The sequence below is a fragment of the Eleutherodactylus coqui genome, chromosome 3 (assembly GCF_035609145.1).
Source record: "Eleutherodactylus coqui strain aEleCoq1 chromosome 3, aEleCoq1.hap1, whole genome shotgun sequence".
Classification (NCBI taxonomy): domain Eukaryota; kingdom Metazoa; phylum Chordata; class Amphibia; order Anura; family Eleutherodactylidae; genus Eleutherodactylus; species Eleutherodactylus coqui.
The window spans coordinates 155,125,930-155,270,108 of NC_089839.1; the positions used below are offsets into that span (position 1 = coordinate 155,125,930).

At 44.9% G+C, this 144,179-nt stretch overlaps 4 protein-coding genes across 5 annotated transcripts; 3 read left to right on the top strand and 1 right to left on the bottom strand.

Moving 5' to 3' along the window:
• Positions 1-26,836: 26,836 nt before the first annotated feature.
• Positions 26,837-62,634, top strand: TRIOBP (TRIO and F-actin binding protein). 2 transcript variants are annotated; one of them, XM_066596405.1, is made up of 14 exons: positions 26,837-26,976; positions 34,450-34,530; positions 36,099-36,167; positions 40,514-40,603; positions 41,295-41,404; positions 42,866-43,286; positions 45,851-45,949; positions 47,649-47,796; positions 49,249-49,363; positions 50,492-50,651; positions 54,301-54,414; positions 56,699-56,785; positions 59,828-59,991; positions 60,504-62,634. In XM_066596405.1, the coding sequence occupies exons 1-13, from the start codon at positions 26,971-26,973 to the stop codon at positions 59,987-59,989; spliced, it is 1,662 nt and encodes a 553-aa protein (XP_066452502.1). In that variant the 5' UTR covers positions 26,837-26,970; the 3' UTR covers positions 59,990-59,991; positions 60,504-62,634. The 2 variants fall into 2 exon arrangements, with proteins under 2 accessions (XP_066452502.1, XP_066452503.1); XM_066596406.1 differs by having other exon boundaries at positions 34,474-34,530.
• A 21,191-nt stretch (positions 62,635-83,825) lies between these two features.
• On the top strand, positions 83,826-85,637 carry H1-0 (H1.0 linker histone). The gene has a single exon (XM_066596407.1). The coding sequence runs from the start codon at positions 84,044-84,046 to the stop codon at positions 84,635-84,637; it is 594 nt and encodes a 197-aa protein (XP_066452504.1). The 5' UTR covers positions 83,826-84,043; the 3' UTR covers positions 84,638-85,637.
• A 21,657-nt stretch (positions 85,638-107,294) lies between these two features.
• GCAT (glycine C-acetyltransferase) lies at positions 107,295-131,531 on the top strand. The gene is made up of 9 exons (XM_066596408.1): positions 107,295-107,523; positions 110,822-110,952; positions 112,782-112,883; positions 113,742-113,888; positions 116,575-116,729; positions 126,856-126,938; positions 127,707-127,878; positions 129,227-129,348; positions 131,040-131,531. Exons 1-9 carry the CDS (start codon positions 107,340-107,342, stop codon positions 131,189-131,191), a joined length of 1,248 nt encoding a protein of 415 aa, XP_066452505.1. The 5' UTR covers positions 107,295-107,339; the 3' UTR covers positions 131,192-131,531.
• A 9,718-nt stretch (positions 131,532-141,249) lies between these two features.
• On the bottom strand, positions 141,250-141,999 carry LOC136620192 (noggin-like). The gene has a single exon (XM_066594898.1). It carries the CDS (start codon positions 141,997-141,999, stop codon positions 141,250-141,252), a length of 750 nt encoding a protein of 249 aa, XP_066450995.1.
• Positions 142,000-144,179: the final 2,180 nt, after the last annotated feature.

Consider the following 144,179-nt stretch of genomic DNA (forward strand, 5'->3'; position numbering starts at 1 on the left):
AACCTCCCTGCCAAATTCCTGTCATTTCTTGTCAAATTCTGTATTGCAGAAGTTTATCTTTCCCACATTGTCGCTAGGCGATGATGCGGGTCCCGCGACCTTTCCGCAATGTCAATTGCGGAAGGGTCTCTTGTCGGACGGCTTCCATTGACTTCAATGGAAGCCGTCCGTGCGGAGCCGCACAAAAATAGAGAATGCTGTGAATTTTCCTCCGAAAGCGGAAACTCGCAGTCGGTGTCAACTTGTGTGAGTGGACATGCGGATGCTCTATTGGTTTGAATTGGTGGAATGCTGCTGATCGTCTGTGTGAGAGACGATCACGGATTCCGCAATTCTAACCCGGTCGAGTGCAGGCGACCTAAGGTATATTACTAATACATATTTATTGCATATTGCTTTGCCATTCACTTTGGGCTTGTTCATAGCACTGAGGAAATGAGAATGTGTACGACATTACGTCTGTAGCACTTAACAAAGATGCCATGTAAACGTTTGACCAAGGGCGACAAAGTTGCCCGTACTCATTAGATTAATGTCAAAGGATCTCATCGATCTCAGTTGGACCTAGCAAAGTCTAATATGTATAATAGCATCCACAACAAAAGACTTAAGCTGCCTGTCCACGGGCGGGTTTGAATTTCATTCCCTGCGGCGCTAATCCGGCCACGGGGAACGCAGTAAACGCTCTCCATAGTGTTGCTATGGAGAGCGCAGGCCCCCTGTCCACAAGCGGAGAGTCATTGCAATTCCCCGCACACGGCCGTCAAATTGCAGCATGCTGCGATTTGCCGTTATTCTCCGCGGTCAGCCTATCTGTCAGATAGGCTGACAGCGGAGATCTGTCTGCCAGCTCCTGCTCCCCGGCGGTGGCTCCCGCGGCGGATACCACAACGCCAGTGGACAGGCAGCCTTAGGAGGGAAAGAGGATTGTGCCTGCTGGAATTCCTATATTTCCTCAGGAGATAAGTCATTGTCAGAAATGTCCTGCAGCAGCTCCATCCCCCTACTCAACAAACAGGCATGCTTATCTGACACCTGTTTTAAAGGCCGATTTAGACAGGACGAGTGTCGGGCAAACGATGCCCGAGACTCGTCCCCGCACATACCAGCTTCCATTCACCAGCCATAGATCTGTCAGTATGTGCGGAGACCTTTGGATCTTAAGGGCCATTTACACGTGAAGATTGCTGTGCAACATTTGTTCAAAGGCATTGCAAAGCCATCGTACACTATATGTTTACTTTTTGTTTGTCGCTCAGGTTGAACCCGTATGACATTCATTGCAGATTCGCTCACTTCTTGCTACTATGAGTGAGAAGTAAGCAAGAAGTGACAGACTCCCAAAGATGATCTGTCTGTCTAAACGTTCTGCATGAACGCGAACCACTAGCGGTGACGTCACCCACTCGTGCGCTGGTTTAGACGACAGTCGTCCCGTGTAATTGTAGCATTAGGGTCCATTTAGACTGGTTGTAAGCAGGGAGCTGAGAGAAGGAGGCTGTAAACTCTAATGGGGTCAGAAGGCCGAGCTGGGGGCTACAATGACTGATAAGAAGTGTAGTCTTATGTCCGAAACTGATTGCAGACAAGACAATAGTTGCAGACAGTTTCTACACAAAAGGATTTGATGGGATTCCTATTTGTTAAATGGGTCCATTGACAATTAGCGGATCACCAAATGTGTTCCTGCTTGAGTCCCCCCAGCAATCGGCTGTAATCTGTTGGGAAACAAGGTCACACGTGTTTAGTTTTTCTGTTGTGCCACCACAGGGGAAATCATTTATCATAGTGTCTATTCAGATGAATGATTTGTCTGTGCAATGTAGGGCACTCTTTGTAACTGCTCAGCACTCCTGAACGTGGAACCCTCTTTATTAACACAAGAACACCTAATACGGTATATAAACCAGAGAACCCCTTTAAGAGTAATGCATTTATATTTGTTGGAGTTAAGCTTCAAATGAACAAAACTAACACTATGTCTGGAGCAGTTGTTATGTACAAGGGCCACTATCTGTACTATCGGTCATGGCATGCCTACTATGCATTTTATTTTCATGCATCATTCATTCATTCATTCATTTATTTAAGCTGTTTATTGTCAATGCAGAATTCACTGATAAGAACTTTCCACGGAAAGAACACATGGATGTATCTCACTATGGGACTAATAAAGTTGCTCAGTCAACATTCTCTAGTCATGGATCTTCTCGTGCATGTCAAGATCCTCCAAACCTTGGGGTCAGCCGTAAGCTCACTTCTTCAACTAGCTCAATTGATTCAGAATGTAGTCAACGAGGATCTTCAAATCGAACCCATTATACCACACTTGCTGACATACCGAGAGCAAAGCGCCTGAGACCTGACATGGCAACTCTCAAAATGAAAGGACGAACACGTAGTCCTGGGAAAGCAGAAGTCGACAAGATGTTTGGTGAGGAACGAAGGTAAGAATTTGGCAGCTAAGTGCATCCCTTGTTTTATATTTGTAATCTAAACTTGGTCTTAGTTCTGTGCTCATCAACTGCATAATATATATTTATATTGGTGGGAACTCAGTTTTTCTGATACGGAGCTCCAAATTCCCTGATTTCCCTATATGCAGCCATGGAATAGAATGAAGCAGAAGCGTAGCTAAAGGTGGGACGCACTTGCAACCTGGCCCTCAACACATCATTGACAGGGCTAAAACCACATGCAGATCCATGGCAGAATAGCATAGATTTCTGCTGTGGTTTTACAGACAGAATCTGAGTAGAAAATTCCACAGCGGATTCCTCCAGGTGAACAAACCCTAAGAAGTCGGGAGTCAAGGTATGTGTGTGACCAACGAGTAGAGCAGGGGCCTGGAGTAGAACACTGGGCTCCTAGAGAGGGGAGCAGCCACATAACTTTTTTCATATTGGGAAAATTTCCAAAATGTATATTCTTCATTTTTGCTGTTTTCTCAAATATTCTGATTAGTTTCCTGTAAGTGTGTATTCACAAGTGCTGGTAATGTGCTCATGAGTGCAGATCTCTGAGGATTTTTGGTGCCATGATGTTAACAGGTAAAACATGTGAGTACACCTTAGATTGCATCTTATTCATGCCTTGACAAGCAATTAAAAGACCTAATGGTTATTGGGTTATCAGATACTCTAGATTACTGGATGGTCATTGTAAAGTATTTAAAATAAGATTCTAAAGTCCAGGAATTTTGTGGAAGACACTTCAAAATAAAATATAATTACAAAATATGCTTCTATCTGATATTTAAAGGAGATGTCTCGAGGAAGCAGTTAATTTTTTTTTTTGCCCAGTCCCCCCCATTAAACACACATTACTAAGCCCCCCTGTAAATGACATTTCTAGCTGGTTCGTACTTACCGTTCCAGCGTTTCAGCAAGTTATAAAAGTTTCCTCAAGATGGCCGCCGGCTCTTTCCCAGTCGCTCGCTGCAGCCCGACGTGCGCGCTCCCGAGACGCCGCCAGCTGTGTCTCCATGGCAACCGGACGCATCGCAGCCGCCGACCAGACGCCCCGCAGCCGCCGACCAGACAGCAGGTAACCGGCGCTAGCCCCCGGCTCCCCAGCGCTAGCTCCCCCGGCGCAGCGACAGCCCCCCCCATCGCAGCGACAGCCCCCCCGGCCTAGCGCTAGCTCCCCCGGCGCAGCGACAGCCCCCCCCATCGCAGCGACAGCCCCCCCGGCCTAGCGCTAGCTCCCCCGGCGCAGCGACAGCCCCCCCGGCCTAGCGCTAGCTCCCCCGGCCTAACGACAGCCCCCCCGGCCTAGCGACAGCCCCCCCGGCCTAGCGCTAGCTCCCCCGGCGCAGCGACAGCCCCCCCGGCCTAGCGCTAGCTCCCCCGGCGCAGCGACAGCCCCCCCGGCCTAGCGCTAGCTCCCCCGGCGCAGCGACAGCCCCCCCCGGCCTAGCGCTAGCTCCCCCGGCGCAGCGACAGCCCCCCCGGCCTAGCGCTAGCTCCCCCGGCGCAGCGACAGCCCCCCCGGCCTAGCGACAGCCCCCCCCATCGCAGCGACAGCCCCCCCGGCCTAGCGCTAGCTCCCCCGGCGCAGCGGCAGCCCCCCCCCCCCCCCGACCCATCACTTACCTGGGAGGCTTCTCGGGGCTGCTGGGCTGGGCTGGTCTTCTCCGCTGGGCAGCTCCAGTTTCTGCACCTTCCTCTAACAGAGGATGGTGCAGAATGGCCGCTTCAGCGCGCTCCCGAGCAGTGACAGCTCGTCTGCGCATGCGCAGAAGAGCTGTAGCGGGGAGCACACTGAAGCGGCTCGTGCTGAATGGAGAAGACCGGACTGCGCAAGCGCGTCTAAAAAAGCAAGCTGCCAGCGAATTTAGACGGAACCATGGAGACGAGGACGCTAGCAACGGAGCAGGTAAGTGGAATAACTTCTGTATGGCTCATATTTAATGCACAATGTACATTACAAAGTGCATTAATATGGCCATACGGAAGTGTATAACCCCACTTGGTTTCGCGAGACCACCCCTTTAATTAAGCAGAGACTCGGATTCTGACTCCTCTGCAATCTGGCTCTGATAGTCAAGATTCTCATCATGTTCTGTGATGGATTTTTAGAATTCCTTAATAAGAGGATGAAAGATTAAAGTAATTTCACTGTAAAAAAACAGCAAAAAGTTTCAGCATGTAAATGCACAAAAAAATTTGAATTTAATTCTATACGATTTATTCTAGATTTTGGTGCTCTGAAAATCCAACACGTTTACGTAATTGCTAGAGAGTGACATAGATTTGAAAATCTGTAGAATGACTAGACTCCGCTGCGGATTTCTTCCACTGTGAGTGAATAGTGTTTGTTAAAACCCCATTCACTTACCTTGTACTCTACTTTGTTGCAGGATTTTATTGTGCATTCTAAAGCCAAAATTCTGCAACAATTCTGCTATATCTGTCATATTTTGCAAGGTTTTGCTGTAATTTCCCATTATAACTGTTATACTTCTCAGAACAGCAGAAGCCCTGGAAGCTTTTCAGGCGTTGGAGGCTGGGCTTATAAAAAGTCTTTCTGGGAAATATTCATTGATGGAGCAGCGACGAACTCGGCGACAGTCAACCCCTTGCCTATATCCAGAGGTAGGAAATCACAGTTGCGCTCATTAAGAATGGACAGGAGGAAGTCCCCAAAACGTCTTGGAATACTTTCCTATTACCTTCAGCTGGGTTTAGATCCTATTTTTTCCATTTAAGAATGTATGGGAAGCTGAACCGCGGCCTTATATTAAATTTTCCTTGTCATTCTTCTACTTCCTATTTAGAAAATATGACTGATTCTAATTGGTTGTTTACAGGAATCAGTACGTATGCGACAGGAATTACGGATGAGAAGAGCCAGTCTTCATCCACCTCCAAGAACAGATATGGTAAGGAATAGCATGCTATCCAATCATTATTGTAAGGCCATTTTGTACAGAGCTCTGACAAGGCAGCCATGGAAGGCCATATGGCCTCTGCTTATAGAGTGATTCTCTTGCTAGGAAAGAAACATTCTCCAATAACTTTTTGTATGGTTCCCTATGAAAATTGGCATGGATGCAGATTATGGAGAAGATTTCTGAAAACTGTCTAAAAGAAAAGTTGTCTTTGTTGCCCAATCACAGAGCAGATTTCATTTTTTGAGAGCACTGTGTATCGGACAGCACAGAAATAGGTAGCCGATGCGAGTTGCGCCTAAGCCTCTCAGGCGCAACTTGGATACACTGCAAGTGCATTGCTAGTCTAAGGCTATGCTCACAGGATGGGAGCGCTGCAGAAACTTTCACACCGAATTCCGTCTCTAAGACCCAAGTCAAAAAACATGGCTTTCTACCGTGTCAATGGGCAAAGTCCACATGTGGAATTCCGAAATGGAAAATCGTATTTCTCTGAGTTTCTCTGTCAAAAAATAACAGGGCAAATTCTAAGTGCACATCCATGTTAAAACCACAGCAGAAAGCCAGCTTTAAAGGCGTAATTTACTGCAAAAGGTTCTGCTGCAATTTTGCTGTGTGAATTTTCCCTTATACTGACCTCCTGCTGCACGCTGCTGCCACTAAGGTCTCCTATCTACTTCAGTGGCAGCAGTCAAGTGGGTCAATTATCCTCTTAACAGCTGGAGGCAATAGGAGGCTGGACAGGGTCGTATCATCCTGTAAACTTGCCTAGGGGCTTCTACATTGGATGTCCATGTGACAGGTTTTCGGGACATCCCCAGGTTTTCCCATCTAGTGGCATGAGATGTCATGACACTGGAACACTTTGGTAGTCCGGCACTATAGTGAGTATATTGATTTTATATAGTTTTGGAAATGGAGGAGCCCAAAGCTACCATATATATATAAAAAAACTTGGAAAATCAATGAAAAAAAATATAATTTGCCAAAAATAGGTTAATAGCTGAGTTGCAAAAAAAATGAGCATGAAAAACTAGATTAGTCATGAAAAATGTTTTTAAAAACCCTTCATTTTCAAACCCTGAAATTATTTTTTTTTTAAATTTGGAGTCCCCCCACCAACTATAAAAATGGAGAGTTTCTTCTTTTGAAGTTTTTCCTTTATACAGCTGCATTTTTTCCTGTTTAAAGCAATGGAGAATAGCTGGGTAACAAAAGCATGCTTGTACATTAAATTCACCATTTTGAGAAGGTTATTTTGTAATACGATGTTACATTTGGGGTCTGTGCTAAATCACGAATAAGACACAGCAAAACTGGTGCATGTGAACATACCCTTAGGCCTCGATCACACAATGCACTAACCAACAGGTTACTAAAATGTGATAAACACCAATAGAAAATGATCCAATTCTCTGTTGGTTCACATGAGGTTGTCTGCGGGGGATCATACCATTGCCGGGTTCACCGTCATCCTCCTGTGGGCAAGTCCAACCTTCACAATCATTCTCCACGTCTAAGAATCTGTCTTCACATCTGTATCGGGTTGCTTTCACAATTTTAGAGTCTGATGACATTGAGCCGTGTGCATTGCAATAATCACATGGGCGCTGCATTCATCTTCCTGAGATACACTAGAAAATCATCATGCTGGTTTCCTGCTGCTGTGATCAGGCTAAAGGTTGATTCCCTTCCCACAACTTCAAAGACAGACAAATAGGAAATGATTGCTAATGATAAAGGTAATCAGATCCTAGTGCAACAAACTTTAGATTAGACATCAGAGAGGTTTGTGGCAGAGGAGCCACCTTTAGCAGGAGGTCATCCATGACTGTAGGTTCAACTTTCACACCATAGCAAGTAAAATAAGTAGAAGGGTGTCCCCTCATGGTTTAAGCAGGGGTGTAACTATAGGGGATGCAGAGGATGCAGTTGCAACCGGGCCCCTCAGCCTTAGGAAGCCCATAAGGCCTCTCTTCTCCATATAGGGAGCCCAGTACTATGAATAAAGCATTATAGTTGGGGGCGATGTTACAGATTTTCAATTGGGCCCCAGGAGCTTCAAGTTATACCTCTAGCTTGTAGGTTTAGTCACAAGCTACTGCATGTCAGTCATTTTTCCTCCATACAGAACCTACTGGAGAAGAAAAAGGAACAATATTACAATCAAGTACATGCAATTTTATTTATAGTACATTTTCTTAGTTAATTCCGTGTAAATGAATAGCAGTGACCTGTATCACAGGGAGAGACAGAGGCAGGATTGTCTTTGCCTAGATCATTTTTTAGAGAAACAAATTCACTGCTCCCTCTTGCAAGGTGACCACCACATAGATGCCACATGGCAGTTGCTGTGATATGACTTCCAGGCATTGTGCATAAAACACAAACAAATATTGATGCAAAGAAAGATACACTATTTCAATACAGATGCAGTAGGTGGATGAAGTTACAGAGAAATAAATATATATATATTTTTTGCAACATTGATACCAATTACTGTTCAAATAGGGAAGATGGAACAATACTTCTGCAGCGCCACCTATTGGAAGGCAGCATTCCTGCACGTCAATGTCAGACTCTTTAGACAAGCCTTATAACAATGACTGTCAATTCCCTAGAGTTTAACATGATTGAGTACCCCTAGGCCGCTTTCACATGAGCGACAAAATTGCACGATTTTCTTGTGATGTAACAGTGCCACAAATCGCATGTATGTGAAGCCCATGCTTTCCAATGGGTTCCTTCACATTAGTGATGCTTTGTAGCCTGTGACATTGCAAGAAAAAATTGTGGGTTGCTAAATATTACCGCAACTTGCACTGTTTTGTTTGCCCATGTTTCTCCATGGACCCTTCCTATGTGTGCATCGCATGAAAATGCGGTTTTCGTGTGATGCGATGCAACTTTACAGCAGGAAATACTACTGTAAAATCCCTAAAATAAGCCCTAGCTGCAGAAAACCCTCTAAAAAAAACGAATACAGGTTCCCGGCACTTGTCTTGAGGCAACTCTTCCTAGTCAGGGATTTGCGGCTCAGGCAATCAGAGCCAGCGCTAGATGAACCAATCACAGCCATTCAACTGATTGGCTGAGCCATGGCGCCCAAGAGCTAATCAGAGGCAGCGCTTCCTGGAGGCGGGGATTTTTAAATATCTGACCAGGAAGAGATGCCTGAAGACAAGTGTCGGGGACCTGAGAGAAGATGCAGCGGTGCTGACAGCGCTTCTTAGGTGATGGATTTGTTTTTTTTCTGCAGCTATGGCTTATTTTTGGGAGAGGGCTTATATTTCAAGCCCCCATGTACTCGCATGCGCCTGGCACACATTGTGCTGCTTTGCTAGCCCCACTGAAAACAATGGGCGGTGTGACCAATCAGTTATTTCTCACTCAGTACCCTGTCAAGTTCCGTTATTACACAAGATGATTGGTCAAAATTAGCATCCGTAAAAGCACCCTAAAACAACTTTCTGTGCAACAATTTGTGACCCTTTAAATTATTTTACAATGAGTTTTGTTGTGGTAACTTAATAGAGCAATAGTTTTTAATGGCCTAAGAAGTCACATACAGTATAAATTGTAAATGTAATCAGAATAAAACAGCGTTAAGCTACAAGTATCTTGCATTATTGAAATGACATCTACTAACAATTTCCTGTCTCTATTAGGGACGAGCAGCAATTGAGGAGCCTGAATGGATTGATAGGAATAAAATCCTGAGACCTGTGGGAGCACAAGATAAGGTTTGTGTGCGGTCCAAGAAAAGAGGGGTATGGCACTGATTAGCCATGGAAAGCATCCGGTCCTCCAACACCACAGGAAAATGCTGCATTACACAGTATCCATTAAAGTAGCCGTGCCTTGTAGAGATAAAAATGTGATTGTTCTCAGTAAGGTCTCATGTCCACGGGTGGTTTTGATTTGCAGAATCCGCATGGGTCACCTATGCGGAAGATCCGCAATTCAAAGTGCCGATAGGGAAGCATTGGCATCTGCAACTGAATTTAAGCATGCGGATTTGATTTGCAGACCATGTGGAAAACAAATCGCAGCATGCTCCATTTCAGTGCGGATGGGCTCAATAGAAGTCAATGGGTGCGGACGATCCGCAGTGCAGCCGGAAATACAATTGCGAATACACTGTGGATTTGAAGGTTAAAATCAATTAGGGACATGGGGAAAAGGCTGGGAGGTGGGGTTGCAGATTTTGTTCCGCAAGGATGATCCGCAGTGCATCCACGTGGAAAAACCATTACATCCGCGATCTCCAACAAATGGTTTCCGCAGATCTCCTACTGCGGAAATCCGCATGCGGAATCCGATCTGCCCGTGGACATGAGGCCGAAGAGAAACCAAGTAATCTTGTAGATATGATACCTTGGTTATTCAGAGGAAAAGCCACTTTGGCTTATAGAGTCCTGAGCAGATGACCCATTTTATGATGGCAATCTACCCAAATATGTCATATACTCAGGTGCTGTACAGACTGTACCTGCAAGCTGCCATATTAAGCCCCAAGACCTGTTTAAATGGTGAAAAATCTGAAAGGGATTTCTGTGAATATCTGCCTCAGAAATCTACGGATTCCTGGCAAGGTTTTTTTATTCGAAGATGCCACTTTCCATGGTGCAGATTTCAAGTCAGTGCATGCAAAAATCTGTGCCATATGTACTATGGCACAAATTCCCACCGAACTCAATGAAATTGTAGTACGACTGAACTAGTAAGGAAGGCTTTATAGAACTCAACATCTTGATAATTAATGTAGTGCATTTCCGAAGTTCTTCAATATTTTATAGAGATTACTTCTATATGTAAATTAAAAAATGGCATTCAAAGGTGTACTATGCCATAAGTGTGCCATTCAGTGTATCACTTAAAGCACAGGTCTACCGTTGTTTTTTGTAGAAACTATATACATGATAGCTACAGTTATGAACAGATTTATTGGCCTTCTTCAGTACATATATATATTTTTGGTGCAGAAAGAAGAAAAGTTGAACAAAAACACTGAACTAGCCTGGAAGAATCGTGAGAACTTTCTAAAATCGGTGAGCCAATATAGTAGTCTATATGTGTGGAAGGTTCTCAGGGAGAACACTGTAAGAATATGTTCACATGAAGTGTGCAGAAACTCCACAATGTGTTATGGTAGCCGCAAAGTGGATGAGGGTTTAGGAAAAATTCTCAACCACACGCTGTGAAATAAATTCAATTTTAAAGGGATGGTCTGAGTTTTTTTTTCCATAAAACCCAGCTCCCCTACCATAAAACAACAAAGTCATATACTTACCTCTCCCTGCTGTGTCCTGCGCTGCCGCTCGGTCCTCGCTCCCATTATTTGTTTACAGGCTGCAGTCCAACCTGTTTATGGGACATCACAGGCTGCTGCAGCCAATGGCAGAGCTCAGTGCTCGATCACTGAGCTCTGTCATTGGTTGTAGTAGCTTGTGATGTTCCATAAACAGGTTGGACTGCAGCCTGTAAATGTGACATCACAGGAGAGACCTAGAGCAGAGGTGCAGGACACAATCGGGGAGCAGGGAGAGGTGAGTATATGACTCTGTTGTTTTATGGCAAGGGGAGCTGGATTTTATAGAAAAAAAAATTATATATATCCTAGATAACCCCTTTAAAGGGGTTGTCCCGCGCCGAAACGGGTTTTTTTTTTTCACCCCCCCCCGTTCGGCGCGAGACAACCCCAATGCAGGGGTTAAAAAAGAACACCGCACAGCGCTTACCTGAATCCCCGCGCTCCGGTGACTTCTTACTTACCTGCTGAAGATGGCCGCCGGGATCTTCTACCTCGGTGGACCGCAGGGCTTCTGTGCGGTCCATTGCCGATTCCAGCCTCCTGATTGGCTGGAATCGGCACGTGACGGGGCGGAGCTACACGGACCCGGCATCCTGCACGAGCGGCCCCATTGAGAAAAGAAGAAGACCCGGACTGCGCAAGCGCGTCTAATTTGGCCATTAGACGCCGAAAATTAGACGGGCTCCATGGAAACGAGGACGCTAGCAACGGAGCAGGTAAGTGAAAAACTTCTTATAACTTCTGTATGGCTCATAATTAATGCACAATGTACATTACAAAGTGCATTAATATGGCCATACAGAAGTGTATAGACCCACTTGCTGCCGCGGGACAACCCCTTTAAATTTGCAGCATGTCAATGTATGTTGCTGACTTTTACTCCTTTCAATGGTTGGGGTGAAATCTGCAGCAGAATGTGGAGCACTATTTGGATTTTGCAGATTTGGTGCAAATTCCACAATGATTTTGCTGTGGATTTTTTTTCTGCTGCATATAAAGTCCCTTTTTTTTTATCAAAGATTATCTTTTAAAACATAATAAAGACAATTTAGAAAACACCACAAGACATGGAGATTATACGCCTTCATATAATGTAGCTTTTATCTGTACTTTGATAACTACACGGTTCTGAATAGATTTCTTGGCTTTCTCCATTGGATGCAGAGAGAAGACAAGTTGGACAAAAACACTGAATTAGCCTGGAAGAATCGTGAGAACTTTCTAAAATCGGTGAGCCAATGCAGGCGTGTATGTGTGTAGAAGGTTCTCCTGCTAACAATATGAGTTGACACCTGAGACATATTGCTACTAAAATCTACAAAACCCATGCAACAAAATGTGTTCTCAAGTCATTTATAACCATACTCCAACTAAACCATGCTGTGATAATTGCTTGGAGCGTGTGATAATGGACGTTGTCTGAGAAGAATAAGGCTGTGGTCGATGCAAAGTATCAGAGACCTAGAAATAATCATGCGGAATACATTTTTCTGCACATTGAAGGACATTAGTTTGTCTTCTTTCTCCCTGGAATGCCTGCCTGCAGGGAACAATCCATTGCATACAGTAGACTATTCACTTTGAATTTAAAGAGACCCTGTCACCTACTTCTAACCCTACAAACTACACTGAAAAGGAAGCCAGTAATGCAACACCTGATAGACTGCAGCCCAGGAACAATCGCCGTAGACCCTAGTAGAATGCAGTAGGCCATACGATAGTTTGGAGGAGCTACTTGTTCAATGCAGACTAATAATGCAAGACACTCACTCAACCCAGCCCAGATTGGGGAAGAGTGACTGCAAACAAATATAGTCTACACATGTGAATGATACCTAAGACACCAACCACAGATAGGTGCGCTACACTACACAGAAGTGCGACCCCTACTGGCAAAGCAGTGGATCGCCCTGTATCTCCACAGTGGGTCACACTGGCTAACTTCTCTCCTGCCATGCCTTATCGCTTATTGCAGCTATCTTAGGCAATGGCAATACAGGACGCTAGTATCTGGCGTCCTGTTGCCATAGCAACCAGCTAGGCTCTCTGCGATAACATTGTGAGAGCCGGATGAAGTCACAGCCTTTCCCTGCCGCGATCTATTAGATTGCGATGCACCCCCGCAATCTCCGATGCAGCCCCGCTGTCGCAGCGGGAGGCCGGCTACTAGTGACAGCCGGTTCCCGCTGTGGGATAGCGCGAGATCTGCTATGATCTCGTGCTATCCCTATGACATAAGGGTACGTCATTTTGCGAAAAGTACCCCGCTCCCATGACGTACCCTTACGTCATAGGGAGGGAAGGGGTCAAGCAATTAACAATTTCCTAACATAATATCATTTAATAATAATAATAATAATCTTTATGTGTATAGCGCCAACATATTCCGCAGCGCTTACATAGACAGGGGGAATACAGAAAGACAAAAGTACAAACATTACAGAACCACGGTTACATAGTAATCAGTTGATGGAAACAATAGGGGTGCGGGTCCTGCTCCAACGAGCTTACATACTACAAATAATGGGGTGATACAGAAGGTAAAATGGCTGGAGATATGCACAGTATGGTGAGGTGCAGAGTAAGGGATGCTATATACAGACAATGGTCAGACATTAAGCCGTGTGATGGCAGGATCAGTATGACTGCAGGGCTGGTTTATAATGGCTAGCAGGGATTGCAGTCAGTAGGTCAGGGAGCATGTTATCAGGCGGAGTACAGAGGAGTATGTTTAGGGAATGCGGTATGCCTCCCTGAAGAGGTGCGTTTTTAGAGCACGCCTGAAGTTTTTCGAGTCCTGGATTGCCCGGGTATCCTTTGGTAGTGCGTTCCAGAGGACCGGTGCTGCTCCGGAGAAGTCTTGGAGGCGGGAGTGAGCAGTTCGAATTACAGGGGTGTGCAGTCTAGTTTTGTTAGCGGAGCGGAGAGCCTGGGCTGGGTGATGGATTGAGATGAGGGAGGCAATATAGGGGGGCGCTGCGCTGTGGAGAGCTTTGTGGATGAAGGTAGTAAGTTTAAATTGAATTCTGTATTTAACGGGCAGCCAGTGCAGTGACCGTCACAGCACAGAGGCGTCTGATTTCAATATGCCTTTAATGTAAGTCTGCATGTGGGTAGCCCAGACTACAGCGAGTTAACAGACAGCCTGTGTCTGCCGCTGCATTTGCAAGACAACTTGGTGGAAATGTGTAATATTTTGCAAAATAGTCAAAAACTCCTTTTTGTTACACATTTTCCACCTTGGAATGTGTGAACAGAAACCTGTGAATTAAGAATATGTACAATTTACATTCCAGACACCACCGCCTAGAGAGGCTTCACATGAACATCAAGCTTCTACTTATTTTGAACGTCGGAGCAGAGAGGTAAAAAAGCTTTTACATTTCTGACGGGCTCTTAGCGACTGCACTAGAACGCATTTCCTGATCACGCTCAGGGAGTATGACGCCTCCTAAGTTTAGCACTTCCTCCACTGGGTAATGCAAGTTCCCCTTACAGCATAACAAATACTAGTAATGGTCTGCAACCTGTGGTTATCTAGCTGCCAAGAAACTACAAGTCCCAGCATACATGACAATCTGCAGTTCTAATTGCATTCTGGTATTTGTAGTCCCACAAGAGCTGGAGAGCGGCTGGTCGGAGGACACTGCTCAAGGGGATATGCAGTTTTTAGCCCAGTAACACCCATTACATGGCCGCTACAAGATGTATAGTGACAGCTATCCAGTAACAAAAAAAGCCATGAAAACTAAATTAATTTGTGGGTTTTTTTTGTTTCAAACTCCTCTTTATACTTTCTACATTGCCTTGATGGGAAATTTCGGTAACTGGTGTTTTTTGGAGTTTAACATTATCCTTAGGATAGGCCCTTGATGTGTGATCAGTGCAGGTCCTACCCCCAGGACCCAGCCTGATAAAGGGAATAAAGGAGCAGTGGTGCTATCTATCATCTTTGCTGAAGAGAACCCAATGACAGACCCCTCTTCTGCATAGTGTTAGAAACGTGTCGGACCTCATCCGACATGGGAGCTATGCAGGGAAATCTCAGTGTTGGACGAGGTCTGACACTGGACTGGAAAGGGTTAGCGTTTGTCATGCATATGGTCAAAGCAATACAGATATAAGAAAGGACAATTAAGTCATGCATATTAATGTGTACAACTCATTAAGGCACATCCATTACTGCCATATATACTAGATCATACCAATATTCACCCTCTATCTGTCAAACAATACTTACAAACAAAAGCAATGACTATGGCAGCATACAACAGGGACAAGCAAGAAGCTTCCGGAACAGGAAAGGAGGGTAGAAAACAAACTATAGGTGTATGAGAGGTCTAGTGGATGTTGTACTCAGCAATCCAGAAAGGCATAAAGCCCCCCCAGTTAAGTGGAAAGCTGCCTATGCAAAAAAATGCAGATTTGATGCAGAATTCCTGGCAGATTTAATGATGTTAGACATGCAGAATTTGGTGCAGATTTTCTGCACGGCGGAATATTCCGGTATTTGAAAGCACCCTAAAGATGGTTCCAAACACAGATTTTTGTGGCAGAGGTAGACTTAAAAGACATGGGAAATACAAATGAAGGACTTGTACTTGTTCTTCCTGCTACATCTGCTTCAGGCTTCGGCTTAAAAACGGCATCAAATGCTGCTGCAAGAACCTGTGTGCAAAGCCAATAAGGCTTCCCACACACGGCCGAGCGCGATATTGGGCCATAGAAACTCTAGCCGATATCACGTTTTTGAATGTGTGATATCCCAGTGGATGTGAGGTGTTTTTCTGTCAAAAACATCTCCCATAATTTTAATGAGGTTGCGAAAGCTGCGTCGGAGGAATGGCAAGTGTTTCCCATTGTTTCCAATGGGAAACCTCGCATTGCATGCCGTGCAATATGTTTTCCTGCCTCTTTGAAAACAATGGGCAAAGCGTTCCGAGGAATGCGAAAATATAGAACAAGCTGTGATTTTTTTTTTCCCGCACTGCAATGCGGGAAAAAGACGTCGCTCCTGTATATGACGCCATGCAAAAGAATCGGGTTCATATTCGTGTGAGATTTGTGCATCTTGCAACACACAAATCTTTTCCCGACCGTGTAAAAGTGGCCTAAAGGGAGCCAAATTGTGCCTGCAGAGGAAAATGTTCCCTTTAGGCTAGACACACTGCTATTTCTTAGCCTCTGTTTGTGTCCGTAATACAGAAGTGCATTCTGGCCTGATCGAGGGTCTCCTGACCTGAACTCAGACCAACATACATTCCTATGATTCTCGGGAGACCCTCCATCAGGCCAGGACAAACTTCAGGATTACGGATGCAAAACGAAGGCTAGAAAAGAAAAACAATGACAATAAGTACAGAGGCAAATGTAAATAAATTTCCTCCCAATAGCACAGAAAAAAAGCAAGCGGTTTCTGCTGGGATTTTCTTTTTTGTTAGAAGTTTGTTCTGAAATAAATCTCTCTAAAATGGTTTCTTCACAGAATCATCAAACAAGTATCTCAAGAACATCTTCAGAGCCGACAATTAGCTACTTGGCTAGCTCACAATATCAAAAACATGAGAGGTCACAAAAGATGGAGCAACAGCGTAAACCATCAGCTACTAATTATCCGGAGTCATATTCTACTAGATCTAACCACTTCCACCACATGCAGCATCGCCCATCCTATGGCTCCCTTTCGGAGCATGAGCAGCTGTATATTCAAGCCAACTCTATACAAGAGACAAAAAACATAGGGTGGTCCCAATACAAGCCTGCGGGCCCACTTTCTTGCCACACACCAGAACCACAAAAGCAACAGTTTTTGGGGTTTTCTGAAATAGAAAATGTACCCCTTAAAATTGAACTGAAAGCAGCTGGAACACAAACAGATCAGGAAACATCCAAAAATGGTGCTGCACCATGCATAGCTTCTCCCAAGGGAGCTAGTAATATAACATCACCAGGTCGGCCCTTATTATCAGACACTAAACTAAAAAGTGTTGAAGATCCATCATGTTTTCCACTAGAATCTGACATCAGATCTTACACGCCACCAGAATCTATGAAAAGGGAACTTCACAGGACACAAACCCCCTCGCCGGATTCCAGTATTTCCACAAAAGCAAATACACATTCAGTGGAAATGCATCATGGTAATCTGAAGGAGTTACAAAAATCTAGTGCACCTGAGATCATCCATAATGACTTTACAAGTTCATCTTTTAAGACCTCCCCTAGGACAGAAGCTTCAGTATCTGACAGGCCTGAATCTCAGCTTTCTAATACTGGCAAATCACTGTGTAAAGGAGCGACAGAATTAGACAACAGAGAATGTCCTTATGAAGACGGAACTCTACGACAATCGTACCCGCCACCATTAAGTTGTTCTCCAGAACCGGCCCACAGTGACCAAGAGCCAAAATACAATGCAGGAAGAACTATGTATAAGCCCGCAGGTCCTCTTTCTTGTTTCAGGACTGAGCCACAAAACCAAATACTTGTGGAATGGTATAGTGGCACTGAAAGCCCACTGTCCAAGGTTGTGTTGAGACCAACTAGAACTATCAGGGAGAATGTTACTTCAGAATCTGCACAAAAAAATGATAGGAACAACTCACAAGATGTGGATACAATAAAAGAATTCAGGTCTCCGAATATCTGGGATGAGAATGACCTTCCACGAGAAGCTAGAAACAGACCTTCTACCCCATCAGGACACCTGAAAATGGAACCTGAGGAGCTACAAAGAAATACCTTTCAAATAGGCTATGGGAACTCTCCTTCACCAGAACATATTTCATATGACCTAAAGGAATTATACTTATCAAGTGCTTCTGAGATGCTCCATAATGAAGAAATGGCTCCACGCTCTAAGCCATCTTATGTCAGTGATGATCCACTAGTTCCAGATGAAAAGTCACTGACCAAAGGCATCCCACATTTCCAGCGCTGTGAATACTCCCCTGCTGACACTGAGGAGTATGAAGAGGCCTGTGACACGGATATGTACCTGAACACCATGGCAAAGCACATAAAGGTATGTGGCATGATGAATCTTTGTGAAATGCATGTAAACATTTTATTAACACTTTGCTGACATCTGCCATATATTTGTCTGTGGCAGAGCTTACTAGAATGCCTGAAAATGTATGACATAGTGCAATACTTAAGTATTGTAGTGTATTGTACATAAACACAAACAAAGCGATAAGGACAGCGCCTCAGAGCTAAGATGTGTATATATGTATAAAAGAACAAGGAGGAAAAAGAACTCACCTGGTGTGGGTGACCTAACTGTAAAAGTGACTTACTTCAAGGAAGGCTCTGTGATGAATTTAGCCCCCATCCATGTAGATCCAAGGAGACATAGAAGAAAAAGCTTGATCAATGGGTCCACCTCAATGTTGGCAGTGTAGGCAAATATTTAATTGAAATATAATGACTGATAAAACAAAGGAAACTGAAACAAAATAAAAAAACAACTAATTTTATGTATATACATCTACATGTGTACTGAATTAGGCAGTAGGTGCACATGGTTTACAGCTCTAGGCTCTTTTTTCAAGTAAAGACATAGAGAAGTGAATGGAAAAGCCACAAATATAAACATAAAAATTTGTAATTAAAATGCCCGCTCAGGCACACATAAGAAGTGTACAAATGATTGCGACAAGGTGGGCACAACAAAGTGCGCCCAGTCCGGTGTGCGTTCCATGGAAAAGCACACTGAAACACATGTAAATACATGCGAGTGCTTGAGGGAAGGTGGGCACGACCAACTGAGCGTGCTGTCCACATATAGGTCATCTATACGGTAGTTGATTGACAGGGTCTGGCGCTTGAGATTCTCACTGATTAGCTGATTAAAGGTGTTACAGCGCTCTGGGGTGCTCTTCTCAGGCCAGTACGTCATGTGGCCTAAGAGTAGCTCAGTCCCATTGTGAATGGGACTAAGTTGCAATACGAGGCACAGCCACAATACAATGTACAGACAGGTGTGGAAAAAATGCTGCAAAGTAAGAATGCTGATAAAAAATAGAAATGTTAGCATTTTGTTAATTGACAAAAAATTATATCAAACTCGTAGGCTGTCAAAGTTGGCAGCCCATATGTGTTATATTGATGATAAATCTTGCAACCAGCAGTGGGGTCAGTGTGCCGCTACAGAATAGCAAAGGCAGAATTGAGGCCCTCCTCCATACGTCTCCAGACATGAACACACTTGTCAACAGTGCCCAAACTAAACCTCGATTTGTCGCTGAAGACAATCCGGTTCAACTTCATAGCAGTCCAGTTTCGTCATTCACATCACCACTGCAAATGGAGGCGACAGTGGGTGGGTTTCAAAGGCAGTACACAAACTGGGCGCCATGAGACCAAATGTCCCTCAGCCAAGTGCCTGGAAATGGTTCCTACAGACCTTCTTGCACTCTTCAGTAGTCTACTGGAGGTGCTACTTGGCTCTGGCAAATCTTTTTTTGTTTAACTTTGCAATCTTAGCGGTGGCTTTCCTACTGATACTCTACCTGTGAAACCTGCAGATAGAAGTCTTCTCCTCACAGTTGAAATGGACACTTGTTCATTTTTTGTTACAATAAGCTGTCCTTGAAGATTTTGTACTGTGAGGCAACGATCATGCAAACTGTTGACTTAAAAATCTATCATCTGTTTTTGTAGTGGCCTTTGGTCTGACAGACATCTTCCTGTCAGAGTTTCCTCCAGTTTCCAAGTGCCTTTTGATGGTATAGGAAACTCTACTGACTACCACCTTGGCTTTCCTGGTATTTTCTCTGTAGGACAGACCTACACTTCTAAGGGTCATAATTGTCTATTAGTCTTCTTTGGTTAATTACCTTTTTTTAATATAATAGTAATATAATCTGTCCTGAAGAGCAAAACTGTCCAAATCCTGCCCTAGAGGGTGTTGTAATGTAGTCTGTTCCAACACTGGTTATATAGAATCAGAGGGTTTGAAAGTAATCTACAAAAGTTGAGACACTTGTAGGAATTGTTACATTCGTGTGGGCAAGTGAGCACAGGGCCCACACGAACGTGACCCAGAGCGGTGGGGAACACCAGGTGAACTACCACAAACTAGCACCTCTCCCCATCTTCTACTAGGGTTAGTGACACAGACCTACCTGAGCTGGGACATTGCCCTAATAAAGGGCGGCCCAGCAGTCTTTGGATCTGGGCCCTTGCTGCTCCTAGGAACCCACGCACCCTAGATAGGACACAAACATGCCATCACCAACAGGGACAACTAGACAGGATAAGAAGAACACAGCCATAGTGACACCTTACAGCAGCCAAAATGGAGAGGGGGAGCCAGTTTATATGTGTATTGACCTGGAGCGATTGGCTGACTGGCTGACTGGCTGACACACACACGCCCAGTCAGCACAATCCCTCACACCTAAGCAGGAGAACTCCAGAACACCTGTAGAACCACAGGTCTTAGAAGAAAGATGTGACAGGAATAGTTTGCATCCAATTTCAAACCAAAATTTGCTTTCTGTGCTGCAGTGCAGCCGCTCTCGATATCTTCCCCGAAAAAAACCCTTTGGTTAAAATCATAAATTCAGACCATCATTGTGTTTCAGATTAAAATGTCATAATTACGTATTTTTATGTTTTTAAGTTACTTTTGAATTATTTCACGTAATTTGCTGGACTTGAACTGTGTTAATGTAAAAAATAACTGGAAAATTTCAGGTGTTCTAATACCTTTAAATGGTAGTGTGTGAACATATAAAGGATTTTGTGTACACGGTCATTCACACTCGAACTAGAGCTGCTCCAGCTCATATCAGTCTGGGTTAAGAATTACACCCTTGGGTTTACAGATGCTTATAATATCCATTCAGTGCAGATTGGATCGTCTATATATACATACTAGTAATTATTAGGACATTATAGTTCCAGTGTTTCTGGTGGCACATCACACACACAGCAGCTTGATTCCCACACATGACAAACACAGCTTGGCTCCTCCCACAGCAGTGACATCCAACAGGTTTTTTAGCCCACTGGATCTCTGTGGTGGAGGTAGGTCAGTGTGTTCTGTCAGGACTGCTGAGTTGTGTAGGAAATTATAGTACCAGTGTTTCTGGTGGCGCAATGCGCCACACAGCTCTGCTACATGTTACATGCAATATGATCCCCACACATCACACACAGCTTGGCTCCTCCCACAGCAGTGACATCACCACAGGTCCTTCAGTCCATTGGATTTCTGTGGTGGTGGTAGGTTAGTGTGTTCTGTCAGGACTGCTGAGTTGTGTCTTCTGAGATAATAACAGCTTAGTTGTTTTTTCATTTTGTTAGTTAGGGCTCCTGGAAGGGGAGGACAAAAATGTGTTGTTCTTCTGTCGGTCAGGCTCTATGTTTTATATATGTTGTAGGACCTTCGATGGCGCCACCAGGGGGCGGAGCAATGACATTTTCAGGGGTAGAGCATGAGAAGCACTCACACACATACATATAGACAAGTGATCGTTAGTAGTTTGACAGTGTGTTAGATCTGACCCTACACTCAGACATGTGTGCTAAGAGAAGTGTAAATCCTTGTTTGCAACTTTAACACCCCTCTTCCCAACCACTGTCAGCTGCAGCATGAGGTTTACCTTACCATGCAGCAGACTCCCCACCATCACAGGAATTTCCTTAGAAGTACTGCTGGCTCGTTCTCTGTATTTCCACCATCCTGCAACATTATTGAAGTACCTTCTCATGTAAAAGAAAACAAAGTCAATTTCAGCCAATGAGCAGACTGCTTGTCCACTTCATTATACACAAAATATTGTCTGACTGGCTGAATAATAACAGGGGAGAACAGATACAAAAAACAAAGATACAAAAACCACTGTTACATGTAGTAATTAGAGATGAGCGAGCACGCTCGGTTAAGGCAGATACTCGAATGAGATCTCTCTCACTCTGCCCCAGCCCCCCCCCCATTTTCTCGGACAAGTATGCAGTTACTCGAGAAGAGCGATGCTCGTTCGAGTATCCGCCTTAACCGAGCGTGCTCGCTCATCTCCAGTAGTAATCAATTGATGGAGACAGTAGGTGTGAGGGTCCTGCTCCAACGAGCTTACATACTACAAATAATGGGATGATACAGATGGTAAAGGGGCTAGAAATGTGCACGGTATGGTGAGGTGGAGAGTGTGGGATTGATATACTCATGGACAATGGTCAGCATTGGGATTGCAATGGTCAGCAATGGCTAGCAGGGATTGCAGTCAGTAGGACAGGGAGCGGCCACAGCTGCTCCCGTATGGTGTAGCGAGAAGCCCAGCTACAATTATGGCTGCTGCGTTAGTAACAAACTGTGCAGTCCGGCTGTTGTCCTCTCTTACTGCGTCTGGGGCACATCCCCGCTAGCCCACCCTAGCTACACCCCTAATGTACTGTATGACACTATTTATTTAGAGGACAGAGGTTTACCAGCTGTGCGGGAACTCTAATACCAAGTAGGGGTTGTAGTAATGCAGATGCTAGAATGTGCTCAAATTGTGGCCATTGGGACAATTTGAGCTTGGGCATACTGGGCATGAATATGACATTTGTACACTTAACAATCACTGCATTAGGAACACCTACTCAATAATGGGTTGGTCCACATTTTTGGACGATCATAGTTTTCAGATATTGGGGAACAGATTTCAGAAGGTGGCAAACACTCTCCATACTCAACTCGACAATGTTTTGCTGGTTCTGCTCATTTCTAATAAAAGTTATTGAACCATACTCCACTTGACCAGCTGCAGCAGCTCTATCAGTTGGTGTGCATTTTGTGGATAAATGGGAGCAGACCTCACGACCCTTCCCAGCATATCCAAAACATGTTCATTGGGGTTACAGTGAGTTTGGGCAGTGTGGAGAATTCATTGCCATGTTCCTCCAACCACGCCCTAGTGATCTGAGCTCGATGACACGGAGCATTGTCCTACTGAAAGATGGTACTGTGGTCGAGGAAGACTTCCAGAAGATATGGGTGCAGATGATCAGCTAACAGCTCCCTGTAGCATTCACTATACAAGGACTGTGGTATGATAAGCAATGGTCCTATGCCAGGAAAGCAGTCCCCAGACAATGACATCACCACCACTGGCCTGTTGAACACCAATGGTACACCCATGAGGAATTGCTTCATGCTGTTTATGCTAGATAATGACCGAGCCACCCATATGGTTCAGCAGGAAACAGGACTTGTCACTCCAGACGACCTTCTGCAATGTGTTCAAGGTCATTGATGTCTTTCATGGGCCTATGTGAGAGGATAATGTAGGGTCATCAGTCTTTGCCCGTTAAACCCCTGTTGATGCAAGGAATTTCGCATGGTCATTGTGGTTATTCATTTAAGCACTGTTGTATTGCTGTGTCAGTTGGTCCACTGTGGCACGTCATTGCTGAGATACCAGACATGTCACCCGACGCTCACCTCTAGGATCAACCACATATGGCCTGCCGTTGTGTGATCTTCTCTCGGATGTCTGTCCACGGTTCAACCAGTCAGGGTAAACTCTTTTACATACCGCAGTTCGAGAACAGCCAATAAGTGCGACAGTTTCAGAAATACTCGCACTAAAAATCTTTCCACAATCAAAAACACACAAGTTATCAAATTTACCCATGATTGGCAAATGTCACCTTCTGCTGTAAAGAGGAAGGGTCAGCACATTATCTAAGAGCAGATCATGAGGCACCCATCACGTGATACCGCGCTACCGCTCACAAGACGTCATGCGTCAGTTGTTCCTAAGGCAGTGATCGTTCAGTGTGTGTGTGTGTGTGTGTGTATATGTATATATATATATATATATATATATATATATATATATATATAAAAGAGAGAGTGGTTATCATGTTATAAGTGTTTTATAATTACACTTTTCAGTGTGCATACACATACTGTAATTTGCTGTATGCTGTAATCCCAGCCATTGGCCAGTGATGACTAATACTGTACCTACCGTATTCCGGCAATATTCCTGTCAGGGTGTGATATGGCAGGAAATACAACACTATGTGATTATTAGTGCAATAATGAGCCCCGTGTTCTGTGTTTCTCCTCCTCTCAGCTCTCCTGACCTCGTCCACCTGTCAGCACCAGATGGGTGCTGACCATATTTCACTGATGGGTTGCATTACGTCACTCCAGTAACGGACTCCTATTGGTCCAATCAGTTAGCAGAGACCAAAGGGTCATTCAAGTTTACAGGCACGAAATAATTAGAAAGTTCACGAAAATTAGAAATGCAAAGTGCGTAAAAACCCAACAATCACTAAACTGCTGCCTGAGCAAGGTGGTGGAATGTGCAATGACGGAAGAGTCATTAAACGACCAACTACCAGAATTGCACTAGTAGCTTCAAAGGAGACTAGTGGCGCAGCCCGCAGATTTGGATCTGGACAACGGATGTCAAATGGGGCCATAAAAAAACATAACTAGTCTTAGAAAAAACAAGCTCTCATATGGCTGTGTTGTTGAAGAGATCAGAAAGTTATGGATTTCAGAATGCAGAGATGAAAAATATAATTAAAATACAAATCACCTTGTCCTTGCAGGGGTGATCCCAAGATTGAAATTTATATTCTATCCACCAGATGGGGATAACGGTGAGATCAGTGGGGTCTGACCACTAGGTCCCCCATTGATAACGAGATTGAGGGTCCCGTGTTTGAGTGGCCGAGCACTGGGGTGACTGATTTTATAGGACGACAGAAGGTCATTGATGGCGCACAGCGTGCATGACGAAGGGGCGGAGATATGCCCGAAAGCTTGCAATAACATCATGTATTTTTGTTAGCCATTAAAAGGTATCACATCTACAAGATTACGTGGTTTCTCTCACTGAGAACAATCACACATAGGTCACGCTCACACACACTTTTTTTTCTCTTGCGTATTACATGTATTCAATGGGGCCTCTCACACTAGCGCTTTTGCGCCGCATCTTTATGTGCGAAAAATCACACGCAGCGTGACCTATTTTCTGTATTTTAGCGCATATTTCACACTTAATCACCAAGTGAAATGAATGGGGTGCGTAAAAAACCCCCACAGTAAATAAGCAATGACACACATAAGGCCTCATGTCTACACAACGTTTTACCAGCAGAGTGCGTATGGTACGAGTGTACTGCGCATGCCCGGTATCTCACGCACGCAGTGTGACTCTTTTTTTCTTGTTTTATAGCGGGGTTGCGTTTGAAATCGCTGCCCATAAGCAATGTATTGTGTATGGACAGCTTATCACACACTGCCTGTACAAGTGTACAGGGCTTACGCTGCGCGGTATGCAGAGTAATAAAGCATGCTGCGGTCTATTTCTCATACATATCTACACGCACATGTGCATGGATGAAAGAAACTCCATTGACTTTCATTGACTCCATTCACCACATATCACGTGGCCGCTAGTGATGAGCGAGCGTACTCGCTAAGGAAAACTACTCGAGCAAGTAGTGCCTTATGTGAGTACCTGCCCGCTCGTCTCTAAAGAGATGCCGGCGAGGGGCGGGGAGCGGCGGGGGAGAGCAGAGAGGAACGGTGGGGGAGGAAAAATCTCTCTCCCCCCCCCCCCCCCCCGCGCTCACTCACGCAACTCACCGCTCTTCCCTGCCGGCAGCCGAATCTTTAGAGACAAGCGGGCAGGTACTCGCATAAGTCACTACTCGCTCGAGTAGTTTGCCTTAGCGAGTACGCTCGCTCATCTCTAGTGGCCGCGCATCGCATGCGTAATGTGTGGTGAAAAAAAACCTGTGCACATGAGCCCTAATTGTGTTTTTTTACGCAGGTTGCTATGCTATCTGCAGGGGAAGAAATACGCTATGACATCATCAACTTACTTTTCTGTGTTTTTACTGCACAAAAATCTGTGCAAACGTGCCCCAACACACTTAAAACCACAGCTCTGCACGCAGTAAAATGCTGCGTAGGAGACGCTGTGTTTTTACATATTTAAGCCACTTTCACACTGCAGGATGGAACCTACAGAGAGAACGTAGAAGTCTGTATTTCCACAGATGAAAGCGACATCCGAGCGAGAACCTCAGAGCAATATCATCCATAAACCAGCAATTTTACGTGCGATTGTGATGCGTTTTAGAAAACCGTATTGCTCGCTGTACTGAAAACCGCATGTTCCTATGATAATAAATTGCATCGCAATCACATAAAAATCACATTTACACGCAAATGTGAGGCCATTTTTTCCCTCTTCTTTAGGAATTAATGTGTGCTTTGTGAACAGAATCACCCAACAATTGAAGAGTCGCTGCGCGTTCCATCGTGAATAAACAGATTGTAGTTAATGCGCTTTACACGTGCGATTTCACCCAATTTACAACTAAACGCTCGTGAAGACCACCGCACTGTCCACCAAACATCTGCGCTTGTACTTCTTTGAAGTCGCTCCTGATTTTAGCGTAGGCCTGGCTCACACGAGCGGTGATCCTGCGTAGACACGTAATTGTATTACATATGACCGCGCACTCATCCACAGTACAGTATCTTTTTGTTTGTATTTCCTGCGCCGTTGCTTATCGATGACGCAGGAACCCGCAGCCCATATGCAATATGATTACGTATGGGCTACGGTATATCTGCGACCATGGCGCACAATGGGCTCTATGGTTGCGGAATCCGCGGTAAAATAGAACATGCTGCGTTTTCTTTTCTCTGAACGCATTGCGCAATTCTGACCTGCTAATGTGAGCGGGATTGTGTAATGCAATGTATTTGATCGAACAGCGTATTACCGTGGATCATACGATCGCGTGAGACCGGCCTTAGAACGCCAATACAGTAAACATCCCAACGCATCCGTATATTAATCCCCATCCACAGATTGCGGGTGTCACCTACAGGGACAACGTGCCATCTACCAGCACTGCAGAACTAGCAGCAGAGATGGTGACTTCTACCAGTATGTTGCATGTCATTGCAGTGCATGCCCCTATGCTAGCACACTACAGCTCCCAGCAAGCCTCTGCTCGGTGACATTGGCTGTGCTAGAGCTGCCATGTGCTCTTCCGGTACAGTGTGCTGCTGGTTCCTGCACTGTCACGTAAACTTCCTCTGTGACTTTGTGTCGCCCATTGGCCGCCTCCCCTCCCCTCCCGCCGGGTTCCTCCTTCCTCTCGGGTAGTTTTCCTGTCCCTCCCAGGAAGTTTGTAAAAAAGTAAAAAAAATCCTAGGAAACTGAGAAGGAAGAAAAGTTGAGAAGTTGTGACTGTCGGAGGAGCTCCGGGGAGCGGTGGAGACATGACGGTGAGACGGGCAGCCGTCGCCTAGGTGACGGGCGGCAGTGGTGGGGCTGAGGGGGCGTACAGCTGTAGGCGGGGGTCCCTGGTGCCTTCCTAGTGTGCTGCCCTTATACCTGCGGCTGGAGGCTCACACCCTGGTGCCCCAGCCGCCATTACTGCCCCTCCAGGTGTAACTGATAACACCTGGCTAACCTGCAATGTTACCATTCAGCCTGCTAGTAATGGTGGCCCACCTGGGAGGCAGGGCAGAGTCCAGGTCTTGGGTCGTGTGCGCCAATTCTGCCTGGGCGAGTAGATGTAGCGTGGCGCTATATTTTACCTGATGGAACTGGCTGAGGCCTTCCCACATGAGCGTGCGGTAAAGTGTGACGCGTTATAATGCAGCGCTTTACCGCTGTGTGAGCCACGTATGTCAATGATATTGTACTGCGCATGACGGCGTATCTCACGCACGCCATCATGCGCAGTCTGACTTCGTGGTTTTAAAAATTTCCTGCTTAATGACGTTGCATATAAATGCTGCAGCGGTTTACCGGTCTATGTGAGCTGCAGAGACCGCATACGGCAGCGAGTTTACTGTGAGTGAACGCATATCTCACGGACATGCGCAGTGTGACTGTCTTGTTTTTTCATTTCCCACATAGCGAGTTGCATATAATTTGCCGCCCTAATGTATTGTGTACGGACAGCGCTGCATACGCTAAACATACAAGCGTACAGTGCTAATGCTGCGTGATACGCGGTGGGATAGAGCATGCTGCGATCTGTTTCTCGCTCATGTTTACACACTAATGTGGAGGGATGAATGAAAATCTATTTACTTCATTCATTCTGTTCACCACGTATCATGTAACCGTGCATATTATGTGCCAAAATCGCGGTCGTGTGAATGGGCCTTTAGGCTCTATAGTGCGTAATACACAATAACATAGAACGCGCTGCGCTCTTTTACACATTATACACAGTGAATATATAGTGTGAACTGATCAATATAAATCCGTGTACTTTTATTGCCTCCATTCGCCGCGTATATTGCGCATGTAATACACAATGAGGCTACGTTTCTGTGAGCCTGGCCTTTGGCTGCTTTCACAGTTGCGACGGGGGTTCCGGAGCAGGAAAGGGGAAACCCCATGGCCGAATAGGTCGTCTTATGACGGAACTGAATAGCGCCCAACGGACCCCGTTAACTATAGTGCATTCAATTTCCGCTCAACTGTCCGGCGTTTTACCGGGGGAAAAAAGTGCTCCTTGCTGCGCTATTTTTTTCCGGTATCTTGTGCCCGATCTGTGATGGAACTTCTGAGCGGAGGTCCCAGCGCAAATGTGAGTGCGGCCTTATAAGGGTCCGTCAGGCATCAGTGGTATCTGTCATATAACTGATCCCGCAGAAACCAGCGCTGCGATGTGAGTGTGAACACGGCGTTACGTTTACTCTTGTGTTGCTGCAGCATTCATGAGATTGGCGCTGGTTCGCGCTGACACCATTGGCGTCTATTAACGCCTTCATCCTTGGAGCCAAGCGGAAGAGCCTGAAGAGCTAGATCCGGTATGTGTTGGTCCCGGATGGCGCTGAACGGACCCCATCTACTATAATGGGGTCTGCTAGGCTTCCGGCACGCGGGGAGACCTTTTCATGGATGAAGTAGCACAGCATGCTGCACTTTTACATCAAGGAGTTCCTGTGTTGGAAGCTCCGACACTGATGTTGACCGAGCCGAAGGCGTCCCTCACACGACCGTATTGAAAAAAACGCTGCGTTTTTACTGCGTATTTCTGCGCAGACATGCAAGCTGATGACAACTTAACTTTTTTGGTCGATTTATATGTGAAATCCGCGCTAAAGCCAGAGAGCTGGCACATTAATGTGAACGGATCATGGAAGTCCATTTACTTTAATCGACTCTATTCACCGCGTGTCACGTGCGTAATACGTGATGAAAACACGCCTGCGGACATGAGCCCTACGCGGCAGCACTCTGTTAGAGGACGTGGACGTCTCTGACGGGGTCCTGAGCAGGTGATGGCTACGTCCTCGGTAAAATCAGCTTTGTATGTGGGGTCTCGGGAGCTGACACTGAAAGGATGGCCTGTGATGAGACCACCCCGTACACGGTTTGATCAAGGACTGCTCGGAAACGGTCTGCGGGTTAATAACGGACAGCGCTGGTATCTAGCGTTTTGTGAGCAGCTAAGGCATCTATGGTGGAGGCTCCATTCGCAGCCCCGCCACAGATTTGGCACTAAATCCTGAAGAAATAGCGCTATTTTGCTGGCAGAGACGCTGGGCAGCAATGCCAGAAGTCTGTTGGGTGCCGTTTGGTCTTGTCATAGGGCAGATCTGTTCCCAACTGGCACTCCGCTATCTTGTGCCCATGATGGAATGCAATGCCACAACCCGCTAACAAAGCACACAGTTCCTTCACTTCTCTGCCGGACAGCCAAGGAATCGAGTAACTCTCATGGGCGCACGCGTAAAAAGCTGCAGGGATCATGCAGTGTTTTACCGCCATGGGAGTCGGATATCGCCGTGTGTGGCAGCGACAGTGCAGTGTATCTCACGCATGCGGTCATGGGCCATCTGACTTGTCTTTTTTTTTTTAAATTCCCCCTTTTTTGTCTCGGCGACTTTGTGCATGCAATGTATTACATATGGGCAGCGGTGAATACACAACCCATAGAGAACAATAGGGCTGAACATGTGTAATACGCACGTATTTACACGCAATGTATACACGCTAATGTCAATGGATCAATGGAAATCAATGTACTTTCATTGACTCCTTTCACTGTGTAGTACGCGGGCGTGCATTGCATGTGTAAGCAAATAAGGAAGATAGACCAATACCTCTGCAGCGCCACCTATTGGATGTCAGCATATCTGCAAATCAATGACTGACCCTTTATACAGGTCTTTATAACAATGGTTGGGACATTGAATTGCAGGAATGCTGCCATCCAATAGGTGGCGCTGCAGAGGTATTCCATCCTCCTTAGGCCACTCACACATCCACTTTTTACTGCTGTTTTGAATGCTGTGCTAATGGCGGTACAACGCTCCCATTGATTTCAATGAGACCTCACAGACCTGCGCTCCAATGCGGAGTTTTCTAATGCTGCAGTTTTCGAGGGCTGCCCACTCTATTTTTCCGCTTTTTGGTGCTTTTTAACACTCCTCATCACCCATCATGGGCGCATTAAAAAGCGCTGTTGCACGCAGTAACCTGCGTTGAAAAACGCAGATAAAAATCGTGGTAAAAAGCTGCGATCAAAACCTTGGAGTTTTACCGACGCCGTGTGCGCGAGTAGCCTTATTTGCATATATTTCCCAGGGGAGTGTGCATGGCCTTATAAGTCTCTTCACTCACCTTCTAGGTGCTCTCTGCAAGATAGCTCTTTCGCATGTGTAATACGTGGGGATGAGCCTTCGGGTTACTTTGGCACTGCACTGAACACTGCATGACTTTTTATTGTGGTTTGTGATGCAGTTTGTATGAATCCACATCAAAAACAACAGCAAAACTGTACTCGGTTTTCCCAGTCGTTGATACCTCAGATGCCCCGTGTGAAATTCTTGGCTGAACTTTCAGTAAAGTAAGGGCCCTTTTACATGGAACGATAATGGTTCAGTGAAGGCACTGCCAGTTAGTGAGCGATGATTAATAATTTACTCGTTTATTGCTCGCTGTTTAGTGTCTGCAGGCATAATAATCAAGCAACGATTGACCATGTAAACAGGCTGGTGCTCATCCAGGAATGACTGCCTGTTGACTGAACGGATGCAGGCAGTGGTAAGCGATCTTCAGCTGCTCCGCCTCCATTCACTGAACATTTATTGCTCCGCGTGAAAGCACAGGACCGATAATCATTGGGAAGACCTTTAGGGCTCGTGCCCATGGCCGTGTTTTCACCGCGTTGCACGGACGTGAGCCCTAACTCGTATTGTAATTATGATGAACCTGTCATTCTTAGGAGCTGCTGGCATGTGTGGGTCCCGGTGCTGAGACCCCCACTCACTGCTAGAATGAGGGGACAGGCGCTTCTTAGCTGTTATGGCTCCAGTCACCATTTTGAGGAGAGATGGACCCTCTATATACTCTCTGTGATCTGACAGCACTTGGCATATGGCACTTTCCTCTAGCAATTGCTGGGGTGTCATCACCTCGACCCCCACTAATATGAACTTTTTTTGTTAACAAATCACTATGACAGTCATTAGGGAGACCTTCATCACGGCTGGATGCTTTGCCTGAAAATTTTTTTTTTTTTTTTTTGTATTCTCTTTTCAATTTTAACATTTTAGTCTCAACTTTCTTCTTTTCTGGTTGCTAAACGAGCTAAAAAGATTTTTTTTTAAATGCAGAAATCTCATACAGCAATTCCTTAACCTCCTAATGCCTCAGGACATAAGTTTACATCATGGGCACATGGTACTCATTGTAACAGGATGTAAACTGTCGCCACGGTGGCGATCACTACTTGCTCTTGGGGGGCCAATCACAAAGGTCCAGCCACAGCGACCTCTGTAATTGGTCAGTCAGTGCAGAGCAGTGGATGTTTGTGGGCTTTACAGTGCCATTTCTCTCTCCAGCCGTCGCTGTGGGTTATTGGCGGTTGGAGAGAGTGGGCTGGTGGTATAGGTTGTGTTGGCATCACGTTATTGTATGTCGTGTAGTACAGTCAGCATATATCAGCTGTGATCAGTCGGTGTGGTTAGTCAGAGTATTGTCATATAGAATATGGAGCACTAGTATAATAAGAGCTGCAGTGGCCTAGATGAGGCTGGTTCCATCACAAATACTGGAAGAAAAACTGCTGCATGAAGCGCTTTTTCTTCTGCCCAAAGGGTGGGCGGAAAGTGGATGGACCCCATTATAGTTAATAGGGTCCATCCGGCGCTGTTTGGTTCCATCCGGAGACGGAGCAGTTTGGCCGTGGGGATTTCCCCTTTTCTGACCTCAGGACTAAGCAGGAAAGCGAAATCCCCAACACAGGTGTGAGACCACCCAAAGGCTTCATTCAGATAAGTGCGAATCTTGTGACAATTTTGTGTGTTGCGAGACGCCCAAATCTCGCGCAAATATCACCTCCTCTCTTGAATGGATGTTAAGAGGTACAAAATCACTGTACGCCCTAACCTTATTGTGTTCTCTCAGAACGTATCGCCTATTGTTTTCAGTGGGATAGCAAACATATTGCATGGAGTGCGGTGTGATGTCTCTTATTGAAATCAATGGGAAACATTTGCCAATCCTCCGACGCGCAGGATACAAGCACTGGAGGATTGCCATTTCTCCAAAGTGATGCTGGTTGTTTTTACATGAAAAACGTCTTGCACGCGCAGATAAAACTCGTATTGGCAAGTGTGATATTTAGTCCGTTTTCACCGGCTGATATCGCGCTTGCCTGTGTGAATGTAGCCTTAAGGCTAGTTTCACAGGGCGAGGGCTGTATCGGACGATGGATCATGGCCCGATATTGCCCTCTCCATCCATGTAAAAGCCCCAGTGATACGAGGTGTTTTTAGGTATAAACCGTCACACATCACTTTGGAGATGAAGGTATCCTCTGGCGTGGCTGTTACAGACTCGGCTCAGGATCGCAGAATTTTCCCATTGCTTTCAGTGGGGCTGGCACTACATGGTAGCCCTGAGGGTCTTGGCAAGGGCCTGGGTTGCGATGAAACCCGAACAGTACTCTTTGATCACTTTGGGTGGGGGTGTTTGAGACACAGAAGAAGCTTGATTCCCTCAGTCAGGTGATTTACAAGCTGCTGTCAGACTTGATGGCAGCAACTAAATGGTTAACAGCTGTGATCGTGGCTTTTGTGGGTGCTGGCTGTTAGACGGCCAACACACGCTGTTTATGTATCGGGCTTGGCTCCTGGGCTTGTGCCATACAAACCCAGCAGATGAAGGGCATGCATGTATACCCCTCATCGTTATGGGTTTACGGTCCCAGCATGTGGCTGGAGCAGAGCCAGATGCCATTCGGTGAGACCGTAATTGGCCGTAACATAGGCTGATTTAGACGGCATTGGGGGACAAACGATTGCTTCCTTATACATTGTCATTGCTGTCCGCAGCGGTGGGCAGTGATTGTGTGACTGTTCTGCCGAGCCTTTGCTCGGTGACCAACCAGTATAAAAGGGCTTTCGGCACCAGTAGTAGGACATCGCTACTGATCACTACAGTGAGTGCTCCACATTACTGCTCACGTTGTGGAGTACGATGCTCACAACAATTATACAGACCGTCGGTCATCCATGATTGTCATCTGCTGTTTACAACGTTCGCCCACCCCACTTCTGTGTGCGCCGTCCCCCCTTGTGGCTTCCATTGTCTGTGTGGCTCCCTTTACTCTTCTTTCTCTCCTTCTCTCTGCAGATGTTTCTCTGCGACTCGCGTGTATCCGGCACAAGGTGGATGTTAGCGACTTTGCTCTATCCGGTTGTGTAGTTGGCACATTGCTCGTATAGATGAATATCCTAAATGGTTTTATTAACCCGGTCCTGAGATTGTTGTGCCTGGAGTAGTGTCACTTTGTAGAACGTGGGACAACTCGTTACACCCACTAATGTACTGTTTCCACCGCATCGCTATGTAACACTTTTTTCCTTTTCTACATTAGACTTCCCAAACATGTTCTACAAAAGTGTTGCCATGCAGTCCTCCCCATTGATACGTGATCCCTGTAGTATATAACGTATTAACCAGCTGCATGCTGACATCTTGTCTTTTTTGCTATCTCCTCATTCAGTGTCTCCTGTGTCCCGGCGAGGTATTAGGTGTCTGAAATCCTTATGCGCTCTATGGGGCAGTCTCACTTTACGCCGGTCTCTCATGTGGTATTCACAGGGTGAAACAGAATCTGCTATATCCTTCAGATGTCTCTCTGCCCCCCTTTGCCCTCGAACCAACGGGACGGTGGCCAAGAGGAGGGTGGCACTAGTGTCCCTTCTTATACAGACAACAGCTCTGTAACTGGAGAAGGAAAGGGTTGGAGAGAGGGACTCGACCAAATGTCAGATAAGACTCTCGTAGAAAACGTAAGAGACTAGTCGGCTCGATGTATAGATAGAACCGCAGCACTTCATTACATATGGTCATCACAAGAGGCGGCCGGAGATGAGGAGACCCGTCCTCGAGGAAGTGCCAGATTTCTTGTAGTACACAGCTTAAGTCTTGTGACCTGCTGCTGCCATGATAGAAGAATTGCATTCCAAGAAGGACAACTAAGCGGGAAATTTAATTAAGACACAAGGTGGTGAGACGTGCCCATGTTGCCCAGTAATCCGTCTCCTGCATCCTCCGAGAGAGGTGCCAGCTTAGACCTAGAGGTATGGCAGCTGTTGTGTAGCTGATGGCTGTGTCGTTGCGTCCCGTTATGTGTTGGTCTCTGCCGCTCGTTACTGTGCGTTGTAGTTTTTGTATTCGCCTTTTCTGCTCTTTACGTACCACTGAATGTTCAGTTGCAGTCCATGTGTGTTTTCTCCCAACAGCCCGACCTGCTGAACTTCAAGAAGGGCTGGATGTCCTTGTTAGATGCTAATGGAGAGGTAAGTCTACAATGTACCTTTGGGTTGGAACTTTTAGAATTTGGTCAACAGTAGTTTTGTTTATATACCTTGTTCACAATCTAAGGTGGCTGATTGTACATGTTTGTCTATATAAGCCTAATTCGCATGTCCGGATTTCAATTGCGGAATCCGCAATCGTCACCCGCACGGACGATCCACGCTATTCTGCATACATTGTTTCACTTAACTGCGTGTACTTTCAGCTGACAATCCTATTTATTTATTTATTTTTAATGGTTTTGATTAAAAATTAAGTCTCTCACTTCTTGTTTGTAGAATGATATATATATAGAAACTACAGAAAACAAAAACAAATTAGACCCTATTGTAAAAATGATTGTCAGTCCAAAGTCCATGCATTAAAGGGGTTGTCTCACGAAAGCAAGTGGGGTTATACACTTCTGTATGGCCATATTAATGCACTTCGTAATATACGTTGTGCATTAAATATGAGCCATACAGAAGTTATATACTCACCTTCCCTGCGCTGGCGTCCCCGTCTCCATGGCTCCATCTAATTTCAGCGTCTAATCGCCCGATTAGACGTGCTTGCGCAGAAGGGTCTTCACCCTTCTGGTCGCTCTGGGCACGAGTGGCGTTCTGGCTCCGCCCCTTCTACGCGTCATCACGTAGCTCCGCCCCGTCACGTGTGCCGATTCCAGCCAATCAGGAGGCTGGAATCAGCAATGGAACGCACAGAGCCCATGGTGCACCATGGGAGAAGACCCGCGGTGCACCATGGGAGAAAACCGCAGTGCATCCCTGGGAAAGGACCGGCGGCCATCTTGGGAGAAGAATTTTATAAGTTCATCTTTCATCACATCGGTGCGTAGCAAGCGGTTTAAAAACCGCTTTAAAATGCTATTTTATGCCGGGGGGGGGGGGGGTGACAGGGGGAATGGGCTAATTTAAAATTTTGATGTTTTGCCTCGGGACAACCCCTTTAAGTGAAAAATAACAACTTTCCCCCAAAGGTGTTCACAATCTTTTAGCCCATTTTTCATATGTACAGAGCCATAGAATTAATATCGCTGCTCTGTAAAATGAATTGTAGGTATATTTCTAACATGGAAGCCTTTGTATATGGCATCATTTAACCCTTCACTGCCTGAATTTCAAAAACATGACACAAATTATGCGCTATATAATCTGCAACTGACCAATTAGTGGCTACACTGAGAACTACATAGTAATACTATGGAGTGTCTCATATCTGTTACACCATGCACTAGACAGGCAAAACCATTCCCTTAAGAAATATATGGAAATGTATTGTATCATATATGATACAAAAAATACAGTGAAGGGTTAAACATTATACATTATGAACTTTTCAGTAGCGTGTCTGTTAAACAGACATCATAATAGCCTGTCGGTCCATTTTAAGTTTCCTGGCCGCGTTGTCACTGGACATGCATAGCTTGTATATAGAGGGGATTGGTGATGGGCTGCGATGTTATGCACAGATGTGTAAAGTGTGGACTGCATGACCTCATACTGAGGATGTAGCACCATATGCTGTAAATGTATTTCTCCCTCTCTCCTAGTGGAAGAAGCATTGGTTTGTTCTGACAGATTCCAGCCTCCGGTATTACAGAGACTCCAACGCTGAAGAGGTGAGGAGCTGCCTTCTCTTTACATTGTTTTATGTAACGTGTAAATATTTAACTACATGGGCCTGAACCCGCCATCACCAAGAGCAGACATGCTGCAGCAGAGCTCCTGCTAGAGCTACACAATCCTATTGCCATCCGGCTATTACTTGTGCCCCTAAGAAGTCCCTGATCCTGTACTGCTTGTCCCTGTGTCTGATACTGGGGTCCCTATGGAGAACTTGGAGACTGCTTGCTGAATGGGTGTCTGAGGCCAGGTTGCGCACTGAGCTCCCGCCTCTCCTTTACCTGCTGCCTGGCCAGCCTCAGGTGTTGGGGGGGGGGGGGGGGGGGGTGCTGCACATACTTACAAGAGCCTAGAGAGGAAGATCTCAAAGCTGGGAAAAAGATTTGGAGTCTTGGTGGTGCCATCCACTGGCATGCTGGGGCTCCACCATGTGCTGTGAGTGCATCCACCATATTGAGCCCTGCTTAGGATGCCCATAGCAGCGTGGGTATATCCCAGCAGCTGCCTACACGTGCAGGAACACACCTCCCTAGTAGGAGGATTAGCTGTGACTGCTGCTGGATGTCATGCTCTCTGCAGGAGCCCTAGTGTTAGTGGCGCAGCTCCTCTGTGTTAGCTGGTCTTGTTTGACCCCTTGTTAACCTCCTCCTTTTTATCCTTGGGACCAGTGCTATTGTCTTCTGGTGTCTGAAGTTCATACTGCTGCTCCTGGGACCTAGAGAGATTGTTAAAACATCCATCTTTGTGAGAAAGGGCTCAGCCCTAATTTTTTTCGGGACCCTGTTATTAGTGTCTTCCGCGTTATTTTCCCTTGTGCTTTTTATGCCCTACATGCCTATTTACTATGTTTCTGGGGCACATCACAACTGAGGGGACTAGAGCCTCAATTTTTCTTTCTTTTTTTTTTTTCCAAAGCCCCAGTTAATTTCAGCAGACAGACCTCTGCTGCCACGTATTGAACAACTTGTACTAACGGCCCCCCAATAACTACCCTCGTATTTGATTGACCATGATCACAGTGGAGTAAACTGCCTGCTTGATGCGGCTTTTTGCATGTGAGGATTTTTTTTTTTTATACACTCCATGGCTTCATGAGACCCTCCCAGTGATGTGTAAATTATCACGTTTTCTTTGTGAACTCCCCTGTGATATTATATAAGCTCCAGCTTGTTGCTGTTCATCTCTTTTCCTCTGCTCCTGATGGCTTCAAATAAGCAGACCAGACTTACCAATAAACTAAGGCCTAATGTCAACGGACGGATTTGATTTGCGGAACCTATGCGGACGGCTTCCACATCCGCCGTGCTATGCCCATGGCTGCGGGCACACATGGATTCTGTGCAGGACTTCTCACTCAGAATCCATGCGTATTGTGGACATTGGGCCTAAAGCCTCATCTCCACGGCACGTGCAGATTTTACATGCAGATTTCCACATGTACTGCGAGTCATCATTAAATTTTTTCTTTTTTTTTTTTTATTGCTTGCGGAAGATTGCAGATTGCGGTGCCCCTGCCCCCCACCCCCCACGTGGATGTACGAGCATGCACTACGGATCATCCGCACAGAGAAAGTCCACAACCCCACCTCCCAGCCTTTTCCCCACCTCCCTAATTGATTTCAACCTTCAAATACGTAGTGAATCTGCAAATGTATTTGTGCATGTGCTCGAATTTTAAACTCCCATAGAGATGAATAGAGCGGATCATGGTAAAAAAGAGCATGCTGCGATTTTTAAATCCGCACGTGGCATCCGCAAATCAAATAAAAACAAAAACATAGCTGCAGTCGTTAAGTGAAGTGCGGATGTCCAATGCTTCCCTATGTTCGGCTTGATTTGCGGACCTCACGCGCGGGTGCCATTGGGCCTAAGATTATGATGGGCTCTCGGTCCACTGTATCTAATGACCCTCTGGGTTTCCTCCCTGAAGATACTGCGCCATCTACACCTCCTGAGACCAGCTCGACTATCAGGGATGCTATTAAAGCTATTAGTGGAGTGTCGCTCCATTCTTACAAAAAAGATTGACAACCTACAGTCAGACTTAAGCTTAATGTTTGCAAATAGTCAAGCTCTGCGGGAAAGTACCACTGCGGTAGAGACCCGGGTGCCACTTCACCACTAATAGTTTGGGTGCAGGCCCTAGGCTCCAGCCCTGCAGAAGAAGATAGATGACAGAAGAAAATTGCCTCCGTAGGTGCAATTTTGGTTTCAACTTCTTGGAATCACTTCTTCATGAGACTTATGGCTCAGACTCTTTTTCACCACTCCTATGTGTTGAACCTGCTCATGGTACTACAGCTCAAGTCCCGTCTCCTGGAGCCCCCTTTGCATACCTTTCATTGCTAAGCTATTGAACTATAGAGACAGAAGTAAGACCCTGGAACACCATTGTAGGCTGACTTGTTTTGAAGTTCGGAAGGCAGGAAGTGTAGATATTCTCAGACTTCTCTATGAAAGTGCAGCAGAAGCAACAAAAATTTGTGGAGGCGAAGACAATGCTGCAACTTTGGCCTAGATCAAGATTTTATCTGTCCTGCTTCCCCTTGGTGGATCCTCAGGTATGTTTTTACCTGTAGTGAGTTCTATCGGGAAAAATAGTGTCTGGCGGCCTCATTTTGTCTTCACGGTTTCCCATGGAGAACTCCCTGGGTGTGTTTCGGCCCTGGGGGAAGACCCCTTTAATTGTTAATCACTGGCAGTGCTAACAGATATATTATACACTAGCTGATATACCCGGCTTCGCCAGTAATCTGGTAAAGGTGTTTACCTGTTTGCACAGGGGGAGAGGACACTCGTGCTTCTGCACTTCTTTCAACTAAATTTGCTGGCCGGGATCTCTGTGCATGCGAACTAGCTATCGACTCTGGCCCCCAGCTACTGTTGTGCTCAACTATCTAACTACTAACGACCACTTGTCTGTATGTTTGTGTGTGAGTGCTTCTCATGCTCCACCCCTGGTAACGTCATCGCTCCGCCCCCTGGTGACGCCATCAAAGGTCCTACAACATATATAAAACACAGAGTCTGACCGACAGAAGAACAACACAGTTTTGGCTCTTGGAAGGGGAGGGCAAAAATAACAATGAAAATACAACTAAGCCATTATTATCTCAGAAGACACAACTCGGCGGCCCTGACAGAACACACTGACCTACCTCCACCACAGAGATCTGGTGGGCTGAAGGACCTGTGGTGATGTCACTGCTGTGGTCGAGCTGTGTTTGTCTTGTGTGGTAATAAAGCTACTGTGTGTGTGGTGTGCCACCAGAAACTCTGGTACTATAATGTCCTAATAATTACTAGTTTCTTTCTATAGAAGAGGTGGTCTGTTTCTCTGGCAATGAGCAGTAAACAACCAGAGGACAGAGGAATCAATATCTGGAGAACAGAGCATTTTGGAAATAAACCTTTTATGGGTTAATACATTGTTTTGCAATTTTAAACACCCTGAAATATAGTAGTAACTGCCTGTTAGATAACTGTTGCCTGTAATCTGTGACCACAGACATGCAGAGAGGAGGCACAGCACATCTCTGCTTACCTCCAAGCCCCATCTGCACAGGGAATCCCAGTTACTGACATCACAGCAATTCTGGAACACCGCTGCATTCAGGTTGCTGATGTCACTCCCATCACACTACAGGATGGGGCTGTCAGTGTAACAGGCCAATCCTGCCAACAGGAGTGCAGGGTGCCATTTAAATGCAACACATTTTCCCTTATCCCATAGGGCAGTGTTCCCCTCAAAATGTGCTGTGCATGTAGAAGTTTTATGTGTTTCGTAATCTGTTTTACCTGTTCAGGTCTAGCAGGTTTGTGGAGCACCAACGCCAAATGTGAATGAGACCACACTGAGGTATTCATGATTAGGTCTGGGAGTTGTGTGTATGAGATGGATCCGCTGTTACTGTGGCATGTATCTTTTGAAAGGATTTTGAGTTGTACAGTTTAGGCTGCCTGTCCACGAGTGTTGCGAAATCCCGCGGCGAATCTCCACTGTGGGAGCTGCCGCCCAGGAGCAGGAGCTGGCAGACGATCTCCGCAGTGAGCCTATCTGACAGATAGGCTCACCACGGAGAATCACGGCAATTTGCAGCATGCTGCGAATTTCCGGCTGCGAGTGGAGAGTCACAATGATTCTCTGCTCGTGGACAGAGGGGCTGCGCTTTCTATAGCAACGCTATGGAAAGCGTTTGCTGCGTTACCCGTGGCCAGATTATCGCCGCGGGGAATGCAGTGACAATTTGCTCGCGGACAGCAGCCCTTAGTGCTTCCAACAGTCTTCTAGCCCTATATAGGGGCATGTGTAGGCATTACCATATTTCTCTCTTCTCCTTAGGCAGATGAACTAAATGGAGAGATTGATCTTCGAACCTGTACCGATGTGCCGGAGTTTGCTGTACAGCGGAATTATGGCTTCCAGATTCATGTGAGTTTAGTATTTGATGATCTGCAAGAATTAGTTTTTCATATTCTGTCGTGGTATTTCATACAGGTTTTTGTTGAGAAAAAAGGATGACGACAGTAAATGGTTTTGGTGACATTACCATTACTAATCCCTTCAGGGTGACCTCCTATAAGGCTGCATTCCCTTTGTTGTCAAGGCTCTATATGACTTTTTTGTCCTGCTGCATCACAAGGTGTTAATCTTTGTACTACGAGAAACTTTGTGTGCCGTCCATAGTTCACGGATCTGTTCACTATGCATAGGCTCGTCTTGTCCACAAATTGGACCAGAATAGGACCTGTGTGTGGGGGGGTTTGTGTGCTTTCTGTTGGACACACGGACAGCACGCTGACATGCAGTCCAGTCATATAAAAAAGCCCAAAACTGAAATGCATTTCATACAGTGTTCATTCCTGCAACTGCCTGTCACTTGTGCTGATAACTGGCAGTAATGCGACATCTCTTGAGCCACTAGCAAAAGTTTTTCTGTGTTTTTAAAAAAATCAGATTTTCTCATTCTCTCTCTCTCTATACTTTAAGCAGATTTTCTGTCTTGACCAGCGTGTTCCTGAACATATACAAGTCAATGTCTTGCTGTTTCTCAAATAGATTTGATTTCCACATTTTCTTTAACATATTTAAAAAAACTGGAAATTTCTCCTTCTCCACCCAGACGAGTGAAGGAGTATTCACACTTTCCGCCATGACATCTGGTATAAGGAGAAACTGGATTGAAGCATTGAGAAAAAATGTCCACCCCGTTTCTATCCCTGATGTGACCAAGTAAGCCTGCATTGCCTTAATTGTTCTTTTGGTATTAAACGCTTTCTGGGCCTGATATAATAAAAACTATATCTAGACCCCAATTATGCGCCGTTTACATTATAGATAGCCTCTTATGCGGCAGAGTGAGCATTGGGTCCTGCTTATGTACTAGAGCACATCTCATTTCCTGCAGATGCTACCTAGTTGGCCTTCTAGTCAGCAACTGTATAAAGCTAAAAGTGGTTTATGGAGAACTTGTTACAAAGATGAACCCATTGAACCTAAAGTGAATGTCCACCCTTGAATGCTAATATTTTGTTTTTAATCAAAGTAGATTCAGAATTCTCTTCCTGTGCTAACTTCTTAATATATCTTCATAGCGGTCGGAGCTTTGTTTCTCTGCCACATACTGTCCTTCATTCCCTTATCACAACCTGCGGATCCTGTCCTCTCGCCCACTAGTCATAGTCGCCTACATATACACCCATCCCATCCACATCTACTGTCCTCTGCCCCATCAGTCATCACAACCCTCTTCTTCCTGGTCCTTGTCCGCACAACCGTTTTCTCCTCGGCGGTGCTGTTCTGTCCTGGACGTGATGAACCAGCAGACAGTGCAGGAATTGGTGATTGGCCAATTGGCTTTAAGCTTGATTTCCGCACTGCCTGTCAGCTCCTCCGTGTCCAGTATACTGGTCAACTTACCGCTGTGGAGCCAACAGTGAGCCGGCCTATTGCCACATATGGCATCAGAATTGTACTGTGAATGGCAGTGTATCTCATGCACACTGCCATCTGTAGTCCACCTGTGTTTTTTTTTTTTTTTCTTGTCTTGTTTATATTTCCTGTTCTGTCACTTTGCAACAATGTATACACATGATTACATGCCCATAGAGAACAGTGAGCTCTCTGGCGTGCAATACGCCACAAAATAGAACCTGTGTTCTTTTTTGCGCTTGCATCTTACATAATTCTTACTTGCAGATGTGATCAGAACTGCATATGGCAATGTGTTGCCTGCGAATTATTGTGTGTAATACACGGTAATCATACGCTCGTGTGAGCCCGGCCTAAGAGTCGCTTTTCGGAAAAATGGCGAATTAAATTTCATTAGTCATCCAGCTCGATCTTTGGTTGAGAATAAAGCCTCACACCCCTGCAAAGCACCAATTTAAAGACCACCATATGTAACACATTGGGGGAGATTGTTTAAAACTACTTTGGAAAATTAACGTAGGAACCTGATTTGTTTCTACCGGCACCTACACTTGTCTGCTAGTTGGGGTAAATATTCCTGAGTGGGGAACATGCCTACTAATTGTTTCTGGACATCCTTTTTTTCTATTATGACATATAGAGACGTTCTCTATTTGCTATTAAAGAGCGTTGATGTGAATAGTGGCTCTTGCTCTGACAGCATTATATGGATGCCTGTTGATGGGTACTGTCATCTCCCATTTGTGTATTCTCCCTTTTCAGGCTTTCGGAGAGCAATAAGGAGAATACATTTGTTCCCACGCGGCAGAATCAGAGGCCAGATGAACTCCGACTTACTTCAGAAGTCAGAACAAGAAAAGTTGAGCTGGCTGGATCTCGACAAGGCTCATTTGATTATGTGGAGTTGTCTCCGCTTTCCCCAGGCGAGGAGCGAGATCAGAGATCAGAGGAGCGTAGACGCTGGTTTGAAGCTCCCCCTGGAGGAGACTCTTCTTCACGTCGTATCGCACAGACACCACTCACAGAGGAGCAGAAACAACGTCTCAGTGAAGACATTGAGGCCAAGTGGAAAGAACTGGAAAGGCTACCCTTGCGAGAGACGAAACAGTCGCCTCTTACGTGTTTGCTTGGAGGAAGTAGAAGCAAAACTGGTGGAGAAAACACAGCAGCACTTGAGAAACAGGTTAATACATTTTATACATTTTTGGTACTTTGCAAGTTGTATTCAGCAACACAATGAGAATGCATCATGTGACACAAGGGAGGCGACTACTTTAGTTAAGGCTGTGCTCATCTCTGCGTTGGAGCCTTCGTCAGGGGTGTCTGTCACAGATTCCACCATATTTGATGAAAAGAATAGTGCAGCATGCAGTGCTACTGTTCCTGTCAAATCAACAGATACCATGGAAGACCCCATTATAAGTCAGGGGGTATGTGGTCACCATTGGTGTCCATCATGTGACACATCTGGCATAGTGTTCTGAACCTAAAACTGTTCACATATTTTCCCTATCCCCAAGTCACAACCCATCTGTAAAGAATATTCTGTATACCCGACCTACTAGTAGCTTTGTCTCCAGTCAGTTGGTTGCTGTTATTCCATTGTGCAATGTGTGTATTCTTTTTGTCTGCATTTCCTATAGGACTGCCTGAGGTGTCTGTACAGATGGGTATATGGGGCTTGTATAGTCCTACTAGTATGTATCATGGAGAGTAAACTACGTCAATAACTCCTGTATAGAATATATGTAAACTGGCACAACTTCCCTGTGGCCTTGGTCCATGACAATATGTATGGCCAGGCTCACACGACCGTATGTTTACTGTGTATTATGCAGGCTCTGTACGCCCACGTGAGACACAGTAACATGCAGGCAATCAATTACATTGCTTTGCGCATTTCCGCTCACATTATTGTGTCAGAATTGGGAAGTACGTGAGCGCAGAACAGAATGCAGCATATTCTATTTTGTAGCGTATATATGCAAGATAGAGCACATTGTTCTCTATTGGTGTGTATATACACACGCCCCTATGCAAATGCATTGCGTATGGGCGGCAGGTAAAGGGAGTCATCGCTAAGTGACGGCACGGGAAATATAAACAACAAAAAAAAAACAGGTATGCTGTGCGTTACAGCGTGCGTGAGTATGCAGTCATGCACAATACAATTTGGCCACTGTACATGGCAGTACACAGGGTCATGGCCGGCTCTACAGCTGCAAAACGCTGCAGGACACCCGCAGTGTTTTAGGCTTACGGCCATGTGAGTCCGACCTATGTTGGAGCTCTAGATGATGGACCTCAAGCTAACATGGGTAGTCTCACCACCAGGCTACAAATACTTTCTTGTTTTTGGCCAAACAAAAAACCGTTTACATCCTGATTTCAAAGCCATACTTTGGCCGCCTGCATACGGGTGGGTCGCTCCCTGAATGGGGGATTCGCATATCAGAGTTTGATGCGGTGACCGACCGGTGACTCCAGCTTACGTGAGGTCATGCATAGTTGAGAGGATGCTGAGCTGTCTCTATTGCGATAACGCGACTCCTGCGGCCATTCTGCAATGATGATTGAAGAATGGCTGCGAGACGGACTGCTTCCATTGACTTCAATGGAAGCTGGCTGTGGGCAGCCTGTGCAAAATCACAGCATGCTGCTATTTCTCCCCCGCAAGCGGAAAATTGCAATCTTTTTCTGCTTGTGGGCAGGAAATTGCATTTTCTCATAGCATACTATAGCTTTGATTTGCTGTGGAATCCCGCTCTGGATTTCGCAATGCAAACCCTACCATGTACAGGAGGCCTTGAATGGACCTTGCAGGGGAATTCAGAAGTCTGATTGTGTTATTAACTTATGTATTTGTTTCAGATGTGGAAATGTTTTAGCATGTTATAAACACAAGGCAAAATATATATGTTTATTATATATAAGTTGCTTATTTTTTTGCTATTTTAGATATTCTGACTTATTCTGTTATCTTTAAAGGCTATTAACCCCTTTTTTTGCAATTCAAATGCAGAAATTTGGGCTAAAAATGATTTTTATGATGGAATTTAATTCAAAATTTTGCACTGTTACCCTCTGGCGCTTTCTATTTTCTGTTATGGTTTTTTTCTGTAGTTTTTGTAATTCTATTATAAAAGAATAAATTAAACCTTTAAGGCGGTCTCATATGGGTGGAATCCTATTGTGGAATCCACATGCACACAAAGGATCTGCAGCAAAAGGCAGGCATTGAAAGGCATGTAAAATAGCTTTTTCACGGGCATTCGCGGATACGAATTGCAGCATGCTCAATTTTGCTGCGGATTAAAGTCAATGGAGGTCGTCTGACCTACAGCCCATATGCAATTAACATTGCGATGGGCCGCGGGTTCCCATGGCAGCTGCTTTTATAATGCTGTATGTCGCAGCCTGCAGAAGGACTGTCAGTAGCAGATCTGTCATTGAGTGTCACAGCAGATCCGTCTGCAGCCCTTCTCTCTTCTCTTCTGAGCTGATTAATGAGCTAAATAAATTGTATCTTTTGCTTTGGTCATAAATCAGCTGATAAGATTGTATTGAAGCCATTGGCTTGTAATGGATCAATAAAATGTTGGCGTAAATGGTCTACTACTACTCTGCCCATCAGAGGGTGTAAACCTGGCCGAGCAGAACCGTGGCATTCATGTAGGCAGCTTTACTTTTACTTCCCAATAGTTGAAGAGGTTTAGTGGAATAACTCTATGTATTACTCAAATTTAGATACACAGTTTAAAGATGCAGTTGGAGAAGGCAAAGAAGGAAATAGAGGTTCAGAAAGGAGGAGGCGAGGCGACTTTACCCCATGGTTATATATCCCAGGTAAGTCACTCATAGAACATGTTATAGTGTATTTTATAAGAATGCGATTTCTCTTAAAGGAGTTTTCTGAGACTCTGATATTAATGACGCCAGGATAGTCATTAGAGATGAGCGAGCGTACTCGGTTCAGGTGTTTTTGGACCTGAGCACCGCTTTTTCCGAGTAACAGACTACTCGGACGGAGTGGAGCGGGTGGTAGCAGTGGGCAACAGGGGGGAGCTCTCTCTCTCTCCCCCCCCCCCCCCCCCCCCCCCCCCGAACCTTTTCGTCCGAGTAGTCAGTTACTCGGAAAAAGCGGTGCTCGGGTCCAAAAACACCCGAACCGAGTACGCTCGCTCATCTCTAATAGTCATCAATATCTGGTCTTCCTTGCACCACTTTGTGCCTGGTGAAATGCACAGCTTTATTTTTGGCAAGTCTATAACAAATTGTCATAGCAATTACAGAACACAGGTAGTTCATTAACTTAGCGCTTGTAACTTTTCTGGTACATTTCTTTTGATAAATGAGCCCCACGGTGTATATGTAGATGTGGAGATACTATCTTAACACTCAAGTCATTCTGACAAGTAGAGTCTAGTAGAAGAGTTTTCTTCACCACACCTAAGAGAAAAGATAAGAGCTGACAGACAGCTTGCATCAAAAAATGACAGCCATAATAATCATAACTGATGACTGAGAATGTTTTCTGGGACTATTCTGGCGTTGTCAGAGAAGAGCTTCAATAACGATGTACCTTTCATTCTTCAAAAATAAGTATTTCTTTCCATCAGCCATGCTGCACAGATTCTCAGTGAATACAGCACCACCTTGTGGCATATGGAGGAAATTGATTGAGTCACTTCAAACGCCAATCTTAGTATTTCCACCATTGAACGATGTGCCTAATACATTGAGTGTATGTACATATATTAAGTGCATCTCAGCACCTTTGTGCACCTACAAAGAAATGTTCACCAGGTCTGACCTGGTGTATTATCTGGCGTTATCTACACCAGTTTCTGTAGTAAATTATGCTTTTTATAGGGGGGCAGCCATGTGTGCTCCAAGATCCACCCACTTTGTTCAAAAGTGGTGAGGACAGTGCATAAATCCTAAAAGTGGCAATTTTTGCAAAAAAAATTTGCAGCGTTTTTAGCAAAAGGTTTTATGAATGTCCCCCAGCGTGTAGCAGTAGTTCACCAGCAGCTACTGTGGGCAAGCTTTTGTACTGCTTTGTGACTCTCTATCATAAAACCCATAAATGAAACAAACACAATTACAGATCATTGATAGACCTGTCCCTGGACTTAATTATGGCCACCAGAATCCAAACCTCCATTACTGACATGAGTTTAGAACCCATTTAACCCTTTCCAATCCACTGTGACATCTTCAGACATTCTGATTGAAGGCTGTACAGCTCCGATGTCCGAAGACGTCCGGCAGGGTATTCTTACTGTATATTACTGGCCGTTTTGTTGTCAGGGGACCTCTTCAGCATGTCGCATACCGCAGTACTGGCTCTAGCCTGCAGATAGCACCATTGTATAATGGCAGAAAGAGAAAACCCCCTAGGAAACCCTGAAACCGAAATTGGATTGCAAAGGGTTAATATACGAGCATCACATATAACTGCAACCTGCTGCCTTGTTAGTGGTGAGGTTCTCATACGTTGCCGTAAGCACGTTCCACTTTCTTGTCTTATTCTACATTACAGGAGGCGTGTGAACACAGTCTTTCTCAAATGGAGAACTCTCACAAACAGCTTCTGTCTGAACTCCAGAGACACCATGAATGGGAGATCCAGAGACTGCGACAGGAGAAGGACCAGCTGTTGGCCGAGGAAGCTGCAGCTACGGCATCTGGTAAGGGGGGACCACCTTAGTTGGATGGAAGCTATGTACATTTTATTTTATTGCAGGCTTTAAAAATTAGGATCTCTAATAATGCCACGCAGATTAATCTGAAATGGTAACATTTCAGAGAGGCCCTGTCTTGTAACCCCTTAACGCTACAGGACATACAGTTTTATGTCCTGCAGGTTCAGGATGTGTTTGTAGGGAGATCGCGGGTCAATCCCGCTCCATGCAATGCGGGTGTCAGCTATTTCTTACAGCTGACATCCCCGCCCGCAACAACTGCAATAAGCAATGCCACTCATCAGAGCTGTTAACCCTTTAAATGCTCCGACCGATGTTCGGAGGTCCCGTACAGGCCTCCCACATTGAGATCATGGGTTACCGTGCAGTTGTCATGGCAGCCGTGGGCCTTCTGAAAGGCCCCTGGGCTGACATTGCAGAGTGCCTATAAGGCGATGCCTGTCAGATCGCGATATGATGCAATGCTATGACATTTTATCATACTGATGAAGAGATTGGGGAAGGGGGGGAATCCTTAAGTGGTTAACACCTTCCTATCAGAATAACTCCACTCTGGCTACGCTGATATAAGACCGTAGTGCCGCTACTACGATTTTTCTTGATACATTTGCCGGGCTCACACGGGCGAATCCCAATTGCGGAATCTGCGAATGGTATCTGCATGTGAAATCTGTGTTAAAACTCGGGCATTAAGAAGCATGTACTAATGCTAGTTCACTCAAGCTCATAGATATGAACTGCGTATTCCGCGAACAGAGAAAAAGTCGCAGCATGCTCTTCTTCTTTTTTTTTTTTTTTTTTTTTTTAACCACGGATTCCATGCGAACGTCCTCCATTGAAGTCGACAGCACGGTAAATACAAATCTTGAAGAAGAAAAACTGTACTGTGCATGGCAGACGGCAAGCCACTGCGGTCATCCGCATTACAATAAATATAAGTATGCAGGGTCACTGACTCGGCTCACAGCTGGAATCTGCTGTGGGTTTCTCACATGCGGAATCCATTCCGCCTGTGTAAGCCCCGCCTTATTGTCTTTTTGTTTTTAGTCATTTATTTAAATACAGCACAACATGTAGATTTATGTAAAGGCTACATATGTCCTCAGCCCATCAGATTATAGCTGTTATATTTTCATTGCATTTTATTAACATGCAGTCTATTCGTGTGTGTTTATACTATACTTCTGCACACCTTAGAGTGTGTGTATGTATATGTGTGTGTATATATATGTATATTATATAATATATATAAAAAAAAATTTTTTTTAAGTTTTCGTATTTGTGTTCTGACAGCGGCAACACTAACTCTCAGGACTGATAATTTTTGAGCGTGCTGCTAATTTTTAAGTTCTGCAGTTGTAATGTTTACTTCTACAGATTTACTGTTTTTTTTTTTTTGTTTTTTTTTATTTTCCTCTTCCTTTTGCTTTTTCACAGTGATTGAAGCCATTCGGGCTGCACATAAGGAAGAGCTTCAAAGAGAAGTGGAGAAGGCTCGGACATTCCAACACGGTGGATCCTCGGCAAATGAGATGCATCGGCGGCAGCACCAGTATGCATCTCCCCACCACACCCAACTTTTTCAACCTTGTGTTCCAAAAAGTCCTTATGAGGAGGATGTTATTAAAGGGGTTCTGTCATTAAAAAAGAAAAATTCTATACTTGCCTATTCCTCCCCCGTCCTTACCAGATCTTCTCCTGTCTCATGCAGTCCAGGAGGGTCACTTCACCTCCAGCTGTCTGATTCCTCTCCTTTCTGTGAGGTTACGTACATTGCTTGGCAGTCTTCTTCCTGCCAGCCAATGTACGTTACATCACAGCTCACAGGCCAGCAGGGGGGAGTGCCGAACCACTTCAGAGACTGCTCATGCGAGCTGACTCTGAAATAGGTTAGCATTCCTTCCTAGTCGGTGAACGCTACAGTACAAGGACGTGACCTTTACTGACCCGGGAGGAAGAGAATGCTAGGAATGCAAACTTTGTAACAAGCTGGCCAACATGCAGTGAGGTGACCCCTGGGGCACAAGCTCAGCCAGAGAAGATGTGGTACAAGTCATCACTACTGCTCCAATATTCAAAGGAATTTCAAGAAATAGAGATTCACACAAGACTACTTTTTAACCAGTAAATGTGCTTAACCCCTTAAGGACCAGGCTGTTTTGTACCTTAAGGACCAGACTCTTTTTAGGGATCTTACCCATGTGGTGGTTTTAATGCCCTTTTATATATTTATTGCGCTTGGTCCTTAAGGGGTTCAAGCTAGTTTCAAATGAGCATAATGGAAACCCCTTTCTGTGTCTGTGTTAAAACTGAATGTCTCAGCCTGAACACAGGTCTAATCAGAACTGATAGCATCATGGGGATCTATGATGCTATCCATACAAGTCATTAAACACGCGGTCCTGCAAGAACATTCAGTTATAACAAGGCAAAGAAATGAATATGTATTCTTGTGTGAAACTAGCCTTAACCACAGCCTTTATACCCCAATCCATAAATTACAACACCTATTTACTGTCCTTGCCTTTTTTTTTTCTCCCTTTTCGAAAAATATATTTTTGGCATTCCAGTACTCGGATGAACATGCTAGCTCCTCCTTAATGCTTGTTTAGTATGCTTTAAGTGTTTTATCATGTCCTATAGGTTGTTCAGATTTTGCTTCTGATTTCTTTTCCGGCAGATCTGATATGGAAGCTCTAAGACGGGAGCTGCAGACTTTGTCAGAACGTTACTCACAGAAGTGCTTAGAGATTGGAGCCTTGAACCAGGCTGCAACTGAGCGGGAGAGGGAACTGCAAAGATACCAGCAGGAAGTAAAGGAACTGCTGAGACAGAATCAGGCAAGTGTTACAGTCATTAAAGGAGTTTTAGAATCACAGAAGATTGATGGCCGAAAAAGACCATATGGTCCATCTAGTCAGGACTCGAACACCCACCAATCAGGACTTCTGACATGTTGCTGGTGATATACAGATTACAGGCTTCAGTCAACCTGTGACCCTCCTTAACTTTTTACCGCTATAGGACGTACAGTTACGGGGTTGCGGTATGTATGAAGAGAGATCGCAGGCAGCAATAGCTGCAATCAGATGTGTGGCTGATCAGTGCTATTAACCCTTTTAAATGCCGCTGTCAATTCTGACAGTGGCATTTAAATCTGATGAACTCGCAGGGAGCCGTGCGGGCATCATGGCAGCGGGGGGGCCTTCTGAAAGACCCCAGGGCTGTCTTAGCAGACTGCCTATCAAGCCATGCCCGTGGGAAAAATCAAAGTTCTTGTGCGAAGAAGATGTAGTCAGAAAAAAAATTAAAAAATAAAAGTATTACAGCAAAGACAAAAACTTTACAAAGTTTGGTATTGTAGTAATCGAACTAACCCATAGATAAAAGTTATGATGTAATTTTTGTTGCAGTGTGTGTGCACTGTAGAAACAAGACACAATGAAAGATGGTAGAATGTAGCTTTTTTTTTTTTTTTCATTTTACTCCACTTAGAACTTTTTAAAAAGTTTTTTAGTACATTATATGGTATATTAAATAGTACCATTCAAAAATACAACTCGTCCCGCAAAAAACAAGCCCTTATAAAGCTACGTTGATGGATAAATAAAGGAGACGCGATATTTTTTTTTTTTTAAAGGGGTAGGTAAAAATTAAAATGGGGGAGGAAAAAAAAGGGCTGCGTCATTATGGGGTTAAACCTACTGCTGCAGCTAATAACTAAGCTCAAAGAGCATGTGGCCACAGGGAAGCTGTTTTTAGAGAGAACTTTTATTTTGGGCTTTCCTGCTAAGATTTTATGTTTGAAGGCTATGGACACCTTTTGGGTTGAGAATCATTTTTGCAATCGGGTTTAATTAAAACTCTTGCACAGTTTGTCTACTGCAGCTTCTACATATCACTGTATATATATATACTGCAGTCTAAAGGCCTATTTAGACTGGACGATTATAGCTAAAACTTCGCTCATCGGCGATCGTTTTAGCGATAATCGGTGCGTGTAAATTGGCGCGGGGCACCCACATTTTGGGTCCTTTTCGCTGCTCGTTAAAATCAAGCTCACTTGATTTTAGCAGTTTTATCAGTCATTCTCCGGGGGGGGGGGAGAAATCGTTGTCCTTACGTACCAAGCTAGGCTGCCTTCTTAATAAGTTAAGGGAATATAGAAAAACCTGCCGCAATACACATTGCATAGTTCGATTTGCCGTGCAATGTGTTGTATATTGTATGTGTTGTTTGTGTGTTATAGCTGCTATTTAGTCCCAATCCAGACCTGGGCTGTGTGCTGACCTTGTAATATAGCCTATAAGGCTATTTACATGGAACATTTTTCACACAAACTGATAGGTCTGCGTGAACAAAATTCATGGCCTGTCCTCTTTCTTTCCATTTCACAGATTAGAAATGGGGCATGCCAATAAATGTGCTGTCTGTGTATATCTGACAGTACATGGGCTGTTGTCTGTGCGCTTTCTGATGTGAGTCTGGCACCTCTTGCATTTACGGCTAGTGTGCCACTGGCTTTATATGCTGCATCCCTGTAATCATACAGATCTATAAAATAAAAATTACACAGTAGTTATGCTGCACAGTGAATGCACAAAATGTAATCCCCTTCTCTGTCTGTGACATTATAGTATGTTACGGTTCACATATATTGTGAGCCATAGTATTACGCTTCAGGCTTAGGAGTTGTGCCCACGTCCTCACTTGTCAGTGTCTGTTATACTATACGGTGAACACCAATGCATAAAATTTACAGAATTTCCTCTCCTACCCCCCCAAAAAAATTTATATATACCAAGATGATGCAATTAGAAAATACAACTAATCAATGCCATGTGACCAAGTACCAAACTAGTTAGTCATTAACTGATTAAAATGCTATCTATCTATCGTTTGTTTTTTTTGCTATTTTCCCCAAAGAAGGAGCTAATAAAAGTTTATAAGCTATATGTAACCTGAAATGGTGCTATTGAAAAAAATATTTTTTCACGGAGGTAACCCTATAAGGCATTGCTTTTTGTAAGATGAGTTAAGACTTTCTGCATGCAATGCAAATATGAAGAAAATGTTCCTGTGGGCCTACAAGAGGTTATTTAGGAACAATTCTCTTTTCTCCATGCACTTGCAACATAAGACAACAAACCTCTCCCTGTCTGGGAGCGACTGGGTTAGTATGTTGTCTTCTATGTTAGTACAGCATGGTGAGCAGCTTTTGAAAAGAAAAATTCTGCAATTAACATCTTGCAATTTACTTAAGGAAATGGTAATTTTGCCAGTTTTGTAATTAACACACAAGCTGCAGCCAATACTAAAACTAACTAAAGGCCCATTTACACAGAGAGATGATCGCTCAAAGGACAGTTTGAGTGACAGCTTTGAGCGATCATTTTGCATAAACTATTAACTAAGCTACTCAGGAGCCATTTAGTGTGCAAATGAAGCCTTTAGCTGAATGCGGTTAATAGCCCGAGGGCTCTTATCTGTTTTCAGATCTTTTGTTCTCCAGCGGGAAAAAATGCTATCAGTACTACCCGTGCAAAACTGATAAGGCCAAATGACGATTTTTAGGTTGGACTGAATTTAATGATCAGCTAGCAGTGCACAAAAAGTGCACGATGGGCGCGCGTTTAGACTCAACGATGATCCCTTAAACGATTGCTTGGTATGAGCGAGCACACTCGGATACAGCAGTTACTCGAGTGAGCATCACTCTTCTTGATTAACTGCTTACTGGTCCAAGCGTGCTCGGCGGGGGGAGAGCGAGAGATCTGTCTCACTCTCCTCCCACTGCCGTCCCCCCGAGCATGCTCAGACCTGTAAGCAGTTACTCGAGAAGAGCGCGCTTGCTCATTTCTACTTATTGGCTACTTTTATATTTTTTTTGAGCGATCATTGCTCCATGTAAATGGGCCTTAAAGCAGTCACCCAAATGAATGTTCAGTCTCTGCAGATTTTCTACTCTTATGTCAGTAAATTAGCATTAGATTTCCATAATCAATTGGCAAATTACAAAAGCGTTCCCAATTAAATTTAAATAAGTGTTTCCAGCGATACTTCACCGTTCAGCTGTGATTGCGACTGGATTCCCACATTGGTTTAGGGCATTGCAAAGCAATAGATGTGCTGTCATGTGTTGGGACTCGAGCTGAAAACTGAACGGCCACTGCTTACAGCGAATAGAGAGCATGGAGAGAACTCTTCAGTCGCCCCAGCTCCCTGCTGGCTGCTCTGTGAGCGATGCTTGCTCCTGTGTAACAGCAGCGGAGTGAGTACATGCGGGGTTCGAGTTTTGGACATAGTTTGCCCGACACTCATCTCATGTAAAATGGCCTTAAGCAGTTGTTAGTAAGCAGTCATCTGATATTGTAAAGTACATGATGGATAATGAAGTAAATGTTTTTAGAGCCTTTTTGTTTTGCAAATAATCTCCTGCAGTAAGGTAAATGAGACATTTTCTTTAAAATCACTTTTTTTTGGTTCTAGGAATTAAACAACCGACTCTCAGAAGAAATTGCAAAATTGCGGACCTTCATGGCTGGTAATGGGCCAAGTGATGGCCGGCTACAAGCTGGAGAGAAAAACAGTGCTGAACTGGAGGTGGATTGGAGAATTTTTTTTTTTTTTTTTAGAAGGGGGTGGGGTTCAAGGGACTAATGAGAATGTAAAAAGGGAATTTCTGTATATATGTGCCATGCTTAGTTTATGTAACCCCTTTTTTCACAATGTGCTTTTTGATCCAGTGTTTGTTCCATCCCTGATGACTATTTTGTCTGCAGTAAACTGCATAGGAACAGGTCCAGGATATCACAGAAGAGGCCAGTATGTGAGATGGAGACCTCTTTGGTCTGTATTTCATAGTTTTCTTTCCTATCAGTCTATTACACTGGATAGAAAACTGTTGTGCTCCATGCTTTTTCTACCCAGTGTAAACTGATGGGGAAGGAAACTACCAAGTGGTGAAACGGAGACTAAAAAGATCTTTGTCTCTCACATTGACTCCTGTGGTTCTGTCCTGCTTCCTATACCTGTGCAGTTTCTTACATAGACGATGAATAGCAGGGATATATCAAGGAGACAGTGTGAAAGAAGTCTAAGGGTATGTTTACATGCAGCAGAGATTCTGTGGAGTGTCTGCAGCGGACATTCCACAGCATTTCCACATCCAAAACTTTGGTGCGGATTCTGATTCGGAATCAGCTGTGTACCTGCAACTGATTTCAGAAGACATAGCGCTCACCTCCGAAGTCTTTGGCTGTCAGCTTCTCCTTCAGCTTGTGCTGAGCGCAGCGCCGCTGGTCGGGTGATGGCATGTCTGCATACCTGACCAGCGGCGTTACACTCAGCACAGGATGCTGGGGGACCAGGTGAAGGAGTGTGCTGACAAGTGAAGACTTCGGAGGCGAGCGCTGCATCTTATGAATGTAACCAGGACCACAGTGTAGAATATACAAATATGTTTTGTGCCCACCAGCACATGTTGCTCACCAAAAATGATTCCTCCTTTTAGTTATGTAAACAAATTTTGAAGTAAATAGAATATCCAAGTCTTAAAGATTCCAATTTTTTTCCTTTTTAACACATTTATAATAATGCATATATTTATCGCAAACTATGCAATTGACTGATTTTATACAGGTACTGCCACTTTTTCACCAGCAGCAGTACAGTTGGGTTCTGGCCACAACCGCTGGAATTTGAGTTAACACCTTAGATGCTGTAGACAATAGCAACTGCAGCATCTAAGTAATTAGACAGAGGAAGGGGGCTCTCTCTGCCAGTATACTGGCCTCCCTCCTCTCACAGTGTGCTAATGGGTTTTCATGGCACCCAGGGACCTAAAAATGAGCCCCAGGTTTGTGAGCTGTGTTAAAAATAAATTAAATGCACCCTGCAGGAGTTATTTAACCAGCATGGTGAGCAAAAAAAAAACTATAGAATTGCAGTTTTATTTTCCTTTGCTCTTCCCACCCCTCTCCCTGGGAAAAAAAAGTGATCTAAGTGTTATGTACACCAAAATATTACTAAAGTAAAAACCCTCATCCCACAAAAACAAGCCCTCTCACAGCTACATTCATAGAGGAAAAAAGGTTGCTGCTCTCAGAATAGGAGGACACAAATGCTAATGTAAGCTGTAGAAAAAAAAGTTATAATTTGGTATTGATGTAAAGACATAATTTATACCACATGGTGAACGCCATAAAAACAAAATCCAAAAATTGCAGAATTGCAATTTTTTTCCCAAGTCCCCCATAAAAGAAAATAAAATGTATTTTTCAAGGGATTATATGGATCCCAAAATTGTGCCAATAACAAAACCTCCTGCAGATGACAAGCCCTTAAACATCTGTTTAATGAAAAAAATGACAAGTAATGGTTCTCGGAAAAAGTGACAGAAAAATCGCTGTGTCCCCCAGACCCAAAAATGGCTGTGTTGAATGGGTTAAAGAAACCATTTGTGAGGAATGTTCCTAGAAATGCATCCAATTGTTTTCTATGCTACAAGTTATGTTTTTCCATGTAGTAGGTTTCTGTTGATGCAAATATCATTTTGCTAAAGTTGATCTTCTCTGTATTGTGTTCCCAGCCTACAACATTTTAAAAATAACTTCCATTAACACTTTCTGTCACACGTTTCGGTTGTAAAAAGACAGACAAGTACATCAACACTTCTCAGTATGCATAACAAGAATTCTAGTTCTTGAACCATGCAGCTTTTCCGAAATACACTGCTGTAAAATCCTGAGCATTAGACTGGATGCTGCCATTCCTGATATAACCCTACAACACACTAGAAAGTAGTTATGTCTAAAACTAGTGATAATTCTACTTTCTGATTTTCCATGTTTTGTATTTCTAATCCAAGTTATTTTCATATTTTTAGGTTTTACTGCGAGTGAAAGAAAATGAGTTGCAGTATTTAAGGAAAGAAATCTCTTGTCTGCGTGAGGATCTCCAAAACATGCAGAAGGTAAGACTTCACACTTTCAAATCAATAATAAATGGACAACCCCTTTACGTTGTGTGTTTCTTGTGCGCAAGATGGCACCCTCTTCTCATATTCCCTCTTGGGTAATATAAACCTCATAGAGCCAGGATCCCTTGCTCAGGACCCCCCTCTGAGTTCCAAAACCGAGAGCTGCTCCGTGAGAGTGGCTCCCATCCTGGTGGACCTTCCGCCATCCTGTTTTTACAGGACAGTCGTTCATGTGAGTGGCCACCCCTTTAATACTACATTTGCTTTCAGCAGGCATGGTTTTCCCAGCAAAAGCAGTTGTTTGCCAGGAATGTCAAGAACAAGATTTGGTGTAATCTGCTGATCCCATATTCTCAAAGGAGTTGTGTATATCTTGGCACAATCCATTTTTTAAGAATCTAATAAGGGAACATCTGCTATACACCTATCTTATCAGATTATCCAGTCATCTACACTTTCTAATACAAGGACATCAACCGAAAAAGTATACTGTGCCATCCTTGCCTTATAATGGGAGTCAATAGCAAAAATGCAATTTATGCTGGGTTTACACCGGGCAACGACTGCAGGAGTGCTGACGTCACCTCAAGTTGTTAGCGCTCCTGCGTTTAGATAGGCAGATCACCGCTGGCTTCTTGCTCAGCACTTCACATTCTAACTCAGCGATTCAGCTATGATTTTTATGCTGGTCGAAAGTGAGTGATAACCAAAAGTAAACTGTTTTTGCATTTAACGATTACTGCACATTTTTATTCGTTTGAACGAATTTTGTGTGATCTTCCTATGTAAATGGCCCTATAGTTAGTCAGCATGTCCCATTTCACCCCATATTATGCGCAATAGAGCTCTATTATTCTCTATGGGCATGTAATAAACGCTGTACATATGCAAATACAGTGTGTATGAACGGTGTTTATATGTAACATCGCTAAGTGACAGAGCGGGAAATAAGAAAAAAGAAACAAGTCAGACTGTGCATGATGGTGTGCGTGAGATACGTTGGCATGCGCAATGCAAAATCACTGCCCTACACATAGATATGCCTGGTCATCGCCGGCTCACACAGCAGCAAAATGCTGCGTTATATATGAAACTTTTTACTCATACGCTCTTGTGAACTGGCCCTAAATTGTTTCAAACTTGTCTCTGGGCAAACATTACATTTTTTTTTCTTGTGTCTTGTCAACCCACCAGCACCATGGCTACACCTGGGCCTTGTGGGTGGGCAGCATCACCACCGACTCTCAGTCCTGTGTCTCTCCATGCTGTAAAGTGCTTTTATATGCCTGGCGCAGATGTCCCTTATTGTTTATGTCCCGGTTTTTCTCTGCCTGTTAGACAAGCTGAGGATCTGCCGCTGTTTCTGCTCACTTTCTTTTCTAACAAGCACAGAAGAAACGTGCAATTACAAATCCTGCCTACCAGCAGGGATTTCTGCCACTGCTAAGGATGCAGTAAAAAGAAATAGATGGCGCACACATGTCCGCCAATATAATGCACGTAAGGTGGAAGTTGTAAAATGGGAGGAGACTCCTTATTAGAGGGGCACTTTTCGTTCTGCCTAATTGTTTTGTTCTTACAGGATATATGTGGTGTGTTTTAAGGCGTTTTTAGTCATTATCATTCAAGCAAGGAAAAGGGAATGAGAATCGTTCGGTCTAAGCACAAGCCAACGACTGAATGAGAATTCACTTTTCGTTCAGGCATAAAAACGATGCTTGGCTTGTTCACGGATGATTCCCATTTTAAACAGCAATCATTCAGTCATTCTCAGTCGCTTATACAGCAAGTGTGAAAGACTGAACGATTCTCATTTGAATGAGTTAGCGATGTATCTGCTGGTGTATGATCTGCTTGTCTAAAAGGACCCCTATCTTTGCATCTGCCATCATTGGCCAGTAGAAGAGTCCATACGCCCGCAATAGCTTTTAACCAAACGTCTGTTCAGCCGATATCACTTTCTCCAGACTTCCCCATACACATGAGCGGCATGGATTTTAGTTGGGAAATCTGCATCCAGACAGCTCTGATAGTGACTTCTCTCCAGGGAAAGAACAGAAAAATGGGGTGTTGGAATTCTATGTGCTCCGTCATTATCTGCAGGAGTTGAGAGGTCCCCATAGACATGTGATAGTCATTCGGTCCTACCAAAATTGGTGTGTTCTGGATAATATTGTCTTGTGTATAGGGGCCTTAAAAAGGACACACATACACAAGACCAAACACATATCGTTTGGTTCAGACAAATGTCACCCCACGTGTATGACCAGCTTTAGTGTCTCCCCTCTTTTTTAACAGATTTTTTTTTTCACCATTTAGGAAAGGCAAGATAAGTTTGTGATTTTCTTACAGTGCGTGTATTAAAGAGGATTCATTAAAAGGGGTTTCATTTAAAATTAGCCATAGATTAGTAAATCAGAAATCTGGTGTTTTGTTTTTTTTCTGAGAAATTCATGCAAAACTTATAGCCATTATGGCTCCTCTCACTCCTGCCACTTTTTAAAAAATGGCACCAGCAACGGAGCAGAAGAAAATGCTAAGATCTCCATGTAAATCTGATTATCACTCTGGCTATTGCTGTTAAAGTCCATTTACACCAAACAAGTATCATTTGAGCGAGCGAATGACATCAGCGTTCACTTGTGCAGTCTGTTCATACAGGCAGATACATTGTTGGCTCGTTCAAGCAAGAAACCCTTTAGTCATTCACACTCACTGTAAAAGTGACCGAGAATGACTGAATGATAAGTGAATGAGCCAACGATTATTTTTATATCTGCATAAAATGAATGATGAACGAAAAGTGAATGACTGTCATTCGGACGTTGGCTGCATCTAGACTGAACGATTATCTTTCGCTCGTTTGAATGATAATCGTTCCGTCTAAAGAGGCCTTAACTTATGATTCACCGCACAATTTAATGTTTTTGGGGGGACACATTCCTCATTTAAATATGTCCCCAGTTCCTTTTTTTTTCTTTTTCTATAAAGTATGTTGAGCAAATTTTAAAATCTTCCATTTTCACCCTGTTTTAGGATAAACGGTATGCATCTGAAAAATACAAAGATATTTATGTAGAGCTTAATAACATCAAATCGCGGTCCGAGCGTGAGATCGATCAGTTAAAGGAACACTTGCGACTTGCTATGGCCGCTCTACGGGAAGAGGCTGCGATGCGCAACAGCATAGGAGAGTAACGGTGAGATGTGCATGTTTACTGTTGTGTTTATGGTGCTCGCACTTCGTCGGAGGCTTATATCTTTTATTGAATACTTTTAGGTTCCATACTGAAAAAAAAAATGGGGGTTTCTAAAAGGACTCCGTTTTGGCCCTTGTCAGTTCAGTGGGCCATTGTTGATCCGTTCAGTGTAAGCTCCACACATAAACCAAGTGCACACTGCAAACGCATTGTAAAGATAGCCTAAGCCATGCTATAGGTGTGTGTGCAGGACTATAATGTGAAAGCTCTTAAGGTCCAATGGTAAATAGATTTCTGGCTTCCCAATCATTGCATGCCTTTTATAATACTGGGCTCTTATGTGGCAAAAAGACTGCCTGGCCCCCCTCCATTCTGGGCCTCATTGCAACTGCCTCCTAAGCCTCTCTCTATGGTTACTCCTCTATAGGTCTAAGTATATACACAGCATATGTTACCTTGTGCTTCATTAAATATAATCCCACTGACTGGTGTATATTTTATCTTTAATGCAGGTTAATGCACTGCCTCTGTTCTCACGGAGATGGATCTCGCACACACGCCGACAATGTGACCCCCAAAGTCTCCACCTCGCGCCACACAACTGCTCTGTTTTATATGTGAATCACAGAAAGTTATACAACTCTTTATTGTTCTATTATAAATAGGGATTATTCCATGTTTCACAGCCGGTGGCACAAGGTCATGTAGCTCAAATTGAGGTGTCCACAGGTCTGGAGCATTGTACCATATCCTACCTTTTACTGTTACGTATGGGGAATTGACTATTTAAATATCACCTATATGGATTGTGAGCGGGGAGGGCACACGTGCTGGGAGCGGTGATGGGAAGGTTGAGCCGGGATACTGTAAGTGGGCTAAATGTGAACACTGCCAGTAAGCTACTGTAGCAGGCTTGTACCATGTGGAAAGCGGTTTTACATCACAGGGACTAAAAGAATAGATGTGTATAATACTTTATATAGGGAAGGGCTTTGTACAGGTGTGCATTGTAAAGCTGGGAGCTATGTGTTGCTGAATGTCAGGATGTGAACAGTATGTGTGCGGACTTCTACTAGTTTCTATTTGGGAACACTATCATTTTGGAAAGGTGAACTCCAGTGCTAGATATATGGGTCAGCAATGTGAAGGATTGATGCATGATTTGCATTGATGGGCACAGTGGACAAGACATGCACAGCTATAGACAAGTTCATGGGCAGTTGGCATGAAATAATCATTTGTTCTTCAAAAGGTATTTGCTCCCCCCCCCCCCCCCCAATTCCTTGACATGTGGTTCACTATTTCAGCATCGCCGATGGCCCCGATGTATTGTGAACTCGCCAGCAGTTAGGGCATCCATCAGCAGTTTGAGTTTTCAAACTTGTTATAACATTTCTATTTGTCATATAGTGCCTCCTATTTTTCTCCACTTCTAACTCAGTTGTTACAGGGTATTCCCATCTTATTAAGGTGATGGCATATTGCTAGGATATGATTGACGGTGGTCTGACTTGTGGGACTCCCACGATAGTAAGAATAAAGAGAACCCTATGCTGGTTTAGTGCTGTGTCCCTTTCTAATTTTCCTCTGCACAATGGTGCTCCCAGCCTTTAGAGGGGCTGCCCAGTTACTATAAGAAATCTTAATGACAGGTGCACAGCTACTAAAATAACAGATCCAGCTGTACCTGAATTCTGGCCCAGTGATCCAACACTGCAACCCCGAGGTCCTCCTGGTGTTGTGAAATGTGCACCATGTGACAGCCAATCAGACTGCAGTGTCACTGCTCCAAACTCCTGCCATCATGGATGTGAGCGCTGATACCAGGTGAGCTGGCGGCGATGCCGCAGCCTCTGATTGGCTGTAGTGGTCACTTGGTGTCTGTGTCACAGCAAAGAGGCTGCAGCACTGGATCACTGGGGCTGAGGACAGGTAAGCACCACTGGATTTGTTACTTTAGCTGCTGTGCACGGTCATTAAAATTTCTTACAATAACTAGACAACCCCTTTAAATTAAGTTGCAGGAATATTAGAGCTGTCTGTTTTGTGCCAGATTGTTCCTAGTAAATCTATAAGGATAGGACTGCCAATTTATTAAACAATTGCAATGTGGATTCTGGATCCTGCATCATTGTTTACTTATAGGCCCGCTCTCCATAGGCACAGAATAGAAGTACAAAAGAATGGGCATGATATTGCTCTTGGATAGTAGTCAGCTTGCAGCTTTCATTTTCCAGGCCACCTGTTTTTATGCTGCCCAGTTATAGTCTCTTAGAGATGTCAGACATTGAGAGACTGCCAATACTATACACAACATAATACTGGAATCATTTTGATCATTACACGTTCGGGCGGCAGTATACTGGTCCGTATTTGTAAGCCATAACCAAGAATGGAACCTACAGAGAGAAGGTATAATGGAGAGATTTGACCCTCTTTTGTACTTTGGACCCACTCCTGATTTTGGCTTGCAAAATACTGAGCAGATACTGCTGTGTGAAAGAGGTCTTATAAGAAGTGATGGTATCTGGCATGACGGCTAGAGATGAGCGAGCATACTCGCTAAGGGCAAATATTCGAGCAAGTGTTGTCCTTAGCGAGTACCTGCCCGCTCATGAAAAAAGATTTGGGTGCTGGCGGGGTGTGGGGCTGGGGAGGGGGGATGGGGGGAGATCTCCCTCTCCCCCGCAACACACCGCTCTCCCCTGCCGGTACTCAAATCTTTTCTCGCGAGCGGACAGCTACTCGCTCTAGTATTTGCCCTTAGAGATGAGCGAGCATACTCGCTAATGGCGACCCCCCCCCCCCCCCCCTCTGGGAACACAGAATAATGACGGTAAGAAGTTCCTTTTTATATTTTTACTGCATATCAAGGCTTTTGTCTTCTGGCTGCAGGGAACAGCAACTCTGCTCTGTTTTAAGTACAAAAACTGTGCTACAATTCCCTGCACAGCTGATGGGTTGGAACGCCAGGGAAAAATAGGTAAAGGAGCTTCTTTCCCTTCATTCAGCTGAACTAATCTTTCATTCTAAGGATTGCAGTTGGACACCCACCAATTAGGAAGCCATGGCATATTCTAGTTATATACCATTACAGCTAATGGTGGGAGACCCTATGTTAACACTAAGGATAGGTCATCAATAGACGATTCGTGGGGGTTCACTGTCCAGAACTCCTGCCAATCAGCTATTTGCCAGGTCAGTACACTCATGCACTTGATTTCTGCAGAAAGTAGACAGCTCTGCAGTGGACAGGCTTGTAAAGTGTGAAGTTCCCATTTATTTCAATGAGAATTTGGCCTGCAATACCAAACCTCACCACAGCAGTGGGAACAGAGCTGTCTTGCAGAAATTTGCTCAGTATAGGAGCGTATTGGCCTGGCAAGCAGCTGATTGGTAAAGGAGGGAAGGGTCCCAGGTGACAGGCACTCACTGATCTACTATTGATGGCCTATCCTAGGGATAGGCCATGAATAGTTTACAACTGGACAACCTCTTTAAGATCATAGGATTAAAGGCCCTGTAGTGTCCATGGAAAGTGTGATTGAAAAAAATCTTACAGGTTATCAAACACCAAACCTGCATTTTCTCATGTTTTTTAATGTTGCTTAAGGATGGATTCACACATTCTGTAATAATCGTTATGGCATCCATACCGATACTTTACAATTTACTATACGGGGTTTTAACAAGACCCCATTCACTCAGCATAAAAGATCCACAAACGATCGTGCCTGAAAACCCATGCTTGGAATCCACACGTTCTAGGCATGCTATGGGATTTCAAATGGCAGCACGCCCTGTCTGTCCTGGAAGTGTTAGGGATTTTCACTGTAGTTTTCTAAACATTGTAATGCCATAAGAGATCTGCAGCTCTAAAAACGCCAATAAAATCCGTGTGCTGTTATGCATCAAGCTAATTTTTAGGACAGTTCTAGTGTAATTCTTATGCACTGTGTGAACCCAGTTTAAGATTACTAATCTGTGTTTGCAACCTGAAAGTAAGAGCCCATTTACACGGAGGGATGATCGCTATAAAAATTGATAAAAGGCGATCGTTTTAGCAATAATTGTTGCGTCTAAACGTGTGCACTTTTCATGCACTGCTAGCTGATCGTTAAATTCAGTCCAACCTAAAAATCGTCCTTCAGCCTTATCAGCAGTTCTCCACTGGGAGTGCTGATGGCATTGTTTCCTGCTGAAGAACAAAGGATCTGAGCGCAGATAAGAGCCCTCGGGCTATTAACTGCATTCAGCTAAGGCTTCATTTGCACACTTAATTGCTCTTTAAGTAGCTGAGTAGCTACTTAAAAGTTTATGCAAAATCATCGCTCAAAGCTGTCACTCAAACTGTCGTTTGAGCAATCATCGGCTCGTGTAAATAGGCCTTAAGACTTGAAGGAGTGAACATTCTTGTTTGAGTGCTGTAAGGCCGAGACTTCTCGCAGCAGGATGCGGACCCGTGCCCCTGCAGAGACCTGCGGCTTACCCGCTCCCAGCATCTTCCGTCTCTGCTATGCGCAGAGCGGAGCCGGCCCGTCACTACTACTACTGACATTTCTGTGCGGGCCTCTGCAAGACTCGCACAGAAATAGAACATGCCACGGTTTGTTTTCCGTGCGTGTTTTCACGCGAACAAATCGTGGCTGTGTGCATAGGATTGCATTTTGTAATGCAATTCTATGCAGGCGGGCACGGGCGGAAATTCTGCGGGAAATCCCACCACAGAATTTCCGCCCGTGTGCAGGGGGCTTAAGCTATATATATTTTTTTTGTCATTTTTAATACAGTTGTAAACCAAAGTGGAATATACATCTATATCAAGTTATTCTGAGTATTGTTACTTTTTATAACACTGGACTACCTAATGGACTTAATGTATACAGCAAGTACTTGATGGACATGAGCAGTATTGGGTGTAATGCAAAACTAGTCTGCTACTCTACTTGTTGATGCAAATTACAATCGGTAACAAGTACAGTTAATTTCCTTTTAATATGGCATCCAATATTCCAACTCTTGTTTCAGTCACAGAAAAGCGATCTAATTGAATAAGAATAATCTAATCTAACAATCTGGAATCTGATGTTGGATTAATAAGGCCTCGTTCACACAGGCTATAAAATAATCGCCACAGAACGCATGTATATGAAGCCCATGGTTTCCAATGGGCTCTTTCAGGCTTCAAAACATTTCTCATATGAAAGAACCCATTGGAAACCATGAGCTTCACATGTGACCTCACTTACAGGCAAGCATGTTATGTCCTACTTGCCAACGTTTGCTGTTACTAGGCAGTAAATGCAGGAATACAGATCACCAGAGAGGCTGATTTGTTCTGTATCTTCTAAACAAAGATGGTTATTGTTTTGGGGGTTTTTTTTGTTTTGTTTTTTAAACTTTGACTTTTAAACATTGTGGAGGTCCAACCACTAGGACCCCCACTGATCATGGGGTCTTGAAGATTTCTGGATGATTATAGCAGCAGTTCGGCATGCTCACTGCCACTCCATTCATTTCAATGGAACTACAAGAGATAGCAGAGTTCAAGTGCTTGGCTGTCTCCAGCAATTTATTTGAAATGAATGAAGTGGAGATGCACATGTGTGATCAGTCTCAATCATCCGGGGACCATGTTCTTGTGATTGGTGGGGATCCTGGTGGTCAGGTCTCCACTCATCAAATGGTTATCTCCTGTCCTCTTAGGGGATTGTCCCACACAATAAAGGGACAATCCATCAAGTATTTTTGCAAGAACAGTCAGAGTAGGGCTACATTCCAACATGGGGTTTTTATTGTAATTCTTCTGGAAATAAAAACCGGATCAAAAAGATGCCTACATATATTAAAAACTGCATGTTTTTTTAATCAAGCAATGTATGAACACAGCCCAAGATGGTGCTTGAAATAAAACTGCTGAAATAAAACCATTTATCCAATCTAGATCTGACATGGTCATGATACTGCAGCTGAGGGGGTGTCTGTATGTGTATAATATATATATTTTATTGTTTTTCTCCCCTCTGCTGGATAAAACACTATTTTAGATACTGCTGTTCTACACAAGATGCTCAGCAAATGAGGAGTAGCGCTGTTGGCCATTAATGAGTTGTCCTGCATCAAACCCACACAGCTCAAACCTGAAAAGTAAATCATGATTTTGACTTTTCGTATTGGTCTAAAAACATGGTAATATTTTATATACCTGGAAGTTTTATATGTTGTCTCTTATGAAACAGCCAGGAAGTGTTATTGTCTTCCTCAACTGGGTCCTTGTCTTCACCTTCCAAGATTGCACTGGATTAGGAATAAGATGTCTTAATTGCTTTTCTCTTGGGAGACTGAACAGCGATATTACTGTTGTGCCTTAGTAAAGGGTTGGTGGTTTCCTTTATGGCTTGTGATATTCAAGGATGGATAGCCATGAAAGGCAACACTTAGCTCTGTACCACATCCGCCATCCCCAAATGTTAAATGCTTGTCACTCAGCTTTAATAAAGGTTTTATCTATTGTATTCATATTGTATTGGAGTTTGTATTTCTATGTACACTTTTTTTTTTTTTTGACATTCAGCTTCTTACAAATTCTTGAACTACAGTACCCATTTCCAGGCTCTTGGCTGAAGGACACTTGGTCTTATGGTGCACCCCATTACGTGTACTGCCATTGACACCCACCGTCTCCTCCATTTGCAGTGGTGTCAGTGATAAAACTAAACTGCTACGGAGTGGAACCAGGTTGCTTTAGGTCACAAATCCAGGTTTAGTTTGGGCACTGACAATGGCTGTGTTCGTGTCTAGAGACCTCGGGGTGAGCACCTCTATCCTGTCTTTGCTGTGGAGTGATACACTGCCCCCACTGCTGGTGGCATATATCTATATTACACCCAGTTTGGCACTATGCAGCAAGTCCAGCAACCTCATTGGTTCTGATTCACAATTCCAGCAATCTCATAGGTTGTTTGGCTTGTGTGATTCAACCTCATTGGTTGTTTGGGTTCCCTGATTCAAATTGATTGGTTGTTAGTGCTGAACTGGAGTGTAATATAGATATATGCCTGCTGGTGTGATGGTCTGGGAGGGAGGGGGGATGATGATCGCATACGACAGTCGGTCACCCCCTAGTAGTAGTACGAGAGACAATGACAGTTCAGCGATTTATGTTCAGGACCTCCTGCAGCCACAGGTGTTACTCTCATAACGGCTTCCAGGAGTCATTTTCCAGCAGGATAATACTGTCATACACACAAGGGTGTCGCAGGAATGTTCCCACAACATTGTAACACTTCCGTGGTCTGCCTGGTCACCAGATCTATGACTAGTAGAACATGTATGAAACCATCTTGGAAGCTGACTTTGACAGCCTACAAGTGTACAAGACATGGTAGCTTAATTACAGCAAGCATTGATACCCTACAGAACCTGAATACCTTGGATGCAGGCAGGGAAGCAGAGGGGCCCACCAGGGTACTAGAGCCTCCATGCCCGCCCATATCACATCCTGTATACAAGCTACAGGCAGTACAACATGGTTCTAGAGCCTTCTATGCCCCCGTATCACATCTTGTACTGCCTCTAGCTTGGATACAACAGGGTACTAGAGCTTCCGTGACCACCCGTATCACATCTGTATACAAGCTACAGGCAGTACAACAGGGTACTAGAGCTTCCAGTGCCGCCTGTATCACATCTTGTATCCAAGCTAGAGGTGGTATAATGGGGTACTAGTGCCTTCATGTTTGCCCTTATCACATCTTGTATCCAACCTAGAAGTGGTACCGCAGGGTACTAGAGCCTTCTATGCCCCCGTATCACATCTTGTATCCAAGCTAGAGGCGGTACAACAGGGTACTAGAGCCTCCATGCTCGTCCGTATCGCATCTTGTACCGCCTCTAGCTTGGATACAACAGGGTACTAGATCCTCCCTACAAAGGGTCGGTTCTCCACAATAAATTCTCCTTTTGCTCTGATATTGTAATCACTTATATCAACATTACGATCACACAAAGTTTCATTCCATTCCGACAACTTCTTCGAGGTGCCTGATGTTTTTGACAGTGAGTGTATTATAGTCACCTGATTAATACAGATCGTAAACAGTAGATGACCTTCTTAACTGTATAATCCTTTCCTGAATGAGTTGGTGGCTTGCAGCAAATATATGCAGTCAGTAAAGCAGAAAGTATTTGGTGTTTTCAGCCTCTATGTAAAATTGCATCATGAATGTACAATGTGCTATATATAATGCTTCCTCTGGAAAAAACAATGGGGGGAGGGAACCTCGTAAAGTACATTCACAATTAAGAATAGAGTACCACTGCAAATACAAGTTTCAGCAGGAGAAAGAGCCCTGCCCATAGGAACTTACAGTGTATGATGCAACCGGATCCCCTGAATGACTCCATAGTAACATAGTGTGTCGGGCTGAACTGGATGGCATATGTCTTTTTGGCGACCTATCCCCTCACCCCCCACCCCTAATGTTCATCCAGAGAAAGGTAAAAAAAAACCCAGCATAAACAAGGCTTCAAATACTGTAGGACAGCTTGACTGACTCTTGAATGACAGTCATGTGACTGGCCACACGTGTGGCAAATAGGTTGCAGAAGTTTCTTCCATGTCTGAAAAATTACTGTTGAGGTGGAGGGGCAGTTCATGAGAGGCAGGTCCGAGAGGAGGGAGCCACGACTGTTTGTGGATACCATAAACGTCTGAGATGAGAAGGACTGCAGCCCAGACTATTGTTCACAGCACATATACAATAGTTTGTGGTTCTGAGAAGTGTATGCCTCTCAATACCAGATAAAGAAAAAGCCTTTAGTCATACATAGCTGTATACCACATAGTTTTTGGAGAGAGTACATCTTCAAAGTAGAAGCCTGTGGTACATTGGGTGTCTTAAGCCCCTTTTCCATGGGATGACCAGCGCCTAACAGTCATCCCAACGATAAAAGATTACCACTCGGTGAATGGAGGCGGACAGACTGCCTCCATTCACAGTAAACAGGCAGTCTTTCATGGATAGACGACTGCCTGTTTATACAGGCTGGTGAATCGGCAGACCAACAATGATTTTATGGTCTGCATGAAACCTGTTTCTGACTCCCTGCTTTGGCTCTCTTGCTCTGAACATGCCTTCGCCTTCGCCTAACCCTTTTGTACTGCGTTTCCTCCCGTTGCCAACCCGGATTGCCTGACCTGCCTTGTGTTTTTGTTTGTGACCCGTATTTGTCTGTAAGTCTGACTCCTGCCCTGCATCCTTAGCTAGCCTAGGGACTGTCGCCCAGTCGCTGCCCTGGGGCTTAGCTTAGGGTGGCAAGTAGGTAGGGACAGGGGTTGCGGGTAGTTATAGGGTCTTCCAGTTGCCTGGACCCCAGTCCTTGACACATAATTTCCCAAGAAGTGAATGGAAGTTACAGGAACAGCGTAGAACAGCCGGCTTGGTGGATTCTGTAATCCAAGCTGCAGCGTAGAGGTGGGTATTCCCATCTCGGCTAAGATTATTTGCGTGTAAATGGGCCTTTAGGTGATCCTGAGGGCAAAAGACTATCTTTGTTTTGTATATTAGCATGAAGAAGGGGATTGAGTGTTAAGTGTGCTCTTCCCCTTTACACTACACCCCCTAGGAGCCGAAGCTCACCCCGAACTGCTCCGGCTCCTACGTATTCCTTAAAGGAGATGTCTCGAGGAAGCAGTGAATTTTTTTTTTTGCCCAGTCCCCCTAATTAAACATACATTACTAATTATCCCTGTAAATGACTTTCCTAGCTGGTTTCTACTTACCGTTCCAGCAACTTATAAACATTTTCCCAAGATGGCCGCCAGCTCTTTTCGCATCGCTTGCTGTAGCCCAACGTGCGCGCTCCCGAGACGCTACCAGCTGTGTCTCCATGGCAACCAGATGCCCCGCAGCCGCCGACCGAACCCCTGGAGTGAACACGGCCGACCAGTCACCCACCGCCAGGCAGAAGGCAACAGCCCCCCCCGGCCCAGCGACAGTTCCCCCGGCCTAGCGACAGCCCCCCCCCCGGCCCAGCGCTAGTTCCCCCGGCCTAGCGACAGCCCCCCCCGGCCTAGCGACAGCCTCCCCCGGCCTAGCGACAGCCCCCCCGGCCCAGCGACAGTTCCCCCGGCCCATCACTTACCTGGACGGCTGGGCGGCTTCTCTGCTGGGCTGGGCTTCTCGGCTGGGCGGCTCTGCACCTTCCTCTAACAGAGGATGGTACAGAATGGCCGCTCCAGCGCGCTCCCGAGCAGTGACCGCTCGTCTGCGCATGCGCAGAAGAGCTGTAGCGGGGAGCACACTGAAGCGGCTCGTGCTGAAAGGAGAAGACCGGACTGCGCAAGCGCGTCTAAAAAAGCAAGCTGCCAGCGAATTTAGACGGAACCATGGAGACGAGGACGCTAGCAACGGAACAGGTAAGTGGAATAACTTCTGTATGGCTCATATTTAATGCACGATGTATATTACAAAGTGCATTAATATGGCCATACAGAAGTATATAACCCCACTTGATTTCGCGAGACAACCCCTTTAAGGCGTCAACCTTAAAGATGAGCGAACGTACTCGTTACGAGTACTTACGCACCCGAGTACCGCCCTTTGCGAGTACTTCTGTACTCGCGCGTAAAGATTTGGGGGGCGGGGAGAGGCGCGGCGGTGCGGGGGGTAGCAGCGGGGAACAGGGGGGAGCCCTCTCTCTCTCCCTCTCCCCCCCACTCCCCGCTGCAACCCCCCGCGCCGCCACGGCGCCCCCCCGAATTTTTTCGCCCGAGTACGGAAGTACTCGAAAATCGCGGTACTCGGGCGAAAAAGGGGCGGGGCCGAGCACGTTCGCTCATCTCTAGTCAACATCCAACAAGTGACGCACATAGTTTAATAAACCAGATTTAGGTGTATCGCCGTTACTTGGCTATGAACTCCAAACTCTGAAGCCTAGCGATATTTAACCAAGCGGCAGAACTTGAGGAGACACGGTTGTCTTATATACAGCTGCCCACACACACGGTTCTCTTGTTGGGTAACCGAAGTGACCATCGTAAATGCCACCAGTACTTTTCCAAACGAACATGTTAATTAGACTTCGAGGCTTGTTAATTTGAATGTCACTTTATTGGTTTTCTTTGTAAAAATCTCAATAAACATATTTTGAAATGAAAGGGGTTGTCGAGTTGTAAACTGGATGACCTATCCTTAGGATTAGTCATCAGTAGTGGATTAAAGTAGTAATCAGTAGTGGGATTTGTTACTTGGCACCCCTTCAGATCAGCTGTTTGCCAAGTCAGCATGCTTGTACATTGAGCTAAATTCTACAGGAAGCAAACAGCTCCATTCTTACTGTAGTGGCCAGGTTTGGTATTGCCGGCAAAATTCCCATTCATTTCAATGGGAGGTTGGCCTACAATGCAAAGTATGGCTCCTATAGTAGGAACAGAGCTGCTTCCTGCAGAATTCAGTTCAGGGCTCCAGTCCAGCAAACATCTGATTGGCAGGAAGCTTGGGTAACAGAACCCTGCAAATCCACTATTAATGACTGATCGTGAGGATTGGCCATCAATAGCTTACAACCAGACAACTAATTTAACTGTAGCATTAAACTATATAGGGTTTCTTTGAAGTCAGTTGCTATTGAGATGCTTAGGTCTGTATAGACGCTGTAGATAAAACTACAGTGAATAAGTGGACTTTTTACAAAATGACTGTTTTTTTTTTATTTTAAAAATTTGTTGCGATCATTGATATAACCTTTTTAATTTTATTTTTATTTATGGTGATTATGCAGGAGATTGGGTAAGGCATTAAAATAACCCTATACAGGGTGCCAGCTAAATAGAGACTGACCCTTTCCCTTAGGGCGCATTCAGACGACCGTATATCGGCTGGGTTTTCACGCCCAGCCGATATACGGCATCTCTCTATGCAGGGGGAGGAGCTCCTGCCCCCATTCTGCCTCCTCTCCACCCCCTCTCCGCCCCTCTGTACTATCTGCAATGAGGAGGCTAAGTTCTGGTAATTAGCCCCGCCCCCATCCCGCCTCTCCTCATTGAAAATAGTGCAGGGGGTGGGGAGGAGGCAGAGAGGGGGCGGGAGCTCAGAGTACTGCTCCCGGCTCTGATAACCATTCAGATGGCCATATTGTGAGTTGCGCCTGAAAATCTTGGGCACAGCCCTCATCTGACAGTACATGGACCATTGCTTTGTGTGGAAAAGCCTCATAGGCTAAAAGGGGCCATGTGCTGTCCGTGAAATACATAGACAGTGCACAGATGAAAGTGAGTAAGTAGTTATCTGAATAAGGCCTTAGGGCTCTTGCACACTTGCGTTTTTCTTGCATGTTTTTCAACGTGATATCACTGCATTTTTTTAACGCAAATTTCAATGGGGCTTTCTAATGCTAAAAACGGATCGCCCAAAAATTGCAAAGCACAAACTTGTAATTTTGTTCGCTGTGTTTTTAGAAAGTCCCATTGACATTCGCTTTTAAAAAAGCAGCAATATCACATGAAAAAAAACGCCCCCAGAAAGGGAGCAAGAGCCCTTAGGATTATGTAACAATAGATGTGAAGCTCTGAGGAGTGCAAGTAGGTAATCTTTAGTGCTTGTGCATGAAGCATAGGTACAATAGTTTGTAGATCAGCTGCTCGGTTAAAGGGGTTGTCCCGCGAAAGCAAGTGGGGTTAAGCACTTCTGTATGGCCCTATTAATGCACTTTGTAATATACATCGTGCATTAAATATTGGCCATACAGAAGTTATATACTTACCCCCTCCGGTGTTGACGCCCCCGTCTCCATGGCGCCGACCGAAGCCTTCTGCCTGGATTAGACGCGCTTGCGCTGAAGGGGCCGCTCCGGCGTGCTCGTGCCGCACAGGTCTTCTGCGCATGCGTAGAAGACCCCTTTTCTCGCCGAGCACGCCGGAGCCGGACAGAAGAGGGCAGACTGCGTAAGCGCGTCTAATCCAGGCAGAAGAAGGCTTTGGTCGGCGCCATGGAGATGGGGACGCCAACACCGGAGGGGTAAGTGTATAACTTCTGTATGGCTCATATTTAATGCACGATGTATATTACAAAGAGCATTAATATGGCCATACAGAAGTGCATAACCCCACTTGCTGCCGCAGGACAACCCCTTTAAATATTCAGTTCTACTTTTATCAGTGATTTCAACAATTTTTTTTATATATCCAGATAGCAGGCGTTCTGCAGGGAATACTTTGATCAGCTCTATATAATCCGTCAACCATCAAAGAAAGTAAAAAGATGCATGCATGTCCTGACTACCATGTGGTAATACATTAATACACCGAGCATACCTCAAAGCACAAAATGTATAAAATATAAAAATGGACTTCCCTTACATCTGAGAACACCTAAAGCTTTCACAATAATAACAGTATATTAGGGATTTGCTCTATATACAGGACCTAAATGTCCTCCTTCAGGCATAATGCAACTTCCCTTTAGGGTGCATTCCCACGAACGTATAGCGGCTCGGTTTTCACGCCGAGCCGATATACGTCGTCCTCATCTGCGGGGGGGGGGGGGAGGATGGAAGAGCCAGAAGCAGGAATTGAGCTCCCGCCCCCTCTCTGCCCCTCTGCACTATTTGCAATGGGGAGGGGTGGGGCTAATTCCTGAAACTTAGCCCCACCCATGTCCCGCCTCCTTTCATTGCAAATAGTGCAGAGGGGCGGAGAAGAGGCAGAGAGGGGGCGAGAGTCCAGTCCCTGCTCCTGGCTATTTCATCCTACCCCCCCTGCAGATTATGAGGACGTATATCGGCTCGGCGTGAAAACCGAGCCGATATACGTTCATGGGAATGCAGCCCACAAATGTGTATATTGGAAAGATTTATTAAGCTCTGTAAAGGCCCATTTATACACAACGATTATTGCTCAAAATTCGCTCAAAAGCCATCTTTTTAGCGATAATCGTTATGTGTAACTGCACTGACATCGTGCAGTTTTCGTTAAGCTGTCGCTCATCGTTGTCTTTCAGCATGCTGAAAGACAATGATGAGCCTTATCAGGAGTTCACAGCGGGATACAGATGATACTATTGTTTCATCTGTATCCCACTCCCTGATCACAGGCTGGGTATGAAGAACAGAGCGGTCCAGCTGCGTTCTTTATAACCCGCTCGGAGCACTCGGCTGTATAACAGCCGGGCGTTTTGAGCAGACCGCAGTTGTATGCAGAAGATATGCGGGGACAGCCAGCTTGTCTTCTGCATCCTCTGCTCGGAGCACTCAGCTGAATTACATCCGGGCGCTCCGAACAGGGAATAGCTGAATGGAGAAAACAAGCAGCCCCGCTCGGAGCGCAAGGTGATCGCTCAACGTTTAAGCGATCACCTTGCACTGTAAATGGACGCAACGATTATCGCTCAAAAGACATCTTTTGAGCGATAATCGTTGAGTCTAAATGGGCCTTAACGGTATTGTCCCATGCAGCAGCTATTGCGTGGCTGTGGCTTATCTGAGTTGCTGCTGTGGTGCAGCTCCAACTCAGTACAGTTCAAAAATTATTTAAGTGGCCACCATTTATTGCTAATGTCCAGGCACTTTTAGGAAAACGGCATGACCATTAATATGGAATAGCCAATAACTGCTGTATTGGTGTGTTTGTACCACTAGGGGGCTAAATTTCAAGAAAGCATCCAGCAGGGAAAGGGTTTTTCTTGTGTTCTGGGCTGTTAATGAGTTAATTAGTAGCCAAGTGAGGGAGCTCAATAAGAGCTGTCTGAGCCTTTTCCAAAATGGCTCCTGACCAATAAAAGAAACAGGCTAAGCAGAGGCCTGTGGGAAGCTTGCAGCAGCCAAAGCCTATATGAACTGAATCCAGTCTAGGAATGAATTTCAGTGCGCCATTGGTCTTGCTGAGGAAAATGGATACCTTTTTAACTTTTTGATGCGAGTGTGAAATTTTTTTTTTTTTAAACTTATTTTTTATAAAAAAAAAAAAAAAAAGGTAAAAATAAGTATAAAGATTTTTTAAACTCCCATCAGGTACTTGAACTTGTGCCCCTTTGATCGCTTATACAGTATACTGCAATACTGTAGTATTGTATTATACTGTACTTTAACAGGCATTCTATAAAGTGTAACAAAGCACATCTTCATAGGCAAATATTTATTGCAGCCCTGAGGGCCTTCTTATAAGGGAATAGGAGAAGGGGGCTATTTAGGACATTTAAATGCTGATGTTAGCACTAACAGCAGCATTTAAATAGTTAACTGCCACATTTGGAGTTATCTCTGAGCATGGCTGTTGCAAGGGGGTGTCAGCTGCAACAGCCTCACTCAGAGATAACGGCCTTGCTTGGAGTTAACTATTTAAATGCTGCTGTCAATTCTGACTGTGGTACTTAAATGTCCCAAACAGACCCACCCTCCCCTTCCCCGTGATGAGAAGGCCCCCAGGGCTCCCATGAATATTTGCCTTTGTTACAGCGCCAGGTTGGTTTCTGAGCTTGCTCGTTACCATGACCGGACGTGCGCTGTACATGTATGGCACGTGTTGGGAAGGGGTTCTAAACATTTTTTCTTAATGTTTACCTCCAGATAGGCAAGAAATAATGTTAGAATAGTGTCACCTGCTGTTTCTACTGTGTCCAACTAATTAAAGCGACAGAAGGGTGCGGATATATATTAGTTGCCGTCCACAGATGGCACTGGACTGAGGTGTGAGGCAGTAGCCAGCGACAGGGATGCTGAGATGTGAGTAGCCCTGCGGCGGTGGAGTGAGCTGTGTGCCGGCAGCGCAACACACAGCGCTGAGACACCCCGCTGCACACAGCTTTGAGGTGGCAGCAGCAGTACCACACACCTGGTAGGGCAGCGCCGGGTCGGTGGAGGGAGATATGCGCTGGAAGTGCAACTTACGCGTTTTATGCAGAGGAATAAAGGAATCTTTTAATCTACATGTGAGAAGTTCCAGAGTGCTGATTTCTTTCAAACAAATTGACTGGCAGCACAACTTACAGCTGACATAGAGCGCTGTGGAGATGTGAGGGACGAATTTTTATGAAAAACAGCAGACGATGAGCCAATGGAAAGCTAGGGGTGTGACAAGGGACGTCTACTGCAGCTAAGACTGTCAGCCCCTAGCTTCCGGTGGTGACAAGGTACAAATGTACCTGCACGCTGTTCACTGCTCTCTGATTGGTGAGTGCTGATCACGTTATTGGCTCAGGCCAATTAGTTAGGTATACGGCATTGGCATTCTAACACTACCTGTGGACTGTGGGTCTTCAGTAGTCTGAAGATTGTGTCAACCATCTTGGACAGCTGAAAATGGGACCTGAAACTGGTTGATTGGTAGTGAAGAACAACTACAGGTAATATATACCCCCCACAGACCAGTGCAGAATTTTATCCTGAAACCGAAGGGTCACTTTAAGTATTTCTGCTTAAAGGGTCAGATAAAGGGTCATACTTAAAGGTTCACTTTAGGTATCTCTCCACTGTGTATGTGGAGGGATCCCTGATGTGGTGAGCAGCTGCTTCTGAAGTTGCTGCATCTTCTGTAATGTCTGAAGAAATGCTGAATAAGTGATGAGTGACATCGCTTACTAAAATTGTTCAGCATCTCTTCAGACAAGCAGAGAAGATGCTGCAGCTTCAGGATCAATTGCTCCCCCCTAAGGATCCTCCAGATACCCAGTAGCGCAAAGAGCAATGCAAGACTGTGTGGCCACAACAGAAGATGCTATTCCAGCGTTATTTGGGGATGAGACCGTTTTTCTTAAAGGTGTTATCCAGGACTTTTACTATTAATGACCTATCCTGGGGATTGGTCATCAATAAGTTGATCGTGGGGGTCTGCTGCTTGGGATTCCCACTGCTCAGATGTTCATCAGACCATGCTGGAAAAACGTAATGCTGTGTGTATTGCAGCAGATCTGGTTGGTACTGCAGGCACAGTTTCCAGCACCAAAACAGGGCGCTGAAATGTTGACAACACTATCTGCTTCAAGTGCTATCTGTGCTGACAGTAGGCTCATTGGACAGCTGATTGGCGGGGAATCCAAGCAATAGACTCCTGTGGAACAACTATTGATGACCTATCCTGAGGACAGGTCCTGGACAACCCTTTTAAATGTAAATACAATTTTTTTTCATAATTATGGGCTGCATTTAAGTATAAACGATATTTCTAATGAGACAGCTCTTCGAATCATTTGTGAGCCACACGGAGGGCTCTTTCACACGATGTATGCGGTTTTATGTTTGGCTGTATGCGACGTATAATCGCATGAATGAAGAATTGCCATGATCAAGCCCCCATCGTAATTAGCGTATTTCATGCCATTCCCATGGGCGGCTGCTGATTATTGGCAAAAAAAATACGACTAAGCAATGAAAAACATTGATCGCTGTTAAATACTCGCAATTACTACTAATGCTTAACTAGTCTTCTTTTTACAGCAGTGTATGCAGGAAAACTCCCTCACCCTGCCTTTTTTCCCCACTTCCATTGAAATCTTTGGGAGTTTCAGGTGTATTTTGGCAAAAGATAGGGCAAGTCCTATCTTTTCACACGGCGTATAAAATTGGCTACTGAAAACGGTCGCTAATGTGCTATCTTTTCCGGTGTGATTCAGATGGTCACGATTTTTGGGTGTTTTTTTTATGCGGTTAATATCGGCATATATACTGTTGTTTGAATAAGGACTGAGTTGGAGGTTCCAGCCCCACCGCTGTCACATCTCGATCAAATTTCAGATGTGTGTTAACTGTGCGTTTTTCACATGTACATAATGTATCATTATTAATGATACATCTCTGAATAGAAGGCCTTGTATACTATTCACTCATTCTACCCCATTGACTCTACCTCCTCATTGCTTTTCAGTGGCTCATGCTTGCTGTGTATAGCTGTAAATTCCTACGCACCACCTACCCAGCACTGTCCCTGATGAACTTTTCCCTATCAGTTAAGTTCACGTGTATTCTATGCATAGTTAATAAATAATAGTTTACACCGAGCAGCTAGCCTGGACCCTACGATAAATCATTCTGTTGAAAACGGGAACCCTTCTTCACGTACATGTAATCTTGAGGAAATACCTACTTTGGTGACACTATGTTCTCATGTTCTAGCAACATTGTAGTTGAGATCCCTCCATTCTCAGCATATTGTCATTGTGTCAAATGTTAAAAAAGATATTCTGTTTCGTAAATGTCTCACAGCTGTAGGAGAGATCTTAGGCCGCCTGCACACAACCCAATTTGAATTGCACAATCTGCGATCGTCTCCCACGCAAACGATCTGTGGCATTCTGCACCAATTCAAACCAATGGAGCATCCGCATGTCCGCTCACACGAGCGGACAGTGACTGCGATTTTCCGCTCGCAGAGGAAAAATCGCAGCATGCTTCATTTTTGTGCGGGCTCCGCATGGACTGTTTCCATTGAAGTCAATGGAAGCCATCCAACCCGTGGCCCTTCTGCGTCATCGCCTAGCACCGGTGTGGAAAATTTGAAAAAAATCTGAAAACAATCTGGACTGCGCATATCCGACAGCTTGCCGGTTGCATCTTCCGCAGTACTGAAGAAGACAAGAAATGACAGGTACGCGTGGATGCTGGCCGGGCACAGCGTCGGATTCCACTGCGTTATCCCTCATCCGGAATCCGACCCGTTTGTGTGCAGGCGGCCTTAATAGAATTTTGTGACGTTTATGTCTCAATGTTCTGACTGTCCAGCCACACCACGTAAAAGCTGCTAGTTGTTCGTGAAAAATGGCATTAATTAGGAGTATGTTCACATGTGGAATGTTTCAGTACAGAAAATCCGCAGCACAGAAACAGAGACGTGGCTAAGAGGTGCTTCCCTAAGGGCTCTTTCACACGAGCGTACATCAGCCCGCCAGTTTCACGGTCGGATGATATATGCTTGGGTGAAAGAGCCCTAAGGCCGATTTCACACGGCCGAGAAAGTCGCGTGTAATTTGTGCGCTGTGAGAGGCACGAATATAAGCCATAATCTTTTAGTATCGTTCCTACTTTACTGAGGTGATGGGAGGCGTTTTTCCAATAAAAACACCTCGCAACGCCGTGAAAATGCACGTTAGCCGGCGGAATATCAGGCCGAGTTTCTTGTACCAATATCATGCTCACCCATGTTCGTAGCTTTATGCTGGTTTCACATGAGTAAGAATCTCGTGCAAGTTTTCTGCGTTGCGAGATGCACAGAACTGGCGCGAATATGAACTCCATTCTTTTAAATGGAGTCAAACACATGAACAATATTTTCCTTTGCAGCAAAAAAATTATGGCATTTCATTTGATTTCAATGGGACATTAAATACATTGCAAGGCTTTCGCTTGTGCAGTGTGCATATGAGTGCAATGCAAGGTTTCCCACTGAAATCAATGTGGAGCACTTCCGATTCTCTATCGCGCATTAAATTTGTGCGAGAAGATTGAAATTTTACTGAAGTGATGCGAGGCATTTTTGCATACAAATTGCCTCACCTCCACGGGTAAAACACACAATGACTAGCGTGATATTGGACCGATATCACGCTCACCCGTGTGACACTAACCTTAGAGTGCTTTCCCTTGGGCGGAATTATTCTGCAAAAACGTTGCAGAATTTTCATTCTTGTGGAATATTCAGTAGCAAAATCTGCACTGCTAACATGCGGAATGAAAATGTAAGAAATTTGCAGGAAATTCTGCGTTAAAATCCACATTTAGGCGTATTTGTGCGCACAAAGAGCAGAGAATAGAGCCCTTTTTTAAAACTAGGCTCTTTCTCATTTTCGCTTTTGCGAGTGCAAAAAGTAAAATGCAACATGCTCTTTTTTAGTGTGCAGTTGTGCACCAAAGGCTCCATAGGAATCTATGGGGGTGTGCAAAATCGTACACGAGACACGTACGATTGCGTAATATGTTGTGCAATTTGGCGGGGAAAAGAACACACCGGAAACTAATTAGGCTAAATAGCCTTTTACTCGGAGCATGGCTGTGTCCCGTGCCCATGTGAACGGCCCTGGTCAGTGTGAAAAGTATAGTAAAATGCATAGATATGTGCGCGCTAACGCAACTTATTTGTGCTGTAAACGTTGCTCTATCGTGTGCGGTTTGCACATACGCTTTTGGGAAGCCGCCCCGGGACGGGCAGATTTTGGCCTGGATGGAGCGCCCTTATGCGGTGCACTAGCTTTAATACATTTTGCTTTGTCGATCTCCCTTAGGCTCGTTCCACACGGACGATCGCGATTTTGCTGCGAGAAAATCACAGCAAAATCGCATCTTTGTTCCTGCGATTTTTGAGCGCCAACGATGCTTTTTTTTTTTTAAAGAATAATCTCGCATCGCATTGCTGCCGCTCACATTAAAAATCGCACAAGAAAATCACGCATTTTTTTAACGCAAAAGTCAATAGGATTTTCTAATGTTAAAATCGCAACGCACGTTTGTTGTGATGCGATAAAAGGAAGCTCCATAGGGAAAAATGGGAGATAGAAAGACGCGAAATGCAGAAAGATAGGACATGCTACAATTTTTTCTTTCACTCAACATCACATTAGTGAAAACCTCGCTCATGGGACGGAAAGCATTGGAAATCATTGGATTCATAATCAGCTTTTTTACTGACTCTCGCATCAGGCAAAAATTGCAAGATTTTCTTGCCCGCGTGAAACCACCTTAAGGCCGCTTTCACACGGGCAAATATTAAATAGTTTCTTTGTGAGTCAAAACCACTAGTGGAACGTACAGAGAGAAAGTATAATAGAATGATTTGCATTTCTTCCGTATTTTGGACCCGCTTCTGGTTTTGGCTCACAAAAAACTGATGAAAAAAATTGCCCGTGTAAAAGCGGCCTTAGCGTGTTGTTAAAGATAGTAGATGACGCTAATGTATGCTTTCACACGAGGGAGGAATTTGGCTGCAACACGTGGAAAATGTAAACGAGCCTATTGACATCAATGGGTTCTACTCACTGCGTAGTGCATGCGCAGATATGTTCGTTTGAAGCCCGCCTTTAGGCTGGGTTCACACAGGGCGGATTTGTCACAGAAATTCCGTCCGGAATTTCGCTGCAGCAAATCTACCTACGGCCGCTAATCCCGGGATTATCCATACATGTGGACGAGATTTGTGAAAAATCTCGTCCACAAGGGACAGCCAATCCGTTGAGGCAAAGCCAGCTCTGCTGCGTGGATTCACCAGCTGCAGCATGTCTATTTTTTTTCCCTTTGCGGACGTGCTCTCCTTTATGGTAGCGCTGGCCGCAACGGAAAAGTGTGCGGCCAAGCCGCTCCAAAACTCACGGCTAAGTGCTGCAGGTTTAGAAGCAGTGCTTTCCTGGCAGAAAACATGTGATTTTTCGCTGCGGCCAATCCGCGAGATTTCCACCGGGAATATGTCCTATATAACCCCAGCCTTATAGTGCTAATTTATCTAAATAAATCAGGCACTTTGAAAGAAAAAAAACAACAACAAAAAAAAACACCTAAGACGATACGAATAAAACTGATTTTCCAACTTGTTCGTCCAATCATCTCTACACCTGACAGTTTTCCTGTTGCAGGCGGACAGTGCTGCATCGATTTCTGCTACAAAGGCAAATTTACATATCACAATAAACATGTAGCAGGCGCTTTAGATCCACTATTCTGTGCGTACTAGAAATAAGCAGCTGGCGAAAAATAACAGAAATTACGCCAAATTTATCCGATAAACTTACGAGGCAGTTTACACACATTTGTTACTTTGTAGCAGCTGCAAATTTTCAGCCATATTTTATGCTGCGCGAACGGACAACTTCAGTACATTTGGCACATTTTACACCTGTTTTTCTAGCACACTGATAGAGTTGAAATAGGTGTAAATTTTTACACAACACAAATTTTTTATTTTTTTTTACACAATTGGTAAATCCCACAGTATATCTGCTGCAAAATGTTCTGTAATCTGAGCTCCCCATTACATATCTGATCAGAAGAAAATATTGCATTTTACAGAGCTTGTCAAATGATTGCATTGTGTATGAATGTGCTTTTTTTTTAAGTAGTCCTTTAATAAAAATGGAACTTAAATGCTAATATTTGGTGCCTATAACAATGGCTACAGGTATGTACACAGCAAGGGGTTATACTCAGGAGAAGCATGTGATGAAGACTAAAGGGATGTAAGTGATCCCAACTGCAGAGAGGGGAAATAGATGGCATTTCTGCAAGTTCTTTGTCCCCACACAAGTAGTAGTGTTGCCCCCTGCAGCCACGGTGACAGCTGTCCACGAGCCTCTGTGGGCACAGTTCAGGTGGTTACAATGTATCAAACTTGTCTGTTTGTTTTCAATGGAGGAAAGAGATGGCAAAAATAGCAGCAACTCCCTCCAGCAAGATGGCGATCCGAGCTGCTATGCTCTTGGCAAGGCAATTTAAAAGGTTTGACATCTTTAAAACCGGCTTAATCCCTTTGTATTTAGTCGTGGACCAGGAAGCCTGAGATTAAACACCACACATCCTTATGTGCTGTCAGACATATAGTCCTAATCCCCCGCCATAATCGTGCCAGGCAGGCACTTCATATACATGTGCACTGCAGTGCCACATACACACAGAGGGGTATGAAGCTGGCACTGTACCCCCATGCCCACGTGTAGTGGGTACACTGACAGCAGAGGTGCTGCAGCACAAGCACATCATCTCCTTATCAGTTATTGATTATCGATCCTTAATAATGTAAACACGGGGTGCTATAGGGGACCCGTCCCCAGATGTGTCCATTATCTAGAGGAGATCCCTGGATTAGCATCTAAGGGTGCAGAAATGAGGGAGCAATTCTCCCCTTCACACCAGGGCACTTTATAGGGGTGCTGTAAGGGGATTTATAACGGGGAGCAGGAGGAATAAACAGGGGACCCCATCAGGACGTGCACTGATTACTTTCCCAATAAGGTCAAATGTCCTAAAAGCCCCTAAAATCGCCCCCATGTCCCTGATTCCAGCCCCCCATAACTCCTGTAGTGTCCCTGCCAGTGCAAGCCTCAGCAGCTGCTACATATGTGTGCAGGATTGTGCTGTGCTCTGTGCTCCCAGCACCAAGTGGGGTGCACTCACACTATTTTGGGGGGTGCCTGTCTAGCCCACAGTGGCATCCACCTGGTGTGCCCCCTCTTTCCCCCAGGATTCCTTCTCCCAGTCCAGTAATGGCAGCCTTTACACACTGCAAAAGTCAGCTAGAAAGTTTTGCCAAGAAGCTATTAAACATTGCCAGGGAGGGTGCAGAGTGGGGATTTTTGGGGTGCTGGTCTGATGTATCTTGGGGTGCACCCCATGCTGTTGCTATGTCCCCCAGGAGGGCTGCAGACCCTCCCACCTCTCCCTGATGGACATACTGTGCTCTCAGGTCTGTGTGTTAGTTGGGGTCGCTTTTGCCCCCCTCAGTAAAGAAAGGGGTGAAGCCAGTAGTCCTTTTCTGCCCCTCACCCACGGCTCAGGGTTACAGCTACACCCCGGCCAAGTCTCACGCCGGACGGGCCCCTAGGGTCCGCTACACGGGGGCCAGAAGGGACGAAATGACTGTGATTCCTGCAACACCATGGCGCTTTTCGGGGCTCTCCCGCGGGCTGAACGAGGTGCCGGGGCTGGGAGACCCGGGGGGCCGAGAGAGCAGAGACTGAGCTGACGGGGGCCACGGCCGGGGGCATGGCAGCGGCTCGGGGGGCGCAGGGAATGGACGGTTTGTGTGCGGGAAGAAACACAGATAGTAGCAGAGCGGCGCCATGTCTGCCTCTTCCCGCCCGCAGCCGCCAGTCTTCAACTCGGTCCGACCCCAGCAAATAAAAGGCGGGAACCGGCGGGAGGGGCCAACAGAGGGAGGGAAGGCACTGAGCAGAGAGGGCGGCTGTGAGTGTCAGCAGCGGAGACACAGCGGGCACTGACGGGGGATTACAGGGCTGACAGCTGGGGACTGAGAGGAAGCAGAGCCTCCATCACTGCTGCTGGACTGTGAGGAGCACTGCTCGCCCCCTGTAGCTACAAGTCAGCCACAACAACTTCACCATCCCAGAAAGTTCTTCACCTGACCATGACGGAGAACTCGTCCTCCACCCCGGCCGCCAAGCCCAAGAGGTCCAGGAACACCAAGAAAGCCAACGACCACCCCAAGTACCTGGACATGATCCTGGCCGCCGTGCAGGCGGAGAAGAGCCGCTCCGGGTCCTCCCGGCAGGCTATCCAGAAGTACATCAAGAACCACTACAAAGTGGGGGAGAACGCTGACTCCCAGATCAAACTGTCCATCAAAAGACTGGTGACCGGCGGCGTCCTTAAGCAAACCAAGGGTGTGGGCGCCTCTGGTTCCTTCCGCTTGGCCAAGGCAGATGAACCTAAAAAGCCAACTAAGAAACCCAAGAGGGAAGTGAAAAAAGTGGCTTCTCCCAAGAAAGCAGCAGCAAAGCCTAAGAAAGCTGCCAAATCTCCTGCCAAAGCCAAGAAAGCCAAAGCTCCCGAGAAGAAGACAAAGAAGGTGACCAAGAAGAAAGCAGCTCCTTCACCCAAGAAAGCCAAGAAGACAAAGACTGTCAAAGCCAAACCTGTCAAGGCAACTAAGGTGAAGAAGGCCAAAGCAGCCAAACCCAAGGCCAAGGCCAGCCCAAAGAAGTCAGCACGGAAGAAGTGAAGGCGGCTGGACAGCTCCTAACGAATCTTGTACATAGTTTTATAACCTTTAACTTTTTCTCCTCCAGTGCAACTTTCTTAAGACGATCCGCTTCCCTGTAATTCCTAAGGACCTTTTATTTATGTACTTTTTTTTTTTTATTTGTTTTTTTTGTGTGTTGGGGGAGGGGTGGAAGTTAAATTTATGGCGTTACTTTTGTTTTATCTGCACTAATTTTATACATTTTAATTTATAGGTTGTAGTCATTGGTGATCCACAATCCAATCGCTTCTTTTTGTCCCCCCTCCCCTTCTAATGTTGATGTGCAGGCTGTATCCATATTATTTGTGTGCTTTTTCTACATTAGATCTGATTTGGTGACATTGCTGGAATAATAGCCATATCATGTAATACAAGTTCGTTCTGCAGAGCCACCAACTGAGTTGTTCTATTTTTGATAAGTTTTAGTCCCGTCGGCCGCTGTGATGCTTTTTGGTCTTTTCCGGACCGGTAAATTCTAAGTAGATCTAGTGTAAGCGTATAATCTAGACGATTGCTGTCAGTATTGTTCTCCCCGTCCGTTACTGTCTCTGCTGGGTGATAGCAGCAGTAGTCCTGGCAATACTGAAAACACATCCTCCTGCGGATTCCGGCTCCATCGCCGCCTCGCTGTCCTATATTATTAGTCGTGTAATCATTGCAGCTGGGATGAATTATGTTTGTCTGCCGTTTTTTATTTTCTTGACTACATATATACGATTTGCACTTTTCCAGTGTGGGTAAACTCTGTACAGATCACGTTCCGTCAGTGAACACTTCCTAGGGAATCAGTCTTGTTTTGTAATGGGGGCTTCTATCAGGTCTTTTCTTCAATATGTCATTAATTATGGACTTATTTTTGGGTTGTTTTTGTCCTTAGCATTAAAAACTTCTGATGCCGTGTGTTCGCTTTGTAGTTTAGCATTGACAAGATCCTAAACTTTGTATTCATGAATTTCAAAATAAAATGACATGAACTGTTTGTGGTGTCGGTTATTAATACCCTGGAAGTGGGTGGGGGAGGGGATTGTAGGAAAGGACCTTTAATCTGGAAGTTCAGGACTGCGCGATAATCTGCAAGGTCACAACAATGAGGGTCTCTGGTGATTGAAGGTATAATAAATATGTATGTTATGTTGTAGGTAAATTGTTTAGACTTTTTTATGGCCATCCCAAAACCTCCCAAGTTTTTACTGATCTGGATTAAAGGAATTTGACTGCATAAACATTTTGATTATGTTCATTTTCCAGCAGATATAATGTAATGCTCATGAATGATGCTTTTACACCAGGAGATTTCAGGATCTGTTAATGCTTACAACTATTTAGTTCTTTTGTTTACTTGCATCCATGTTCCTCTGACTCCATCGTGGGGCTCCTTGGTGCTGCTGCAGAGTATTCTGCACGCTAGCTTGGCGCACGGAATAGGCTTTACCAATCTGCCATAGGCCGGACTGATATGAGCGGGTTAGATTCCAGCAAGTGGCCCTGCGTACCCGCTTGAGCTGTAACCATGGAGGTACACAGGTGGTTATGTGCAGGACAGTTTTTTTTTCTTTGTATTTCCTGCGCCGTTGCTTAGCAAAGATGTGGGTACTTGCAGCCCATACGCAATGTTAATTGCGTATGGGCTGCAGGTCGGGCGCCTGCATTGACTTCAATAGAGGGAGTCCGCAGCAAAATAGAGCATGCTGCAATTTTTTCTTCCGCAAGTGTGAAGGAAAAACAAAAGTGCATGCCTTTTCAATGCCTGCGTTTTGCTGCGGATTCCGCAATTAGAATCTGTCTGACAGCCCCATAGGTTCCCATGCTGCCGATCATACACATTGTACAAAATAAGTATTGCAGCCTGTTTTATCCTGGCGCGTATCACACACACATACATGCCAAGATAGTGTAATATCGGTGGCCCGCAATATCATTGTGTACTTGCTATGTGCCACACAACTATCATGTGGGCGGCACGCAGCCAATTATCCTCATGTGCAGCCGACTTCTTTGATGCTGAGGAGGTGAGTCCAAAAAAAAATCGCTTCTAAAAGAATCCATGGTTTCCTATGGGTTCTTTCAAACTAATGATTTTTGGATGCGCCAAAAAAAAAAAAGAGGGTCAAATAGGCGTGTTTTTTTTGTTGCCGAGATTTTTCTCTGTTACAAGAAACAACATGTCCTGTCTTTTGACGGCATAACACCGGCAGCTCCCATAGACTCCTATGGGAGCCGTCCGGCAAAGAGGTGTATGGAGGGAGGGAGAGCGGCATACTCGCTAATAGCAGCTGTGACATGCTCGCGACTGCTATTCGCTCACCCGTTTTAATGCTCAGACAGCTGCGCTGCCTTATTGCGGCTATCTGAGTGTTAAAACGACTCGTGTGAAAGAGCCCTAACATTGTAGTACTGCTCTTCCTTAGGCCGGGCTCACACAAGTGTATGGTAAAACACTATCTACAACGCAGTGGTTCACTGTGTGTGAGCCCGCCTATTGCCACGTATGGCAGCAATGTTTGACTGTGCGTGACAGTGTATCTCACGCACGCTGACATGTGCAGTCTTCCTTTACAAAAAAAAAAATATATTCCTGCTCCGTCGCTTAGCCTGCTGTGTATAAATGGAGCACCTACACAATGTAATAGTGTATGTACAGCGTTTATTACGCACCCATAGAGAACAACGGCTGTATCCCACACATAATACATGGTAAAATAGAACATACTGCATTCTTTTTTACGCGCGTATTTGTTCGTTATCACGCCTGCCGACATTTGATGGCCCCGCATCACTTCAGGGAAGTGGTGATCCTCCGCCGCGGCAGAGGATCGTGTAATGTTTCCCATCGTTTTCAATAGGTAAACATCACATCGCGCACTTCACATGCCGTATGATGCTGTGCTGGCCCCATTGAAAACAATGGGCGATGCAAGGGAACGCCCAAAGATAGGATGCGCCGTGACTTTTTCCCCCACAATGCAATGTAGGCAAAAATCGCTCATGTGTATGACTCCATCCAAAAGAATGGGGTTCATATTCGTGCGACTTACAACGCACAAATCTCCCATGGTTTTCTCAGTCGGCCTTTAAAAAAGGAGAGCGTTATTTTCAATCGTTATGTGTAAACCAAAGCCAGGAAGGATTTGCGCCGCCGCCATGTTTTGCTTCTCGTGGCTCAGGATGCATTTACACGGACGATATTGCAGTGTGAGCTGCGATTTGGATGTAACTTGCATGGAAAAAAAAATCAGTTCATTTCAACTGGGGCCAATAAATCATTGCATGTCCTATTTTTGTTTGAGTCAGGAGAATCGGACATGTAATATGCGCTATCCCGCAAGGTACACGGTCGCAGTGTCTTTGTGCTGTGTGATGCAAGTTGCATCTGAGATTCTCACAATATTCATCTAAGTAAAGCTTAAGGCCAGATTCACACGAGCCTATTTGTGCGTAAAAAATTTGCACCCGCAATACACAGCAAGTAGAGCCCATTGATTTCAATGAGTTCGTTCACATGTGCATATTTTGTGCGAGGATTTCGGTTGCACAAAAAAATACGTGACATGCTCTACTTTCCTGCACATTTTTTGAACTCATTACAATGATTGGCCATTTCAAAGGCTGGCAGCAGCATGGCATTTTTTTTTTTTTTTGCGCGTGCAAAAACTACAGTAGAACATACAATACCCATTCCGCAAAAACACAGTGTAAATGTGCATATGCTCATGTGAATCCGGCCTAAGGCCCTTAACAGACGAACGTATGTGCAAATATGCTCACCGGAACGAACAAGTGTTTTCCCAGTCACAGTCTTCTCCTTGATTTTTTGACACTGCCATAGTCTTCCATGGCAGCTTTCTGCATAGCACACAGAAAGATAGGGCAGGTCCTATCTTTTATTGCATGCGAGAAACACGCTCATGAGAACAAACCCATTAAAATCAATGAATTCACTGCGTCCCGTTTTGCGGGCCTGAGTGTCACATGCAAATAAATGGACATAAATACACACAGATGAAAAAATCGTGCAGGATTTATGTGTTGCTAGATGCACAAATATGAACTCCATTCATTTGAAAGCAGTTTCGTGTAAAAGGGCAGTTACTCACTGGCTAAATCCTCCAACTCTCCAGGGTAACACTGCAGTGCTCCTCGCGAGTCTTCGTTTGTTTACCTGTAACGTTCCCGTGACACATCCACGTGGCCGCTGTAGCCAATCACTGGCTTCAGCGATGATGCTATCGTTTGCAGCACAAGATCTCCAAGACCAGTCATTGGTTGCAACAGGTATGTGGACGTATAGCACCTCACTGCTGCAGGAGAATAAACAAAAACCAGCGGGAGCCAAAGTGTCGCAGATTTAGGTGTGTTATGATTGTCTTTATTTTGTTTTAGAACTTGTTCTGCTCTTAGGGTCATTTATTAAACTCCAGAATATCCCTTTAATTAGTGCTGGCTTTGTGTGCAGTGTAGTAAGTATGTAAGATCACTGAAGCGATACTTCTGCATGAGCATACCGTGTGATATACGGCATCCAACACAACATGCTAGCTGGAACCTTCACTGAACAGAAAACCGTATGAACAGCCATGTTTCCCTTGTTGAAATAATGACCCCACTGATAGAAACTAGTTGGAAACTTTCCAGAGTAGAATTAAGGCCCATTTACACGCAAAGATGATCACTCAAAAATTTGTTCAAAAGATAGGGAGATTGACAGTTTGAGTGATCATTTTGCACAAGCTGCTAATGGGCACTAAAGCCCATTAGCAGTTTATTACCTTCATGTGCATGTAAATGAGCCTCCAAGAGATTTATGCAGAGAACAGCAGGTGGTCTGTTCTCTGCATACAGCTCCTTTGTTCTGTCTCGGGGCTGCAAGCTGAATACAATGTAAGCAGCGCTCCCCGTGGAGAACACAGCGTGCGGTCCCTGCAATTTAGCTCTTTGGCCAAACAATGGATTTTATGCTCACCTAAAAATCATACTTCGGCCGAAAAGTAAACAATGGCAGCATTTACACGCAACGATTATTGCTCAAAAGACATTCTTTGAGTGAATTTTGAGCGACAATCGTTGCGTATAAATGGGGCTTCAGACTTTTTTCACACTTTATCTTTTGTTTACATCTGAGGTTTCAAACCTTGGATGTTCACATTTGTGGGATGCTGCTAGGTAGCGTCCATCTTCCATTGGCTGCCATTGTAAATAACATACATTGCATGGTATACATTGTTTCATTGGATTCCTCTGCGTAGAATAGCATAGACCTCAACACTATTCCATGCAGTAAAACAAACAGAAACCTTGATGGAAACCACCCAAATGGTGGCCAAGTAAGACTGTATTGGATGAATGGGGATCTATGGTTCTGTTTATTGTATGTGACAGGCGTTTTCCCTGTGCAAACAGTAAACATACAATGCAAATGTGGTATAAAAGTACCCTTATTGTGACCTTTTAGGAAAAAACATTTAAAACAACCCTCCAGGCAAAATCAAAAAATCTTACCCTCTCACCCTCAAAGTTAAGCCTCTTTCAGATGAGCGTAGTATGGGATTATCTTTGCACCGTGTTATGGATGAGTGTCCAGACCCAGTTGTTGGTCTGCTGAGCCAAACTCAAAGCATCATAGATCTATGACGCTGTGAGTTTGTTGAGCCGGGAGTACTGCACCCATAATTTGTTTGTCTGAATGTGACCTTATACTTTATCTAGTCCCTGGCAGGCTGCTTGTGTAGGTTGTTATTGCTTTAAAGGGGCTGTCCAGCTGTAAACTAGTAGATTTAGCATAGGTCATCAATAAAAGATTGGCGAGGGTCTGCGCCTGGGATCCCATTCACTTCAATAGGAACTTTGCCTGTAATACTAAACTTGGCCACTGCAGTTAGAACGGAGATGTCTGCTTACTGCAGAAATCAGCTCAGTTTATCAGCAAACAACTGATTGTGGGAGTCACAGGCGGTAGATACTTGCGATGCTCGCTTGAGTAACTGACCTTACTGAGCGCTCATCTCTATTAATTAGTTCAATAAATGCACAGGACAATAGAACATGTTGCATATTTTTTTGCACAAACTTGCAAAATACACTTCTGTGAACAAATCTATTGAAATCAAAACACTGCACAAATACATTTGTGTGACATCGGCCTTAGGGCTCTCTCACATGAGAGTATATCGGTCGCCGTTTTCACGGCCGGATGATATACGCTACGATCTGATGCATTGGATTCCAATGCATTAGATCACATGGCGGTATTCCTGCGGCATAAAAGCGCCCAGCCGGCCAATATAGCTCCGGGTGCTTTCATGCCAGGCCGAAAAGATAGTCCTAGAACTATCTTTCCGGCCAGAATACGTCGGCCGCTGCATGGGCTCCTATGGAAGCCAATGACAACGGCCGGAGAAAGGAGGTGGGATGGAGTTTAGCAGCGTGACTGGTTTTTCTTTTGTCAGAGTATTCAAATTACGCACTATAGCGTGCGAGTTTGAATTTAAAAAGGCCCTGTCCTATCTTTCCCGCTAAAAGTATTAACGGAGGAGAATACCGCTAGTGAAAACGAAAGCATTGAAATCAGTGGTTTTGTTTCGTCCCATAGTGCAGCCGTGATTATCATGGCCGCATAACCGGCCAAAAGCACGCGCACGCGCATCCTGTTAAGCGCTTTAGGTGAGGTTTGTAAGGTGTGTTCAGAAGTTAGTATCAGATGTTTGCTGCGAGGCGCTAGGAGAACATACAATTCTCTACAATGTTCTCTTTTGTAACTAGAACAAAATTGTGATTGAAACAAATGGGTTTTATTAGAGATATATATGAGCAGCCCCCGCCGGATCTCCTGCTCAGCTGTACGTACAGACCATCTTCACTCCTGGTTCTGCTCCGTCTGGGTGAGAACTAATACGCCTTCAGCTCCCACGTGTGTTGTTTTACAACTTTTCCAGACTCCTGAATAACAAATGAAGTAAAACCTTCCTTTAGCCCATAAAACTACTAAGGACTAGAGATGAGCGAATATACTCGTTTCGAGGAATTACTAGATTGAGCACTGCGATTTTCGAGTACTTACGTACTCGGGTGAAAAGATTCGTGGGGCGTCGGGGGGTGGGGGGAGGCGTGGCGGAGCAAGGGGTAGCAGCGGGGAACAGGGGGGGAGCCCTCTCTCCCTCTCCCCCCCACTCCCCGCTGCAACCCCCCACTCACCCACAGCGCCCCCTGAATCTTTTCGCCCGAGTACGGAAGTACTCGAAAATCGCAGCGTTCGGGTGAAAAAGGGGCGTGGCCGAGTAGGTTCGCTCATCTCTACTAAGGACCCTTTTGCGCAAAGCAGTTTATCAGTGGAACGAGCAAACAAGTCATTTGCTTTCATTTACAGGTGCAGATCATTTTGGGCATTTTTTCGTTTCAGTCCACCATTGCTCTGTCAGGAAAATCTGGAAATGCCTGGAATGGTTTGTGAACGACTGAATGATCGCCTTTTATTTGCAACAACTTGCAAGCGACAAACCATGGTTTTTAGGCCTGCATAAAATGAATGACAAACGATAAGTGAACGAATTATATTGTTCATTTTTGTACGTTTCAACCAGTATTTGAAAAATAATCATAATCATATAAAAATGATTATAATCATTCTATGTAAAAGGGTCCTTTAAGGGTTTTTCCCAGTTATTTTTTCTTATTATTTGGTGTTCTCCATGTCACAACATTATAAAATAGCCTATGCTTGCTTTTCTTCCCTGTGAGGCGGTGCTTACAGGCTGCAGCAGCCTGTTCATGGGACACTATAAGCTGCAGCAAGCAATCAAAGAGGTCAGTGCTTGAATGCTGAGTCTGTGATTGGCTGCTGCAGGATGTGATGTCCTGTGCACAGGCTAACTGCAGTCGGTCGAAACAAACCCAGTACAGAGGACGGAAAAGCAGAGCGGGATATGTGGGGAGCCAGGAAAGGTGAGTGTAGGTATTTTCATACTTTGGCACAGGGAACACTAGTTAATTAAAAAAATGAAAACAAAACTTGATTAATCACTTTATAGGGGTATCTCTACATTATAGTTGATAAAATTCTGATTGGTGGTCACCGCTGGGACTGACACTAATCCTGAGAACAGGGTTCCCATGTCTTCGTCCTCAATGACCCTCTGCAATAAGGAGGAGCGTCAATAGAGAAGTGGCAGAGCATGCCTGCTACTACTACATTTAACTCTATGGGACTGATAAACATAGCTCTTGTACTCTGCATCGGCAGCTATCTTTTCTGGCCGGCCGATTTTACACGCCGGAAAATTGGCCATCAATTTTTGGCCGATGTTTTATTGTGGCAGTAAGAAGGCCTTAGGCTTCATTTACACGAGTGTATATTGGCTGCACTTTCACGGCTGGCCGATATACGCTGCCCATTTGATGCATTGGTTTACAAATGTAAAAACATCCAGCCAGCAAAGAGAGCGCATACGGTGCACATTCCGGTCGGGCATTTTTATGCTTGCCAGAAAAGATAGTTCAGTAACTATCTTTCGGCCGGAATACGGCGGCGGCTCCCATAGACTCCAACGGGAGCCTATGGGAGCTGCTGGAGAAGGGAGGTAGGAGGGAATTTAGCAGTGTGTCTGCTAAACTCCCCCCTTCTTCTCTCCTCCTCTCCACCCCTCACTGGCTATTTGCAATAGGAGGGGGCAGGGCGGGGTGGGAGCTAGTTGCTAAGCTCCCACCCTGTCCTGCCCACTCTCATTGCTGGAAGCTAAACTGCCTCCCCTTACCCGACGGCAGTCCGGGGTTGACGTATATTCACCGGACCTGAACAGACGCACAAACGGGAGATGCAGCCCTGACTTGGTCATGGCTGCCTCTCGTCCATGCGATTTTCGGTCGTGCTGTGGCTGTGACACAGCCAACCGAAAATCGCCTACGCTCGTGTGAAAGAGCCCTTAGGCTGCATTCTCACGAACGTATATCGGCTCTGTTTTCACGCCGAGCCAATATACGTCTTCCTCATGTGCAGGGGGGGGGGGGAGAATGGAAGAGCCAGGAGCAGGAATTGAGCTCCCGCCCCCTGTCTGCATCCTCTCCGCCCCTCTGCACTATTTGCAATGAAAGGAGGCGGGGTGGGGCAGGGCTAAGTTCTGCAAATTAACCCTGCCCCCGTTCCGCCTCTCCCCATTGCAAATAGTGCAGAGGGGTGGAGAGGAGGTAGAGAGGGGGCGGGAGCTCAGTTCCTGCTCCTGGCTCTTCCATCCCCCCCCCTGCAGATGAGGACGACGTATATCGGCTCGGCGTGAAAACCGAGCCGATATACGTTCCTGGGAATGCAGCCTTAGTGTGCATGTTCCTTGCTGCAGTGAGGAGGAGACGGTAAATGGGACCCCTATTCTTGGTGGGAGTCCCAGCAATGAGACCCTCACCGATCAAGCTTTCATCACCTATTCTGTGGATTCATGATAAAAGTCAGTTGTAGGTTAACGCTTTATATAGACAGATTTACTTTGAAGCAAAACTGGGCGACAACAGCTACATGAGCTATAATGGAGGATATTAGGGTTTTTCATTGTTGGAAAACACAAAATTGACTGCATGGAATATTTAACAGCTTGGCAAATGAGGAAACCTCAAGGACTACATTTGAAAAGGTTATTTCCCAGGGGAATCAGACATTAAAAATGTACATGGAGTTGGAGGTTATAATAATGGGATTTTCTAACAGACACCAGTCTGGACTGAGAAGGGTTAAGATAAATAGGCCAGTTTAATAAGTTGAATGGGTTTGGTGGTTTTATTAAAGGTAGTAATGAAGTACAGCGTGTGATATGTACTTAACATTCCATCATCATCACTTGTCAGTCCGCAGATGAACATGTGCACACTCTGCAGCCTTCATTATAATTAGTTTTAATGCAAATTACTAATAGTCCAGCCACACATAAAATCTGCCTGATATCAGGTATGTGGGTGTATTCTGAATATACAAAGTGGTGTTTTTCCACCACACTTGGGGTGCTGAAATTGGAGCTGATTTTATCAAATTTATGCCATCTGCAATTTAGGAATTTGCATCAAATACTTTATGGAATATGTCACACTATGTACTGTGATTACGAGATCAATTTAGATGCCTTTAGATAAGGATGTCTAAACTTATGAATGCTATTGCCTGTAATTAGCGCAGATGGCACATTGGTCATGTCCCCCACTCTGTAGCACTTTAGGTGCCTAATGGGTACACTCACATCTTACAAGTGCAAATATTTAAATGAACCTGTAATCAACTATAAGCACAAGTAACTAAATTATGGTGCTTATAGTTTAGGTGAGTCCAGGGAGCCTCTTTTAATACTTACCTAGCCCCTTGTTCCTGCAGTACCCTTTAGCCCCATTTAGATGGGATGACTGTCGGGCAAACAATGCCTGACATACTGTTGCATAGGAGTGAGTATCGTTGATTCCTCTCCTCACTCTCCCCCGCCCCTCTCCATTCACTTTACATAGCGGTAGTTCAGTACTGAACAGCTGCTGTTTACACTCATCGTGCAGGATTTTATGCAGCTTAAAATCCTGAACAATGATCTTTAGTGTAAACAGCAGCCGTTCAGTACTGAACAGCCTCTATGTTAGGTGAATAGACAGGGGAGGGGGAGAGCGAGGAGTGAAATCTCCTCCAGCCTCCCCGCTATGCAGCAATGATCCTCGCTCCTGTGCAACAGCACATGAGCGAGTACATGCGGGGACGAGTGTTGGGCATCATTTGCCCGACAGTTGTCCCGTCTAAATGGGGCTTTTGGTAAAGTCAGTGCATGCACAACCAGACCAACTCTTTTTAGAAGGCTGCTCACGCACTCTCATTCATCTCAATGGAAGCTGGCGCACACAGCCTTCTGTAAAGCGTCAAGCTGGCTGTGCATGCACTAACTTTACCCAGGAACAGGGGGCCGGGTGAGTTTGAAAAGAGGCTCTCCAGGCTCAACATCACCTAAACTATAAGCACAATTAATAAGTTAGTTAGTGGTTACAGTTGATGACAGATTCCCATTATAGAGGTCTATTTAGTAACATTCTCTGAAAAATGTGACGGTAATCTAGTCTTTGTGATCTTAAAGGGGATCTCCACTATTGATCATCATGTCACTTTTTGGTCCACAGCTTTATGCTAATTAATTTCTAAATATATCTTTATAGTAGTCAGAACCTTATTCTAATACAGGGATCCCCAACAAAGACATAGAGTTATGCAAACCAATGTTTGCCTGCAGCAGCCACTGAGGAAAGCGTAAGAGCTAGTTCACACTGTTAGTATTTTAAGGAGTTGTAGAAAAATTCTAAAAGTTTTAGAAAAATTTGACCCATATGTTAGAAATAACCCACTTAGCATATTCAAAAATAGAGTGTAAAAGAAACCTATGTCCAAATCGCCGAAAATTGTATTCAGGTGGACCCCTGGATGGAACCATAGACTTTAATGAGTCAAACGCAGACCACTTTGGTGTCCTTTGACATAGTATCAAATAGGGTCCATTTTGGAAGACAGAGTGGAGTCGTTGATGCTGTGGGGTCCCCATCTCTCGAAAACCTTTTTCAGGACTTTGGAGAAGTGACATAACTTGGTACTCCTCATTTATATTTTAAATAGGTTGACCTTCACTGTAAATGGAGGCAGGTGGGAACATGAACAATTGTTGCTGGTACAGCTGTCCGGCGCCTATGTACTCGACAGTCGTACCGTGTAATGTTACATAGTCTGAAGGTGTTTCTGGTCCCGTTGGCTGTTAAGATAAGGCTGTTGAATTACTTATAGCTGTTATATCATGTTCTCTGCACTACTGGTTATATATACAGTAATTGTGTCATCTGTTTGTCACTGTTACCATCTAGGGAAAGCCAGGGTCACCCGAGGTTCCTGACGTGGGGCCGTCATCAAGGCAATCACTTAGCTTGTAGGTAGGATTTTTTGTATCTCTTAGATGCCTTGGCTATAGTGAAATACAAAATAAATAAAAACAATCTGAATGACCCCCAGAGGTCTTTTATGACGTCATAGAGGAACATAAATGGTAAAAAAATTGTTACAAAAATAAGTTTAAAAAAATAGACGAGAAAAAATAAACAGAATAAAATAAAAATATATACCTAAAAAAAAGCAGATGACTGAAAGCCGGCGCCAACCAAAACCGTCACCATATGCGCCCTGTAATCCAAAGCTATACAAATTATATATCAAAACATCTGAAACAAAATGAGAAACCAATTCCGGACTTTATTTTAGCGCAAATATACTAATTTTAAAAATAAACAACTATGATTAAAAAAATTATTATTTTGCTAGTTTTTTACCCACAATAAAACTAGAGAACTAGTCAGTGAAAAAAGATATAAAAAATGCCTTATGTCACGGAAAAAAGAATGCAGCAAAAACAATTTGAGAAGCTGAAGAAAAATAGGGCAGTAAAACCACCTCATGGATAAAATCCTTAAAAAGTGTCTGGTCCTCTAAGACCAAAACTTCCTGGTCCATAAGGGTTCAAAGGGAATGTGTTATCATAAGGCTGGATTCACACGAATGTATATCGGCTCGGTTTTCACGCCCAGCCGATATACGTTGTCTCTCTCTGCAGGGGGGGGGGGAGCCTGGAAGAGCCAGGAGCAGTGCTCTGAGCTCCTGCCCCCTCTCTGTCTCCTCCCCGCCCCTCTGCACTATTTGCAATAGGGAGAGGCGGGCGGGGGTGGGGCTAATTCACAGAACTTAGCCCCGCCCCTCCCCACCTCCTTCCATTGCAAATAGTGCAGAGGGGCGGAGAGGGGTGGAGAGGAGCCAGAGAGGGGGCGGGAGCTCAGTTCCTGCTCCTGGCTCTTCCATCCCCCCCCTGCAGATGAAAATGACGTATATCGGCTCGGCGTGAAAACCGAGCCGATATACGTTCGTGTGAATCCAGCCGAAAACTGTAGAAATCAAGTTTATTTGTTAAATAGATTTTATAAGAATTTTCAGTGATTTTTTTTTTTTTAAACTTTCAATGTCTCGGTGTATTGTTAAAAAATTGTGTGAATTTTGGTGTGCATATCTTTGTGATGTATGATCATACCTTAATGCACAGAGTAAAACCCATGGCAAATCTGCAGTAAAATCTGCACTATTTAGGTTCAGATGTAGCCGGTTTGGATCAGCTGCGTATTTGCTGCTGATTTTCTGCTGTGGAAAGCCAGCAGCAAATACACCCCGTGTGAAGGCACACTTATTTCAACATCACAATATTCTGGAGCACTGGGCAAACCAGCCAAACACCTGAAACCTGCTGGAGAAAAGTGAAAAGACTACAGGTGTGCAAGAAACAGCAGAGGGCGCCCTTGTGCCAATAAGTCTCTGGAGATGATTGTTCTTGAGATGGAATCAGTATGGAGGTTTTGCTTGGAAAATTATTGCTAAGCCTATTTTTTCCATGTTGCACTCCCATTATATATGCTCTCATACAAAGGAAGCTACAGATGCATGACACGTAAGAGAATGTAGCTATTTAATAAGGGGTGTCATGTCATACCACACTTATGAATTCCAACCTTCAAAAAGCAATTTGATAACCATGAGCCAGGGGACCAAAACTTTTTCCTGGTCTGAAGGCTACATTGCCATACTGAACTGCTTCCAAGGGCCACAAGGATATTCCTATCTGAGACACTTAGGCTGGGTTCACACAGGGCAGATTTGCCGCGGAAATTCCACGTGGAATTTCGCCGCGGCAAATCCGCCTGCGGCCGCTAATCTCGGGATTAGCCAGCCATGTGGACGAGATTTTCTCAGAAATCTCGTCCACACGGGACGGCCAATCCGCTGCGGCAAGTCAGGCAGGAACCGCGGCTGCGGCGACCGCAGCCGCAGCTTTACAATATGCAGCTTGTCTATTTATTTTTTCTTTCCGCTGTAGCCGTGCTCTCCTCTATGGGAGCACCGGCCGCAGCGGAAGAGCAACCGGCCGGGCCGCTTCAAAGCCGCCGCGGGTTTTTCCGCGGCGGTTCTCCCGGCGGACATCTTGCGGTTTTTGCTGCGGTCAAACCGCGGGATTTCCGGCGGGCCCTGTGTGAACCCACCCTTAGGGTATATTCCACGTATAGGCCATAATAAATCAAAGCAAGTTCTACTTTCAGGAATCCAACTTATTAGGAGAATGAGGGGGGGGGGGGGGGAGTGTCACCATCTAACCCAATTAGCTCTCCAGAATGTTGCTCGCTCCATTGTAGATTATAGATGTGAAGGAACGGCCTGCCATCTCATAAGTCCTATAAACTACAATGTAGAGAGCGGCCTCTAACTCATATATTTATTTCTGGAGTGCCAAGTGGGTCAAGAAACTTTATTCCCCTAATATATAGGGGACCCAGGCCTGGATACACAGTGCACCCTTAGTACTTCTCCTAATATATTGAGGACCAAGACATGACTACACAGTGCACCCTTAGTATTGTCCTAATATATAGGAGACCAGACATGGCTACACAGTGCACCCTTAGTACTTGTCCTAATATATAGGGGACCAGACATGAATACACAGTGCACCCTTAGTACTTGTCCTAATATATAGGGGACCAGACATGAATACACAGTGCGCCCTTAGTACTTGTCCTAATATATAGGAGACCAGACATGGCTACACAGTGCACCCTTAGTACTTGTCCTAATATATAGAGGACCAGACATGGCTGCACAGTGCACCCCTAGTACTTGTGCTAATATATAGGAGGCCCAGACCTGTCTACGCAGTGCACCCTTAGTACTTGTCCTAATACCAGTATATGGGTGACCCAGACATGATTACACCGTGCACCCTTAGTACTTATCCTAATATATAGAGGCCCCAGACATGACTACACAGTGCACCCTTAGTACGTGTCATAATATATAGAGGACCCAGAAATCGCTACAAAGTGCACCCTTAGTACTTGTCCTAATATATAGGGAACCAGACATGGCTACACAGTCCACCCTTGGTACTTGTCCTAATATATAGGGGGGAACCAGACATTAATACACAGTGCACCCTTAGTTATTTTTCTAAAATATAGGGAACCAGACATGACTACACAGTGCACCCTTAATACTTGTCCTAATATATAGGGTTCCTAGACATGGCTACACATGGCATGCTTAGTAGCTGTCCTAATATATAGAGGACCCAGACATGACTACACAGAGCACCTTTAGTACTTATCCGAATATATAGGGGAGCAAGACATGACTACACAGTACACCCTTAGTACTTGTCCTAATATATAGGGGAATCATACATAGCTACACAGTGCACCCTTAGTACTTGTCCTAATATATAGGGGACCAGACATGACTACACAGTGCACCCTTAGTACTTGTCCTAATATATAGGGGACCAGACATGGGTACACAGTACACCCTTAGTACTTGTCCTAATATATAGGAGACCCAGAAATGACTACACAGTGCACCCTTAGTACTTGTCCTAATATATAGGGGACCAGACATGAATACACAGTGCACCCTTAGTACTTGTCCTAATATATAGGAGACCCAGACATGGCATCACAGGGTCCCCTTAGTACTTGTCCTAATATATAGAGGCCCCAGACATGGCATCACAGGGCACCCTTAGTACTTGTCCTAATATATAGAGGCCCCAGACATGGCATCACAGTGCACTCTTAGTACTTTTCCTAATAAATAGGATCCCAGACATGGCTACACAGTGCACTCTTAGTACTTGTCCTAATATATAGGGGACCCAGACATGGCATCACAGGGTCCCCTTAGTACTTGTCCTAATATATAGAGGCCCCAGACATGGCATCACAGGGCACCCTTAGTACTTGTCCTAATATATAGAGGCCCCAGACATGGCATCACAGTGCACTCTTATTACTTTTCCTAATATTTAGGATCCCAGACATGACTACACAGTGCACCCTTAGTACTTATCCTAATATATAGGGGAGCAAGACATGGCTACATAGTGCACCCTTAGTACTTGTCCTAATATATAGGGACCCAGAGATCACTACCCAGAGCACCCTTAGCGTTTGTTCTGATATATAGGGTATCCATACATGGCTACACAGTTCACCCTTAGTTCTTGTCTATATATATAAAGACAAAAGCTCTCACTGACTCACTGACTGACTCACTGACTCGCCACTAATTCTCCAACTTTCCGATGCCTTAGAAACATGAAATTTGGCACAAGCATAGATTATGTCCAAAATAGGAAAAGTAAAGGGGTCCCAACTCAATTATTCAATTCTAGTGCAAAAGAATTAGCGTTGAAATTTTACGTACAGAATCTAATTCTCTCACTTCCCGATGTCATAGAAACATGAAATTTGGCACAAGTATTGATTGTGTCATAAATAGGAAAAGCTAATGGGTCCCAACTCGATTATTCAATTCTAAGCGCAAAATAATTAGTGTCCAAATTTTACGTATGTAATCAAATACTCTCACTTCCCGATGTCATAGAAACAGGAAATTTGGCACAAGCATTGATTGTGTCATAGATAGGAAAAGTTAATGGGTCCCAACTTGATTATTTAATTTTAAGTGCAAAAGAATTAGCGTCCAAATTTTCCGTACCGAATCTAATTCTCTCTCTTCCCGGTGTCATAGAAACCTGAAATTTGGCAAGAGCATTGATTGTGTCATAAATAGGAAAAGCAAATGGGTCCCAACTTGATTATTTAATTCTAAGCGCAAAAGAATTAGCGTCCAAATTTTACGTACGGAATCTAATTCTCTCACTTGAAATTTGGCACGAGCATTGATTATTATGTCATAAATAGGAAAAGCTAATGGTTCCCAACTCGATTAATCAATTCTAAGCGCAAAAGAATTAGCGTCCAAATTTTACGTACAGAATCTAATTCTCTCACTTCCCAATGTCATAGAAATTTGAAATGTGGCACAAACATTGATTATGTCATGAATAGGAAAAGTTAATGGGTCCCAACTCGATTATTCAATTCTAAGCGCAAAAGAATTAGCCTCAAAATTTTACGTACAGAATCTAATTCTCTCACTTCCCAATGTCATAGAAATTTGAAATGTGGCACAAACATTGATTATGTCATGAATAGGAAAAGTTAATGGGTCCCAACTCGATTATTCAATTCTAAGCGCAAAAGAATTAACGTCCAAACTTTACGTACACAATCTAATTCTCTCACTTCCCGATGTCATAGAAATTTGAAATTTGGCACGGGCATTGATTGTGTCATAAATAGGAAAAGCTAATGGGTCCTAACTCGATTATTTTATTCTAAGCGCAAAAGAATTAGCGTGCAAATTTTACGTACGGAATCTAATTCTCTCTCTTCCCGGTGTCATAGAAACCTGAAATTTGGCAAGAGCATTGATTGTGTCATAAATAGGAAAAGCTAATGGGTCCCAACTCGATTATTTAATTCTAAGCGTAAAAGAATTAGCGTCCAAATTTTACGTACGGAATCTAATTCTCTCACTTGAAATTTGGCACGAGCATTGATTATTATGTCATAAATAGGAAAAGCTAATGGTTCCCAACTCGATTAATCAATTCTAAGCGCAAAAGAATTAGCGTCCAAATTTTACGTACAGAATCTAATTCTCTCACTTCCCAATGTCATAGAAATTTGAAATGTGGCACAAACATTGATTATGTCATGAATAGGAAAAGCTAATGGTTCCCAACTCGATTAATCAATTCTAAGCGCAAAAGAATTAGCGTCCAAATTTTACTTACAGAATCTAATTCTCTCACTTCTCAATGTCATAGAAATTTGAAATGTGGCACAAACATTGATTAGGTCATGAATAGGAAAAGTTAATGGGTCCCAACTCGATTATTCAATTCTAAGCGCAAAAGAATTAGCATCAAAATTTTACGTACAGAATCTAATTCTCTCACTTCCCAATGTCATAGAAATTTGAAATGTGGCACAAACATTGATTATGTCATGAATAGGAAAAGTTAATGGGTCCCAACTCGATTATTCAATTCTAAGCGCAAAAGAATTAACGTCCAAACTTTACGTACACAATCTAATTCTCTCACTTCCCGATGTCATAGAAATTAGAAATTTGGCACGGGCATTGATTGTGTCATAAATAAGAAAAGCTAATGGGTCCCAACTCGATTATTCAATTCTAAGCGCAAAAGAATTAGCATCCAAATTCTACATACGGAATCTAATTCTCTCACTTCTTGATGTCATAGAAATTTGAAATTTGGCAAGAGCATTGATTGTGTCATAAATAGGAAAAGCTAATGGGTCTCAACTCGATTATTTAATTCTAAGTGCAAAAGAATTAGCGTCCAAATTTTCCGTACCGAATCTAATTCTCTCACTTCCCGGTGTCATAGAAACCTGAAATTTGGCAAGAGCATTGATTGTGTCATAAATAGGAAAAGCTAATGGGTCTCAACTCGATTATTTAATTCTAAGCGCAAAAGAATTAGCGTCCAAATTTTACATACGGAATCTAATTCTCTCTCTTCCCGGTGTCATAGAAACCTGAAATTTGGCAAGAACATTGATTGTGTCATAAATGGGAAAAGCTAATGGGTCCCAACTCAATTATTTAATTCTAAGCGCAAAAGAATTAGCGTCCAAATTTTACGTACGGAATCTAATTCTCTCACTTGAAATTTGGCACAAGCATTGATTATTATGTCATAAATAGGAAAAGCTAATGGTTCCCAACTCGATTAATCAATTCTAAGCGCAAAAGAATTAGCGTCCAAATTTTACGTACAGAATCTAATTCTCTCACTTCCCAATGTCATAAAAATTTGAAATGTGGCACAAACATTGATTATGTCATGAATAGGAAAAGTTAATGGGTCCCAACTCGATTATTCAATTCTAAGCGCAAAAGAATTAGCATCAAAATTTTACGTACAGAATCTAATTCTCTCACTTCCCAATGTCATAGAAATTTGAAATGTGGCACAAACATTGATTATGTCATGAATAGGAAAAGCTAATGGTTCCCAACTCGATTAATCAATTCTAAGTGCAAAAGAATTAGCGTCCAAATTTTACTTACAGAATCTAATTCTCTCACTTCCCAATGTCATAGAAATTTGAAATGTGGCACAAACATTGATTATGTCATGAATAGGAAAAGTTAATGGGTCCCAACTCGATTATTCAATTCTAAGCGCAAAAGAATTAACGTCCAAACTTTACGTACACAATCTAATTCTCTCACTTCCCGATGTCATAGAAATTAGAAATTTGGCACGGGCATTGATTGTGTCATAAATAGGAAAAGCTAATGGGTCCTAACTCGATTATTTAATTCTAAGCGCAAAAGAATTAGCGTGCAAATTTTACGTACGGAATCTAATTCTCTCTCTTCCCGGTGTCATAGAAACCTGAAATTTGGCAAGAGCATTGATTGTGTCATAAATAGGAAAAGCTAATGGGTCCCAACTCGATTATTTAATTCTAAGCGCAAAAGAATTAGCGTCCAAATTTTACGTACGGAATCTAATTCTCTCACTTGAAATTTGGCACGAGCATTGATTATTATGTCATAAATAGGAAAAGCTAATGGTTCCCAACTCGATTAATCAATTCTAAGCGCAAAAGAATTAGCGTCCAAATTTTACGTACAGAATCTAATTCTCTCACTTCCCAATGTCATAGAAATTTGAAATGTGGCACAAACATTGATTATGTCATGAATAGGAAAAGCTAATGGTTCCCAACTCGATTAATCAATTCTAAGCGCAAAAGAATTAGCGTCCAAATTTTACTTACAGAATCTAATTCTCTCACTTCCCAATGTCATAGAAATTTGAAATGTGGCACAAACATTGATTAGGTCATGAATAGGAAAAGTTAATGGGTCCCAACTCGATTATTCAATTCTAAGCGCAAAAGAATTAGCATCAAAATTTTACGTACAGAATCTAATTCTCTCACTTCCCAATGTCATAGAAATTTGAAATGTGGCACAAACATTGATTATGTCATGAATAGGAAAAGTTAATGGGTCCCAACTCGATTATTCAATTCTAAGCGCAAAAGAATTAATGTCCAAACTTTACGTACACAATCTAATTCTCTCACTTCCCGATGTCATAGAAATTTGAAATTTGGCACGGGCATTGATTGTGTCATAAATAGGAAAAGCTAATGGGTCCTAACTCGATTATTTTATTCTAAGCGCAAAAGAATTAGCGTGCAAATTTTACGTACGGAATCTAATTCTCTCTCTTCCCGGTGTCATAGAAACCTGAAATTTGGCAAGAGCATTGATTGTGTCATAAATAGGAAAAGCTAATGGGTCCCAACCCGATTATTTAATTCTAAGCGCAAAAGAATTAGCGTCCAAATTTTACGTACGGAATCTAATTCTCTCACTTGAAATTTGGCACGAGCATTGATTATTATGTCATAAATAGGAAAAGCTAATGGTTCCCAACTCGATTAATCAATTCTAAGCGCAAAAGAATTAGCGTCCAAATTTTACGTACAGAATCTAATTCTCTCACTTCCCAATGTCATAGAAATTTGAAATGTGGCACAAACATTGATTATGTCATGAATAGGAAAAGCTAATGGTTCCCAACTCGATTAATCAATTCTAAGTGCAAAAGAATTAGCGTCCAAATTTTACTTACAGAATCTAATTCTCTCACTTCCCAATGTCATAGAAATTTGAAATGTGGCACAAACATTGATTATGTCATGAATAGGAAAAGTTAATGGGTCCCAACTCGATTATTCAATTCTAAGCGCAAAAGAATTAACGTCCAAACTTTACGTACACAATCTAATTCTCTCACTTCCCGATGTCATAGAAATTAGAAATTTGGCACGGGCATTGATTGTGTCATAAATAGGAAAAGCTAATGGGTCCCAACTCGATTATTTAATTCTAAGCGCAAAAGAATTAGCATCCAAATTCTACATACGGAATCTAATTCTCTCACTTCTCGATGTCATAGAAATTTGAAATTTGGCACGGCATTGATTATGTCATAAATAGGAAAAGCTAATGGGTCTCAACTCGATTATTCAGTTCTAAGTGCAAAAGAATTAGTGTCCAAATTTTATGTACGGAATCTTATTCTCTCATTTCCTGATGTCATTTTATATGAAGGAAACATCGCATGGTCACCTCCATGTGGTGTTTCCTGGGTAACGCAAAGAACCATGCGAAATGGTGAACATATTTTTTTCCTCTGTATCTCTAAGGGCGCATTCAGACGGCCGTATATCGTATGGGTATTCACGCCGGCCAATATACGGCGTCCCTCTCTGTAGGGGGAGGAAGCTGGAAGTGCCAGGAGCAGTGCTCTGAGTTCCCGCGTCCTCTCCACCTCCTCTCCGCCCCTCACCACTATTTGCAATGGGAGGAAGCAGGACGGGGGCGGAGTGAAGTTTTCCGGGCGTAGCTCCGCCCCCGTCCCGCCAATCCCATTGCAAATTATGGCGAGGGGCGGAGAGGAGGCGGGAGCTCAGTCCACTGCTCCCGGCTCTTCCAGCTTCCTCCCCCTGCAGAGAAGGACTCCGTATATCGGCTGGGCGTGAAAACCCAGGCGATATACGACCGTCTGAATGCACCCTAAAGTAACGGCGACTTAATAAGACTTTCTGTGTGAACACCAGATAAGCACCAGTACCAAATTAATTCGGGCGAAGCCGGGTATATCAGCTAGTCCTAATATATAGAGTACCCAGACATGGCTACACAGTGCACCCTTTGTTCTTGTCCTAATATATTGGGGACCCAGATATGACTACACAGTGCATCCTTTGTACTTTTCCTAATATATAGGGGCCCCATAACCACACAGTGCACCCTTAGCACTTGTGCTGATATATAGGTACCCAGGCTTGACTACACAGTGCACCCTTAGTACTTCTAATATATGGAGGACCAAGACATGGCTACACAGTGCACCCTTAGTACTTGTCAATTCCTTTTTGCCCTGCTATCTGCCACTGCTTTTCACCGTGGCATGGAAACTACATGTGAGCAGCCGCCCATAGATTTTTCTCATTCCAGATGATTGGGGCTGCACAGTATGGCTTTGTGGGCCTCATGTTGTGAGTAAGTATTTTCCCCAGACTGGAAGTATTAATGTGTGCAGACTGGAGAGATGATGGTAAAGATACGAACAGTCACTGCTTGGTATGTAGGAACACTAATGGTGCAGCAGTACAGTGGGCGGTCTGGCGCTATATGACACAATAGAAGCTCCATGCAATCATCTTAAAGGGGCAAACCGGCACAAAGATGCAACAGAACTCAGTGGGCAATAAGAAATATGCATATAATAATTACATTACTGCCATATGTTTTAACTAGTGCACATCGGATGTCCTTCTGTGAACCCACCTGCCATAACAGTGCTTCCTAGTATCACAGCTGCTTGCTATGGCTATGTCACCTGGTACACTGTGAGTTAAACTAAGTATGCGGGTTGTTGTAGTGGCTCACACTATGGGATAACTGGAGATAATGGCTCTCGTTGTAATGAGAAGGTTGCAGAAGTTCCGCATGGAGTAATCACGTTTTCCATTCCTGCATAGAAGTGTATTCTGCACTGGCAGTCTGGGGGTTAAATAGGAGGCACCGAGGCGAGCAGCCTTGGGAGGGCTCTACGCTCTCTGGCTGCTGATTGGCTACAGCGGTACACACCCCTCTGTCTTCATGGTGCCACAGTGTGTGGGTTAAGGTGGCGGGGCAGTCGGTGAGATGTGGAGTGTACGGCTTTCCCAGGTGCGCCTCCGGTCGGGACGCGCACAGTCCTCTGTTGCCCACCTGAGGGGCATCCTGAAGAAGGAGCTAGAAAGTATCAAGGAAGCCGGGACGTGGAAGAGCGAGAGGGTCATCACCTCCAAGCAGGGGGCGCACATCTCGGTGGACGGGAGGAGTACAGGTAGTCGCGCTGGACAAGGCAGCTGGCTCATAGAGACCATGTACACATCGCTAGTATAGCACTGCAGCAAGTGACACGGCCAATGATCCAATAGCGTGTACAAAGGGGCGGCGGAGGCTGCAGTCCGAGCATTACGGTCTCGTGCGCTGCGGCTGTCAGTCAATAACCATCTGTAGCACAACAAAAAGTTTAATTGTAGCCAACTAGGGTGGCATTTTTTTGGTCATCTCTAGGTTGTGGCTACTTGCAAATCACAACATCACTACATTGACTTCTGTGAGATTGTGATTATTGATTGCACAACCCTTGTAGTGGCAGAGTTGTGTAACTTTAAGCCGAAGCCCTATGTACACTGGTGATTTCTTCGCATGAGTTCTGTCCGATTTATGACATAGATGGAACTCGCACATAAAAAATGATCTGTTTTCTATATGTTCTTGCACATGGGCTATTTTTCTTTCAGATTGAGAATTCAAGATAGAAAAGTTGTAACGTCCAATATTCTATTTTTTTGCGATATTATCCATTATTTTCTATGGGAGCAAAATATAAATTGCATCGCACTTGTGTGCAGATGTGATATACAATATAGATATATTTTTGTCATGTGAGTGCTATGTGACTTTTTATCTTTTGGTGATATAACATGTTATGCTCCCCAACCCCCCCCCCCCCCCCCATCAAAATCGCAGGCTAAATTGTGTGTTCACGAGTGCAATATTGCACTCGCCAGTGTAAGGGCTTATTCTGATGTGCGTATATTGGCCAGGTTTTCACGCCCAGCTGATATACGCTGTCCCTCTCTGCAGGGAGAGGGGAGGTGGGCCGGGAGCAGTGCACTGAGCTCCCACCCCCCTCTCCGCTCCTTGCCACTGTTTGCAATGGGAGAGGTGGGACGGGGGCAGAACTAAGTTCCGCCCACTTCCATTGCAAATAGTGGCGAGGACTGGAGAAGGGATGGGAGCTCGGTGCATGGCTCCCAGCCCTGTCCCCCTCCTCCCTCTGCAGAGAGAGAGGCAGCGCATATCGGCCAGGCGTGAAAACCCGTCCGATATATGCACATCGGAATGTACAGTATAATCTGTACTGCGCACTTGCGACGGCTGGCATATCCTCAGTACAGATTATGGAGAATCGGGACAGGTACACAGAGTCAACAGCCGGGCATAGGGTTAGATTTCGCTTCGGGATTCCGCACGTGGAATCCGACCTGTGCAGCCGGCCATAGCCTTATACTGCAAACCCAAAGAAATTTGTATGATCAGAGATTTTCAATGTTACATGCCTGCGATTTTCATTGACTACAATGGAAAAGAGGCAACAGAAAATCTATAACATTCTTTTACATGTGATAATTCACTTTTTTTGAAGTGCGTCTTAGAATATATGTAAAAAAGGAATCTTCTATGCACTTCTAGTTTGTTTTTTAGTTTTCTCAAATGATATTGTGTACTTGCAAAAAAAAAAAGAGAATTATATAGCAAACACAAAGTGCATAAAGCACATTAGGCCAGACTTGCACAAGTATATTGCAAGTTGGAAACTAAGGTAAGGTCGTCTGGTGCAAACACCGAGTCATAACTGACTCATCGGTTGACATTTTCTGGGCAGACTGTTTTTGCGGGGCGGCTTGCCATTGCCTTCCCCAGTCATCTTTTACCCCCCCCCCCCCCCCAGCATTGTACCGACCTTGGCTGAGTCAACCTTGAGCCGGCCACCAGACCCAAGTGGGTATTCAACCCGCAATCTTCAGGTCGTGAGCAAGAGCTTAGGACTGCATTTCTGCTGCCCTAACTAGAGCACTCACTAATTACATGACCTTTTCAAAAATACCCTCTATTTTTGAAAAGCTGTAGTCGTCTTTGCAGTTGTTTACAGCTTGTGGCTAGGGGAACCGTCCTGCTCCGCTATGGAGTGGAGATGACCAGTCCTTACAAGCTTCTAACTCTGTGTGCAATTGATCTATTGGGTGTCTGGGATCTCTGGAGTGCATGTGCAATACCTCCCAACATGACCACAAGCTACCTCTGCACTCTACTTCTTCGCATAGAAAGGCTTGTAGAGTGTTCCTTTCCCCAGAACACTTCTAGTGAAGATGAATAATACACCAGGCATGCTTCACATGATAACTGACGTCCCCCTGAATCTGCTGATGCAAAAAGTCTACCGCCTCTTAACTTCTACAATCCGCCTCTAGCCTGGTTTAGCACAGAAATCACACAGTTGTCTAGCACATTGGCTGTGTTCCACTATAATTATGTGATCTTCCACTGAATACATGTGAAGCCGCTCCTGTACTTTTACCGTGACTGTATTGTAGTTTTAAAAAAGGATAAAAATTAGTTAACATGGTGCATTTCCCCCCCCCCCCCCATATATGCAGCTGTCATGGGATGGTATCTTTGTGGTATCTTGGGCCTTCTGTACCTGACATAGGTTTACATAGGTTTGATAGTTGTTGCGCTTCTGTTTGACAGTGTTTTTTTTTGTTTATGGATTAAAAAAAAAATGCATAGTTTCCCCCCCCCCCTTTTTAACATTTTTTTTTTTTGGTCTTGCATGATTGTTTGTCTGTCTTTTTGTTTTGTCCAGAGTGCAGGGTCTGTACAAATAACAGACAAAGCATGCTGTGATTAAAAAAAAAAAAACAAGAAAACCACCATTTTGGAAGAAAATCAGTTTGAAGGGCTTCATATATTCCCCCAGCTAATATGTGGATGTGGCATTTTTTGCCATAAAAAGTCAGTGCTAAAAACGTGTAGTTTTTGAAAGACTATGACAATAGCCGAAGGGCGACCTCACACAGGTTTTTGTGGCAGTTTTTTTCTTCACATGATCTTTTTGAGCCAAGGCCGGAAGTGGATCCACCTGGCAAGAGAACTTCTAAGTCCTTCCCCTTTTATTTTCCACATCTTTTGAATCAACTTCTGGCTTTAGCTAAAAAAAAAAAATGTCAGAAAATACTTTTTGGGAGACTTGGTTTTTATTTAACAGTATAATTTTCCACTGTAGACTGGGTACTGTCCGTACACTTGGTCTCTTGGTGACTGCTGGCTGAAACCTGCACCACGAATGAACAAAGACCCATTGTTAAGCTCTAGTACTGGCCTTAAATGGTTAATAAAGCCATCCATAAGTTGTTCATAAGGAGCTAATATGGAAGACATAAAGTGCCTGTTGTATAGCATCCTGAATTTGAGTTGGATGGGGTGGGAGGGTGTTATACTGTTCACATGCCACATTACTGTTTATGTAACTTATAAATCATCCTTAATGATCTATTTTTTTTTTTTTTTAGGCATCTTAAATTTTTGTGCCAATAACTACCTCGGTCTATCCAGCCACCCAGAGGTGATTCGTGCTAGTCGGGAGGCTCTAGAAGAGTATGGGGCTGGGTTGAGCTCAGTAAGATTTATCTGTGGTACCCAGGTGAGTGCATTGAACAAACGAGCTCACTTTAAGGTATTGAACAAGTAACTGGACTTCTCAGAAACGTTTGGCATGTCAGATATGTCAAAAGGTTTGATCAGTGGCATTCTCGCAGCCCTGACCTCCGCCGATCACTAAAATGACTGGGTTGCAGAACTTGACCAAGTGGTGGGCCTCTTCAGCTGTCTTCGCTGCTTTTCGGCTCCTCCAGTAGTGATGATAGAGTAATAAGGGTGTATAGCACTTTAAATGGGGCAAGTATTACCTGAATAATTACGTGAAACAACGATTTTCATCGCTAGTCGTCCTGCTTAAACGCAGCCACCAACGGGGTACTGAGCAAGAAATCGCTCAGTAGTAACTAGTCATTCAGTTAATTTCGCTGAAATGAAGCGACTGGCTGCTCAGTGTAAACAGAAGTTGTTCTGAACGACGACTTGTCTGCAGTGAATAAAGGGAGACCTAAGGATTCATTAAGACAGCAGTATTTTGCTTCATATTTGTAAGCCAAATCCAGCAGTTGGTCCAAAATATGGAAGAGGTGCAAATCTCTCTATTATACTCCTTTTCTCTGTCGGTTTCATTCCTTGTTTTTGGTCCACAAATACTGCCATCTGAATGGAGCTTATGGCTGTTTTCACACTCTGGCAGCTGAAGATGGCCTTATAGAGATCTACAGCACTTTCTATGCAGCTTTTTTTCAGCTGCTGGGAGTAGCCAAAAAGCAGCGAAGACAGTTAAAGGGGCACCGCTAGTTAATAATCGTTACAGACCCCTTATTTGATCAACCAGTGGGGGGCCTCAGCAGCAGGACCCCATCTGATCAAAACGGTTCACATTTTCTCTGACACATCAAAAGTTTCTGAAAAGTCCAGTTAGTCTTTAAATTTTGATATGAATGCTCAGAAAGCATTGGATTTATTGAGAAACCTCAGGAAAACTCCACCAGGGAGGATTTCCTTCTTGTCTCTTCCACCATAGATGGAAAAATAAATCCTTGCATCTGTCCAGCTTGTCGGTCATCTTCCTAGTAGATATGATGGCGGAGTAAGGACTGGTGACATGTAATCAATAGAAGTTCCAGTGCTTCTGTCTCCAGCATGTAACTAAGATGATCATTAACATTTGTCACATTTTCCATGGCGTGTATAATTATATTCCCTGGGATAACCATTCTGGAGCATCTTTTCTTAGAACTTTCTTGTATCTTTCCTCTGTTATTTCTCCTATCACATTAGGAATGAATTGGAAGTCGGGTGTCGCCAGTTGTGTCCCTGCATGGTTCTTTCACGTTGTCCAATCTGTTCAGTCTTCCATTAACTAATAAAGAGAGATACTTTGTCTTCTGGTGTTAGTATCAGTGAGCTTCACTCTCATCCTTCCTTTAACATTAATGTAACTTACTTTTTATGCCATCAGTAGACCTACCTACTAAATTTTTATTAATGCCACATTCACCCCTGCTTCACTATAACTTCCAGTGTTCAGTTCCGTTATAGTAGCTTAGGTGTGATGCCGGATCCGACACACGCCAGTCTTGCACAGCAACAGATAGCCCTCGTTGACTGCAATGAGGTCCATTCATCATGCTGCCTGAAACTTTCCCGGACCAAATGGCTCAGCATTCTGCACTGTTTCTTCTAAGATTCTGTGCCTCCAGTACAGATGTGAATGGCCTTTCGAACTAAGGCCATGTTCACAAGTTTAGTCCATCCCAGGGAGGAACCACCAGCAGAGGATACAGGTGAAATATAATCCAGAACAAACAAAGTAACTTCTTCTGAAAAAACTTTTCACTTCCTTTTGTATCTGCCCATTTCATTCCCCAGAACATACACAAGAATCTTGAAGAGAAGATTGCACGGTTCCACAAAAGAGAAGATGCCATCTTGTATATAAGTTGTTTTGATGCCAATGCCGGCCTATTTGAGGTGGGTTATTGAGGCTTTTCTTTATTCTTAGACAGCAGAAAAATGCATTTCTCCACAATGTACCCTGTCCTTACGCCAGGAGGATTTCCCAACATGCACCTGGAACTGATGCAACTGTATACGTATAGGCATAGAGTGGGATCTGCATGTTTTCCCATAGACTCCCACATAGTATATGTATTTCTTTTGACCGGATACCTCTCTATGGAATGGCAAAGTCTGCTTGTGCTGTTCTATACAATCCATCAGAGGAGGAAAGAACACTATTTTGGCTTCCGAGTGATTTTAAGGCCCCTTGGATACATTTGATATATGCACTGGTAGCTTTGCTGGTGCAAATGGCAAGTGTACATTATAAACCTAGTGTTAAATTGGTCCTAATGTTCACTGCTGCATGGTTTCTAAGAAAGCTTCAGTCCCTCAACATTTTTAAGATCTGTTACTGTGAGTGTTTGGGGTTAAAAAGGTCTAGTTTATGTTCAGAAGGGCAAAAAAAGGGTCTTATTGTACCCTCCGTTGGGGCTTTGGTCTTACTTTGTTCATTATGTTTGGCCTATGTGTGAGGGGAAAGCTTCTCCTGGCATCAGAAGTATGAGTCCCATGCAAAAGATGGTTTGGACATATGCTGGACTCAAATCCCTGAAATGGCCATGCTTGCTTCTTCTCCCCCCCCCCCCCTTCCTTTTATTGATTTGCCCCCTCTTTCAGTTATGCATATGGTTGACTAGTATCTGTTAGCATACCTTTTTGCACTCTACAGAAAAGCATTGACTGCTGAACTCTCCAATACAGACACTTACAGTAACAAAAAAAAAAAAGTATACTGCAAATAATCACCATCTTTCTTGCCTTTTATAGGCTATGCTGACCCCTGAAGATGCAGTGCTATCAGATGAGCTGAACCATGCCTCCATCATTGATGGCATCCGTCTTTGTAAGGCCAACAAGTACCGTTATAAACATATGGACTTGGAAGACCTAGAGACCAAACTGAAAGAAGCACAGGTAGTGTACGGCAGCCCTGGTGTGGTTTCTGGTCACCATAGAAATCTACATCAGTGGCCAGTGTATAGATATATTGTTTTTTTTTGTGTGTGTGTGTGTGTTTAATGAGTTTGGTATGGTTAGCAAAGTTTACAAATGTGAGGATGGAGCAATGCCACTACAGCACCACCTATTGGAAGGCAGCATTCCTGCAAGTCAATGTCAGACATTTGGGACAAGCCTTGTAACAATGACGGGGAATTATGAGGCAAAGCCAGAATGAAAAAACAACCATGCACAGACAGCTAATGCAATTACCCCAAAAAAGCTGTCTTTTCCTTCTAGGAAAGATTCTGGCTTTGGCTTATAATTCTCAGTCATTGTTACAAGGCTTGTTAAACGGTCTGACATCGACTTGTAGAAATACTTCCTTCGAATAGGTGGTGCTGTAGAGGCGTTGCTCCATCTTCCCATTTGCATTTGCAGGGGTTCCTTTGATACCCTTCCCAACCCATTAGCAAAGTTTGTAATGCTGCTTTTCTCTCTCAGCATGGTTCCATACCTGTGCTATGACCAATGCTAGAAGGACAATGTATGTGTTTGTCTAAGCATGTTTATGGAGCTGCATACAGCGAGCCATGCCATCAGTGCCAGGGGCATACATACCTTCGAGGCAGACAAGGAGGTTGCCATGGGACTCCATGGAAGGAAACCTCTGCTGATTTCATCCTGTGCCGTTTTAATCACAATACTAATATATGCACATTTGGAACACTTGCCATGACCTGTTAAGTGATAATTACAATATTCTGCATAAAATCATCCAGCTTCATATTACTGGCTGCATTTTTTATTAATTTTTTTCCATTCCAGATAATGGTCTACAAAGTGCTTTATTTACAGCCTTTCTGTTAATTTACAGAGGTGTGCTGATCTTTGGTGTATCTCTCAACCAAAACGTAATTACGGCAGAGGATGCCCTCTCGCCAAGTTGTACCATCCCTCTCCCTTCCTGCAGTCAGTGACTGCATTGTTACCATTTGTCTACAGCAATGACCCCCTTTTTACCCATTATTAACAGCTCCTTAATCCTTTCAAAATGTCTCATCAAGGCCTTTCCCCAATAACCTCGCCTTAACTGCAGCTTAGATTTTGGAACAGCTCGAGAACCAAGATGTGTTAGGATCTTAACTTTTGTGCTGCCAGTGCGTATTCTACTGCCATGGAGTATAATGGTTGGCTGATCTTGGCTTCTTTGGAATCTTGACGATCACCAATAGCCATGCCCCTGATGTTATGATAGTAGATATTTGTACTGATTATTGTCACAAACTATTGTATGTTGGTAAATTCACCCGATGGCACACAAAGGCAATTCCTCTCTATATTGACATTGGACACTTGTAAAAGAAGTCATAATTGCTAAGGGGTAAATCAGCCTTGCTATATTTGGCTTGAGGTGCCAAGTCCTGTACCTGTGAGGATCCTTGTCTCCAGGCCTTATAACAGTTATGTTCTAAACTAAGTGTTAGCTTTATTCCTGCTTTAGGGTATTGACATTAAGTTGCGTCTGCTTGTTCAATCAAGTCTTCAGAGTTCTGTGGTGATCCGTGTTTTGTTCAATGGAACCGCAGGCAAAACTAGATAATAATCTTATATAGCGCCAACATATTCTGCAGCGCTTACAATACAGGCGAAATAAAACAAGACCATGGTTACATGAAGTAATCAATTGATGGAAACAGTAGGGGTGAGGGTCCTGCTCCAATGAGCTTACATATTACAAATATTGGGGTGATACAGAAGGTAAAGGGGCTGGAGATGTGCACGGTATGGCGAGGTGGAAAGTGAGGGATGCTATACACACAGACGGAGTTCAGAGGGGTTTGTTTAGGGAATGCGGTATACCTCCCTGAAGAGGTGTGTTTTTAGAGCACGCCTGAAGTTTTGTGAGTCAGGAATTGCCTGGATATTTTTTGGTAGCGCGTTTCAAAGGACTGGTGCTGCTCTGGAGAAGTCTTAGATGTGGGAATGAGAGGTTTGAATTAAAGGGGCACTTAATCTAATTTCGTTAGCAGAGTGGAGATCCCGGGCTGGGTGGTGGATTGAGATAAGGGAAGCAATGTAGGGCAGGTGCTGTATATATTAATCTGTTTCAGATCATCTTACTCTATAACATGCTCGGTAAATACAGCATAGATGGCTGAGTACAAGGTGTTGCTGCTGTGTTATATAATAGACATTAATATGAATAACTACCACATATAGCTGAGAAGAAACTTCTTTTTTTAAAATAAACTAGCACTAGAAATTATAGCTTGAGCAGTTTATTAATGAGAAGGTATGTAATACATGAAGACATGAAGATTTATAAAGCCACACGTATAAATAAGTGGTTATCTATTGCTAGGGATACAACTTTTCAGGGTCAACAGTATTCCCCCCCCCCCTCCACACACACACACACACACACCGGGCAGCATGTTCTCTACCACCGATATATTGCTTATTGCTCTTGCCATACTCCATTATAAACTGCCCAGCATTTAATCTTCCTCTATGAAAAGAGGTTAAAATGTACAGAAACCTCCTACTTAATTCTGTGTTTATATTTGTGGTTGTGATGTGCTGTCATTAGTTGTAATCTGCATCTTCTGGGTGAAGTTCCTTCTTGTAAGTCTGACATATTACTCTTATACCTCTCCAGAAACACCGGCTGCGTCTCGTAGTTACCGATGGTGTCTTCTCTATGGATGGCGATATTGCTCCTCTTCGTGAAATTTGTGACCTTGCAAAGAAATATAATGCTCTAGTTTTCATAGATGAATGTCACGCCACTGGTTTTATGGGACCAAATGGACGGTAAGGAAGCTGTAACGAGATTTTTAACATGTGAATGACTTACTTTTTCCTACTCTTGTTTCTTTTTCCTCATTACAACAACTCCCAAGAAATGACCCATTCACTCAAATGCTGTAATATTGGCTGTATTCCCCTTTTAGGATGCATTTACATGGGCAAATTCTTTTTTTTTTCCTTCTTCATGATTTCTTTGCATTAGGAGATGCATGGGAAAAGAGAAGAACCCATTATTTCTGATGGGTCTGTTTACATCAGTGAATTTTTATTTTATTTATTTTTTTCTTCCTTCCAGCAATGCGAAAAGTAGCAGTGCAAGAGAAAAATTACTGCATGTTCCATTTTTGAAGAATCGCCCATTCTTCCCTATGGGAGCAGGAAAAAACTTTACATGCTAGTGGGATGCGTTTTTGCTCTCATAAGAAATAATTGGTTACTTCTATTTTTTCCATGTGCGTGAAAATTGCAGATGCAGTGATGTGATTTTCCCTTCGTCATCATGACAGCATACACCTGGAGGTTGCTCACCTGCTGACCTGATGGGACAGGAAGAGGCAGAACATAAAAAGCACCTCCCCTCCACCAAACACCAGTGTTTTTCCTGTCCCTTCAGGACAGCAACGGCAGAGCTCCAGCGACGCTGTCCCATGCCGGAGGAGGACTTACCGGCGAAGCGGCGGCGTTTTTCTTCAGGCAGCCCCAGCAACCCCAGTGGGAAGGACCCCATCTGGGCGCTTTCCGGGGACTGCGTGGGCCGGGGTCCAAGTACGGGCTGCCGGCACCACTGCGGCCGTCATTTCAGGCGGCGGCCGCCATCTCCGGTGGGCCTGGGTCCAAGGACGGACTTTCCGGCGCCACCGCGGTCGCCAACCAGGCGGCGACCGCCATCTCTGGGTCCCGGCTGTAGCGGGCGGAACACAAGGAGTGTGACGCCACATGCTCCGCAAGAGGGCGTGGCCTCGATCGAGCGCACAAAGGGTCGGCTGGTGTTTTGTTTTTTCACGCTAGGAATCGATTCTAAGGACAGGAATGGATCCCACAAGCGCAGGATGTCGGCCAAGAGAGGACCCAGAGAATCTCCAAACTGTAAGTGGTCCTGTGGGCCAACCTACAGACACCTGCACTACACTTCCCTTACTAACAGAGCTCTCCCTTGTCACGTACGACAGGGATACTCAAAAATCTAGGGAGGCTAGGAGGAGAAGTAAAAAGCGTCCTGTATGCTTACAAAACTTGACGACTCCTATTCTAAAACATTATGCGCTTCCTGCTCAGCGAAAATTCTGCAGGAAGAAAAATCTTCCCCCATGTCTGAAATCCAGTCAGTTGTCCGGGAAGAAACAGTCCTACCTCTCGGACCTCCAACCAGGGCCCTTAGGGGCCACAAGAGGGTCTGCTCCAGCAGTGTTAGAGTCGGACTCTGACATGGCAGAAGAATTCGATCTTGGAAGTGTCGCAGGGGGAGAAAAAATATCTCGTTTTTGAAAAAAAAAAAAAAACGCTAAAAACCTTGCACTGTGCAGGACGTCATGTTGCGAGTCTGCTTCCACAACGTAAATCTACATTCCCTGTAAACGCCACACTTAAACCATTGATCCTTATGAATAGAATTGTATGGATCAAGCTCCCTTAATTTCTAAACGAATTTTAGGAGTGTCCTTTATTGGCAGACAATGAAGTGGCTATCCTTGAGGAGACGCCATCTGAGGATACGTCCCGCTCAAAGGCAACAAAGTAGACATGACCATGCGTAAGGCTTGGTCCACATCCAGCTTCATTATAAAGCTAATACTGCGGCGACCTTGGTGGCTCGCTCTACTGCGGTTTGACTAGGCAGTCTGCTTCGGATCTCAGGCAGCCCTATCCAACACGAGCATCTCTTCTGCCAGCCCCGGTTGCCCCAGTGGGAAGTACCTCATTCGGGAGCTAACCGGAGACTGCGTGGGCCTGGGTCCAAGGACGGGCTTTCCGGCACCACTGCGGCAGTCATTCAGGGGTAAAGTAGTGGTCAAGAGACATAACCTCCAAAGATAGGTTGTGTACCCTACCCGTTCGGGGCGGCTAGTCATCAGACCCCGCAAAAAGCACCTTAATTCCATGTCCCTCCTCTATAACATAAGTGGGGAATGGAAAGACCGGAGGAAGCGATAAGGGTCTTACTGTGGTCCCTCAACCTGCATCTTCATGCCCGCAGAAGATTAGTTCACTTCTGCACTAGTTGGAGAAACATAGCTACTGATGGTGCCTACCACACGCTGGGAAACGATCCTAATGACAGGAATCGATCCCACAAGCGCAGGCCTGGTGACGGAGGGGTACAAGATTTGAGCTAGTACCCCGCCCTCCAAATAGATTCTTTTTAACCTCGGACTGTGTGGGCCTGGGTCCAAGTACGGGCTTCCGGTTCTACGGTGACCGTCATACCGGCACCAACCCTAGAGCAGGCTCTTCTTAAGGGCGCCCACCCACTGGCGTTTTTTTTCCTGCACAGGCATAGAGATAACATGTGTTCCTGTCCACTGGCGTTTTGCGTTGCGTTGCGTTTTTTAACATAGGAACTGTCAGTTGCATATGTGTCCTTATTTTTCTCCTAATGCACCCATGAAAGTCAATGGAAAAGCCGCGAAAACGCCGCGAAAAACGCGGGAAAAACGCAGCGAAAACGCGGCGTTTTTCACGCACGAAAATCGCAAACGCCAGTGGGTGGGCGCCCTAAGGGTGAACAAATCGTGCTGGATATCGGTGCAGTTATCCCCATCCCTAAGACGGAATGGGGGAAAGGGTTTTACTCCCCTCTGTTTCTGAACCAATGGCTCCCACCGATGGAGACGATCAGAACCGCAATCCCCCTGATTGGTAGGGATAACGTTATGGCTACGATTGACATAAAGGATGAGTATTATCACATCCCCAATTATGACAACTCGCAAAAAGTTCCTAAATTTGCGCTGAGAATGGCGCCTTCCCTTTGGAATCTCCTCTGCTTCACGGAGCTTTTCCAAAGGGGTGATTGGAATGGTAGCCTTTCTGCACAATCGCGGGATTATCATCATCCCCCATCTGAAAGGGGGCACAGCTCAGTAGATGGTTTCCGGCTGGTGGCAGATTCCCTCACTATTCTGAGGTCATACTGGGGGTCCACGCTTCAGCTGTCTAAGGGTCTGAGCTGGATCAGTAATGATTTGAAATTCAACATGGATCCGGACACCAGGAAAAAATTCCTAGGAGTCATTTTGGATTTTCGTCTCCAATGTTCATCCCTTCCTCCTCTAAGGAAACAGCTCATTCTAGAGAATGTTCTGCCCTCTATAAAAAATCTACAGTTTCAATAAGAGGTGATGCGGATCCCGGGGCTAATGACTTCATGTATTGGAGTGGTTCCCTGGGCCCAATTCCACAGCAGTGATCTTCAGACACTTATCCTCCAGAAGGGGGACAAGTCAGTCCTCACTTGACAGGACAATCCCTATTTCCACTAGGGCTAGATCCTCACTCCGCTGACGGTTGTCCTCAGACAGCCTTTTAATGGGGTAACTGATAACTGATGCGATAACTGATGCCAGCGCAAAAGGGTGAGGCGTCACCTTTGAAGGTGGCCATATACAGGGTACTTAAGACCCTCATGAGAGATCCAGGTTATCTAACGTTAGAGAACGTAATGAGGTTTGGGAAACCAGACGTAGCCTGCAAGCTGTTTAGGGATGAAGCATGTGAGGATTTTTTTTACGATAACATGACGGCAGTGCCACTCATTCGCCACCAGGGTTCCACCAGGAATCCTCTACTTCAGCATTTGGCGAGAAGGTTCCTTCAATGGGCGGAACTCACAACTAAGTAACTGTCGGCCTTCCGTATAAAAGGGGCCGAGAATTCAGTCGCGGGCTTTCTAAGCAGGAAGAAAGTAGACGCAGGAGAGTGGGGACTCCATCCCGAAGTGTCTAGCCTGCTCGGGACAAATAGGGGGCACCCAAAATAGTTTTGTTTGCGTAAAGCGCAAATACCAATTGCCGTCTTCTCTTTTCCCGAGACTCGGAGAAACAAGCCTTAAGCACGGGCGCCCCCTCTCACCCCTGGGTTTGGGGACTTAGCTTGCGCTTTTTCCCCTTTACCCCTGATTCCGCTACTCCTAAGAAATTACTGCGGCCAAGGCTGTCAGTAACGTTAGTAGCGCCTTATTGGCCCAAAAGACCTTGGTTTCCTCTCCTGAGATCTGTCAGTGGGAGAGCCTCTCCATCTTCCGTCAGGACTGGACCTATTGCTGCAGGGTCCTCTCCTCTACCCGGAGGTTCACAAGTTCAGGCTTACAGTCTGGATCTTGAACGGGTAAAATTCTTAGAAAAGGGTTTATCATCTAACGGGGTTTCCACTATGTGCGAGAGCCTTATGCCCTCGACGGAAAAGATTTATCCCAAAGTCGGGAAAAAATTCTCAGAATGGATGGGTCAGGACATCCAATCAGACATTCGTAAAAATTTTAAATTTCGTCCAGGCAGGCCCGTATAAAGGGTTGAGTCCAGATTCCCTCAAAGCCCAAGTAGTGGCTTTGAGGGCATTCTTTGATCTCACGCTTGCTGAGCACAAGGGGATCAGGAAATTTCCTAGAAGAGCGAGTAGACTGCATCCATTCATAAAGCTGAATCAATCGAACAGATTTGTAACGCAGCCACGTGGACTTCTAGCCATACGTTTATTAAACCTTATAGGCTGGACATTAAAATCTAGTGAGGATGCAACCTTCGGGAGGAAGGTGCTTCAAGCAGTAATCCCTCCCTAAAAAAGCCCATGCCAGTTATTTGGTATTCCTCCAGGTGTATGCTGTCATGATGACGAAGGGAAAACGGGAATTTTTTCTTACCGATAATTCCCTTTCTTAAAGGCATCATGACAGCATACGGGCTTTTCCCCCCCCTACCGACACGGTTACCCTTGTTGGCTTAAACACATGAGGTAATGTGTATGCTTACGATTTCTTTGTCTAAGGTGTGTGGGGCCAATAAAACACACCTTCTGGTTAAGTATACTGTCACTGTGGTTATTTGGAACGCACTGGTGTTTGGTGGAGGGGGGGTGCTTTTTATGTTCTGCCTCTTCCTGTCCCATCAGGTCAGCAGGTGAGCAACCTCCAGGTGTATGCTGTCATGATGCCTTTAAGAAAGGGAATTATCGGTAAGAAAAAATTCCCGTTTTTCTCACAAAATGCCTCACGCTTGCATAAAAATTGTGGGTTGGCAAGTGCGATAATAGTCTGATCTGTTTATTTTTTTGGACCCCTTAACCCCTTAGTGACGGAGCTTTTTTGCTTTTTTCCTACTCCCTTTTAAAAAATCGTAGCTCCTTTATTTATCCATCGAAGTCGCTGTATGAGGGCTTGTTTTTTGCGGGACGAGTTGTATTTTTCAATGGCACTATTTATTGTACCATATAATTTACTGAATAACTTTAAAAAAATTGTAAGCGGAGAGAAATGGGGAAAAAAACCGACATTCCACCATCTTTCGGTGCGTCCTGTTTCTACGGCGCACAAACTGCAACAAAAACGACCTGATATTTTTATTCTATGGGTCAGTACGATTACTACGATACCAAACTTATATAGTATTGTTTTTGTTGTAGTACTTGTATTTTTTTTTATTTTTATTTTTTAAGATATTTAATTTTTTCAATAATTTTCTGCGGTCATATTGTGCGTGTGATAACTTTTTTATTTTTCCGTCGACGTAGTTGAGCAAGGGCTCATTTTTTGCGGGATGTCCTGTAGTTTCCGATAGTATCAATTTGGAATACATACGACTTTTTGATCGCTTTTTATTGCGTTTTTTTCTGGGAGACAGGGTAACTAAAAAAATGCATTTCTGGCGTTCTTTATTTTTTTTTTTTCGGACGACGTTCACCGTGCAGAAAAAATAATGCACTACTTTGATAGATCAGACTTTTACGGACGCGGCGATATCAAATACATATTTTTATTTTATGATTTAGATTTTTTAATAATAGATATGGCAAAAGGGGGGTGATTTAAACTTTTATAACTTTTTTTTTACAATTTAAAAAACTTTATTGATCTTTTTTCTTACTTTACTTTGAAGTCCCCCTGGGGGACTTTAACATGTGATGCTTTGATCGCTCCTGCAGTATGACGTAATGCTATAGCATTACGTCATACTGCTTTTTGACAGGCAGTCTATCAAGCCACCCTGTGTGGATGTCTTGATAGGCAGTCTGTTAAGGCAGCCCTGGGGCCTTTCATTAGGCCCCCGGCTGCCATGACACCTGCACGGCTCCCCCGATCTCACCGCGGGGGGGCCGTGCGGGACCCCCAAACAGCGTTCGGGGCATTTAAAGGGGTAATAGCCACGATCGGCCGACCGGCCGAGCGCGGCTATTGCCCGCGGGTGTCAGCTGTAATAAACAGCTGACGCCTGCGCTGTATGGAGGGAAATAGCGGCGCTACCTCCCTCCATACACGTCCTGCAACAGCAGGACGTAGTTTTACGGTAGCGCCGTCACTAAGGGGTTAAGGGTGCAGCGTTGCAAGAGAAAAATTGCACATGCAGAAACAATGGGTTTGTGTGATTTCTGTGCATCTAGCAACGCTCCAGAAACCGTGCAGAAAAATTGCAGTGTAAATGCACCCTAACTGGGTCGCACTGCGGACAGCTGCTTTGTAAGTATGTTGAAGGGTCATCTACCAAACGAGAATCTCCGAATACGCTGCGTGCGAACATAGAAGCACAGTTTCCCCACTCCTTCATCTGAAGCGCTCAGACTAAGGATTTGTGGGATGTCCCGCAGAGATGGCAGTGCGCATGCTGGCAAAAGTTTCTAATCCTCTTATGGATGGCGTCTTGCTGAAGGGTCTGCCTGTCACCTCTTTATCATCTGACATTAATGGTGTAGAATGGAATATGGTATATTTTGTATACAGCGCAGCTTTCACTTACCAACGGGTGAAGTGACACTCACTGACACCTCATTCATCCGAGGAGCAATTCCTGCAGTCAGTAACCATCTGCAGAACTATAGACTTCTGGCACTTTCCATAATGCATAGGGCTACGGGGCGGAAGGAGGATCTCGTATAATCTTAGATATAAAACGCAAAATCTGTCTATTTGTGTTGTATATAAATGGATAGTTCTGGTCCGATTTTGAGTGAAATTTCGCATGAGCGTTCTTAGCACCAGGCGACGCATACTGGCGGAATCAAAAATCGAAAACTCGCCGACTTCCCCTGTAATTTTTGTTGCCAATAGCAACCAGTCGGCTTATATTTCTTATACTGCTGAGGTAAAATTAAAGCTGTGCTGTCATTGGTTGCTATGGGCAACATAGATTGTCCTTGGACAACTTCCATAACAGTGGGTGCTGGGCAAATTGTTGTGGCCCACGTTGTATATTCCAGGATGTCTATTCATAAAATCGCCGTGTAACGCAGGGTATATCACCTAGTATCCAATACAGCGAACTGTGCTGTTGCTCGCGGTTACCAAAGCCATTAACTATTCCAGGCTTTTTTCCAGGACACAATAAAATGTCTAGAGAAAGCGGCCTTGGAATAATCCCTGGCAGTATGCCAAGAAGAGCCATCCTTGTATTCTATGCCCAGTGCTTGGCTAATCTGACATGGCACAAGATGTGCTCAAAACACTGCAGTCTGTACAAAGATGGTTCCCAAGTACTGATCTCACAGCCAGCTAGCAAGCGGCACTTTATCCCATTCCCCCCTCCTTCCCCTGCAGTTAAATCCCCGATGTCTGACCTCGACTGCTCTGTCTTCTCAACCTAGATGTATTCCAGAAGACCCTTCAGAAAGTTGTTCGTTGTCTTGTTTTAGTAAACGGAAACATGGAAGAGTGAGGGTAGAAAAAGCCCACATGGTCCATCTTGTCCGCCCTTAGGCCGCTTTCAAACGGACGTGAAAATCGCGCAAGATTTGTGCATTGCGAGACACACAAATCGCGCATAAATATAAACCCCATTCTTTTGAATGTAGTCGTATACATTAGATTTTTTTTTCTGTATCGCGGTAAAAAATCACGGCTACTCCATCTTTGTGCACTTCCGGGAACACATCGCCCATGTGTTTGTTTTCCATGAGACAGAAAAAAAAAAAATCGCAAGAAGCCAGTCTGGAGTATCGCGACCTCACAGATGTGATGGGAGGTGTTTTTGACAGAAAACCACATCACATCCGCCAGTACATCACACGGCCGTGATATTGGGATCAGTTTCACAGCCCAATATCACGCTCAGCTGTGTATAGGTAGCCTTATACGGTATTATCTTTTTTTTTTCTCTTAGCCTAGATCTATACTTATCCCAGCAGCTTGAATTCACTTAACCCCTTAGTGACCACCCCATTGTCTTTTTTACGCCCTGCCTAAGTGGGCTTTAATCCCCAGGGACGTAAAAACATGCTCCCTCTGGGGATTAAAGCCCTGCAGGCTGTGGACGTGACAGCTCCATGATGTCGGGTTCCCGGAGGTAGCCAACAGCCTGAGCTGTCATGGGAGGCCACAGAAAGCCACCCACCCCCATCCTCCACGATGTCTTTGTTGACCTGGTCTAGAACGGCCCCTCTGCTGTCTTCTGCACATGCGCGCCAAAAGAAAAATTGGCAATGCATGCGCAGAAGACCAGATCGGTGTGGGACATTTAAAATCTTCTGGCTCCAGGCTACTGAAGGGAGCTGGGAGGCTAGAGATGTCACCGGGGACCGCGGTGACCAGTCCCTGGGTCTATGATCGTCGGTATCTATTGGATACTGGCGATCATGAAAAAAGTTAAAAATAAATTATTTCAGCTGCCCTCATGGATCCAGCTTCGAAAGGTCCACGGATAAAGGGCATGATCCATGAGGGCAGGAGTTTAAAAAATCTGCACTGCGCATGTCAGACGGCAAGCCATGCGGACCAACCATAGTACAGATGAACATTCAAGCTAGCACTTACACGCAGACTCCGCTGCTGCCAGGGCCGGATTACATGTGCATGCGGACTTAATGTTGATTTCACAACCACATCTGCTGGAAGATTGTTCCAAGCATCTACTACTCTTTCAGTAAATTATTTTCTGACATTGCTTTTGTCCCCCCAACTAATCTAAGACTGTACCCCCGCCTTCTTGTGTTTAGTCTTCTAATAAAAAGACTTCCATGCTGATCCTTATTTATACCTTTTTTAGGGCTTATTCACACTGATGAGAATATTGCGCATGTTTTGTGTGTTGGGAGACGCACAAATATGAACTCCATTCTTTTGAATGGACCTATTCCAAATGAGCAATTTTCTTTTCCTTTGCTGCAAGGACAAAAATCGCAGCATGTTATATTGTTGCCAATATTTTCTCACCCAATATTTTCAATGGGACCTTTAAAGACCTCGCATGGCACTTGGATGCCCTGTGATATTTCTTATTGAAATCAATGGGAAACACTTGCGATCCTCTGATGTGCCTTATGATCACCATTTCACTCAAGTGATGCGAGGTGCTTTTGAATGAAAAACTCCTTGCATCGGCAAGAAGAAACGCACATTGGCAAGTGCGGTATTGGTCTGAAGGTAGCCTAGCGTGTACAAAGGGTTTTCGATCAATTCCCCTGCTTCCCTTCTTTCCTAAGGCCCCTTTTACACGCAACGATTATTGCTCAAAATTCGTCCAAACATCCCGACAATGAGTGTTAACCGTTACGTGTAAACGCAGCCATCGTGCACTTTTCATTTGAACAATAGATTTTAGTTAACATAAAATCCATTGTTCAACCGCTGAAAGACTGAGCAAATGCATTCCATTTGAATGTATTTCGCTTATGTTTCAAAAAACTGCAGGATGTCCTCCCTGCGGCATGTTTATGTTCCGGAAGCTGGTTACACAGCTGGGAGTGTGCTTAAACACAAGATGGGCTCTGCAAACAACTCCTGGTGGCCCTTTTTCATGCAAATGAAGATGATAAAGTGTTAATGGGCATTAACATTTTATGCCAATAGATCGCTAAATCCTTCAGTCGTTTGCAAGATTATCTTTGCGTGTAAAAGGGCCTTAAGACCTGTAATGTCGTCTGGTGTAGAGGATTAATTTGTTATAATGTCGTAGGAGAGAGGTTTTATTCTCCCACCCTTTCTCGCTGATAGGGGCACAGATGAGCTTATGGGAGTCATGGACCAGGTGACAATTGTAAACTCCACTCTTGGTAAAGCACTTGGCGGAGCTGCAGGTCAGTATCCATCATCAGCCTAACGAAACTCATGTTGGCAAAAATATCCTTTTCCCGCTAGTGTGCACCATGTATCAGTCATAAGAGTAACAGTTTGTGCTTTATTATGGCTCCTTCAACTGTAATTTGATATAGGAAGCTAAAACCAGTGTCTGCCATTCTGAAGGTTTTGGGCTTCGTTACAACTACTTAGAAAAAACTGTGATTTCTTCCTGCTCTACTTACTACCTGAGCGCTGCCTGCTTCACACGCACATATGTGTCAATGTAAATCATACAGAAGCGTCGTGAGATGGGATGCATCCTAAAAATACCACTATGCTTCTATATTTTCAAGCATTCTCCATATATTTCAATAAGTGTTTTCCCATCCACAAAAAATAGTGCAAGTTGCATTATTTTATTAACATATAAATGGACTCCTTGATTAACTTTAGCTTCATAGTATAGTTTAAAAAAAAAGCTAGAATATCAATGAAAAATACTTGTTTAAGAGCGGACTGAAGCTGGTCTGTCGATTTTGGTGGGATTGTCGGGCAGCGACTTATTCTCTTCTCTCTTTTGAAATAAAGATGCACTCTTGGTTAACTATGTACAATATATTTATAGTGGACTTGGGGAAATGGCAGTCAGCTGAACAAGTTATATTTATGGCATGTTATGTCCATTTGGGTTGTATCCAGGTCTACTTTATATACAGAACTGGTTAGTCATTGATTGGTGATGATATTTGTCTAGTCTTCTGTAACATACTACTGTATCTTTCTAGGTGGTTATACAACTGGCCCAAAGCCTTTAATTGATCTGCTGAGGCAACGCTCGAGACCTTACCTGTTCTCGAATACTCTTCCGCCAGCTGTGGTTGGCAGCGCCTCCAAAGCACTGGACCTATTGATGGAAAGCAATGAAATCGCACAATCTGTGTCTGCAAAAACAGTACGGTAAGAACTGTTCCAACCTCTAGCTAGGAGCGGACATAAAGAAAGGCCAAGGTGCTGAATATATTTCTTACAGACCATTTATATCAGCCCTTTAAGTAAAGGATTGATAAGGGGGAGGAGATGGGGCAACATACTCTTACAGGTACTAATTTCTTAACAAAAGAGTCCAGATTATTTGATGGTTGATACATTTTTCCTCTCCTGTGCTGAAAACAGTCTGACCTGCTGATTGGGAATGGTCCCATTCTTGATTCCTATTAGTAAACTTTAGACTGTTTAAACAAACTTCTCTTTAGGTTTTGAAAGTATAAGCATTGGATCGCCAGTGATGGACCGGGCACTTGACCTCTTTACCGGAGCTGCTGCAGTGTAATCAAATTGGGAATTGGGCACAGTGACAAGTTTTCCAGGAACTGGACACCTCGTCAAGGACTAAAATAATAAAAAAAAAATTTTTTTTGTATGTGGAAGGCAATGTTGAAAGTTAGTTACCATTTATTGTGTGCACAAAACCCACGTCTGTTGTATGTGCGAAACGCTCGTGTGAGAGCCCTCAGGCTTTCTTTGTTTAAAAAAAACAAAACACAACAGTATAGTGTAGAAAGAGAACCTACAACCGACATTGAGATCACATAACCAGGTACTACTACACCGCCGTAGCATTACTTAAGGGTTTTGTATGTCAATTGCTAGTTTTACCCACAGTTTATTCCTGTCTTGGGCTTTTCATACCAGGAGGCTTATAACGCACACCAGAGTTTTCTTCTATCTCTTCTCATATACCATGCCAACTTCTCGTAATTTGTGGCATCCTTTCTAGGCTTGCAGCTCCTAACATTAGCCTACCTGTTTCCATGGGAACTGCAAGTTTTAGGGCTCAGCCCCTTGTTTTTTGTTTTTTTTTGTTTTTTTTTTGCACGAATTGTCAGTTCTGCAGTGGCCAGTATGGTAGTCCCTCTTTCTCCCACTGAAGTAAATGGGAGGTGTACTACCATACTGGCCACTGCAGAACAGATGGTGTTCTAGAATGCAGACTGGCCACGAGCTCTTTAACATCAGGTGATTAGTGGCGGTCCTGGATGGTGGACCCCTGCCCATTTGCTATTGTTTATCCTGAGGTATGATCATCAGCTTTGGACCAAAAAACTTCTTTAATCTTCAACATAGATGTTCATCTGTAATCCCAATATCTCCACTACCTGGAGACCTGTGCCTGTGACATCGGAGTGTAATCTGAATTTCTCACTATTACTTTTTTTGTTTTTTAGGCTTTGGTTTGATTTGTAAGTTTAGTGAGCTGTTCACTTTTATTACAGTATGAGACTCCGTAACTAATTCGGCTTTTTAGGTTCCGTAACAAGATGACAGCTGCAGGCTTCACTATTGGTGGGAAGGATCATCCAATTTGTCCTGTGATGCTCGGTGACGCCAAACTGGCTGCAACGATGGCGGATGATATGTTGGAAAAAGGTGTGTATCAGTGACTTTGGTGGCGTAAACCGAGCAGGTGTCCAGACAGGTGAAGTTCCATTCCTACAAACTTTAGGTAGAGTTCACACAGAGCAGTTTGATGCTATTTTTATTTATTTTTTTTTTTTGTTACACCATAGTTAGAATTGAGTGGACTGTTCATTTTAGAATTTACAACTTAAACACTTCTGCTGATATGCAGAGATGAGGGATACTAGTAAACTCTTTATTAGAGATGAGTGAACGTACTCGGTAAGGCCGATTTCGCAATCGAGCACCGCGATTTTCGAGTACTTTACTACTCGGGTGAAAAGTACTCGGGGGCGCTGTGGGTGAGCGGGGGGTTGCAGAGGGGAGTGGGGGGGGGGGGGGGGAGGGAGAGAGAGCTCCCCCCTGTTCCGCGCTGCTACCCCCCCTGCTCCACCATACCACGCCCCGCCCCACAGCGCCCCGAGTACTTTTCACCCGAGTAGTGAAGTACTCGAAAATCGCGGTGCTCGATTGCGAAATCGGCCTTACCAAGTACGTTCGCTCATCTCTACTCTTTATGCTTAAAGGGGTTGTGCCACTTCTAGCTATTGATGACCTCTTCTCAGGATAGGTCATCTATAGCAGATCAGTGGAGTCCTCCCAGGACCCCCAGGGAGCAGCTGTTTTTCCGCGCTGATGTAATGAGCTGTCTTGCTGTAGGAAGTAGGTAGTGCTGTACACTGAGCAGTGGCCTGGATTGGCATTGCAGGCTGAGTCCCATTCACTTCATTAGGACTCAGCCGCATCCAGGCTATTGCGCAATATACAGTGCTACCTGCTTCCTGCAGCAAGACTGCTCGGTACGCCGACATCAGCTTGGGGAAACAGTTTATTCATGGGGGTCTCGGGTGGCGGACCTCCATCAATCTGCAATTAATGACCTATCCTGAGGACAGATCATCAGTTGCTAGAAGTGGGACAACCCCTTTAACTATGGATTTGGTTTTAAAGAGGAAAATTATAAGCACAGAACTCTACTACTCCACTTTGTAGATCTATATTGCTTTGTGAAATTCGCCAAGCCTTACTGGTGAAACTGCTTATTCTCAATTCCCTCTGGCCCGTAAGACTAGGTTTACACCTCATATTGACAATGACTCTCATTGGGTAATACAAAAAAGTTTTCAGTATAGTTGAGGCCGAGGTATAGCAATATTCACATCTTGGCTTAGGAGAGTTTTCGAGCATATTAAATGTATATTCAGCAGTATACGTACAACCTAACGCCCATTGTGGACTTGGCCTAATAAGAAGATTGTCAGAGTTGTGCAGCAGCATCCACATGAAAAATAAAGAATCTACGACAATCCCTAATACCAAACGTAAAGGATTTACATTGAGAATCATTAAAACCTCCCTTCTTTCCTATTTGGACACAACATTTTTTTTTTATAATATGATAAACATAATAAAAATTAATGAAGAAATGGGTCCTTTATGACTTGATTGCCCTCAGACAGGGGACCCAGTTTGTTCATCGCCTACTACATACAATTTGCATGAAAATGATGCTGAGGTCATGTTAGTGAATAGAACTATCTCTCTAACTAGTACGGTGGTGGTCTAGGCACCTTCATAAGGCATAAATAAATATAAATGCATTAATATACCATACACAACACTGAATATTCACTGGACTACTTGCTTTCTTTTTCTGTCAGGCATCTATGTCATTGGATTTAGCTTCCCAGTGGTGCCTAAGGGCAAAGCTCGCATCCGTGTCCAGATTTCTGCAGCTCACAGTAATGAAGACATTGACAGTTGTGTGCAGGCGTTTACAGAGGTGGGCCGTAAGCACGGTGTTGTGTCCTAGGACAGAAGAAAGGCCAGAGGACATTCCTGACATCACAACTGTGAGCATTTTATCTCGAAACCAGTCGTAGAAGAACTAGATTGAAAGAAAGTTTGGAATGCCGTTTGGGAACGATGTACCAAAGCAAAACTTGTTTTGACCACCAAATCTTTGTATGTAAATTTGCTACACATTATGTTACTATAATGGAATAGAACATGGAGTATAATGCAAATAACGATCCAAAGAATGTAGATTAAAACATTGTATTTGTATCTTACATCTGTTGCTTCCATCTAGGAGTAAGAACTGGCAATGAGACTCCTATTCTGTGTGCAATAAAAGCAGATCTGTTCTACGACGTACAGTGTGTTGAATGTTTGTGTGTGCCTGTTTGTGTCTATGGAAACACTGTATGAAATGCATGCCTAAATTACATGGGATTATAAATCATATTTCAATAAGACATGTAGAGACAGATTTTAAGTGGAGGTAATATGACAGAGATGCTGCCGGGCAGAAGTGAACATCTGCCTGAGCAACAAGGTTCCAGTGGTCAGGAGTCTGAGCTACTTAGCTGCTGTTACCAGCTGGCTTCTAAAACCACCCAGAGCAGGGCAAGAGGTGAGGTAAACACAAATATGGCGGGAAAGCTCTCAGCCAAGCAGGGGTCAAAAGGGCGGCTCAGTGCTAATGATTAAATCTAGAGATGAGCGAGCACCAAAATGCTCGGGTGCTCGTTACTCGGGACGAAATTATCGCGATGCTCGAGAGTTCGTTTCGAGTAACGAACCCCATTGAAGTCAATGGGCGACTCGAGCATTTTTGTATATCGCCGATGCTCGCTAAGGTTTCCATTTGTGAAAATCGGGGCAATTCAAGAAAGTGATGGGAACGACACAGCAACGGATAGGGCAGGCGAGGGGCTACATGTTGGGCTGCATCTCAAGTTCCCAGGTCCCACTATTAAGCCACAATAGCGGCAAGAGTGCCCCCCCCCCCCAACAACTTTTACTTCTGAAAAGCCCTCATTAGCAATGCATACCTTAGCTAAGCACCACACTACCTCCAACAAAGCACAATCACTGCCTGCATGACACTCCGCTGCCATTTCTCCTGGGTTACATGCTGCCCCCCCCCCCGCGCACGACGCAGTGTCCACAGCGCACACAAAAGTGTCCCTGCGCAGCCTTCAGCTGCCCTCATGCCACACCACCCTCATGTCTATTTATAAGTGCGTCTGCCATGAGGAGGAACCGCAGGCACACACTGCAGAGGGTTGGCACGGCTAGGCAGCGACCCTCTTTAAAAGGGGCGGGGCGATAGCCCGCAATGCTGTACAGAAGCAATGAGAAATATAATCCTGTGCCACCGCCATCAGGAGCTGCACACGTGGGCATAGCAATGGGGAACCTATGTGCCACACACTATTCATTCTGTCAAGGTGTCTGCATGCCCCAGTCAGACCGCGGTTTTTTATAAATAGTCACAGGCAGGTACAACTCCGCAATGGAAATTCCGTGTGCACCCACAGCATGGGTGGCTCCCTGGAACCCACCGGCTGTACATTATTGTATCCCATTGCAGTGCCCATCACAGCTGAGGTAATGTCGTGCTTAATGCAGGTGGGCTTCGGCCCACACTGCATGCCCCAGTCAGACTGGGGTTCTTTAGAAGTGTACACATGGAGTTACAACTCCGTGTGGACCCACAGCATGGGTGGGTGCCAGGAAGCCACCGGTGGTACATAAATATATCCCATTGCATTGCCCATCACAGCTGAGGTATTGTCATGTTTAATGCAAGTGGGCTTCGGCCCACATTGCATGCCCCAGTCAGACTGGGGCTCTTTAGAAGTGGACACATGCAGTTACAACTCCGTGTGGACCCACAGCACGGGTGGGTGCCAGGAAGCCACCGGCGGTACATAAATATATCCCATTGCAGTGCCCAGCACAGCTGATGTAACGTCAGCTGTAATGCAGGTGGGCAAAAAATTAATTGGATTACACTGTAGGCGAGGGCCCCCAAAAATTGGTGTACCAACAGTACTAATGTACGTCCGAAAAATTGCCCATGCCAAACCAAGAGGGCAGGTGAAACCCATTAATTGCTTTGGTTAATGTGGCTTAATTTGTAACTAGGCCTGGAGGCAGCCCAGTTAAAATAAAAATTGGTTCAGGTGAAAGTTTCAACGCTTTAATGAGCATTGAAACGTATAAAAATTGTTTACAAAAATTATATGACTGAGCCTTGTGGGCCTAAGAAAAATTGCCCGTTCGGCGTGATTACGTGAGGTTTCAGGAGGAGGAGCAGGAGGAGGATGAATATTATACACAGATTGAGGAAGCTAAAAGGTCCATGTTTTTGATGGTGATAGAGAACAATGCTTCCATCCGCGGGTGCAGCCTACGTATTGTTTAGGTATCGCTGCTGTCCGCTGGTGAAGAGAAGTCTGGGGAAATCCAGGCTTTGTTCATCTTTATGAGTGTAAGCCTGTCGGCACTGTCGGTTGACAGGCGGGTACGCTTATCTGTGAGGATTCCCCCAGCCGCACTAAACACCCTCTCTGACAAGACGCTAGCCGCAGGACAAGCAAGCACCTCCAGGGCATACAGCGCGAGTTCAGGCCACGTGTCCAGCTTCGACACCCAGTAGTTGTAGGGGGCAGAGGCGTCACGGAGGACGGTCGTGCGATCGGCTACGTACTCCCTCACCATCCTTTTACAGTGCTCCCGCCGACTCAGCCTTGACTGGGGAGCGGTGACACAGTCTTGCTGGGGAGCCAGAAAGCTGTCAAAGGCCTTAGAGAGTGTTCCCCTGCCTGTGCTGTACATGCTGCCAGATCTCTGCGCCTCCCCTGCTACCTGGCCCTCGGAACTGCGCCTTCGGCCACTAGCGCTGTCGGATGGGAATTTTACCATCAGTTTGTCCGCCAGGGTCCTGTGGTATAGCATCACTCTCGAACCCCTTTCCTCTTCGGGTATGAGAGTGGAAAGGTTCTCCTTATACCGTGGGTCGAGCAGTGTGTACACCCAGTAATCCGTAGTGGCCAGAATGCGTGTAACGCGAGGGTCACGAGAAAGGCATCCTAACATGAAGTCAGCCATGTGTGCCAGGGTACCTGTACGCAACACATGGCTGTCCGCACTAGGAAGATCACTTTCAGGATCCTCCTCCTCCTCCTCCTCAGGCCATACACTCTGAAAGGATGACAGGCAAGCAGCATGGGTACCCTCAGCAGTGGGCCAAGCTGTCTCTTCCCCCTCCTCCTCATCCTCCTCCTCCTCCTCAACGCGCTGAGATATAGACAGGAGGGTGCTCTGACTATTCACCGACATACTGTCTTCCCCCGCCTCTGTTTCCGAGCGCAAAGCGTCTGCCTTTATGCCTTGCAGGGAACTTCTCAAGAGGTATAGCAGAGGAATGGTGACGCTAATGATTGCAGCATCGCCGCTCACCATCTGGGTAGATTCCTCAAAGTTTCCAAGGACCTGGCAGATGTCTGCCAACCAGGCCCACTCTTCTGTAAAGAATTGAGGAGGCTGACTCCCACTGCGCCGCCCATGTTGGAGTTGGTATTCCACTATATCTCTATGCTGCTCATAGAGCCTGGCCAACATGTGGAGCGTAGAGTTCCACCGTGTGGGCACGTTGCACAGCAGTCGGTGCACTGGCAGATGAAACCGATGTTGCAGGGTGGCAGCGTCCGTGTGGGACTTGCGGAAAGGTGCGCAGAGCCGGCGCACCTTTCCGAGCAGGTCTGACAAGCGTGGGTAGCTTTTCAGAAAGCGCTGAACCACCAAATTAAAGACGTGGGCCAGGCATGGCACGTGCGTGAGGCTGCCGAGCTGCAGAGCCGCCACCAGGTTACGGCCGTTGTCACACACGACCATGCCCGGTTGGAGGCTCAGTGGCGCAAGCCAGCGGTCGGTCTGCTCTGTCAGACCCTGCAGCAGTTCGTGGGCCATGTGCCTCTTATCTCCTAAGCTGAGTAGTTTCAGCACGGCCTGCTGACGCTTGCCCACCGCTGTGCTGCCACGCCACGCGACACCGACTGCTGCTGACGTGCTGCTGCTGACACATCTTGATTGCGAGACAGAGGTTGCGTAGGAGGAGGAGGAGGGTGGTTTAGTGGAGGAAGCATACACCGCCGCAGATACCACCACCGAGCTGGGGCCCGCAATTCTGGGGGTGGGTAGGACGTGAGCAGTCCCAGGCTCTGACTCTGTCCCAGCCTCCACTAAATTCACCCAATGTGCCGTCAGGGAGATATAGTGGCCCTGCCCGCCTGTGCTTGTCCACGTGTCTGTTGTTAAGTGGACCTTGGCAGTAACCGCGTTGGTGAGGGCGCGTACAATGTTGCGGGAGACGTGGTCGTGCAGGGCTGGGACGGCACATCGGGAAAAGTAGTGGCGACTGGGAACTGAGTAGCGTGGAGCCGCCGCCGCCATCATACTTTTGAAAGCCTCCGTTTCCACAACCCTATACGGCAGCATCTCCAGGCTGATAAATTTGGCTATGTGCACGTTTAACGCTTGAGCGTGCGGGTGTGTGGCGGCGTGCTTGCGCTCCAATACTTGCGCTAGCGACGGCTGGATGGTGCGCTGAGAGACATTGGTGGATGGGGCCGAGGACAGCGGAGGTGAGGGTGTGGGTGCAGGCCAGGAGACGGTAGTGCCTGTGTCCTGAGAGGGGGGTTGGATCTCAGTGGCAGGTTGGGGCACAGGGGGAGAGGCAGCAGTGCAAACCGGAGGCGGTGAATGGCCTTCGTCCCACCTTGTGGGGTGCTTGGCCATCATATGTTTGCGCATGCTGGTGGTGGTGGCTCCCCGGCTGATCTTGGCGCGACACAGGTTGCACACCACTGTTCGTCGGTCGTCTGCACTCTCAGTGAAAAACTGCCAGACCTTTGAGCACCTCGGCCTCTGCAGGGTGGCATGGCGCGAGGGGGCACTTTGGGAAACAGTTGGTGGATTATTCAGTCTGGCCCTGCCTCTACCCCTAGACACCGCACTGCCTCTTGCAACCTGCCCTGCTGCTGCCCTTGCCTCCCCCTCTGAAGACCTGTCCTCAGTAGGCGTAGCAAACCAGGTGGGGTCAGTCACCTCATCGTCCTGCTGCTCTTCCTCCGAATCTTCTGTGCGCTCCTCCCTCGGACTTACTGCCCTTACTACTACCTCACTGATAGACAACTGTGTCTCATCGTCATCGTCCTCCTCACCCACTGAAAGGTCTTGAGACAGTTGCCGGAAGTCCCCAGCCTCATCCCCCGGACCCCGGGAACTTTCCAAAGGTTGGGCATTGGTCACGACAAACTCCTCCAGTGGGAGAGGATTCGAAACCCTTGCTGCTCATTCTGGGCAGGGGCCCGGGAACAGTTCCTGGGAGTCTGCCTGCTCCTCAGAATGTGTCATTGTAATGGAGTGAGGAGGCTGGGAGGAAGGAGGAGCAGCAGCCAGAGGATTCAGAGTTGCAGCAGTGGACGGCGCAGAACTCTGGGTGTTCGATAGATTGCTGGATGCACTTTCTGCCATCCACGACAGGACCTGCTCACACTGCTCATTTTCTAATAAAGGTCTACCGCGTGGACCCATTAATTGTGAGATGAATGTGGGGACGCCAGAAACGTGCCTCTCTCCTAATCCCGCAGCAGTCGGCTGCGATACACCTGGATCAGGAGCTCGGCCTGTGCCCACACCCTGACTTGGCCCTCCGCGTCCTCGTCCACGTCCTCTAGGCCTACCCCTACCCCTCAGCATGGTGTATTACCAGTAGTGCAGAAACAGAACGCTGTAATTAAATGTGCCGCTTATTGGCCTGTGGTTGGAGGCTGACTTCGCTTACGGAATGCCAGGAAATAATTTTGCGCAAGCCTGCTGTAACAGTTAGCTGGCTGCGTATGAATTAGGAGGACAACTACACCCAGCACAGTCCCAGTACACTGAGGACAGTCACAGGCAGCCCAAATAGATTTTTTTTCCCAAATGTTTTTGGAAAGGCCCACTGCCTATATTCAATAAATATGTCTTCTGTCCCTGCCTCACCACTACTGGCCCTGGAGTATGTAAAATAACTGCAGACTGTTGCACTGTGGACAGGAATACAGCGGTGATGTAACAGCCAACACAGAGCCAGGAAATAATTTTGCGCAAGCCTGCTGTAACACTTAGCTGGCTGCGTATGAATTAGGAGGACAACTACACCCAGCACAGACCCAGTACACTGAGGACAGTCACAGGCAGCCCAAATAGATTTTTTTTCCCAAATGTTTTTGGAAAGGCCCACTGCCTATATTCAATAAATATATGTCTTCTGTCCCTGCCTCACCACCACTACTGGCCCTGGAGTATGTATAATTACTGCAGGGCGCAATGCTCTGCACGGTCGATATACAAAAAAAAAAAAAAAGTGCAACACTGCAAAAAGCAGCCTCCACACTACTGCACACGGTTAGATGTGGCCCTAAAAAGGACCGTTGGGGTTCTTGAAGCCTAAAATACTCCTAACACTCTCTCTATAGCAGCTCCGGCACCAACAGCACTTTCCCTCCTCTATGTCAGAATAAATCTGTGGCGAGCCGCGGGAGGGGCTGATTTTTATACTCGGGTGACACCTGATCTCCCCACTCACAGCAGGGGGGTGGTATAGGGCTTGAACGTCGCAGGGGGAAGTTGTAATGCCTTCCCTGTCTTTCTATTGGCCAGAAAAGCGCGCTAACGTCTCAGAGATGAAAGTGAAAGTAACTCGAACATCGCGTGGTACTCGTCACGAGTAACGAGCATCTCGAACACGCTAATACTCGAACGAGTATCAAGCTCGGACGAGTACGTTTGCTCATCTCTAATTAAATCCCATGCATTTCATACAGTATTTCCATACTTTTGTCCACCCCCTGTATACAATGGGTATAAATAATGTGTCCAAGTTATGCTGCCTGTCCATGGGCAGGGCGGATTCTCGCGAGCGGATTTCCGCCGCGGGAGATCATTGAAAGTCACCGCGAAGAACCTATCATTATGATATCGTGTACATCGGGCTGCATAGGATAACTATGGAAAGCGTTTCAAGCATGATTCATGTGCGATTTATAATGCTATGAATGATCGCCCGTGGACAGCCAGCCTTAGAGGACATCTATCATCACTTTTGTCCCCTGCACAAACCGCTAACACCATTGTATAAGTAAAGCTTGCCAATCAGAATGGGAGCATAACTGAGAAAAAGTTTTTTCTTTTGTCATATGCAGCAAGCAAATTTGATGCCAACGATGCATATAATATAAGGGATCACTAGATTGTCAGTCAAGCAAAGGGAAGGGTTTCGACTGAGGGCCGAGGAGACTTTAGTGTCTTGAAATCTAACTAGTATATGGTGTGTAATAGATTAAAACTCGTTTTCTCAATTATATCTCATCTAGATCACCAACATGGGTATGTTTAATTTGATTACTGCTTCACCTATGTAGCAGTTTGGAGGGCAAAAGTGATGGCAGACTGAGTCAGATTTTCTGTGATTGTTGTGTTGCAGTCACACTAGGTCACAATATGCCATCATGGACAATCATTACATCATATGTTGCCATGTGGCCCTAGCCTTAAAGAGGACCTGTCATGGGATAGTCAGCGGGGCAGGTTGTATAGCTCTACAGCCGTGGCCCCACTGACCCTATGCCTTGTCTGTTTTTCACACTCACTTCTGTTTGCCCAGATGGGATCTTCCTAAGTCCAGCTCCCAGTGCCATCAATATGTCAAGGGGGCAGTGTGCACTGCTCATTGTCAGCGAGTGATGTTGGACTGTCAATCAAATCTGACTTCATCCACTGACAGAGAGCCGTGGGGACTTCCCACTTATTGACTGCGCCAGGAGCTGGATCTCAGAAGATCTCATACGAGCGAACACAAGTGAGTGTGAGAAAGACAAAAAACAGAATAGAGGCGCCGCTGCAGAACTATGCATCCCGCCCAGCAGACCTGAACCAGTCACCGGTCCTCTTTAATCATTCAAGTTGAACCTAAATTTGAAGACAAGTATGGACAAACCTATCTGTAAGTGAATGAAGCTGTACACTAGGGAGAAACTCTGAGTTACTTGAGGCCGGTGTTCTCCAGGGAACGCCGTATCATTTCAGGATCAGTGATTTTGTTCCACATGAAGGTACAAGCCGAGACAGTTTACTACAGGAGCCCTCGATTCCTTCCAGCAGTGGTATATCATTGCACATATAGACCTGTACTTACTCGTGCTTCACATGGGCCGTCTGCACCGCAGACCTTCCGCAGCGGAAAATCCCCAACGAATACACAACTACTCTGCAGAGGCTAAATCCACAACAAAACAGATCTTGATGTGGATTTTCAGTGGGTTTTAGCCTTTGTATTTCAAAGGTTGAAATCTGCTATCAAAATACACAATTGACGTGGATGAGATTTTTACATTTTTGTCCTTGTATCTTGCTGCAGAATTTCCACAGCAAATTCTGTTGTGGAAATTCTGTAACATACGTGGCCTGTATGTTTCTACAGAGGAATTCGCTGCGTAGATTCTACGTCTAAAACCACACCTAAATCTGTGGCTGACACATTTATTTGCGCAGATCCACACATACAATTTGCCCTGTCAATGGGCAAAATCCGCATGGGGAATTCCGATGCAGAGATCAGCGTTTCCACATAAAGAATGACGTGGAAAATCACATTGGAATTTCGCACACGGATTTTACCCATTTACAAAGCAAATTCTACACGGGGATCCTTGCTGCAAAAAGACAGTTTTTAGAGGTGGAATACAGCGTGGAAAATTCTGCAGCAATTCTGCCATCTGAACATACCCTTAGAGTATGTGCCCGTGCTGCAGAAGTGCTCTGAATTTTCTGCAGCGGACAATCCGCACCTAATCTGCAGCAACTGGTGTATATTTTGAGGCAGATATTGGTGCAGATTTACCACCCTCATTTGAAGAGGTGAAATCTGCACTGAAAATCTGCAGAGTATGGGCTCATGCCCACGACTGTGTTTTCACTGCCTATCATGCGTGCGTTGCATGGACCAGTGATAATCCGTGAATGGAGTCAATGTACTTTCATTGATCCATGCACACTAGCATGTGGACACTGCAGTGAGAGTCCCATGCATTTGTATGGGTTGCATATGATACGCTGTCCATATGCAGTACATTCCATATGGGCAGCGTTTTCATAGGCTACCCCACTGTAAACAGAGAGGGGGGTGTGTGTGATTGTTCTCTTACTGAGAGCAATCACACTTTGGGGGAAAAAAATGTCGCACTGCGCATGTCCGTGTGATACGTGGACATGTGCATTGCCATACGCACTCATGCATGATCTCTGCCAGCAGAGCGTATGGGATGATGTAAACGGTTGCCGGCAGCGCAAAAAATGCAGATACATGCACGATACTGCGACCTTCACTGAGCAATAAAGTCTCGTTATGGCGCTTACGTTAGTGTGAAGCCGCCCTTAATGCAGAATTTTTACACACCATATGGACAGTATTTTTTAAATCGCGTCTATGCAGATGTTCCGACCTATGTGAAGGACTACGGTAGCCGTCCCTTTACAATTAGCTGCTGAGAGTTATGCCTTGGCATTATTGGAAACAAGCGCTGATTTGTATAACAGCAGATATATTTGAGATTCAATAATTACTGTATCTGACAGAGTTATATCGCACTGCTGGATGCCGGCGGCTGCCATCGTCTATCTGTAGTCATGTACTCAGGAATGAATGCCACCATGAGTTAACATGCACTGGTTGCCCGTACCCTGGTTTACTGCTAGCTGTGTTTGGGTTCCCCCGTGTCCTTCACTCTTATCCCAGACAGACTGTCTCAACAGAAACACCATCAAGGCACACACTTCCCACATTTAATCCTTTCACTGCCATGAATTACCTATATAAAAACTGTAAAAAGTCAGAAAAAGTCCTCTAGGTTTTTGGAAAGCTGCTTTATTGTCAATTGAACTTAAAAAAACAACAACTTTCATTCTGATTGTACTTTAATGGTGACGCACGTCAACTCTAGAACAAGTAATCTCACTAGGTACAGAAAGACATTATTACCTACAGGCACACTTGCAAGCAGCCACCACCGGGTAAGGTACCTGTCTCCACATACAATTCTGTGCTGCCCAGCCTTTGCCAGCATCCTGCATCCAGCAATGCCATGCCAGTAGCTTAATCTGAGTCAGCTGTGCCTGGCGACATTCCATCCCTGGTGGCCAGGAGCACGCCGTGTTACTCTCATCACAGTCCGTGTGCCTCACCCATCGTGGCCAAAAGACAGGACCCAGATCCACCCATGTGGACGTCAGCTTACAGCTCGCTCGTTGCACCAGCCAACGCCGAAATTCATTAAGCACAATATGGCTGCTGTTAGCAGAGAGTTCGGTTGGCAGTTTCAGTGAAGCAAAATCGATGTGTTGAGCCTCCTGGGTAAGCTTCTTTCGGTAGCGACTGGCTCCGTCAAAGAGATCCTGGCTGAAAGCAGATAAGCGGCTGCTGGTGACGTTCTCTACTGGTTTCTCCACAGACATCCAGAATGGATCAAAGGAGGATCCTAGTATTCGGAGAAGACGGGGGGTTTTCAAGTGCTTGGGCTTTGGAGAATAGTGGTAATCCAGTGGCGATCGAGAGAGGCTGTATGGACGGGTGCCAGAGGAGATTTTCCGTTGCAAAGTGCCCATTTCAATGTCTGGTTGGCTCTCGTCAAGGCGTTTGGTTACAGCCGTCTTGTCCGATAAAGCTGGGGAGTAAAGGATTCCCAGGGCAATTAACCAGAAGATGAGAGTCTTTTCCATAGATGCCATTTGTTGAACTTTGCTGTCTCTCTTCTCCTTGTTGCATGCAACTGTCCTTTATAGGACGTGAAGTTCTTAGCACTGCCAACTAACTTTGCTTACATCCCTTCTTCTCACTTTTGTCTACCTCAGTTCACTTATCTTCTGGGTCTGTCTGACCCTGGCTCGCACTTCTCTTCCTTGACATATTTTATAATTACTCCCCCTCTGACTCCCCTCTCACCCATTACAACTATGATGAGAGGGGAAATGAATTTTAGTGGAGTGGTAAAAGTATGAATTATGTCTTGTTCGGAAACAATATAGTTAATGACTGTAAGATTGTATTAAAGGAATATTAAAGCAGAAGTATTTAATGTCTATTCACAGGGGTCTGACTGCTGGGATCCCCACTGATCACCAGAGCAGGAGACTCCAGTTCCCCATTCCCCCCAGCCACAAGACAGTGGCTAGGAGTGTAGAGTGGCGATGATGCACTCAGCTGCCCCTTTCAGAATGTATGGAAGTAATGGAAACAGGCGCTGTGCTCAGCTGTTTCCCAGCGGTTGTTGGACCCCCATAAGGTGTGGCTGGAGCCCATGTTGCTCTGTTCCAGCTTTGGAGCAGGTTACAGCCCCTAGCTATTGGTGGTCTGCTGCAGAGGATGATGCATAGAGGAGTAGCAACATGGTTGGGCTGCTGCAGGGTGCTACTGTATCACCAGTGGAGCATCGGAGGAGATGTGCTCAGCGTTACTGCTGGCCCAACGCTATTGCTTCTCAGCGGCCCCCTGGATAATGCAACTGCTGCTCTATTCTGCTTGCTACAAAGAATGAAACCTGAAAACCCCCTTTGAATGCAATTTAATCGATCCTATCCAATGGAATCCCACTACTTCGGTGTGAATAGAGCTTCCACACAGAGAGAGGCAGCTAGTGTTGGATTGTTTCATTTACTAAGTAGCAATACAAGGCAAAATTAAACAGGAAGACTAAGTGCTTCTTCACACGGGCGATCGCAATATTGCTGCAAGAAAATTGTGGCAAAATCGCAACTTTGTTCATAAAATGTCTGAGTGTCAGCGATGCTTTTTCTTCCAAAAACATCGCTGCCACTTGCGTTTTCCTCGCATGTTTTTCTTGCGATACACAATAGGAGTTTCTAATGTTAAAAAAACACATTGCATCGCACGAAAATCGCAAAGCACAAACTTTAGGTTTCGCAGCGTTAAAAAAATGCTAGTGGGTAGGAGCCCTAATTCAGCATTTTCACTCACTTTTGCACCCTATGGGTGCCTTCACACTTGCGAGAACACGATGTTAATATTACTACTGGGGCCACTGTGGGAGACACTATTACTACTGAGGCCACTGTGGGGGACACTATTACTACTGAGGCTACTGTGGGGGGGTCACTATTACTACTGAGGCCACTGCAGGGGGGCACTATTATTACTGAGGTCACTGTGGGGAAAACTGTTACTAGTAAGGCCACTGTGGGGGACACTACTACTACTGAGGCCACTGTTGGGGACACCATTACTGCTGAGGCAACTGTGAAGGTAACTATTACTCCTGAGGCCACTGTGGGGGACACTATTACTACTGAGGCTACTGTGGGGGGGGGGGGGGGTCACTATTGCTAGTGAGGCCACTGTGGGGGACACTATTACTAGTGAGGCCACTGTGAGGGACACTATTACTACTGAGGCCACTGTGGGGGACACTATTACTACTGAGGCCACTGTGAGGAGCACTATTACCACTGAGGCCACTGTGGGGGACACTATTACTACTGATGCCACTGTGGGGGACACTATTACTACTGAGGCCACTGTGGGGAACACTTATTACTGAGGCCACTGTGAGGGACACTATTACCACTGAGGCCACTGTGGAGGACACTATTACTAGTGAGGCCACTGTGTGGAACACCATTACTACTGACGCCACTGTGGGAGACATTATTACTACTGAGGCCACTGTGGGAGACACTATTACTACTGAGGCCACTGTGGGGGGGAGACTTATTACTGAGGCCACTGTCGGGAACACAGTTACTAGTAAGGCCACTGTGGAGGACACTACTACTACTCAGGACACTGTTGGGGACACCATTACTGCTGAGGCCACTGTGGAGGTAACTATTACTCCTGAGGCCACTGTGGGGGACACTATTACTAGTGAGGCTACTGTGGGGGGGCGGGGGTC

What these genes read in the sequence shown, in the direction of transcription:
- H1-0 (XM_066596407.1), top strand. Translation starts at nt 84,044, where the DNA reads ATGACGGAGAACTCGTCCTCCACCCCGGCCGCCAAGCCCAAGAGGTCC.
- TRIOBP (XM_066596405.1), top strand. An exon ending in GAGACTCCAACGCTGAAGAG is followed by an intron (nt 36,168 to 40,513) that starts GTGAGGAGCTGC and finishes TCTTCTCCTTAG; the next exon opens with GCAGATGAACTAAATGGAGA. An exon ending in AACTGCTGAGACAGAATCAG is followed by an intron (nt 50,652 to 54,300) that starts GCAAGTGTTACA and finishes TTTTGGTTCTAG; the next exon opens with GAATTAAACAACCGACTCTC.
- LOC136620192 (XM_066594898.1), bottom strand. Translation starts at nt 141,999, where the DNA reads ATGGCATCTATGGAAAAGACTCTCATCTTCTGGTTAATTGCCCTGGGA.
- GCAT (XM_066596408.1), top strand. Translation starts at nt 107,340, where the DNA reads ATGTGGAGTGTACGGCTTTCCCAGGTGCGCCTCCGGTCGGGACGCGCA. An exon ending in GATTTATCTGTGGTACCCAG is followed by an intron (nt 110,953 to 112,781) that starts GTGAGTGCATTG and finishes TTCATTCCCCAG; the next exon opens with AACATACACAAGAATCTTGA. An exon ending in GTGTCTGCAAAAACAGTACG is followed by an intron (nt 127,879 to 129,226) that starts GTAAGAACTGTT and finishes TCGGCTTTTTAG; the next exon opens with GTTCCGTAACAAGATGACAG.